This window comes from Bombina bombina, chromosome 6 (assembly GCF_027579735.1).
Source record: "Bombina bombina isolate aBomBom1 chromosome 6, aBomBom1.pri, whole genome shotgun sequence".
Taxonomy (NCBI): domain Eukaryota; kingdom Metazoa; phylum Chordata; class Amphibia; order Anura; family Bombinatoridae; genus Bombina; species Bombina bombina.
Window position 1 is genome coordinate 786537343 of NC_069504.1, and position 144179 is coordinate 786681521.

General features: G+C 38.6%; 1 long non-coding RNA gene across 1 annotated transcript; it reads left to right on the forward strand.

The window, feature by feature from the left end:
• The first annotated feature begins 30174 nt into the window (after nt 1-30174).
• Nucleotides 30175-94183, forward strand: LOC128663664 (uncharacterized). Its single transcript, XR_008402892.1, has 2 exons — nt 30175-30240; nt 93242-94183. It is a non-coding gene; the product is annotated as an uncharacterized LOC128663664 (long non-coding RNA).
• The last annotated feature ends 49996 nt before the right edge of the window (nt 94184-144179 follow it).

Genomic DNA, 144179 nt, shown 5'->3' on the forward strand with positions numbered 1-144179 from the left:
GGTGAAGACGTTTCAGCATTTCTAATCCTTCCTCCATGTTAGTACATGAATATGTAGTGTTGTTGTAGATACAGATGAGTCAGAACGGAATTGCCCACCTGTATTTCATCTTTGCTTTCAGGAGGGTAGTGATAATTGGTTTCAATTCTCTGCATTTTTTTAGAGTAATGGGTGAGAGATCTGCAAAAAACTGGAGTCTATGACCCTCAAATTCAAATTGCGGCACTTTTCTTGAAGCTTGTAATATTTGGTCCTTATTGGTATAATAATGGGATTTAACTATGATGTCTCTAGGGGTATTAGGATTCTGAGGCCTGTTCAAAGCTCTATGAGCTTTATCTATTAGTAAAAACATCTCTTCTGTTTCTGGTAAGAGGCTATGGAAAATTGTGAGTAAAACATTTAATTTGTCGTAGGATTCTGGTAAATTTATTATCCGAATATTAGATCTCTGAGACCTATTTTCGAGATTCTGAGGCAGTTCCTCCTTGCAGCAAAATAGAGTAAAGTCTATACTTGTGGTTGTACTGGGGTTTCTCCACTTAGAATAGGGTTTTAACGCGGTCCTTCTGTTTCCACTTGCGGTCATTTTCCTGACGCTGCAATATTTGCAATGCATAGCACTTTTCCCCCCATCTTCTCTTATTGTTGTCTGCTATTTGCACTTTGTGCACGAAGGATAGGCTGTGTGATGGCACCGGAGCGGAGCCCCGACCCTCCGGTGAACAACTTTCCCTCAACAACTATGTCTGGATACTATATTCACTGAGACATCCAAGGCCAAAAAAGGACAAATCCGGTTCTCACCAGCAATGTTCAAAAGGTGTCTGATGTATTATAATCGCCTTTGGTGTAGCTTAACTGCCCAATATTGGCTTTTTCACAGAGCTCGTGAAGAGCATGTCTGCTCTCTTCAGCTACTAGCTTCGCCTCATTCCTAAGTAAATTAAATCATCACTGCTCTGAGCCATTTTAGCTCAAATGCTGAGTAGAGTTTCTTTCATTACAACCGCTACTTAAAATCATACCTGCTGTTTGCATAAAGAGCAACTATGGAAGCCTAGAAGGAACACAAGACTGAGCAACACTTTTTGGCTTGCCCTTCTCAAGCTCTAATCTGTAAAGATTTCTTATATTCCTTTAATTAGTCTATCCATTTTAAACTATTATTAGAATTCAATTAACCATTTATTATTATTTTTGTTATATTAGCCTATATAAAACTCTTATCACTGTGCTCATCCATTAAGCTATAGAATAGTATAAGGGACTGTGACAGACCCTTCTGTCAGGACTGAATTGCTGATTCCCTATGCAGGACATTGTTCCCTGGTACTAACCCTTGGTACACTGTTGGTACCGTAACAGGGACTTTTAAAGGTATATAGGAAAACATTTTACAAAACAAAATACTGATGGTTAATCTTAACATCATTCATTAAAAGTTAATCTCATTATCTATAATTTCATAAAGAGCAAGCTTAGATAACATACTCAATATTTCAGTAGAATATAAATAATATAGATATTTTATAAAACAAGGTAAAACAATACAAAACCTTAGACACATAATCTATCCCTTAATAGGTGTGCCACAAGTTATAGCCTTTCTGGGAAGCAGTCTTAGTATATTCTATTTGAGTGTAACCTGCAAATGGCCCCAATACCATTGTTATTTAAATCTTTCCTAAAGTCATGACCCTATACTAAAATTCTGTAATTGGTCATCAAATGTGCTAAACCACTAATAACCAGGTTATAGAAACAAAGATGAAATTCCAACACTACAAACTTGGCTATCCCAAATACTACCACCACTACTACCACTACTTGTTTAAAATGTTAAAGTCTTAACTGATGTACACTTTGAAATAAGCACACCAAATTACAAGTGGCATACTATTTAGTACTTTTGCTCGAGTGTAAACTTTGCTAGAAGTAATATTTTTGCACTCGTTGTGTAGCGTGCATATTACAAGTTGCTTGCTAGCAAAACTCGAAGCACGCTTACCAAAGGACTTTGCAATATCATGACTGCGTTAACGTATTCCTCCCATAGAAGTCAATGGAGAGCGCAGAAGTAAAAACCTAACACCTATCGCTTGTGCACTAACCTGACAGGTGTTATGAATTTTTCACATTCCAATGTTCTTTACATTCAGAACAATGCTATTTTTTTTTATATGCCTATTCCTGTAGATATATAACTATAGATATCTATTTTACATGAAGATTATCAGATATATATAGAGATATATGTCTAATAATAAAAATGACATTTTTGTCAATGTGAACAACATAGGAATGTAAATTATGCGTAGCGTGCTTCGCGTTTTGAGATTTATGTCTAACGCAGTGTCGGGTTAGTGCACATGAAAAATTGCTAACCTCAACGCCCATTATCGAATTATTAAATTTAAAATATTAATAATTATTAAAAATTATTATAGACACTGAGAAGTGATATTTAAAAAACAAATGAAAATAACAGCCAAACAAAAAACATTTAGGGATCAAATTCATGCACATCTGCAAATATACACCTAGATTACAAGTTTTGCATTTGTGATTTAACTTAGAAAAAATGTCAGCGTTAAAACAGCAACGCAGCCATTACAAGTCTTGTCAGTATAGCTTTACCGCAAGGCTTTTAGCCTGTAACGCAACGTCAGTCCCGCACTCGTAAAAACACAAAGTTTTTTTCATGGGACTTCCATAGCGCAGCCATTACGAGTTTTGAGGTGAGGCTAAAAAGCTTGCGTTACAGCCTATACCGACACGATCCATTCCGCAATCTGAGAGCAGTAGTTATGAGTTTTACGCAACAAAACTGTTACATAAAACTCATAACTAAACTGTTACAAACACCCATAAACTACCTATTAACCCCTAAACCGAGGCCCTCCCGCATCGCAAACACTATATTAAAGTTATTAACCCCTAATCTCCCAACCTCCCGCTTTGCAAACACTATTTAAATATTATTAACCCCTAATCTGCCGTCCGTCCACATCGCCCTCACTATACTAAAGTTATTAACACCTATTCCGCCGCTCCCCGACACCACTGCCACTATAATAAATCTATTAACCCCTAAACCACAAGCCCCCCACAACAAAATATACTAAATTAAACTATTAACCCCTAAACCGAAAGCCCCCCAGATCGCAATAAACTAATCTAAACAAGTAACCCCTAAACCTAACGCCCCCCCTAACTTTATATTAAAATTACAATTTCCCTATCTTAAATTAAATTAAAACTTACCTGTCAAATTAAAAAAAACTAAGTTTAAACTAACAATTAAACTAACTACCAATTAAAGAAAACTAAAATACACATTAAAAAAATCCTAACACTACTATAAAAATTACAAACTATCTAATTACACAAAATACTAAATTACAATAAAAAACAAACACAAAATTACGAAAAATAACAAACGAAATTATCAAAAATAAAAAAATACACCTAACCTAAAAGCCCTAGAAAAATAAAAACCCCACCCAAAATAAAAAAACCCTAGCCTACAATAAACTACCAATAGCCCTTAAAATGGCCTTTTGTAGGACATTGCCCTAAGTTAAACAGCTCTTTTACCTGTAAAAAAAAAATACAGACTCCCCAACAGTTAAACCCACCACCCAACCAACCCCCCAAAATAAAAAAAACTAACTCTAACAAAAACCTAAGCTACCCATTGACCTGGAAAGGGCAATTGTATGGGCATTGCCCTTAAAAGGGCATTTAGCTATTTTGCATTGCTCTTTTAAGAAAAGCCCAAACCTTAAACTAAAAAAAATCCCACCCAAAAAAGTTTTAAAAATCCTAACACTAACCCCTAATAATCCACTTACAGTTTCTGAAGTCCAGACGGCTCCATCTTCATCCATCGCAGAACTGGCATCTTCTTCATCCCTGCAGAGGCGGAGCGGTCGATGTGTGGAGGCGGAGGTCCAAGGCAGAGGTCCATCAATCCAATGTGGAGGTCCTCTTTATGTGATCAACCGCCGCATACTAAGGATTGAAATGCAAGGTACCCCTTTTATACTGAGGGTACCATTGCATTCCTATTGGCTGAAAAATTTGAATCAGCCAATAGGAATTAGGGCTGCTAAAATCCTGAACAGCCAATAGGATTTTAGCAGCCCTAATTCCTATTGGCTGATTCAAATTTTTCAGCCAATAGGAATGCAATGCTACCCCCAGTATAAAAGGGATACTTTGCATTTCAATCCTCAGTGTGCGGCAGACGATCGCATGAAGAGGACCTCCACGTCAGATCAATGGACCTCCGCCTTGGACCTTCATCTGGACCTCCACCTTGGACCTTCGCCTGGACCTCCGCCTCCGCGTATCGACCGCTCCGCCTCCGCAGGGATAAAGAAGATGCTCGTCCCGCGATGGATGAAGATGGAGCCACCTGGATGAAGATGCCACCTGGATGAAGATGGAGCAGCCGGGATGAAGATCGTTCAAGCAGGACTTCAACAACTGTGAGTTCCTAAAGAGGGGATAGTGTTAGGATTTTTTAAGGTTTTTGGGAGTGGTTTTTTTTTTAGATTAGGATAGGCACACTTAAAAGAGCTGAATGCCCTTTTAAGGGCAGAAAAAGAGCTGAATGCCCTTTTCAGGGCAATGCCCATACAAATGCCCTTTTCAGGGCAATGGGTAGATTAGGTTTTTTAGATAGTTTTTTTTATTTTGTGAATTTAGGGGGGGGGTGGGGGTTTGTAATGTTAGTGGGTGTTTTTTTTTTATAGGTAAAAGAGCTGTTTAACTTAGGGCAATGCCCTACAAAAGGCCCTTTTAAGGGCCATTGGTAGTTTATTCTAGATTAGGTTTTTTTATTTTTGGGTGTTTTTTTTTTTATATGGGTATAAGAATAGGAATAATTTTTATTATTTTTGATAATTTATTTGTTATTTTGTGTAATGTATTTTTTTCATTTTGGGGTGGGTTTTTATTTCTGGATTAGTGGTTGGGCATTTCATAAAAGAGCTGAATGCCCTTTAAAGGGCAGGAAAAAGAGCTGAATGCCCTCTTAAGGGCAATGCCCATACAAATGCCCTTTTCAGGACAATGGGTAGATTAGGTTTTACATTATTTTTATTTTGTAGGTTTGGGGGGTGGGGGTTTGTATACTGTTAGGGGGTGTTTGTTTTTCTTTTGTAGGAAAAGAGCTGTTGTCTTTAGGGCAATGCCCCACAAAAGGCCCTTTTAAGGGCCCTTGGTAGTTCACTATAGATTAGGCTTTTATATTTTGGGGTGTTTTTTTTTTAAAACAGAGTATTAGAATAGGAATACTTTTTATTGTTTTGGATAATTTCGTTTGTTATTTTTTTGTAATGGTAGGTTTTTTTAATTTTTTTGTAATTTTAGTGTTTTTTTATTTTTTGTAATTTTTGTGTTTTTTATTTTTTGTAATGTTAGGTTTTAGTGTAAGGCAGCTTAGGTTTTATTTTTATTTCACTGGTAAGTTTGTATTTATTTTAACTAGTTAGTTAGTAAATAGTTAATAACTATTTACTAACTAGTCTACCTAGTTAAAATAAATACAATCTTACCTGGGAAATAAAAATAAAACCTAAGTTAGCTACAATATAACTATAATTTATATTGTAGCTATCTTAGGTTTTATTTCACAGGTAAGTACAGTATGTATTTAGTTTTAAAAAGTTATTATTTAGTTAATAATTGTAACTTTAATTTAGCTCTATTTTAATTATGTTAAAGCTAGGGGGTGATAGGATTAGGTTTATGGTTAGGTTTCGGGGTTAATAGTTTAATTTAGGTTGTTGCAATGTGGGGGGCTGGTGGTTTAGGGGTTAATAGGTTTATTTAGTGGTAGTGATGTGGGAGGCCAGAGGTTTAGGGGTTAATAGCTTTATTTAGTGGCGGAGATGTCGGGGAGTGGCGAAATAGGGGTTAATACATTTATTATAGTGTGGGCGATTTTGGGGTGCAAGGGAATAGGGGTTAATAACTTTAGTATAGTGGTGGCGATATCGGGAGCGGCATATTAGGGGTTAATAGATTTATTTAGGTGGCGGCAATATCGGTAGAGGCAGATTAGGGGTTAATAACTTTATGTAGGTGTCCGAGATGTCGGGGCGGCAGATTAGGAGTGCTTAAACGTGGGGTTTATGTTAGGGTGTTAGGTTTAAACGTAACTTTTTTTCCCATAGACATTAATGGGGCTGCGTTACGGAGCTTTTCATTCCTCTTCTCCAACAACATCTTGTTTTTAGTGTTCAATTTTGTCTTATTGGTTAGTATTGCTTCAGACTTGAGAAAGGGAGTACATCTCTTGAAAGCTTTTCTCTCAAATATTATGTTAATCCAATAAAAAGGTATCATTGCATACTGCAATCACCGGCCCCTTTATTAGGTACACCTTGCTAGTATTAGGTTGGACCCCCTTTTGCCTTCAGAACTGCCTTAATTCTTCATGGCATAGATTCAACAAGGTGTTGGAAACATTCCTCAGAGATTTTGGTCCATATTGACATGATAGCATCACGCAGTTGCTGCAGATTTGTCACCACATCCCAAAGCTGCTCTACTAAATTAAGATCTGGTGACTATGGAGTACTGTGAACTCATTGTCATGTTCAAGAAAACAGTTCAAGATGATTTGAGCTTTGTGACATTGGGGCCGATTAAAATGCTCTGTATCGGCCCCAATGTAGTTGTTTCCGCTCAAGCCTTCAGGCTCGCCGGGAACAGCAGTTAAGAAGCAGCGGTCTTAAGATCGCTGCTCCTTAACTGGTCCGCTGCCTCCAGGCTGCGGACATCAATCCACCCAATCCTATACGATCGGGCTGATTGACAGCCCCTGCTAGCGGCCGATTGGCCGCGAATCTGCAGGGGGCGGCATTGCACAAGCAGTTCACAAGAACTGCTTGTGCAATGTAAAATGCCGACAGCGTATGCTGTCGGCATTAAGCGATGTCTATCAGACATTATCCTCTGAGTGTTAATAAATCGGCCCCATTGTGTGCATTATCCTGCTGGAAGTAGCCATCAGAAGATGGGTACACTGTAGTCATAAAGGGATGGACATGGTCAGCAACAATACTCAGGTGGACCGTGGCGTTTAAACAATGCTCAGTTGGTACTAAGGGGCCCAAAGTGTGCCAAGAAAATATCCCCCACACCATTACACCACCACCACCAGCCTAAAACGTTGATACAAGGCAGGATGGATCCATGCTTTCATGTTGTTTACGCCAAATTCTGACCCTACCATCTGAATGTCGCACCTGAAATCAAGACTCATCAGACCAAGCAACATTTTCCCAATCTTCTATTATCCAATTTGGTGAGCCTGTGCGAATTGCAGCCTCAGTTTCCTGTTCTTAGCTGACAGGAATGGCACCCGGTGTGGTCTTCTTCTGCTGTAGCCCATCTACTTCAAGGTTTGACATGTTGCACATTCAGAGATGGTATTCTGCATACCTTGGTGGTAAAGAGTGGTTATTTGAGTTACTATTGCATTTCTATCATCATGAACCAGTCTGCCCATTCTCCTCTGACCTCTGACATCAGCAAGGCATTGTCGTCCACACAACTGCCGCTCACTGGATATTTTCTCTTTTTCAGACCATTCTCTGTAAACCCTAGAGATAGTTGTACATGAAAATCCCAGAAGATCAGCAGTTTTTTAAATATTCAGACCAGCCTTTCTGGCACCAACAACCATGCCACGTTCAAAGTTACTTAAATCCCCTTTCTTCCCAATTCTGATGCTTGATTTGAACCAAGATGTCATCTTCACCACGTGAAGATGCCTAAATGCATTGAGTTGCTGCCATGTGATTGGCTGATTAGCAATTTGTGTTACCAAGCATTTGAACAGGTGTACTAATAAAGTGGCCGATGAGTGTGTGTATATATATATATATATATATATATATATATATATATATATATATATATATATATATATGTAAATCCAAAAGAAGATGCACTCTTACCAAATTAACCCATCTGCCACGGTGCTGTAACCATCGTACAGCCAATCAAAGAATCAGATAACCCATAGTAATCCCCACAATGCCTGTGTATAAATAAAACAATAAAAAAGTGAATAGCACCCATTTTCTTAAACAAATCACTCCAAAAGCATTCAGTTTATATATTGATATACTGTATATAGCAGCTCATTATGTTGCGTATTGTGCATATAAACCTACTCGATCTTTGTCAAGCACAGATATCGTCTATCAATATAGGTGTAGCTTGACGTGATATGCGTCATCTCTAAGACCGCCACATCAGCTATTCTATATATGAACAACTTTACTATGGGCAGATATAATTATTGATAATCTGAACCAATGAGTGGAACAGTTTAAACATACTTATTGCAATGAGTCTATCGATTTCTTGGATGTCAGGGTATTTAGAGACTCGGGGGCTATAGGAACCACCCTGTTTTGTAAGAAGACTTACTGCAATACAATTCTACATGCTACTAGGTACCATCCTCCCTTTTTAATGTTAAATATCCTTAAGGCCCAGTTCCAGCAGGTCATTTGAAACAATATAGATGAACACAAATGTGAACAGCAATTAAGAGATATGAAAGGTTTTTGGGGAGGAACTACAAGATAAAACAACTAGAAGGAGCATGTAATTAGGCACGGTTGAGCCTTCAAACCCCAAGAGGTGACACAGAATCTACAAATTCAAGACTTACATTTATTACTGGGAATGCTCCTGACAAATTTGAAGTTATACAGAAATTCAAACAAGAAGAGTGGATTGCTTACAAACGAGGCAGAAACCTGAGGTACTTGTTGGTGGACACAGACCTGGTGGAAGGTATGATGAAAGAATTAAATGGCAGAAGAAAATTTGTGGCTTTAGTTGCTTAAGTTGCACTACCTGCATCAGCATGCTACCAGCGACTTTTTTTCAAAATCCAATAAAAAACAAGAAATACAAGATAAGATATTTTGTGACATGCACAACTAAATTCATAGTCTATATGCTTAGGTGCTTGGGTGGATTCTTTTACAGGGGTAAAAATAGTAAATGATGCAACCATTGCTCTGATATTTGTGCAGCTATACATACTGGTAAATTAGATCAACCAATATCAGGTCACTTCACCACAGCTGGCCTTTCAGTTAAAGACCTCAGATTCATCATAATTAATCTTTTCCTTTTACTGACCGAGCTATGCTTCTTCTCCAAAAAGAATCCAGATGGATATGTGAACTGGATACAGTCACTCGGAAAGGCATGACTGTTCACACTGGTTGGCAGTTTTTTTCCTTTAAGAACTTAACAATGAAACATCTGGATTCAAAAAGATGCACTTGATGTTAATAGTATAGGGCCTTTTAACCCCCTTACATACGAGAGTAATTTTTACTCTATGCAGGGGTCTTCTGTCCTATGACCTCCCTCTCCCTCGATAACGTGACTATTCCATGGAGTAATAATTACTTGCTTTGACTTCTCCCCACTACTGTAGCTGAAGTTTACCTCCTTGTGTACATTATGGCTTATTGATTTTAATCTTTTTGTTTTTAACCATTTGTCTCTCTCCCATAGGTGTTCAGTCAGCATTATGGAATTTAATAGTTTATCTTAAGCAATTTAATAAGTGTTTGAAATTTTGTAGCAGACTTTCCCAGGTTTATGTTGACAACTACTATATATGTCTCCTTTGTGAGATGCCTATCTCCTTAGTAAAGTCATTCTAGAGTATTGCTATAAATGAAGGATGTGCCCTTTAATATTTTATAATTTATTAATTTTGATGGCTAGCCGACTATTGATACACTTTGCCACCTTTGCAATAGCCATGTGCATTTGTTTACATTTAGATATTTTCCCTGATGATCAATAAGGTAGCGGATAGTGGGCTGGGAGCCACATGATGTGTTACATATGCGGCTACACATACTGGAGCCGGGGTGGCTTGTTAAATATATACGCGCATAGTCAAGTGGTTTACATATTGAATAGCTGATGTGGCGGTCTTAGTGATGATGCATATCTTGTCAAGCTACACCTATATTGTTATACGATATTCTCACTTGACAAAAATAAAGTAAGTTTATATGCACAATAGGTAACATAATGAGCTGCTATATCTGTAAATACAGAAATTGAATGCTTAGGGAGTGAGTTTTTTAAGAAAAGGGGTGCGATTAATTTAATTCTTGTTTTCTTTATACACAGGCGTTGTGGGGATTGCTATGGATTCTCTGACTATTTGAATGTTTGTGGGGTGGGTGCGGCTTGTGTGGATTGCTATATATGTTTGGCCTGTCCGTTGGGTCAGTTTTGTCTGAGTAAAGAACATTGCGTTGTCCTGAAATGTTACATAGTTATTAAAGTGCTTTAAGATGTCAAGATGTCTCAGGGAATGCTTATTTTGTTTGGCTATACAGTATCTTACAAAAGTGTAATCACCCCTCATATTTTTGTAAATATTTTATTATATCTTTTCATGTGACAACACTGAAGAAATGATACTTTGCTACAATATAAAGTAGTGAGTGTACAGCCTGTATAACAGTGTAAATTTGCTGACCCCTCAAAATAACTCAGCACACAGCTATTAATGACTAAACCGTTTGCAACAAAAGTGAGTACACCCCTAAGTGGAAATGCCTAAATTGGGCCCACTTAGCCATTTTCCCTCCCCGGTTTTTATGTGACTCGTTAGTGTTACAAGGTTTCAGGTGTGAATGGGGAACAGGTGTGTTAAATTTGGTGCTATTGCTCTCACACTCTCTCATACTGGTCACTGGAAGTTCAACATGGCACCTCATGGCAAAGAACTCTCTGAGGATCTGAAGTAAAGAATGGTTGCTCTACATAAAGATGGCCTAGGCTATAAGAAGATTGCCAGTACCCTGAAACTGAGCGGCAGCACGGTGGGCAAGACCATACAGCGGTTTCACAGGACAGGTTCCACTCAGAACAGGCCTCACCATGGTCAACCAAAGAAGTTGAGTGCACGTGCTCAGCGTCATATCCAGAGGTTGTCTTTGGGAAATAGACGTATGAGTGCTGCCAGCATTGCTGCAGAGGTTGAAGGAGTGGGGGTTCAGCCTGTCAGTGCTCAAAACATACGCTGCACACTGCATCAAATTGGTCTGCATGGCTGTCGTCCCAGAAGGAAGCCTCTTCTAAAGATGATGCACAAGAAAGCCCTCAAACAGTTTGCTGAAGACAAGCAGACTAAGGACATGGATTACTAGAACCATGCCATGTGGTCGATAAGACCAAGATAAACTTATTTGGTTCAGAGGGTTTCAAGCGTGTGTGGCGGCAACCAGATGAGGAGTACAAAGACAAGTGTGTCTTGCCTACAGTCAAGCATGGTGGTGGGGGTGTCATGGTCTGGGCCTGCATAAGTGCTGCTGGCACTGAGGAGCTACAGTTCATTGAGAGAACCATGAATGCCAATATGTACTGTGACATACTGAAGCAGAGCATGATCCCCTCCCTTTGGAGACTGGGCCACAGGGCAGTATTCCAACATGATAACGACCCCAAACACACCTCCAAGATGACCACTGCCTTGCTAAGGAAGCTGAGGGTAAAGGTGATGGACTGGCCAAGCATGTCTCAAGACTTAAACCCTATTGAGCATCTATGGGGCATCCTCAAATGGAAGGTGGGGAAGCGCAAGGTCTCTAACATCCGCCAGCTCTGTGATGTTGTCATAAAGGAGTGGAAGAGGACTACAGTGGCAACCTGTGAATCTCTGGTGAACTCCATGCCCAGGAGGGTTAAGGCAGTGCTGGAAATAATGGTGGCCACACAAAATATTGACACTTTGGGCCCAATTTGGACATTTCCACTTAGGGGTGTACTCACTTTTGTTGGCAACGGTTTAAACATTAATGGCTGTGTTGAGTTATTTTGAAGGGAAAGCAAATTTACACTGTTATACAGGCTGTACACTCACTACTTTACATTGTAGCAAAGTGTCATTTCTTTAGTGTTGTCACATAAAAAGATATAATAAAATATTTACAAACATGTGAGGGGTGTACTAACTTTTGTGAGATACTGTATACACAGTATATATATATACACAGTATAAATAAATATATATATATATATATATATATATATATATATATATACAGTATATATACAGTATATATACTGTATATACATAAAGCATTTTATCAGATGCTGTAACTAACTCTTCATTTTTTAGTTTTAATCTTGCTGTGTGTCAGACTTTCTGTGTGTTGTAGTTATCATTTTGGTTTTGTAATTTTCCCTGTGTGCTTTGCGTCCAGGTTTGTCTGGGGTTAACTGTTACTGTAAGCTGTACTGCTAGCTGTGAGTGCTGGTGAGCACCAAGGGCTGAGAGTTTTGCAGGGTCATAGGATGTGTACCCAGTCCAGTGCAGTCAATTTCTGTGTTATCTACACATTAATGAATAATAATAATAATATTGTTAACTTTGTCATGATTTTGTATTATAATATTGTTTTATTTTATAATTTGCAATTATTATTATTATTATTAATAATAATAATAATAATAATAAATATGCACATGCTTTATTTACTCTATCTCTATTTACTACTATCTAAATCTTAATAGTCAGTGTCCCTTTAATCATAGATAAGATCCATACGGCTAGATTACGAGTTTTGCGTTATGAGGGGTGCGGTGCTAACTTGCAAGTTATTTGCACCGCTCACTTCCCTACAGCGCTGGTATATATTATTTTTTTTTATTTTTTTTTCCAATCATTATTATTTGTTTACATATAGATAGTATGTAGGTAACACACCAGGCTATATCGTAGTGTATTGATCAGATAAATTATATTTAAAAATGGGCTAGAATAATGCCTATGCAGTCGATTCTGTTGCAGCAAATAAGCATTCTGCAGAGATATGTAGAAAACCATATGGTAAAACCTCTAATCCATAAAATTCTTAAAGAGATATTAAATACTATGATATTGTAATATAAAATATTTAATTATCTGTAATTAAAAAAACTTTGCAATATAATTTCATTTTTATCTTGACCCCTTTAAATGTTTTCTAAATTCCACCGCGTTTCTATAAAGCAAAGGGGGTTGCATAGTAACATAGAATGCTGTCCAGAGTCTGAACCAAAAAAAGTCTAGATGCCTTCATTTTCAAATAAAGATAGCAAGAGAACGAAGAAAAATTGATAATATGAGTAAATTAGAAAGTTGATTAAAATTGCATGCTCTTTCTGAATCACGAAAGAAAAAATTTGGGTTCAGTGTCCCTTTAATCATAGATAAGATCCATACGGCTAGATTACGAGTTTTGCGTTATGAGGGGTGCGGTGCTAACTTGCAAGTTATTTGCACCGCTCACTTCCCTACAGCGCTGGTATTACAGGTTTATAAATACCCGGCGTTATCATGCAAAAAAGGAGCATATAGCTAAATTGAGCTCCATACCGCACTCCAATACCAGCGCTGCGTTAAGCTGGTTTTACGTGCTCGTGCACGATTTCCCCATAGACATCAATGGGGAGAGCCGGCTGAAATATGGGGAAACTAAATTTATGTTTACACCTAACACCCTAACATGTACCCCGAGTCTAAACACCCCTAATCTTACACTTATTAACCCCTAATCTGCCGCCCCCAACATCGCCGACACCTACATTATATTTATTAACCTATAATCTCCCGCCCCCAATGTCACCGCAACCTACCTACACTTATTAACTCCTAATCTGCCGCCCCCAACGTTGCCGTCACTATACTAAATTTATTAACCCCTAAACCTAACCCTAAATCTAACCCTAACACCCACTAGCTTTAATGTAATTAAAATAAATCTAAATAAAACCTACTATTATTAACTAAATAATTCCTATTTAAAACTAAATACTTACCTGTAAAATAAACCCTAAGCTTGCTACAACATAACTAATAGTTACATTGTAGCTATCTTAGGTTTTATTTTTATTTCACAGGTAAGTTTGTATTTATTTTAATTAGGTAGAATAATTAGTAAATAGTTATTAACTATTTGCTAACTACCTAGTTGAAATAAATACAAATTTACCTGTGAAATAAAACCTTACCTGAGTTAAACTAACACCTAACCTTACACTACAATTAAATAAATTACATAAATTAAATACAATTACCTAAATTACAAAAAAACAAACACTAAATTACACAAAATAAAAAAAGAAATTATCAGATATTTAAACTAATCTAATAGCCCTATCAAAATAAAAAAGCCCCCCCAAAATAAAAAAACCCTAGCCTAAACTAAACTACCAATAGCCCTTAAAAGGGCCTTTTGCGGGGCAATGCCCCAAAGTAATCAACTCTTTTACCTGTAAAAAAAAAATACAAATCCCCCCCAACAGTAAAACCCACCACCCACACAACCAAACCCCCCAAATAAAATCCTAACTAAAAAAAAAACCTAAGCTCCCCATTGCCCTGAAATAGTAAATAACTATTTAATAGCTATTGTACCTAGTTAAAATAAATACAAAGTTGCATGTAAAATAAATATAAATCCTAAAATAGCTACAATATTATATTGTAGCTATATTAGGGTTTATTTTACAGGTAAGTATTTAGATTTAAATAGGAATACTTTAGTTAATAATATTTAATTTATTTCGTTAGATTAAAATTATATTTAATTTAGGGGGGTGTTAGGGTTAGGGTTAGACTTAGCTTTAGGGTTTAATACATTTATTATAGTAGCAGCGAGGTCCGGTCGGCAGATTAGGGGTTAATACTTGAAGTTAGGTGGCGGCGATGTTAGGGAGGGCAGATTAGGGGTTAATACTATTTATTATAGGGTTTGCGAGGTGGGAGTGTGGAGGTTTAGGGGTTAATAACTTTATTAGAGTAGCGGCGAGGTCCGGTCGGCAGATTAGCGGTTATTAAGTGTAGTTAGGTAGCGGCGACGTTGGGGGGGGCAGATTAGGGGTTAAAAAATATAATATAGGGGTCGGCGATGTTAGGGGCAGCAGATTAGGGGTTCATAGGGATAATGTAGGTGGTGGCGGTGTGCGGTCGGCAGATTAGGGGTTAAAAATATTTACTATAGTGGCGGCGATGTGGGGGGGCCTCGGTTTAGGGGTACATAGGTAGTTTATGGGTGTTAGTGTACTTTAGAGCACAGTAGTTAAGAGCTTTATAAACCGGCGTTAGCCCATAAAGCTCTTAACTACTGACTTTTTTCTGCGGCTGGAGTCTTGTCGGTAGAGGGTCTACCGCTCACTTCAGCCAAGACTCTAAATACCAGCGTTAGGAAGATCCCATTGAAAAGATAGGATACGCAATTGACGTAAGGGGATCTGCGGTATGGAAAAGTCACGGCTTGAAAGTGAGCGTTAGACCCTTTCCTGCCTGACTCTAAATACCAGCGGCCGGCCAAAACCAGCGTTAGGACCCCTTAACGCTGCTTTTGACGGCTAACGCAGAACTCTAAATCTAGCTGTTAGTTTTAAATAGGAATTATTTAGGTAATGATAGTAAGTTCTATTTAGATTTATTTTAATTATATTTAAGTTAGTGGGTGTTAGGGTTAGACTTAGGTTTAGGGGTTAATAACTTTAGTATAGTGGCGGCGACGTTGGGGGCGGCAGATTAGGCATTAATAACTGTAATGTAGGTTGCGGTGATGTTAGGGACAGCAGATTAGGGGTTAATAATATTTAACTAGTGTTTACGATGCGGGAGTGCTTCGGTTTAGGGGCTAATATGTTTATTATAGTGGCAGCGATGTCCGGAGCGGCAGATTAGGGGTTAATAAATTTATTTTAGTGTTTGTGATGCGGGAGGGCCTCGGTTTAGGGGTTAATATGTAGTTTATGGGTGTTAGTGTACTTTTTAGCACTTTAGTTATGAGTTTTATGTTACGGCGTTGTAACATAAAACCCATAACTACTGACTTTCAGTTTACTGTATTGATCTTGAAGTTTTAGGCTGTACCGCTCACTTTTTGGCCTCCCAGGCAGATTCGTAATACCGGCGCAAAGGAAGCCCCAATGAAAAAGGACTTTTTGAAAGCTACAGTAGTTACGTGCGTGACGGCCACAAAAGTGTGTGGTGCCCCTAAACCTGCTAGAATCGTAATACCAGCGGTAGTGAAAAAGAGCCTTAACGCTGCTTTTTCACTCATACCGCAAAACTCGTAATCTAGCCAAATGTTTTTTGTTTTTTTTAAATGCTTTAGCAGCTTCCACTTTATTAAGTCCATTCAAACAACTTAAAATGCTGTGACTTAAGTTTCCCCTTATTTATCTTTCCTGCCGAGGACAATTAGGTAAAGATAGGAAACAGGCAATAAAATATTGTCCAAACATAGGATTATTCAAAAAAAGGTTTTCACACAGCTTTGTTTGAATAGAAAACTAGTTCAAGCATAGTGGTGCCCATAACTTAAAAGAAACTAAACTAAAAATAAAGGGACAGAAAACCCCAACATTTTCTTTCATGATTGGGATAGAACATACAATTTTAAACAACTTTCCAACTTACTTCTTTTATCAAATTTGCTTTATTATATTGTTATCCTTTGCTGAAGGAACAGCATTGCACTACTGACAGCTACCGGAAAACATCTAGTTAGCCAATCACAAGAGACAAATGTGTGCAGGCACCAATCAGCAGCTAGCTCCCACTAGTGTAGGATATGTGCGTATTCATTTTCAACAAGGGACTCTAAGAGAACAAAGTACATTTAAAAATAAAAGTGAATTTAAAAGTGTCTTAAAAGGACATGCTCTATCTGAATCATGCAAGTTTAATTTTAACTTTCATAACCCTTTAGCCCCTTAATGACAACTGACGTACCAGGTACGTCATGCATTAACAATCAGTTAATGACAATGGACGTACCTGGTACGTCAGTTGTCTAACAGAGTGCTGGAAGTGATCACAATCACTTCCAGCAGCTCTGAGGATATTGCAGTGATGCCTCGATATGGAGGCATCCTGCAATACCCCTTTACAAGACTCCGATGCAGAGAGAGCCACTCTGTGGCCCTCTCTGCACCGGTAGTGATGGTGCCGATGGTGCCTCTGACCGGTGGGAGGAGGGAGCGTGTGCGCGCGTGCACGATGCGCGCGCGCGTGCACGATGCGCGTGCGCACTTGCACAGGTGTGCGTGTGCGTGTGGGCGCGCGTGCACGTGCGCACATTAGCCACACTGACACCAATGAAAAAATAAGGGGAAAAAAAGTTATTTTATTTTTTTTATATTTAAAAGGATCTGTGAGGGGGAGGGGGTGGGGGTATTGTGGGGGGGCTGCTACACTACAGAAATAAATAAACACAAATAACAGTTATAAATACAATTAAAATAAGTTTGGTTTGTGGGGCCAAACTGGGTACTGGCAGACAGCTGCCAGTACCCAAGATGGCAATAATTAGGTAGGGGAGAGGGTTAGAGAGCTGGAGGGGGGGATCAGGGAGGTTGGTGCTAAGGCAGGGGTCCATCACAACTAAAATATTTTATAATTTTTATTTAAAAAAAAAAAAAACTCTTTTATTTAGTACTGGCAGACTTTCTGCCAGTACTTAAGATGGCGGTAACAATTGTGGGGTGGGGGAGGGAAGAGAGCTGTTTGGGAGGGATCAGGGGGTGGGATGTGTCAGGTGGGAGGCTGATCTCTAAAATTAACCCTGCAAGCTCCCTACAAGCTACCTAATTTAACCCCTTCACTGCTGGGCATAATTCACGTGTTGTGCGCAGCAGCATTGAGCGGCCTTCTAATTACCAAAAAGCAACGCCAAAGCCATATAAATCTGCTATTTCTGAACAAAGGGGATCCCAGAGAAGCTTTTACAACAATTTCTGCCATAATTGCACAAGCTGTTTGTAAATAATTTCAGTGAGAAACCTAAAATTGTGAAAAATGTAAAGTTTTGTTTTTTTATTTGCTCGCATTTGGCGGTGAAATGGTGGCATAAAATATACCAAAATGGGCCTAGATCAATACTTGGGGTTGTCTACTACACTACACTAAAGCTAAAATTAACCCTACAAGCTCCCTACAAGCTCCCTAATTAACCCCTTCACTCCTGGGCATAAAACATGTGTGGTGCGCAGCGGCATTTAGCGGCCTTCTAATTACCAAAAAGCAACCACAAAGCCATATAAGTCTGTTATTTCTGAAAAAGGGGATCCCAGAGAAGCATTTACAACCATTTGTGCCATAATTGCAGAAGCTGTTTGTAAATAATTTCAGTGGGAAACCTAAAGTTTGTGACAAAATTTGTGAAAAAGTGAACTTTTTTTTTTTTTTTATCGCATTTGGCGGTGAAATGGTGGCATGAAATATACCAAAATGGGCCTAGATCAATACTTTGGGATGTCTTCTAAAACAAAATATATACATGTCAAGGGATATTCAGATATTCCTGACAGATATCAGGGTTCCAAAGTAACTAGCGCTAATTTTGAAAAAAAGTGGTTTGGAAATAGCAAAGTGCTACTTGTATTTATTGCCCCATAAATTGCAAAAAAAGCAAAGAACATGTAAACATTGGGTATTTCTAAACTCAGGACAAAATTTATAAACTATTTAGCATGGGTGTTTTTTGGTGATTGTAGATGTGTAACAGATTTTGGGGGTCAAAGTTAGAAAAAGTGTGTTTTTTTCCATTTTTTCCTCATATTTTATCATTTTTTTTTTAGTAAATTATAAGATATGATGAAAATAATGGTATCTTTAGAAAGTCCATTTAATGACGAGAAAAACGGTATATAATATGTGTGGGTACAGTAAACGAGTAAGAGGAAAATTACAGCTAAACGCAAACACTGCAGAAATGTAAAAATAGCCATTGTCATTAAGGGTAAGAAAATTGAAAAATGGTCCGGTCATTAAGGGGTTAAACAGCTAATATTATTGTAAAAAATACATGTACATAGTATTCTAAGGCTAATCTTTGCTCTGAATACATCACTTTCTCCAGAATTTATTTACTGTATAACATCCCTTTAAATAGATTATTTTATAACTATTACAATTTTAGGAAAGACAGAAATACATTCCTCTATTTTCCAATAGTCTTACTAACAGAGATAGAATAAATAATACATTAATAATAATAATCCTTAATACATGAGAAGCTATTGTCAGTTAATTAAAACATTTAGACAACTGGCTATCACATTTAAACAAATATGTAAAATTGCACAAACAAATTCACTGCTCTGCACAAAAACATTAGTTGCAGTTCCTCATACAAATATGCTTTACCTTGTTATTCTTTAGAAAATGTTTAGAAAATGTTGATTCACTCTGGGAGCTGCAGGTTTACAGTTCTTTTTTTATAGCTTTATGAAACATTTGGGAAATAATCCCAGTAGGAAAATGATCTCCTAATAATATTTGTGAAAGTATCTGCTAATTACTATATGGTCACATAGGGACCTTGTAATATTAGCTTCTCAAAAAACAAAACTAGAACTTTTATATTGTAATATAGTATTAGTGTATTAATATTGTGTGTATTTTATTGGCAGGGTCATTATTGTTTAAAGGGACAGTCAAGTCCAAAACAACTATCATGATTCAGATAGGGCATGCAATTTTAAACAACTTTCCAATTTACTTTTATCACCAATTTTGCTTTGTTCTCTTGGTATTCTTAGTTGAAAGCTAAACCTAGGAGGTTCATATGCTAATTTCTTAGAACTTGAAGGTCACCTCTAATCTGAAAGCATTTTGCTAGTTGTTCACCACTAGAGGGAATTAGTTCATGTGTTTCACATAGATAACATTGAGCTCATGCACGTGAATTTACCGAGGAGTGAGCACTGATTAGCTAAAATGCCAGTCTGTCAAAAGAACTGAAATAAGGGGGCAGTTTGCAGAGGCGTAGATACAAGGTAATCACAGAGGTAGAAAGTGTATTACTATAACTGTGTTGGTTATGCAAAACTGGGGAATGGGTAATAAAGGGATTATCTATCTTTTTAAACAACAACAATTCTGGTGTTGACTGTCCCTTTAAGTTCAGGTGAAGTGGGTTATAACAAGGGTATTGAGTTACTACTGACGTGGCCATATTTAGGTTTACATCAGTGCCATGTAAAGAATAAATATAGACAAAAAAAAAGGATCTGATACAGGGAAAAAGCTTCTGTGTGAATTTCATTTGAAAGAAATGGTTATTTGAAACCAGTCCAGTCCCCCAGCTTTGGTTTCTGAGTTATGCTGCATATTATTAATCAGCATGGCCAATAGTTTTTTGTTTTACAAGTAAGATGATTAGCTATTATACACATGTATAGTATGTAGATTTACCTGCTTATTTATTTTTGTATATTTATATGCAGCAATTAGCATTTTTCATCTAAACCAGCATCACCACATTTTGTTAATGGTAAAGTCGGCTTTTTAGATATCAACCTGAACAAAGGAACTTTTCTTTCTTAGTAAAGAGTTGAGTTTAGTATTTCTGTTAGCCATTCTCCCTTTATGCAGTGTTGAAAAGCATTCTGGTGGTGTAAGTGGTGCACTTATTACATTGTAGTGAGGCTAACATGACCTTACTACTGATATTATACTCCTCCTCTTGCTCACAGAACTATACAAATGCTAGTTCATGTGGGCCATATAGATAACATTGTGTTCACGCCCGTGGAGTTATTTGAGAGTCAGCACAAAACAGCGCTAAATGCAAGTCAATAGATAATAAATAAAAATAAATGTGCTCAGGGGGCTGTTAGGTAATCACAGAGGTAAAAAGTTTATTAATATAAATGTGTTGGTTATGCAAAACTGTGGATTGAGTAAAAAAGGGATTATCTATCTTTTAAAACAATAAAAATTCTAGTGTTGACTGTTTCTCATAACTCATATTGCTCAACAGTTCCACAAAAGGCTGAATAATACAGATTCCAATCCTTCAGAAATTCTCGTTTGATATCAAAAGTGGGATCAGCCTATTTTCATCAAAACAATCAAAATCTTACCAAGACAAACACAGCCAAGCTTCAAAACTCCCATGATACTCAATTTCTCCACAATAGCGCCTGTTGGCCACCGTACACCGAATTGACACACAACAAATACAATTGTTCTCCAGGCTGATTAGCTGCTCTCACCAACTTACCAGGCTTCTTATTCTTATTTAAAGCACCAAAAACTGCAGCACTATCCAGAGTGTGGAATAAATAAAAACAGGTCTTAATGAAAAATCATTAAAAAATACAAACATGGAAAGGCATAATGTTGGTAAAGGACTGAAACTATTTTTATTTATTGCACACTCTGGAGATGGCTACAATTTCGGGGCCTTAAACTTAGCAAGTAGTTTGATTCACCACTGTGTATGGCACATCAAGCTCTTTTGGTATTGTAGTTCTCGGTGTACTGTCCCGCACTTCTGGTCTAGGACTTCGCTTGCAGTCTCTCTCCTCTTCTGATGGTCTCCTCTCTCTTTGCATGTCTCAACTGTCAATATCTTGCATATTTGTTTACTTTGTGTTTTTTACATTTAAATGATCGTGATGACATGTTCAAAATAGGTTTTTATTTGGTATGAATAAATCATCATCAAAAAAGCCATCACCATTGTTGGCATGGGCAACATCATCTTGTTTATTATGTCTGAACATGTTCAAACCAGTGGCCATTATTGTTATTGTTTATTCAATATGTGTTATCGGCCAATAAATGTAGAACATTTATCAATTGTCTTTGACTGTGAAATTTGATGTGTCCATCTTGTTGTCGATATTTAACTGACAACTTGGGGTCATGTGGATTGTTATCACCAAAGTCGATGATGTCCATGCATCATTTGGGGAAATTTTCTGATACCTGACCCAATATTTTCTAGTGTTATAGTTTTTATTGTGATTGTTTTGATGTAAAAAAACACAGTCGGCAAGATTATAATCTACCCCATGTACTAAAGGTTGGGTGGACAAGGTTCTCAGTAAGGACTTAAAAACAGTACCTGCTTCTTAGTACATTGAGCCCATAGCAGTTTGCCCTGTGTTCCCATAGCTGACTCTATTGATATATATCCAACAAAACTTTTCTTTGGGCCATAACCCATAATTAAAAGTTAGGACAAAAAGATGAAATATCCCACAGTATACACAACGGAGATTGTCAAAACAAAGTGAGTACTTTTTCAAACCTGCACATACACTTATTTAGTATCCGGGTCTTATCAGAGCCTACTCACTCCTAGGAAATCCAAAGAATTTGCGTTACCAAAGTCAGGAACAACTTTTCACTCCTCCTATCATGCAGCTCTTGTTAGCCGTCAGAGGAAGCAGAGTATCCAGGTATTCGTATGCCTTACGGGGCTGAGAAATTGCTCAGCACAAACTGCCCGTCTGTGTTAGCTTCTGTCTTGAAATCAGTGTGCGGCAATGAGCTGTAAGGAGGTGTAGGTGTGTCAACATGTCAGCATGGGAGGAGGGGTGGAGGCTTTCTTCGCCCAGTGCAGGTGTAGATACTCACAACAAGAGAGATACAGTAGGTACCAAATGGCTGGTAATAGTCACAGGAAAAGAGAGAGAGAAGGCGGTCTTGCTGATAAAAAGCTCCTTTATTGCAACATCAAAGTTAAAAAATCCATGCAGATTCAAAGTGCAAAGAGAGGGTGAAAGCACTAGACGGTTGACATGTTTCAGCCGTGGGCCGTAATCATAGCCTAAAGTGCTCCACCTTACAGGTGAATATAAGGAGTAAGACTTCTTTTAATTGGTTAAAAATTAATTGATAGAAACACCCTCAAACACAATGCAGTTAAAGTGAATGACCCAGCAAGCTGCAGCAGCAAAATGAGCACAGGTAAATACATAGATAAAACATGAGCAGGAGCAAAAGTATCATTGTAAAACGTTACAAGAAAAAATATGTAATATAGAAAGGTATATGCAAATATCAGGTTAAACACTCTGAAATTAGTCAAAAAGACAAATAACTATATGCATATTCTAAATATTCTAAATAGTAAAATACATATTGCATAATGGAAAAATAGTAATACTATACTATCCTGCATAAGGATATCATGTAATAATAACCGTAAAGCACTCGAGAAATAAGTAAAGAGAGTATAAGACAGAAAATAAGACAAATAAAAAAACAAAAACAAAAAAACCATAAACTATTACTCCCAAAAATTTATGAGGTCATATTTGGAATTTAGGCCATGGGGTGTTCTGGTTCTCAGAGTGAAGATCCAGAACACTTTTTTTTAAAATCAGGTTTTTCCCATGGGCATAGATCCACAGGGAGTGGAAGGGACCATACCAAGTACACAAGGAACCCAAGAGAGGTGCCAATTGAGAGCCAACAAAACCCAGAGCAAAGTGAGTAGTGTTATAAATGTATCTTCAGAAACTCTAACTCATGATCAAATTAAATTGTTGGAACTGGGTCTTGGTTTTGCCCCCACCTCTCACTTTAACCTTTTCCAGACTATGTTGGACATTAATCGGTTTATTAGAAATGTGACATTAAAGAAATACGTTTCTTCTAGTAATGAGCAAACCATGATTACCCAGACACGTTCCACTACGCGCTTGCCTGAGTTCCAGACTTTTCATGAGGTCTGTAATGTTGTAGTACTACAAGACTTAGCACAAGAGACAAATAACTGTCAAAGACAGATAAATAGTGGAATGTCTCTAAAAGAAAAATCTAAATTTTATCCCATAAACACTAGGGGGGCCATTATAGAAACTTTCTATAACAGAGTTGAGGCTGATCTACAAAACCTTAAGGATACTCTAGATCCCATCACATACAATCTCTCTCTCTCAAATAGAAAGAGGCTTTAAGACTGTTAAAACAAAATGACAAAATAGTCATACGCCCTGCCGATAAGGGAGGTATTACTGTGGTATTAGACAGGGCGGATTACATCTCTGAGGCTTTACGTCAGTTAAACAACATACATGACTACAAGGTTTTGGATAGAAATCCCACCTCTGACTTTGGTATGCTCTTACCCAAATCTTTGATGACGGGTTGGAACATGGGCATATTGATGCACAGATGGCTGCTTACCTGAATGTTAAATTTCCTAAGATACCCATGTTCCACCTGTTTCCCAAGGTTCATAAATCCTTGATAGATGTAAGGGGATGGCCCATAGTCAGCAGAATAGACTCCCTCCTTGAAAGGCTCTCTGAGTGGCTTGACTCTATCCTCCAACCCATAGTCATTTCTCTCCATCTTATACAAGAGATTCTAAACATTTCTTAAATCTTGTTATTATTCGTATACTAACCTTCCTCCTGACTCACAATTTTTTCCAATTTGAAGGTAAATATTACCTCCAAAGATGTGGCACCGCCATGGGGGCAAAATTTGCACCCTCTTATGCAAACCTTTATCTTAGCAAATCAGAACTGTGCCACATCTTTGGAGCTAAAAATCCTTTTAGGTCCTATGTGCACTTTTACAAGCGCTACATAGATGACCTGCTTTTTATATGGTGAGGCCCTTCTGAGATGATACCTTCTTTTTTGGAATGGGTAAATGACAATGGCATTGAACTTAAGTTCACTTTCACATTTGACTCTGAAAAAATAAATTACCTGGACATTTGCTTGTCGGGTAATCAGGAGGATAAAATAAATACCAAAGTATACCGCAAACCTATCTCTGGAAATACTTTGCTGCACGCTTTCAGCTGTCATCCTAAAAATGTGTCATATGCAGTAGCCAAAGGCCAATTTTCTAGGCTTAAAATAAACTACAGTAGACAGCAGGACAACGTGCAGGAAGCTAGGCTGCTAGAGAAGAGACTTTTCCAAAGAAAATATGCACCTAGTCATATTCAAGAGGCCAAAAAACAAGTTGATCTAATATCCAGGGATACTCTCCTCCTTGATAAACCAAAAAATTGTGACAATACCTTTAATGGGGTCTATTTTGTCACTACCTACAGTGCCCAATACTCTAAAATTCCGATTATCCTAGCTTAGTGAAGGTATAATCTAGATTTTATTAAGGACACAGAGATGAATATTTGCATTATCTTTCTTTACTACTCAAGTGCAGCTTTTTAAAGTACATAAAAACACATAAACATTTAAAATAAAACAGAAAAAATAGAGTCTATATAACTAGCCAATGAGAATGCTAGGTTAGAGACAAAAGAGAAAATGGACCAATCAGATGACCCATATTGGCCATAAACAGACCAGTGAGCACCCCATCTTCCTCTTTCTTTTGCTGCTCATGCAACAGATAAGTGTGGCTAATTATTCTCTCATATTTGTTCAACTTGTTATTAACTTAACATTAACAAATTAGTAAACAAAACCACAGGAATTGAAGAGTCTTCATAGAGGTTTGACTCGATGGTTGATGAGATAAATGAGAGGATTTGCAGATCCATTTGTTCTTCCATGAAGAGACAGGAGTCTTGATTGTAGGAGCAAATCCTGATTTAACTAGGGACATTTGGGAAGTTGGTAACTAAAATAAAATATATAGAAACGTTAGTATAATTATAAATAGATAACTGTATGGGTGGGATAAGATAGTAGAGAGGTGGGAAATATTCGTCTCTGTGTCCTTAATAAAATCTAGATTATACCTTCACTAAGCTAGGATAATCGGAATTTTATTACAGGACCAGAGACTTCATATTTGCATGTTTAAAGCAATTATTGAAAAAGATTAAGTGAAGCATGTTGGATAGGCTTAAAGTAAAAATGTTTGAAAGTGGAGTCGGAGGACCAGTCCGCAGCCTTCAAAATGTCTTGCAATGGGGCAGACTTCAGAAGAGCTTTAGAAGCGGCCGATCCTCTAACTGAATGAGCGGAAAAAGAAAGGTCAACTCCAGCCTCGGACATGACCCACTTTATCCATCTAGCAATAGAGGTAGTAGTGACAGGAGCATGAGGAGGAACAAAAGATAACAAGAGTTGGTTGTTAGAAGAATCTCTGAAAGATGCAGTTTTAGATTCATAAGATTTGAGACAAGAAACAACACAGAGGGAAGGTTCGGAGGGAAAATAGGGGTAGAAAATAGAAGAGGATAAGGTCTTTGTTCTACGAGAAATGAGGAAAGTGACACCTTCAGGAGAAAAGGATTTAGAATTGAAATCTAGAGCCCAGACATCAGAAACCCTGTGAAAAGAGATCAGGCAAAGAAGGGTAGCAAGTTTAGCAGAAATTTGTTTTAAAGAGAGAAGGTCATTGGAAGGCCAAGATTTAAAGAGAGAGAAAATTAAATCTACATCCCAAAAGAAATTATGTTTTGGAGTAGGAGGTCTTTTTAGTCTAATAGCTTTGAGAAGACGACATACTAAAGGATGTTTACCGATAGGGAGATTGTTAATGAAATCATGTCTAGCCGAAATAGCAGATCTGGAAAGATTGATGGTCCTGTATGCAAGGCCTAGATCAAAGAGGTGAGAGAGGAAATTTAGGATTTGAGTTAAAGGTGATGAAAAGGGATCCAGACTAGACCATCTGGACCATGCGGAAAAATAAGATTTGTGGGTTCCTGGGGCCCATGAATCTCGCATGAGAGATTTAGTTGAGTCCGAAAGGTCGAGGAGATTTCTGAGTTCCCTGTAATCGACCATGCTATTAGTCTGAGAGAGTGACTGAGAATGAGAAAATGAGGGTTGTCCTCTGGATCTAAGAGGAGATCCGGAAACACAGGGAGGAGAATTGGGGGTTTGAAAGACATCTCCAGAAGAGAGGGATACCAAGCTTGAGTTGGCCACAGGGGAGTTATGAGGGTAAGAGATAAAAGATTCCTGCGAACTACAGAAATCGTCCGGGCAATCAGGGAAAAGGGGGGAAAAGCATAAGCTCCTTGATTCGGCCAGGTTTGAAGAAAAGCGTCTATTGCCAATGCTTCTGGATCTGGACGCCAGCTGAAATAGAGAGGAAGTTGACGGTTGAGACGAGAAGCGAAGATGTCCAAAGAGAAAGGACCCAGAAGGGTTTGGATGGATAGGAAAATGTTTCTGTGAATTTTCCAATCGCTGGAGTCCCTGAGGAAACGAGAACCCCAATCTGCAGCTGAATTCGAAAGACCTGGAATATATTCTGCCTTGATAGAGATATTCTTGTCTAAACAGAGATGAATAAAATCCTTGGTAATATTTGACAGATTTCTGGACTTTGTGCCACCTAATCGATTCAGATATCTCACAGCTGAGATGTTGTCCATCCGAAGAAGGATAGAGGCAGGGGCTAGAGATTTTACAAAACTTTTGACAGCAAAGGACCCGGCTAAAACTTCCAGACAATTTATATTAAGGCCTTTTTCTTCTGCGGACCATTTCCCTCCGGTAATAGATGGACCGCAGCGGGCACCCCAACCCGACAGGCTGGCATCGGATTCTATGATTAAATCTGGGGATTTTCCAAAAATAGCTCTCCCATTCCAAGCTTCCATTTGGGAAAGCCACCATGAAAGCTCCTCTTTGGCTTCCAAGGATAATGGAATGAGGTGAGAATAAGAGAAACCTTTCTGAAGATAAGAAATCTTTAATCTTTGGAGCTCTCGATAATGAAGAGGAGCCGGAAAGATAGCCTGAATAGAGGATGAAAGTAACCCAACTATCCTGGCTATCTGTCTGACCGAGACAAATTGTTTGTTGAGAGTCTTTGAAATTTCCTTCTTGATGTTCTTTATCTTTGATAGGGGTAAGCTTAAAGTGGCTTTCGCCGTATCTATAAGAAAACCAAGAAAAATTTGAGATTTGGAAGGAAGAAGGATTGATTTTTCTTTGTTTACTAGGAAACCTAAATTCTCTAAGAGATTTATTGTCATGGATAACTGAGATTGAAGAGAAGTAAAATCTTGATTCATCAGCAGGATATCGTCCAGATAAATGATCAAACGAATTCCTCTGAGTCTCAGAAAAGATACTACAGGTTTGAGGAGTTTTGTAAATATCCATGGAGCGGATGAAAGTCCGAAAGGGAGACAAGTGAAACTCCAAACTTTTTCCTCCCAAGTGAAAGTCAGGTATTTCCAGTATTCTGGATCTATGGGAACTGTGAGATATGCATCCGAGAGGTCTAGTCTGACCAGCCAATCTTTGTCCAAAAGACAGTCTCTTAGAAGATGAATCCCTTCTAGTTTGAAGTGATTGTAGACAACGTAAGCGTTGAGAGTTCTTAGGTTTATAACAGGTCTGAACTGACCGTTTTTCTTTTTTACTAGAAAAAGGTTGCTGAAGAAGGCTAGATGAGGAACTGGATTTGGGGAGATAGCTTCTTTTTGTAGAAGATTTTCTATCTCTTTTTGAACTAGAAGTCTGTCTTTTTGAGAAAAGTGGATAGGTTTTGGAAAAGAAGTTTGGATAGGGGGAGATAAGAAGTCTATCTGAACTCCTTGAACTGTGTTTAAGATCCAAGGATCTGAAGATATGAGACTCCAATTGTGAGCAAAGAAGGCTATTCTTCCCCCAACTTTTAGTGGGGAAGAAGGAGGAGTATTGAAAATAGGAAATTTTACCTGGAGAAGGGCGAGATCGGGTTCTGAAACGTTGACCTCTTTGTTGCCAGGGTCTGGACCGCTGTGGAAAAAAGTTGAAAGCTGGAGAGGCTTCATTGTTGTATCTGTAGTGTTGATACTGAGAGGAGTAGTTTTGTTGGAATTGAGGTCTTGAAATTTGAGAGGAACGGCCGGGAAAGCGACCTCTACCTTTCCCGGCCCTGTCAGAGAAATTCTGAGAGTACATCATTTTTCTCATAGAGGTCTTTACTTTATTAAGGGTGGAGAAGGTGTTAGCATAAAGGTTCAAATCTTTTAGAAAAGCGTCTCCAAAAAGAAGACCATCTTTGTCAGATTGTAATTCATTAACTGCGAAATCACAGATCTTAGGGTCAATTTTTCTTAAAATATTCTTTCTGCGTTCAATTATAATGGCGGTGTTAGTGTTACCCACAAAGGAGAGAATGCACTGAACCCACTCTCTAACGAGGGAAGGGTCCATAGGGGATTCTTGGATTACAGCCTCTTCTGATAACTCAAAGAGCTTAGTAATAGGGCCAATGGTGTCAAGGAGTTTATCCTGGCAATTTTTCCAGGCTTTATCTAATCCTTTTTTAATTTTGTACCCTGGAGAGCCAATAAATTTGAGAACTTTGGGGTCAATTTCAGGGGTAATATTACAATTTTTGGGAAGAAGGGGTCTGGGGCATTCAGCCCTCATGTTATTTCTAGCCCTTTTCTTCAGGGTCTTTTTGAGTTGAAAATCTATAAAGGATGCGATTTCCATAGGAGGAAACCATTCGGAGGATCTAGGATGGTGTAAGGTGTCCGCATTAAAACGGGGGTTACCAAGGGCGTCCGTAAAAACGAAATTATCATCATCAAGATGTTTGGATTTTTTAGAGCATTTTTTAGCTTTTTTGCGTTTAGGCTCAGATTCAGAGGAGGAGTCTGAATCACAATTATTGGATGAGGAATTATTAGAGTCCTCCGACATATTATCTGAATTATATGATGTAGAGGAATCAGAACCTTTTTCTTTGGAAAATATCTCAGATTTTTTAATTTGAACTCCCTTTTTATTCCCCTTGGGAGTAAGGGGTCTTTTAGCGGATGTTTTACTTCCTTTGCCGCAAGGAAGATTAGGCTCAGTCAGAGTGTGCTTGGATTTACTGACAAGCTTTTTGCTTAATTTAAAAGCACTAGAAGGAGCCTTTCTTTTAATTGTTTTCTTTGGAGGAGATTTTTGCATAAGGGAAGTCATGTGAGACATTAATTTATTTATTGAGTTATCAATCATAATTTGAACAGATTGTTCAGATAAGGGATTGGGAGAAATGTCAAGAGACATAATGAATATTAATGTAAATATATAGTGAAAACAATTTAAAGTAAAACTTTAATAAAAGATATTTGAACCTTTAGCCAACAAAACACCTATATTTTAATATGCAAATAATTTGAGAATTTTTATTGAAAAAGTCTTTAACACAAAAACGTTTAACAAGAAAATATCTGACAGGAAAAAAATATTTTCTGACAGGAAAAAACTTCAGTGAAAAATAGAAAGCACCACCGGAGGGCAGCAAATACCTAAAAATGAGGAAAAAAAAGAAAATTAGCAGCTGACACAGTCATAGAAAGAAGGAGCCAGAAAGAAACAAAATTACTTTTCACTGAGATGAAGCAGGAGGCGTCCACAGCACTACTGAGGTAAACAGAAGGCGGGCTGTGACGTCACTAAGAACGCCCACAAGATGGCCCCTGAAACTTGAGATAGAAGGGAGAGGAGACCATACATGCAGGGAAAAAACGGAAGGTAAATTTTAAACCAAAGCTCTTAAACAGAGAACCGGATAAAGAGGGGAATAGCTAGAACTAGGCACAGGGCAAAAACTAGCATTGCACAGAAACGAGTGCAGGAAAAAATAATGTGAGTAAAAACGGAAGCATAAGAATAAAGGGAGATATATGAAAGTGTAGGGGAGACACTATATATGGAAATAAATATGGAAAAAATATATTATAACAATGTTAAGTTAATAACAAGTTGAACAAATATGAGAGAATAATTAGCCACACTTATCTGTTGCATGAGCAGCAAAAGAAAGAGGAAGATGGGGTGCTCACTGGTCTGTTTATGGCCAATATGGGTCATCTGATTGGTCCATTTTCTCTTTTGTCTCTAACCTAGCATTCTCATTGGCTAGTTATATAGACTCTATTTTTTCTGTTTTATTTTAAATGTTTATGTGTTTTTATGTACTTTAAAAAGCTGCACTTGAGTAGTAAAGAAAGATAATGCAAATATGAAGTCTCTGGTCCTGTAATAAAATTTGTGGAATAATCAAACAACATTTTCCCCTCTTGCCAGCTGACGATAAATTGACTAATCTAGTACACCAGGGTGTAAGGTGTTCTTATAAGAAATGTCCTACTTTGGCATCTCTTCTTTCTCACACACAACTCAAACAGCAAATCAGATCACAAAGCTCTTGGCTTAGACACTTAGGTATGTTTCTCTGTGGTCACAGAAAGTGTAAACCCTGTGACTATGTACTAATCAGCGACACCTTTATGTCTACCGCCAATGGTCTTACGTATCCAATAAAGTCCTGCCTAAATTGCACTTGTACCAATGTTATCTACCTCATTACCTGTACCTTATGGAAAATTCAATATGTTGGTCTCACTTCTAGAGACATCAACTCACGCATACGAGAACATATTTCTACCTTGTCTAGGGGGACTTCCACCACCCCCCTAGTACAACATTTTGCTACTATGAACAATTGTGAACTAAATACATTTCGATGGACAGCTATTGAAAAGGTTACGGTACTGAAGAGAGGTGGTGACATTGACACTCTTCTAGCCAACTGTGAGGTGTTCTGGATCTTCACTCTGAGAACCAGAACACCCCATGGCCTATATTCCAAATATGACCTCATAAATTTTTGGGAGTAATAGCTTATGTTTTTTTTTTTTTTTTTTTTTAATTTGTCTTATTTTCTGTATTATACTCGTCTGGGGTTGTTGCTTCCCTTGTTCAGAGAAGAATTGCCTGGTATTTCGGCGCTGGACTGTTATTGGGCAGGGTCAGAACTGATATGCTTCAGGATATTTTTTCTCTGTGAAGGGGCAGAGTGTGCAAAAAGAACGTGCACCCTGAGGAGTTACAATAAAAATGAACATGCATGGAAGTTATTCCAGCTTCTGTTCTATCTTATGGAGTGCTGTTCTCTCTCTTTCGATTTTTATGCTTTACGGTTATTATTACATGATATCCTTATGCAGGATAGTATAGTATTACTATTTTTCCATTATGCAATATGTATTTTACTATTTATAATATTTAGAATATTCATACAGTTATTTGTCTTTTTGACTAATTTCAGAGTGTTTAACCTGATATTTGCATATACTTTTCTATATTACATATTTTTTCTTGTAACATTTTACAATGATACTTTTGCTCCTGCTCATGTTTTATCTATGTATTTACCTGTGCACAATTTTTTTTTTTTGTCTTATTTTCTGTATTATACTCTACTTATTTCTCGAGTGCTTTACGGTTATTATTACATGATATCCGTATGCAGGATAGTATAGTATCACTATTTTTCCATTATGCAATATGTATTTTACTATTTAGAATATTTAGAATATTCATACAGTTATTTGTCTTTTTAACTAATTTCAGAGTGTTTAACCTGATATTTGCATATACCTTTCTATATTACATATTTTTTCTTGTAACGTTTTACAATGATACTTTTGCTCCTGCTCATGTTTTATCTATGTATTTACCTGTGCTCATTTCGCTGCTGCAGCTTGCTGGGTCATTCACTTTAACTGAATTGTGTTTGAGGGTGTTTCTATCAATTAATTTTTAACCAATTAAAATAAGTCTTACCCCTTATATTCACCTGTAAGGTGGAGCACTTTAGGTTATGATTATGGCCCACAGCTGAAACATGTCAACCGTCTAGTGCTTTCACCCTCTTGCACTTTGAATCTGCATGGATTGTTTAACTTTGATGTTGCAGTAAAGGAACTTTTAATCAGCAAGGCTGTCTTCTCTCTCTTTTCCCATAATTAAAAGTTAGCTTTTATTTACATCACTTAAATCCTACTTGTTTGTGCATATATGGCTTTAGGAATCAGCAATGCTTGGAGCCCTTTGCCTCATTGCATCAATGGTCACAAAGGTGTTTTGGCTTTTACAAACGGTACAGCCTACTTTCTGTCTCTCTATCTTCAATAGATTTCTGGTTCTTAAGAAATTAATATAGTTGGGGGTTTATTTAGAACTTCAATATCTATGAATTGTTGGTTTAGAACAGATAGAAGGGTCCTCTTTTATCATATAGTCTGAGCATCCCACGTGGTAAATGTGTTACTTAGAAATACTGTTTAAACACCATGATATGAAATCATTAAAATTCTCGAGCACCATTTTAAGAAACAAAATTGTATTATCAAAATTTTGTAATACCTTTTATTTTTCTCTGGCAAGTATGCTAATGTTTATGTTTTAACTATAATGTATGTACATTTTTATGCACTTTAATTATTTAATTTAGGCATCTTATTAGTCAAAATAAAACTGCAAAATAAGTTATACATTAATTTATTTAAGAAAAGCAGGTAAAATAAATAATAAAACATTATTTAGCTCTACCAGACACCAGCTGCAAAAGAATAATGCTAATGAAGAAAATCTGAATCTGGCCGCATTGCATATAATTTGCTTCCCTGCTACTACTTTAAAAGGACATGGAACCCCACATTTTTTTTTCATTATTCATTATTAATTTGTAAACAGCTTTTCAATTTACTTCTTTTATCACTTTTTACTTCATTCTCTTGGCATCCTTTCCAGAAGAAGCAGAAATGCACTACTGGGAGCTGGCTGAACACATTGGTAAGCCAATCACAAGAGGCATGTATGTGCAGCCACCAATCAGCACTTTGCTCCAAGCTCCTGAGCCTACTTAGGTATGCTTTCCAACAAAGGATACCAAGAGAACAAAGCAAATTAGATCAAATAACTAAATTGGAAAGCTTTTTAAATTTGTATGCTCTATCTAAATCATGAATGAAAAAAAAATGGGTTTGATGCCCCTTTAAGCACACACACTTCTAACTAAGGCTGAGTTTACATAGTTGACAATAATCAGCAGGTGTGAAATTCTAAAAATATTGCTGTAAATCCTTCAATTTATTTGTTTTTTTCTTTTTAATTTTTTTATTGAGGTTAAAAATGCAGTACATCTGATAACTATTTGGTAGCAGGCATTACACACAGAAAATATCAGTAGTTGCATTAACATTACAACTCTTAAATAGCCAATAAAAAAGGATCACATAGATACCTGCAAAATCCTGTGCATATTTATGAATTTGTCTAATGATCTTATCACATCTATATCCAGCCTCCTAGAGAAAATGGGAAACCTCTCATTTTTATTATTTTTCTGTTTCTTCTCCAACACTGGGGGGCAAAGAAGAGAAATTGTAATGAAACCATCAATTGAATGTTCTAACATATTAGGAAGGTCTTCTGACCCTCTGACCTTTATCAGAATGTGTAATTTGTCGGGAGGGAGGGAAGGGGAGGGTGTGGGGGAGGGAGACAGATTTTGGGAGGGGGCAGGGGAGGGGGGAAGAAGAAGAGGACAAAAAAAAAAGGAAGGGTTACAGAAGGAAGACAACTGTCTTCTCTTAGGATATAAGTATTTCTAGTGTTCAGACTATCATATTATCAAAAGTCAAGGATGACCCTCACATTCTTAAACTCCGAGTAATATTATTGGTTATGAAACCAGTCTGTCCAGATCACCCAATAATCATCCATGCACTCTAGTGAGCTGTATATGAACTTTTCAATTTTGGCCAAGAAATGTACCACCTCACATACTTCTGTTAGTGTGGGTGGTTCTATCTGCTTCCCAGCCATATGTTGGAATCAGAGCCCTCTTCACCGTACTGAGCGTACTAAAATAGTCCAGCAATTGATACTAAGGAAATAGGATTTGTAAGAAGGAGGGTAACATCAGAACCCTCTTCACCGCACTGTGTCAAGCACCGTGGGGAAGATCCCTCAAACATTTTAGATAATATGGTAGGTACCCTGTACCATCTTAGCAGTAGTTTAGTGTATCCCTCAAATATAGTCACACAATGTATCGTTTTTTTGTAACAGTCACCTCCTTATTTATTTCCAACTCTGTTGTTCTCAGGTGTAATTCTCTACACCATGATTTAATCTGTTTAGGGAGATCCAGAGAATGATCAATTAGTAAGGCACTATAGTGGAATGTGAGGGGTTTATAGGTCCCTAAGCCTCCTTGCCATCTTTCCTCCCATTTAGAGTGTTGTCTAATATTTTGTCCGGAAAATTTCCAGGAATTCATCAAGCTAAATAATCTATAACATTCAAATTGGAACCAGAGCGGAGGATCGGCGAGTGAGTTTACAATTTGCGCGACCGTCATTTATTTTTTATTAACATATAGGTGTTCGACCTGTGTAAATTGTTTTTCCACCCAAAATTCTGTGTGGATATTGGGTAGGTCCCACATCAGTCCTCTCATCTGATGGATAGGAGACGGATGTGAAGAAACCTCTGAATGATGCCTGAGACCATGCCACATACGAATATTTTGTTGGACTATAGGGTTCTCTATAGCTTTGGTCAGGGGTCTATAGCTTTGGACCCATAGGGTATTTGGTAGGTCCAACCCTGTTGGCAGGGAAAATTCCTCTAAGCCATATCAGCCCGGCTGCTCTGCGCGTGGACCCCATGCTGTTATCTGGGATAATCTTGTAGCCTCATAGTATAAGAAAATATTGGGAAAGGAGACCCCACCTCATGTATATTCTCTTTGGATGATCTTATGACTAATTCTATGGGTTTTATTCATCCAGACGTAGCTGGAAAAGATCTGATGGATTTCTGTAATATGATGTGAGGAATGTTCAGAGGAATGCATCCAAACAGGGCTTTTGGGGAGTAGACATTTTTACAGTGGCCACTCGACCTAGCCAATAGATCTCCTTGTAGTCCCACCTTTTAGTCAAAGTTCTAAGTTCCTCAGTCAGGGCATCAAAATTTAGTTTTATTACCTTATCTATGTCTGCATTCAATTTTATGCCCAGGTGTATTATACAGTCCTTGGACCACTGAAAGTCATATCTATGCTGTAGAATAGTCATCTGTTCTTGAGGGACAATAACACAATATGCTTCTGTTTTGGTCAAATTTACTTTATAGTAACTGAGCATACTAAAATAGTCTAGCAATTGAAAAACCGAAGGTACTGAGGAAATAGAATTTGTAAGAAGAAGGGTAACATCGTTCGCATATAAGACAATTTTCAAACGGCTCCATGGCAAGGGCAAAGATCAAAGGGGACAGGGGGCAACCCTGCCTAGTACCATTAGAGATAGAGATTTCTGTAGAACAGAAACCCATAGCTATCACTTACATATACATATTTATTGCCTGGATCGGGAATTTGAAAGCCTTCAAGACCTCCCATAGGTACTCCCATCTGACCCTGTCAAATGCTTTATTTGCATCAAGCTACAGGGCCATCAGGGTCACCTTAGTTCTCTTTGCTTCAGTAAAGACTGTGAGCAGTCTTAGAGTTGTTGTTGGCCATGCACGAAGCCCACTTGGTCTACTTGGATCAATGACGGCAACATTTGCGCCAATCTATCTGCTATTAATTTAGAGTACAACTTCGTATCAACATTTTTTAAGGAAATAGGCCTATAATTACAGCAGTAAGAGGGGTCCTTTACAGGCTTTGGGATAGCCACAATAGTAGCCTCTAAATTTTCTTTTAAGATCTGTCCTTCTGACTTCACTTCATTAAACACTTGGCATAATATATTCCCTAGCTGTGGGTTTAATTTTTTGTATAATTGGCCAGGGAAGCCATCTGGGCCCGGGGGTTTATTATTTTTCGGTTGTTTAATTGCCTGTCTAATCTCTGTAATAGAAACAGGTTCCACTAACCTGTTGCCATCATCCTCAGACAGCGAGGGCAACTTCAACTTATATAAATAAGAGGATATATCTGTGATCTTTGCTATCATTGGTTTCTCAAAGGTACCAATATTATACAAGTTCCTATAGAAGTCCACAAAGGACTTCCCTATAGCATCTGGTGCATAGGCCTTATGTCCATCTTGGTTAATATAAGATATCCTAGAAGCTGCTGCATGGCTTTTAAGTTTTTTTGCCATCATCGAATCTGCTTTATTACTTTTGTAATACATAATGTGTTTACATTTTGAGAATGCCTGCCTTATCCTTTCCAGCTCTAGCAACTTGATTTTTCAGGATTAAGATGTCATTCAACAAAGTTGGGTAGGGGCTATTTTATTCTGCTTCTCCTTTGCTCCTAGGTCACACATCAATTTACCCAGTGGGGCTCCTCGCTTTTTTCGGAAGGCCGTCACCCTAGCTATACAAAAACCTCTCAAATAAGCTTTTAAAGCAGCCCATCTAATCTGATGTGGTCTGATTTACAGGGTTAGTTGACAGGAATTGGTCAATTTTCTCATTCAAGTCCGGTAAGAAAGACTCGTCCTCCCACAGAAAGTTGGAGAGTCTCCAGGTTGGTCTAACCAACCTCGACCCATCCTCTCTTAATGAGAATGTCACTGCATCATGATCGGACGAAGGGCAACTTTGTATTCTTGACTCTGAAATCATATTCATGGTCAAAGAATCTACAAAATAATAATCCAGGCGCGAATATGTGTGATGAGGGGGCGAAAAGTAAGAATAGTCCTTAGAATCCGGGTGGCATGATCTCCACACATCGTAAAATGAGGACTGATGTATGAGTGGTCGGAATTTGGGGGCTGTAGACGTGGAGTAAGTGTCAAGTGTTCTACCACTCTGAATTTTTTTGTCAATTAGCGGATCCCATACTAGATTAAAATCGCCTCCAAGTATTAGAGTGCCCTGATGTAACTTTTCAGTGAGGTGCAGAACCCTACTTGCCAATGGTTCGGGGCATAGATATTTGCTAGTGTATAAATTTGATTGTTAATTTTGCAAACTAATATTAAGAATCTGCCCTCCGGGTCATGCTCTATATGAATTTGGTGAAAGGCTACATTTTTACTTATCAAAATAGAGACTCCTCTGCTTTTCACATGATGAACACTCTTGGATACTGTTTGAACTTTACATTTGGGGTCTTATTAGCAGCCCAATGTGTTTCTTATAAAAAAGATATGTCGCTATGGAGTTTTCTCAAAATTTTTTGCAGTAAACTCCTCTTAGTAGGGGCATTTAAGCCCTTTGTATTTAAGGAAACTAAACGGAGACTAGGCTCCATCTCAAATAGCAGAAAAAAAAGGGAAAGAGGGGAATTTAGGAACAAAGGTAGGGAGAGAGTAGAAGGGGAAAAGGCCTCTTAGAGTCGGTCAGAGGGGCACAATGTACTATATGTCAGCTGAGTCTGCCACATCCATAGCCCAACCAAATATAAGCACAATATCATATATAGATAATATTGGGATTTGTCGAATGAATCTGTGTTCTCTTGCTTAAGTTTAGTAAACTGTGATATATCTGGGGGGGGATTGGACTTAGGATCTACAAAATAGTATATTAAATTAGGGTACAGGCCATGGCCAGGGGGTGACCAGTAGTCTATTGCGGTGGAATAAGAGCATTCCCACCCTTCTGTTCAAATGTTCTCATTCGCTGTGTCAGATCTTAATGTCTTCAACAGCTATCTAGGGATAGGGGTCAAGGGACAGTTGCATTATGAGCCTCATAGAAATAGATATGGTGATATACACTATACATGTTGGCTAAATCAGTATAGTATCTAGTCAGTGCCTTGTGTGAATCTCTATCAGGCTGAGACGGTAATAAAGGGTAGCAAAGTAATATATACGTGTTGTAAGCATCAGTCTTAATCACAATGTTTCCTGTTTTCTTACAAACATCATATTAAGGTAACAACAGTGACAATCAAGTACCAATAAAGAAAAAAATGATGCACAGGTGAAATAGCATGGAAAGAAAGTAACAATCATGTTTTAGAGTTCCCACCTTCACCACCCATACTCATTGGAGAAGGAAAGTCACTGGAGGTAGATTGCTAGGGGCCCACATAACTAGTACCTCAGCGATAAATGAGTCAAAGATAACAGATGGGCAGCCTCAGGCATTATTTTAGGGATTTCAGCTAACTTGCTGCGGTCATTAGGGCCAGTCAAAACATGGGAAAGGAACTCCTAGGAGATAATCCGATCATATAGTATGGAAGCCTAAGTTCAACGCATTGTTATCCCTTTATGTGTATTGTACATGTACCATGACTGAGTCCTAGGTTCTGGGTCTTTCTGGTGGTGGTAGGGTGGTTGTACCTGTTATGATTGACTAAGTCAGTATAGTGGATAGTCAGTTCGTCATGGAAATCTTAAAAAAACAAACAACTAAAAATTGACATGGAAAGAGAGGGTAATGGGAAGGTATAAACATGCTATAAACCAAAGACGTGATCCTAATATACTTTGGTCTCTAATAAACATCATTATAAAATGACAGCAATAACAACCCGGCAGGAACACAAAACACCAAAGTGCAAATATAATAATATATAACAGCAGCTACGTTTCAAGGTTCTCAGCCCCCAACCTCTATCTAAAACCTAGGGGGAGCATTCTAGTATCCCTGCCTATCAACCTAAACAGGGTAGGGTCATTAGGATCAAATTCCCTGGGGACTCACATACTCAATCTCATAACCATTAATACATTAAAATTGCAGGAACATTATAACAGCAATAGGAACCACATGGTCAGAGGTATGAGAGAAGGCATTGAGAAGGTATTAGCATGCTATAAACCACAGGCATGATTATAATACATTTTAGACTCTAGTGGACATCATTATAGGATATCAGCAATTTTTAACCTGGCAAGAATATAGAACAGTAGATGTAAATGTAATAATACATAACAAGGATAGCAGCCACGTTTCATGGTTCCTAGCCTCCTCACCTCCATCTAAAACCCAGGGGAAGTGTTCTGGTGTCCTCGCTTATTGATAGAAAGACCCTATTGGGGGTAAGAACCTTACATAGATATCTCATCTCTAAAGATGTCAACATTCACATCTCTTGAGTAGGGTTTTAGGTATAGATATTGCTATAAACATGTAAAAACTAGAACAAGTGCAACAAGGATAACATATTATTGAGATCAAGAGATGTCTCCCAGAATGATAGAAAATTTGGCACGTTATTGCAGCCAATTCATGGAGCAGTTCCTTATATGTGAAGAAATGGAATCTGGCTATTACAATCCCTTGGTTTTTCTGCAGAGACATTTTTCCCTCTAGGGAGCCTATGCACTCTGTCAACCATAGTCTCATTAGGAAAGCCTGGGGGTCGAAGGAGTTCACAGAACTCAGTAAGGAATTTACTTAGGTCTGGCGGGGGGATATCATATCAGCCATCTTGGTCTCTAGAGAATCCATCATGTCCACCAGAATCTGTGAATGATTGGTTAAGTTTCCCTGCTTCACAGCCTATTCATCTTGGTTTCTCTCTAGAAAATCAATGCATTCACTAATGGCCCCTATGTCTTTGCAGAGATCCGCAGCAGAACCCTTAATAGCTTTAGTGAGAGAGTCCTGTAGGGAGTTTAACTTTTGAGTAAGGGTAGCCACGATATCTGATGCCATGGATCTGTCATATTATCTCCTACTTTGAGACAATCCTCTGTGCAGGTGCCTTTGTCTATGTGTGATAGGGAGCATATTTTGTCGTCTGTGCTCTGTTCAGTAGCAATTTTTGGTTTGAAATGGTCCGCCATGGATTCCTTATATTCTAAAGGATTAGTATTTTTCCTCCTAGACCCCTGTGGCATGTTAAAGGAGGCTTATGTCCTTTCTGGGCCAGGTTACAGAATTTATCCCAAAACCGAATCTTGCTTTTAAAGATGGAGTATATGCAGTCCTTTTTCTCTTAAGATGCGTTTGTCCCCTTTATGACTGAGCTTTATTATTAGCTGTTCTCATGTCTCTTCTATTGCTAGCAAATGAGAATTCAATTATGTGCCCCGGCCATGTCGGCCTTTTAGTCGGTTACATATTCACATTTTGTAGATCATATTTGTAAGTCCAAATCTCTCTCAATGAGGCCAAAACTTATAATGAGATTGTGCCAACTATCGTTTTTCTGTGTGAGAGTTACCTAGCAGTGATGTGCCTGACTTTTCACCCACCTTTTTCAGAGGTGTTTCAATCTGCTTAAGAAATGACTCACTATTGCAGGTCTTATGGTGTATAATGTGCACCCTTCAGTGCACCGGTAATCTGACAGTGTCCATGGTGTCTTAGATTTGGTTGATCAATAGGAAAAGGCCCTCTGGTGTCTGGATTTACAGGCAACGTGTGCTAAGGCCTAACTCGGCTGTCGTCAGGGAAATAGGAAATGGTGACTCGCGCCACTAGGATTTCGTGTTCTATGAAGGTGCCGTTATATTAGGTGAGTGGCAGCAGTATAATGTAGCAGTGAAGTAGTGGTGGAGCAGTTATGTAGCTCAGAAGGTAAGTACGCTATATGTCAGACTTATTGTACTTACGGATCCAGGACTGGAGCCTACCAGCAGGTCTACTAGCCTCTTGTATGCCAAACCGCTTCTTCTTCTTGTTGCAGCTTCTATAACAACTGTGGCTGATCCCAACCACCTCTGGAGCGGGTCAATTCGGCTCAGATGTTCTTTTGCTGGGGCTAATGGGCCTACGTCAGATTATTCACTGCTATCCGGAAAAAAGTGCAAACGATCCGTTCCAAAACTTTCCAATATCTTGTCTGCCTGTCAGGCAGTCACCGCAGTCCCTCACTTAATTAGAGTTAATTACAGTAAAATAAGAAATTGGCCAGGAGCTCTAAAGATGTACAATCTGCTCAGACCGGCTGCTGGCTCTGACCCCCCCCCCCACAATTTATTTGTTTTAACTCACAGTTTACATACTCGCAAAAATCTCTGCTCTTGTAAAATGTAAAACAGGCCTTTTTTTTTAAATAATTTTTACAAGAATACATCGCTTTTGTATAGTGCATTAGTATTAGTTGGGGCATAAATTTACTTAACAATGTAGGAGACACTTTTCCGTATATATATATATATATATATATATATATATATAGTTCAAAAGAGCACTATCACCTTAGTAACAACTGTGAGGGTGCCAACAGTTAAATATAACAAGTGGAAGAAGGCACTCTCTGGTCTTTTTAAGTGTACTTTATTTGAAAAAGTGGGACGTTTCGGGGACACACTCCCCTTCCTCAGACTGTCTGAGGAATGGGAGTTTGTCCCCAAAACGTCATGCTTTTTAAAATAAAGTACACTTGAAAAGACCAGAGGGTGCTTCTTCCACTTGTTTTATATATATATATATATATATATATATATATATATATCAGTGACGTGCAGTAATAGGAGGCAGGGGAGGCAGCGCCTCCCCTGTCCAATCAGGGAAAAAAAAGATTTCCAATAATATTTATTTAAAAAAAAAAAAGTTTTTTATTGTATTTATTTTTTGGGCACCCCCCAAGTGTACCCCCCAACCCCCCATGGCGATTGCTCATTACCCACATCATTTATTTGTGTATTTATTTCTTATTTGTGTACTACAGTACTGCGCTTGCGCTGCCAATTCATTATCCAATTGTTGCGCAATTAGGAGGCAGTGAGCCGGTCCGCTGCCCTCCATTAATTGCGCAACATGGATCTACATAACAATAGACTGCTCACTTAGAGCTGCGCCACCTACTGGTGACTCTCTGGGGCCTCATACAAGCTCCAATGGAGGCGGTTCTCAAAACCGCCTCCATGATGAGCTAGATCATCACTCAGCCAATCTGCCCAATCAGCATTCAGCACTGCAGGGAGGCGTGCCTGCTGGGCTGCTGAGTGACAGTCTCGACTCTGGAGTGTGACGTTGCGCCGCCGACACAGTGAGTCAGACTGCCCTGGCGGGAAGACTCAGTAGCTCAGTAGTTGGAGGGAGCTGCTGCTGCAGATAGTGTGACTGCGTGTCCGTGCTGCCCTGCCCTCAGTGCCCGCCTGGGCTGAAACTACTGCTCACAGTCTCACACTACTGCTGCTCAGTCAGTCAATTAGCTGCGGACCGCGGTTGTGGAGGGGAGAGAGCCGGGAAGAGAGCAGAGAGAGTGAGACTCAGCCGGTGGTGGACTCGGGTGGAGGAGCGGAGGCTAGCCAGTGCCACTTGGGTGGACCCGGACACCCGGTGGAGTGAGTCAGGTCAGGAGTGACAGAGGCTCTCAGTCTTCTGTCTGACGCGACCGACCGGACGGACCTCATCAGCTCAGGACAGGTAAGGTTCCTTTCACTAAACCTTCTCACCTCTGTGCTGGCTGATATAAGGGTAGCAACTCTTACCCTGACATAAATGGAGCAGGTTACCAGCATAAATAAATGCAACAATGAGAGCAGTCAGTTTGATAGTTTGGTGTTATGCAGATATACTAGAATATTTATAGGACAGTTCAAAGCCCATATCAAATTAAAAAAAAGAAAGTGAAAGTATTTAATTATAAGGATTAAGGACTGTATAAAGTACTGTAAATGTGATCAGAATTTCTGGGAAAGTTATTTAAAAATTTCTGGGAAAGTTATTTAAAAAAAAAAAATAAGTGCACTGTAGTGACCTGCCTGTGTCTCTCCCCTCCCTCCATTGTGTCTCTCTCCCCCTCCCTCCATTGTGTCTCTCTCCCCCTCCCTCCATTGTGTCTCTCTCCCCCTCCCTCCATTGTGTCTCTCTCCCCCCTTCCTCCCCTGTGTCTCTCTCCCCCTCCCTCCCCTGTGTCTCTCTCCCCCCTCCCTCCCCTGTGTCTCTCCCCCCCTCCCTCCCCTGTGTCTCTCCCCCCTCCCTCCCCTGTGTCTCTCCCCCTCCCTCCCCTGTGTCTCTCCCTCCCCTGTGTCTCTCCCTCCCCTGTGTCTCTCTCTCCCTTGTGTCTCTCCCTCCCTGTGTCTCTCCCTCCCCTGTGTCTCTCCCTCCCCTGTGTCTCTCCCTCCCCTGTGTCTCTCCCTCCCCTGTGTCTCTCCCTCCCCTGTGTCTCTCCCTCCCCTGTGTCTCCCCCCTCCCTCCCCTGTGTCTCCCCCCTCCCTCCCCTGTGCCTCTCCCCCCTCCCTCCCCTGTGCCTCTCCCCCCTCCCTTCCCTGTGCCTCTCCCCCCTCCCTTCCCTGTGCCTCTCCCCCCTCCCTCCCCTGTGTCTCTCCCTCCCCTGTGTCTCTCCCTCCCCTGTGTCTCTCCCTCCCTTGTGTCTCTCCCTGCCCTGTGTCTCTCCCTCCCCTGTGTCTCTCCCTCCCCTGTGTCTCGCCCCCTGTGTCTCTCCCCCTCCCTCCCCTGTTTATCTCCCCCTCCCTCCCCTGTTTCTCTCCCCCTCCCTCCCCTGTTTATCTCCCCCTCCCCTGTCTCTCTCTCTCTCCCACTCCCCTGTCTCTCTCTCTCTCTCCCACTCCCCTGTCCCTCTCTCTCTCCCACTCCCCTGTCCCTCTCTCTCCCCCTCCCCTGTCCCTCTCTCCCCCCCTTCCCTTTCTGTCTCTCTCTCTCCCCTCTCTCTCTCTCTCTCTCTCTCTCTCTCTCCTCTCTCTCTCTCTCTCTCTTCCCTCTGTCTCTCTCTCTCTTCCCTCTGTCTCTCTCTCTCTCTCTCTCTCCCCTATGTCTCTCTCTCTCTCTCCCCTCTGTCTCTCTCTCTCTCTCCCCTCTGTCTCTCTCTCTCCCCTCTGTCTCTCTCTCTCTCCCCTCTGTCTCTCTCCTTCCCTTCTGTCTCTCTCTCTCTCTCCCCCCCCTGTCTCTCTCTCTCCCCTCTGTCTCTCTCTCTCTCCCCTCTGTCTATCTCTCTCTCTCCCCTCTGTCTCTCTCCCCTCTGTCTCTCTCTCTCTCTCTCTCTCCCCTCGGTCTCTCTCTCTCCCTCTGTCTCTCTCTGTCCCCTCTGTCTCTCTCTGTCCCCTCTGTCTCTCTCTGTCCCCTCTGTCTCTCTCTGTCCCCTCTGTCTCTCTCTCTCTCCCCTCTGTCTCTCTCTCTCCCCTCTGTCTCTCTCTCTCCCCTCTGTCTCTCTCTGTCCCCTCTGTCTCTCTCTCTCCCCTCTGTCTCTCTCTCTCTCTCTCTCCCCTCTGTCTCTCTCTCTCTCTCTCCCCTCTGTCTCTCTCTCTCTCTCTCCCCTCTGTCTCTCTCTCCCCTCTGTCTCTCTCTCTCTCTCCCCTCTGTCTCTCTCTCTCTCTCTCTCTCTCTCTCTCCCCTCTGTCTCTCAGTCTCTCTCCCCTCTGTTACTCTCTCTCCCCTCTTTCACTCTCTCTCCCCTCTTTCTATCTCTCTCCCCATCTGTCTCTCTCTCTCTCCCACTCTGTCTCTCTCTCTCTCCCCCCTCTGTCTCTCTCTCTCTCTCTCTCCCCTCTGTCTCTCTCTCTCCCCTCTGTCTCTCTCTGTCCCCTCTGTCTCTCATTCTCTCCCCCCTCTGTCTCTCTCTCTCCCCTCTGTCTCTCTCTCTCTCCCTCTCTCCCTCTATCTCCCCTCTGTCTCTCTCTCTCCCCTCTGTCTCTCTCTCTCTCCCCTCTGTCTCTCAGTCTCTCTCCCCTCTGTCACTCTCTCTCCCCTCTTTCACTCTCTCTCCCCTCTTTCTATCTCTCTCCCCCTCTGTCTCTCTCTCTCTCCCCCTCTGTCTCTCTCTCTCTCTCTCCCCTCTGTCTCTCTCTCTCCCCCCTCTGTTTCTCTCTCTATTCATCTCTCTCTCTCCCTGTCTCTCCCACCCCCTCTGTCTCTCTCCTTAAGTGTCTCCTTGTCCCCCATGGTCTCTCTTCCTCCCCCTCTGACTCTCTCATCCCTTATGTGCCTCTCTAACCCTTTGTCTGTATGTCTCTCTCTCTAACTCTGTCTCTGTCTCTCTCTCTCTCTCTCTCCTGTCTCTACCTCTCCCCCCCAAGTGCTTTTCTGTGTTTCTGTCTACCTTTTATCTATTTAATTAATGAATTGGTGGTGCCATCTGAAGGCGTGTCTTTATTTAAAGGGATGGGGTCAAGCGCCCCACCATCATTAAATTTCACCAAGACATTTTTATATTTACTGGATAATGAAGGAACCTATAAGCATAATTTGTAGCATTAAAGTATAAAGTATGTTTTGAACCTATTTTACTTGGTCTGGATTTCTAGATATCATAATCAGAGCAAGCATTTTGTTATCTGGCAAGACGTTCTGTTTACAATCCTTTAGACTAAAATCAGATGTTTACTAAGGTGACCAGTTTCCAAAATGCCATTTAAAGGGACATGAAACCCATATGTTTTCTTTCATGATTTAGAAAGAGCATACAATTTTAAATAACTTTCCAATGTTCATCTATCTAATTTTCTTCATTCTCTTGATATCCTTTGTTGAAAATCATATCTAAATATGCTCAGTAGCTGCTGATTGGTGGCTGCACATAAATACCTGATGTGATTGGCTCAACCATGTACATTGCTATTTCTTCAACAAAGGATATCTAAAGAATGAAGGCATATCGTAGCCAGTGCCTCACCTTCCTCTGACCTCACCGCACGTCACTGATATATATATATATATATACACAGTGGGGCAAAAAAGTATTTAGTCAGCCACCAATTGTGCAAGTTCTCCCACTTAGAAGATGAGAGAGGCCTGTAATTTTCATCATAGGTATACCTCAACCATGAGAGACAAAATGTGGAAACAAATACAGACAATCACATTGTCTGATATGGAAATAATTTATTTGCATATTATGGTGGAAAATAAGTATTTGGTCACCTACAAACAAGCAAGATTTCTGTCTCTCACAGACCTGTATCTTCTTCTTTAAGAGGCTCCTCTGTCCTCCACTCATTACCTGTATTAATGGCACCTGTTTGAACTTGTTATCAGTATAAAAGACACCTGTCCACAACCTCAAACAGTCACACTCTAAACTCCACTATGGTGAAGACCAAAGAGCTGTCGAAGGACACCAGAAACAAAATTGTAGACCTGCACCAGGCTGGGAAGACTGAATCTGCAATAGGCAAGCAGCTTGGTGTGAAGAAATCAACTGTGGGAGCAATAATTAGAAAATGGAAGGCATACAAGACCACTGATAATCTCCCTCGATCTGGGGCTCCACGCAAGATCTCACCCCGTGGGGTCAAAATGATCACAAAAACGGTGAGCAAACATCCCAGAACCACACAGGGGGACCTAGTGAATGACCTGCAGAGAGCTGGGACCAACGTAACAAAGGCTACCATCAGTAACACACTACGCCGCCAGGGACTCAGATCCTGCAGTGCAAGACGTGTCCCCCTGCTTAAGCCAGTACATGTCCGTGCCCGTCTGAAGTATGCTAGAGAGAATTTGGATGATCCAGAAGCGGATTGGGAGAATGTCATATGGTCAGATGAAACCAAAGTAGAACTGTTTGGTAGAAACACAACTCGTCGTGTTTGGAGGAGAGAGAATGCTGAGTTGCAACCAAAAGAACACCATACCTACTGTGAAGCATGGGGGTGGCAACATCATGCTTTGTGGCTGTTTCTCTGCAAAGGGAACAGGACGACTGATCCGTGTACATGAAAGAATGAATGGGGCCATGGATCGTGAGATTTTGAGTGCACACCTCCTTCCATCAGCAAGGGCATTGAAGATGAAACTTGGCTGGGTCTTTCAGCATGACAATGATCCCAAACACACCGCCCGGGCAATGAAGGAGTGGCTTCGTAAGAAGCATTTCAAGGTCCTGGAGTGGCCTAGCCAGTCTCCAGATCTCAACCCCATAGAAAACCTTTTGTCACGTGTCAGTCAAGGTCCTATAAATCCCTGTAAAGAGAAGTATAGTTATAATTTATGAATCCAACTGTAGATAAGGTAAAGTTAGTTTAAATAAAGTTCCACATTAAAGTATGTAGTTGTGTGGAAGAATTGTTTAATTAGGAGGCAACAGTTTATAAATGATTCTGGGAATCAATTATTAATTTAACAATTCTACACTTGATATAAGGTAAAAATAGTATTAATATAACCTATAGCCAAAAGGTGGCAACATGGTTGGCAGGTTATATTATACTAAAACACCTGGTGGATTATAGAATATAATATAACAGAGAGTGGAACTCTGGAAAGCTTACAGTCAAACAATATAGGAAAATATGAGGCATACAAGATAAGGTTTTTTAGGCTATGTTGATTACAGCTTAATCTCTGGTTATGCAGTGGCTGATAGCGGTGACTGGAGTCTTGGAATATTAGCAAATGAGAGAGTCTTACCGCTAGGACCGGAGCCTGTGTTTGTGAGCAGCCGTGAGTCCCTGTGGCGTGGATGAGACGCTGAAGTGGTCAGGGTGTGAATCCGTTGCACGCTAAGGAAGCGTGTGGAGTAGGCGTAGGCAGAGGCGCCCGGACGGCAACCAGGAAGGTAGCAGTGATGCAGGTGACGTCACTGCTGTATGCGGAGCACACAGGAGACACTAACAGACAGCGTGAGAAATTGAGATCAGGCTTCAATGAAACGACCAACGTAACTAAGCTGGTAAAACTTAGTAACATAGATTCCAAAATAAGAACTTGGAGGCTTGTAATCAAAATCCAGGATAGCTGCGAGAATCTGACTGAGAAAGTCAAAAATTACTAAGCATCTAATGATCTGTGGGAGGGGTTTATATACAGGTTAGTCAATGGTATCAGGTAACCTTAAAGGTACAGGTACAGATCATGACAGTACTCCCCCCTCAAAGATCCACTCAGGGGATCAAGGTTTGGGTCTGTCAGGATGTCGCCTGTGAAATAGAGAAACCAGACGGGGAGCAGAGAGGTTTGCAGCAGGCTCCCAAGAGTCATCCTCGACCGCATAACCCTTCCAATGCACTAAATACTGAAGTCTGCCCCCACTACGGCGAGAATCTTTTATAGAAGCTACTTCATACTCAGGGTCCCCCTCTTGGAGCACTTCAGAAACTTGAGGGGTATGTTCCATCTCCCACGTCTGTTTGTAAGGCTTCAATAAAGACACATGGAACGTGGGATGGATCCGCAAATTGTCTGGTAGTGACAGGGTAACAGCATTCTGATTCACAATTTCTCTAATAGAATAAGGACCTATGTATAGGGAGGATAATTTGCGTGAAGGATAGGGTAACCGCAAGTTACGCGTGGACAGCCAGACCTTGTCTCCAACTTTATAATTAGGCGATATCAGATGTTTCTTGTCATAATAAAATTTATGCATAATCTTGGAGTGAGCGATATTGTCCTGAACAGTAGTGAAAGTTTCAGATATCGTGTTAACCAAGTCATTGACTAAGGGGCAAGCACTATCTTGTAAGTCTTCTTGATGGAAAACTGGATGAAATTCGTAGTTAATGTATAAGGGTGAAAACTTGGTGGTACTATTTACAGAGTTGTTGTAAGCAAATTCTGCATACATTAATAAAGATGACCAGTTGTTTTGTTGGTTGTTAATGAAACAGCGTAGAAATTGCTCCAACCACTGATTAATCCTCTCTGTCTGACCATTGGTTTGTGGGTGGTAAGAGGTACTTAACCGGCGGCGTATTTTCAGGGTTTTACATAATACAGACCAAAATTTACTCGTGAACTGGGATCCACGGTCTGATGTTATACTGAGAGGTAATCCATGATGTTTTATGACGTGTTGCATAAGTAGTTGGGCTGTTTCTGCAGCAGTTGGCAACTTAGTGGTAGGAATAAAATGTGCCATTTTACTAAAAATGTCCACAACAACAAGTATAGTGGTAAAGTTAGAAGATTTAGGTAATTCGACTATATAATCTAGTGCTATATCAGTCCAAGGTCGAGAAGGTATAGGAAGGGGTAGTAATTGGCCATATGGCTGTCTTTGTTGCGTCTTAGAGACTGTACATGTTTTACAAGAATTGATGTAGTTGGTAACATCTGCTTTTAAGGTTGGCCACCAAAAATGTCTGGTAATGAGGTCTATGGACTTCGAGATTCCAGGATGACCAGCCAGAGCAGTGTCATGATAACTATATAAGATTTTCTCTCTTAAGGACTTCGGTACATACACAAGTTTGTCATGATAATACAGTCCATTAGTATGTAAAGTTACTAGTGTCTTGGGCAAATCTGAATCTGATGTCAGATGTGTTTTTAACAAACTAGTTATATCTTCTGTGAGTCCTATAATGTGATCAGGGGGAATTATTGAGACTTGAGGTTGCTGAGTTATAGGTTTATCTGGTATTCTAGAAAGAGCATCAGCTTTCAAATTCTTATTAGAAGGTCTATAAGTTATTAGGTAGTTAAATCTATTGAAGAATAGATTCCAGCTGACCTGGCGTGATGTAAGGGTTCTATTTGTTTTAAAAAACTGTAAGTTTCTATGGTCAGTGTATATCAGAATGGGAATGGAGGTTCCCTCTAACAAGTGTCTCCAATGTTCGAACTAGGCTTTAACAGCTAGAAGCTCCTTCTCCCCTATTGCGTAATTTATTTCTGATTCAGACATAACACGTGAAAAGAAGGCAACAGGATGTAAAGGATGTTTAAGACTTTGTCTCTGTGACAAAACTGCACCAATGGCATAATCTGAAGCGTCTACTTCTATAACATATTGCAATCATGGGTTAGGATAGGATAGAATAGGAGCTGTAGTGAATCTGTTTTTTAATGTATTGAATGTTTTTTGAGCTTCTTCATTCCAATGGAATTTGACATTATTCTTTGTGAGATTTGTAAGGGGTTTGGATAAGTGGGCAAAATTCTTGATACACTTTCTATAGAAGTTCGCAAACCCCATAAACCTCTGAATCTGTTTTTTGGATGTGGGGGTAGGCCAATCTAGAATAGCTTTTATTTTATTCTTTTCCATGTCAATTCCTTCAGGAGTTATGACATAACCCAGAAATGTGATGTTATTGGTGTTAAAAATACATTTTTCTGGTTTAGCGTATAAGTGGTGTTGACGTAGCCTGGACAGTACAGTGCGAACATGTTTTATGTGGTCTGATTTGTTTTGTGAGTGTATGAGTATGTCGTCTAAATAGATTACAACATAGATGTCGAGAAGATCTTTAAATACATCATTTATTAGATACTGAAAGGTGGCAGGCGCATTACAGAGCCCGAATGGCATCACTGTATATTCATAAAGTCCGTAGCGTGTACGGAACGCAGTGAGCCACTCGTTTCCTTGTCTTACTCGGATAAGGTTATATGCACCTCTTAGATCTAGTTTTGTGAAGTATGAAGCCCCCCAAGTCTTTCTATTAATTCTGGAATCAGAGGTAGTGGGTATCTGTTTTTTATGGTTCTACGATTGAGTTCCCTGTAATCAACTATGGGTCTAATAGTACCATCTTTATTCTTGACAAAGAATATTCCTGCTCCAGCTGGAGAGGTGGATGGTCTTATGAACCCCTTACGAAGGTTCTCTTCGAGATAATCTTTTAGATAGTCCAATTCGATTTTTGAGAGTGGGAAAATATGCCCACATGGTATATCTGCCCCGGGGATTAAGTCTATGGGGCAGTCATACTTCCGATGGGGAGGAAGATTTTCTGACTCTTTTTTTACAAAAAACATCACAGAAATCGGAGTATTCGGAAGGTATGTTGTTAGACTCAGTTTGTAAAATGTGATGGCTAGAAATACAAGTGTTTTTACAATAATCAGAAGCGAATATTACATCAGAAGTTTTCCATGATATAGTGGGATCATGTAAAGTTAGCCAAGAATAACCTAAAACCAGAGGGTATATGGGAGATGAGATAACGTCAAAAGATACATATTCAACATGAGCACCCCCTATGGATACTTTTATGGGAATTGTGTGATGTGATATTGGACCAGATGATATTTGACTACCGTCAATAACTCTAAGCAACACTGGATTTGTCTTTTTTATAAGTGGTATTTTATTTAAGGTTGTGAAATTCAAATCCATATAATTAGTGCTGGCTCCTGAATCCATAATCGCCCTGGAGGTTACTCGTTGGTTCTCCCACTGCAAAATAAGAGTGAGTGAGCAATTGGTAGGATTAGGGGTATGAACATTATAACAGGTATTTACAAATGTTTTCTTACCCCTTTTCTGACGTCCCAGTATTGCACAATCTTTTACTGTGTGTTGTGCAGATCCGCAGTACATACACAGATTGTTTTGTCTTCTTCTGAGCTTTTCTTGTGGATTGAGTGGACCTTTGATAAATCCAATATCCATGGATTCAGGAGCATTTTGTGGTTGGCTACGTGTGCTTTGTGGAGGGGGTGTAGGAAAAAGTGAACATCTGAATGTGTTATCACTAGGACTGCGTTCAGACCTACGTTCTCTCAGACATCTGTCTAAACTAATAGAGAGGTTAATTAACCCTTCCAAGGTCTGAGGCATTTCTACTCTTGCCAATTCGTCTTTGAGTGCATCACATAACCCTAACCTGAACTGGTTTTTCAGAGACAACTCGTTTCAACCCTTTCCTTTGAGAATCTTTTAAACTCAGTAATATAATCCTCTACAGGCTTTTTTAGTTGTTTTAATGCTTTCATACCGTTTTCAGCTGTGAGCTGCTTGTAGGGATCGTCATACAATTGTGACATTGCAGAAAAAAAAGATTCTAAGGATAGTAATATGGGATCATTTGTTTCAAAAAAATGAGTTAGCCCATATGCGAGGTTCCCCCCCTGAGATAAGAGATAGTGGTAAGAAACTTAATTTGATCTGTGGGATAAGTGAGAGGTTTAAGTGAGAATAATAGATAACAAGCATTCTTGAACTCTCTGAAGTGTTTCCTATCTCCATGAAAGTGTTCTGGGGGGCTGACATTAGGTTCTAAAATGGTTGTAGTTTTTTGTTTGTCTGAAATTTCCTTTATGTAAGTTTTAAGTGCAGTATTCTCATGTTGCAAGGTGTTTAATGCCTGTGTTATTGACTCAACCTTGTCAGTTAATGTCTGCACATGTGTTACTATATCTACTGGATTCATGATGGGCTTAGTAATTTATGTCACGTGTCAGTCAAGGTCCTATAAATCCCTGTAAAGAGAAGTATAGTTATAATTTATGAATCCAACTGTAGATAAGGTAAAGTTAGTTTAAATAAAGTTCCACATTAAAGTATGTAGTTGTGTGGAAGAATTGTTTAATTAGGAGGCAACAGTTTATAAATGATTCTGGGAATCATTTATTAATTTAACAATTCTACACTTGATATAAGGTAAAAATAGTATTAATATAATCTATAGCCAAAAGGTGGCAACATAGTTGGCAGGTTATATTATACTAAAACACCTGGTGGATTATAGAATATAATATAACATAGAGTGGAACTCTGGAAAGCTTACAGTCAAACAATATAGGAAAATATGAGGCATACAAGATAAGGTTTTTTAGGCTATGTTGATTACAGCTTAATCTCTGGTTATGCAGTGGCTGATAGCGGTGACTGGAGTCTTGGAATATTAGCAAATGAGAGAGTCTTACCGCTAGGACCGGAGCCTGTGTTTGTGAGCAGCCGTGAGTCCCTGTGGCGTGGATAAGACGCTGAAGGGGTCAGGGTGTGAATCCGTTGCATGCTAAGGAAGCGTGTGGAGTAGGCGTAGGCAGAGGTGCCCGGATGGCAACCAGGAAGGTAGCAGTGATGCGGGTGACGTCACCGCTGTATGCGGAGCACACAGGAGACGCTAACAGACAGCGTGAGAAATTGAGATCAGGCTTCAATGAAACGACCAACGTAACTAAGCTGGTAAAACTTAGTAACATAGATTCCAAAATAAGAACTTGGAGGCTTGTAATCAAAATCCAGGATAGCTGCGAGAATCTGACTGAGAAAGTCAAAAATTACTAAGCATCTAATGATCTGTGGGAGGGGTTTATATACAGGTTAGTCAATGGTATCAGGTAACCTTAAAAGGTACAGGTACAGATCATGACACCTTTGGAGGGAGTTGAAAGTCTGTGTTGCCCAGCGACAGCCCCAAAACATCACTGCTCTAGAGGAGATCTGCATGCAGGAATGGGCCAACATACCAGCAACAGTGTGTGACAACCTTGTGAAGACTTACAGAAAACGTTTGACTTCTGTCATTGCCAACAAAGGATATATAACAAAGTATTGAGATGAACTTTTGATATTGACCAAAATACTAATTTTCCACCATAATATGCAAATAAATTCTTTCCAAATCAGACAATGTGATTGTCTGGATTTGTTTCCACATTTTTGTCTCTCATAGTTGAGGTATACCTATGATGAAAATTACAGGCCTCTCTCATCTTCTTAAGTGGGAGAACTTGCACAATTGGTGGCTGACTAAATACTTTTTTGCCCCACTGTATAAACAACTCTGATGAGCCCAGCACTCTAATACATCTCCAACCACCGGGGTGCGATTTCAAGCAATAATACACAATCCCAATATGGAAAGCAAAGAATAAGTATAGGGGTTAGAAGAGGGCGCTATACAGCTAACACATAAATACACTATATAAATCTATAAATGGCTCAAAAATAAATTCCACAAACGAAAGATCCACAAATATTCTTATTTTAATGTCTAAAAATCTAAAACAATATCACATCAAATTATAAGCAGGGACGTCTCCCCATAAATCAGCATATCAAATATGTGACAAAACAGAGCATGATAAAAACACAGCGTAATAAAAAATATAGCATAATAAATATATATGTGGAAAATAATCTATACTGTGTATTGGAGGTTGTGCAAGAATTTTTTTTTTTTTTAGTTTAGTTCAAAAATCGAGTTCCTGGTTCCACAGAATTACCACTATATCCTCAAGTATAACAAATGTAGTAGGGAAGAATGTCACTGTTATTTATCCCTGTTTTGCTGCAGCATATAGTTTAACTTTGTTCCAAATGGGGTATAGTGTGGCCCAAAGCCACTTCTATTACCTGATCTTGGTATCCGCCGTTTGCCTTCCGCTTACACAGCAGCGAGTTCCACATCTCCCAAGCTGTTGCACACCTCGTGTGAACCTTGTGAGACTCTCTGCTTACCTGCATAGTGCTTCAATTAGCGTAACGGTTGCATCCAATACCGGTCACCTGACATGCGGTCATTTGCCCATAGGCTGAATGGCAGACTTTAGAATTTTTTAATCCTTTGGGTGGAAACAGTTGCAAAATCTCTTTCTGCAGTCAAATTTTTACAGCAATCACAACAGCTCTCCACAGTTATCAGTCAACGTGTTTCGCCCACAATCTGGGGCTTTATCAAGATGCATAACTGTGTTTGGAGCCTTTACTTTATACCTGTGGGTGCTTTGTGATTGGTTGTGGAGAAAAATCCCATTTTAACGTGGTATTGTCCCAAAAAGGTACAATTTTAAGGTGGTATTTTGTGAAACAGTTTTTGTCTTTTTGCTTCTTATCGTAGTCATATCTGAATGGAAGCAATTTCAATCTTAAGAATGATATTATGCACAAATGTTAAAATAATGTATAAAAATAGGGTAAAAAAATACCAGAACACCATATATAGTTGGGTTTTATATTGGACAAATTGGATTAATTATTCTTCTCTTATCTACCTATAGAATAAATATTGCACTTATATGGATCTATGACAGGGAAAATTGTTTGATGCATTGTTTAAAACATGAACGTTTTCAGGTTCTCCCCCATCCTCAGATACAAAACCGTTTTTGTATCTGAGGATGGGGGAGACCCCGAAAACGTTCATGCATTAAACAATGTAATTGGTTGAATAATCTGGCTGAGTGCTTTCCATATTGGGACTGTATATATATATATATATATATATATATATATATATATATATATATATATATATATACCTAATTTACAGTCTACTGGAGGACAACAATGTAATTTTTTTTAATTATGCGGAGAAGGTCTTCTTCCAGGCAGGTCAATCATCTTATATCTTCATCCACAGCGAAGGCAGCGCGGAGCGGTGTTCCCAGATGTGGTGATCCTCGGTGGCAGTCCTCGACGGTATGGAGGCTCCTCTTCATGCGATTGTTCGCTGCACACTGAAGATTGAATGCAAGGTACTCCATATTTATTGGAGTAACTTGCATTCCTATTGACTGAAATTTTTGAAATCAGCCAATAGGACAATTTGAACAGCCAATAGAATTTCAGTATCTCTTATCCTATTGGCTGATTTAAAAATGTCAGCCAATAGAAATGCAAGGTACCCCAAATTGATTGCGGTACCTTGCATTCAATCTTCAGTCTAGGGCGGACATCGGATGAAGAGGAGCCTCCATGCCGCAGAGCAGTGCCGCCGCCGCCGCAGAGGACTGCCGCCAAGGACCCCTGCCGCCATTGAGGACCGCCGTAGAGGATCCAGGCATCTGGAACACAGCTCCGCACCTCTGCTCCGCGCCTCCTTTACTCCGGATGAAGATAAAATATGATGGATCTGTCTGGAAAAAGACCTTCTCCGTCGGACTTCAGGAACAGTGAGTACCTATTTGAGGCTTAGGTTTAAGCTTTTTTATTTTAATTTTTGGGGTGTTTTTTTTAGATTAGAGGTTTTTTTGGCTAGAAAAAGAGATGATTGCACTTTTAAGTGCAGTAAAAGAGCTGAAAACCCTTTTAAGGGAAATGCCCATACAAATGCCCCTTTAGGGGCAATGGGTAGTTTAGTTTTTTTTTGTGTTAGGTTTTTTTTATTTTGGGGGTTTGGTGGGTTGGGGGTGTTTTACTGTTAGGGGGGACTTAATATTTTTTGGATGTAAAAGAGCTGTTTAACTTAGGGCAATGCACTACAAAAGGCCATTTTAAGGGCTATTGTTAGTTTAGTATTAGATTAGGGGGTGTTTTTATTTTGGGGGGATTTTTTTATTTTTATAGGGGTATTAGTTTAGGTTTAAATTATTTATTTTGGAAAGATTTTTTATTTTTTTCTATCATTTTACTTTTTTTATTTTTTGTAAATTTAGCTTGGGGCTTTGTATTTTGTCAACATAGACTGCCCTCTGGGCAGGCTTATCGCTTAGTAGTCTTATAAAGTAAAGACGGAATACACTAAACAGCCATATAATTTTGGAACTCATTACCTAAGGAATTAGTAAATTCCAATACCCTAGATACTTTTTAACCCCTTAAGGACCAGCAACGTACCCTGTATGTCGCTGGCCTTTTTTTGGGACTTGATTGTTTTATAGCGCGGTCTTACCACCAGCGTTGAGACTGCTCTATTCCACAAAGCCTGCTGGAGGGAGGGCATTAATAGCGTGTTCTTGCTAGACTTGTGCTATTATGTCCTGAAAAAACCCTTAACGACGTAGTGACATACAGGGTACATTGTGGTCATTAAGGGGTTAAAATGGTTCGGATACATTTCTGGCTAGTAACAGAATTCAGGGATATGATTGCTTGTGTTAAATAGGTCACCATTTTAATGGTAAATTTATTAGCTTTGTATAGGTTGAATTTGATGGACTTTTTCAACTTCATCTACTATGTAACTATGTCACTATGGTTTCATTTCTCAAAATTGTATGTCAGTTATATCAGCCAATATCAGTAGTTCTAGTGTCCCTGATACCACCATATGATGTGGTTGCCTTGAATCAGCATTAGTCCCTTTTTAAGGTCTTTCCCATATATACAGAGAGAACGAGTGGCTCTTTTTTAAAAAATAAATAAATACAACCTTTATTCACAGTTTTTTTAATTTTAAACAAAAAGTATAGACACAAGCTACTTTATAAAATAAAGGCAAACATCAGTTTACCTATCCCCCTTTACAAGGGAATCAAATGAGAAAATACATTTCTTGATAATCCAGCTAAAACCAACTCTCAGAAACACAAGCTTTATGTTGTACTACACATTTCCAGGAATTTTCTTAGCTCCTTTACTTTTGTATTAACTATTAATGACCAAGTAACAGTTCTTTCTTAGCTAGCAGATTACATATGACCCCCAGAGATAAAGGTAAAATCGAGGATGGAAGTAACCCTGGCATATCTGTAAATAGTACAGTTATAAATTGAATGACTGTAGGTTAGTGATGTCGCGAATAGTTCGCTGGCGAATAGTTCCCGGCGAACATAGCATGTTCGCGTTCGCCCCCTATTCGTCATCATTGAGTACACTTTGACCCTGTATCTTACAGTCAGAATACACATTACAGCCAATCAGCAGCAGACCCTCCCTCCCAGACCCTCCCACCTCCTGGACAGCATCCATTTTAGATTCATTTGGAAGCTGCATTCTTAGTGAGAGGAGGGACAGTGTAGCTGCTGCAGATTTAATAGGGAAATCGATAGCTAGGCTAGTGTATTCAGTGTCCACTACAGTCCTGAAGGACTCACCTGATCTTTTTAGGGCTAGAACATCAGTCTGCTTTTTTTTTCTCCCCTGTGTAATCTAATTGCAGTTGGCTGCCTGCCAGCGTGTGTCAGGCTCGCAGCGTATACTGTGCCCACTTGCCCAGTGCCACCACTCATATCTGGTGTAACAGTAGTGTACATTTAAAAAACAACAACACTTTTTTGACTGTGAAATAATAGCAGACAGCTGCCAGTACCCAAGATGGCCGCCAATAAGGCAGATGGGGAGGGTTAGAGAGCTGTTTTGGGGGGGATAAGGGAGGTTGGGGGCTAAGGGTGGATGCTACACCACAGCATATGTAAATATGCTATAAAAATAAAATTAAAAAAAATTTAGAAACTTTCTGCCAGTACTTAAGATGGCGGTGACAAATGTGGGGTGGGGGAGGGAAGGGAGCTGTTTGGGAGGGATCAGGGGGTCTGATGTGTCAGGTGGGAGGCCGATCTCTACACTAAAGCTAAAATTAACCCTGCAAGCTCCCTACAAACTACCTAATTAACCCCTTCACTGCTAGCCATAATACACGTGTGATACGCAGCAGCATTTAGCGGCCTTCTAATTACCAGAAAGCAACGCCAAAGTCATATATGTCTGCTATTTCTGAACAAAGGGGATCCCAGAGAGGCATTTACAACCATTTATGCCATAATTGCATAAGTTGTTTGTAAATAATTTCTGTGAGAAACCTAAAGTTTGTGAAAAAGTGAACAATTTTTTTTTTATTTGATCGCATTTGGCGGTGAAATGGTGGCATGAAATATACCAAAATGGGCATAGATCAATACTTTGGGTTGTCTACTACACTACACTTAAGCTAAAATTAACTCTACAAGCTGCCTACATGCTCCCTAATTAATCCCTTCACTGCTGGGCATAAAACACGTGTCGTGCGCAGTGGCATTTAGCAGCCTTCTAATTACCAAAAAGCAACGCCAAAGCCATATAAGTCTGCTATTTCTGAACAAAGGGGATCCCGGAGAAGCATTTACAACCATTTATGCCATAATTGCATAAGTTGTTTGTAAATAATTTCTGTGAGAAACCTAAAGTTTGTGAAAAAGTGAACAATTTTTTTTTATTTGATAGCATTTGGCGGTGAAATGGTGGCATGAAATATACCAAAATGGGCATAGATCAATACTTTGGGTTGTCTACTACACTACACTTAAGCTAAAATTAACTCTACAAGCTGCCTACATGCTCCCTAATTAACCCCTTCACTGCTGGGCATAAAACACGTGTGGTGCGCAGTGGCATTTAGCAGCCTTCTAATTGCCAAAAAGCAACGCCAAAGCCATATAAGTCTGCTATAATGGCATGTCTGGCACACAGTGTTGGGGCAAGGGTCAATCTGACCACTGATACCTGGTCTGCAAAGCATGGTCAGGGCAGGTATATCACCTACACTGCGCACTGTGAAGCGGGCGTAACCCTTACACTACCTGATCGATACAACATCATACCTGATGTTTTAAAGCACGTTATTCCAAACAATTTAGGAATGTTAGGTGATTTATGCCCTTTATGGATTAAAACCAGACTCTGCATCAATTATGTAATTTTCCATGGGAGTTTTGCCATGGATCCCCCTCCGGCATGCCACAGTCCAGGTGTTAGTGCCCTTGAAACAACTTTTCCATCAAAAATGTTAACTTAGAACAGTTCAGTATTGTTTAGCAACAGCAATACCACAAAACAACAAGATAACTGAAACCTCAACATTTGTGGTATTATGGAATTATTTAAAATTTAAAGTAAATTTTAATTTTAATTTTGATTGAACAATATTTTTAATCTGGTCTCGCATACATTACTTTACACATTGTAGTTTCACTAAACTGGTACAATCAACTCTTCGTAATTGTTTCTTCTTCTATATACATTGGTGGCCATTTTGTGCATGTAGACATCATATTTTATCATTTGATAGTGGTCAAGTAGAAGGTCAACTGTTTACCAAGTTATAGACACGCCATATCCCTGAAAAGTCTTCTCAGTGCCAATTTCACATCTTTATTTCTGAAGCTATAAATCAAAGGATTTAACATTGGAATAAAGTAAACATAAAGTACAGTAACAACTTTTCCTTCATTCAAAGAAATGGTTGATGTTGGTCTCATGTACAAACCAAACACCAGAAAATAGAATATGCTCACAACAGTCAGATGAGAGACACATGTAGAGAAGGTCTTGTATTTCCCAGTTGATGATTGAATTTTTATAACAGTAAATATAATATGCACATAAGAGATCAAAGTGAGCATAAAGGAAGTCATTACAAGTAGAACACCTTGAGTGAGTATCACAGACCGTAAAATGATGGTATCACTGCAAGCAAGTTGTATTAATGCAGTGATATCACAAAAGAAATGATTAATTTTATTGGATGAACAATAAATGAGCTGTGAGGTTACTGTTGCTATAGGAACTGAAGCTAATATTCCTGCCACCCATGTACATATGGCCGCAATTCTACAAATTCTTCTGCTCATCAACAGAGTATAATGCAAAGGCTTACAAACTGCAACATAACGGTCATAAGACATCAAAGTAAGAAGAAAATATTCTGTACTCCCAAAAGCAATAAAGAAGTATAACTGCATGATACATTCCCAAAACGAAATGTGAACATTATTTGTGGTGAATATATGAATAAGCTTTGGGCAAGTGACGGAAGTGTAAATCATGTCAAGTGATGAGAGATTAAACAAGAAGAAGTACATAGGTGTGTAAAGTGTGGGGCTCAAACATATAACCAGAATAAGGACCAGGTTTCCCATTAGTGTTAAACTATAAATAAAAAGAAACATCAAGAAGAGGGGAATATGAAGTCTTGGGAAATCGGTGAAGCCAATAATGATAAATCCAAACGCTCTAGTATTGTTTTTATTTTCCATCATTTTAAAAAACCTACAAAAATAGAATACATATATTAAATTAAACCAGGAAGATTCGTTTCCTGTAATTAATTAGAAAATAGTGACATTTATAGAATAATTGCAACTCTTCAACAACAGAAGACACTGGCAAATGACTTTAGCGCAGTGAACCAGTATCTGAGTCAAATATATTAACAAAAACTAATAAATTAAATTTATTAAGGACCAATATCCCATTCTGTCAAAAGTTATAAGCCTAAAGTGGCACTTTAACACTGTTTTGTATAGTTTTAAGAGAGATATATATGATTGGTTTTACTCTTTTTCAAGTTTCAACGTAATATGTTCCTACAAAACATCCTTTGTATTAAAGATTACTTTGTTATTAATATGCCACATGTAAAGGGTAAAAGAAAACACAGATCGGCACTGTTATTTTCTATGACTCTGCCCTCAAAGATGGAGTTACAATCATATTATTGATTCTACTAAGGAAGTCAGATTTGCTGCTAAAATCCATAGCACTATTTAAGGTATTAAATCAGTTCTGTGTTAATATTGATTTCTGAAAGGTATAGAAAATTATTTTGGCTTTCACTGCAAGATAGTGTTGCCAACCCTTTTTGGAGAAAATACAAGCGTCTAAGGAATTGACAAATTTCATATAGGAAATCAACAAATTATACAGTAATTACTAACAAAGCACTGTATTTTATAATCTGAAAGAGTTTGGTACAACTGCATTCTTTATACAAAACAGCTTCATTCACACAGTCTAGCACAAGAGAGTACAGGAGAACAATATTACATGTTTTAAACAAAGATGTTATATGTTTTTAAAAAAGGGAGACAAATGTTCTAATAGCAGATAAATAAGGGAGCCAGGAAGACTACAAAAAAGCTTAGACAAATAAGGGAGATCCCTGGAAATAAGGGAGGGTTGGCAACCCTATTGCAAGATATATTTTTGGTGTAACTCCATCATTAAGCAGTTGTGGTCAGTAAGTGTAGTAGTGCTACTCTGTATTTTAACTTTCAGTCTTACAAGATGTCCTTATTAGACAGGGAACCATCTATTCCATGGAGGCATTGCATGCAAATATGTACTTCCTGTTAGTTTCAAACCTGAGCATATCTTTAAAGGTTTAAGGCAAGTAAGTAATTTTTCAAGTGCTGATACTTGACTATTAAAGAAAAAGTACAATCTTCAAAATTATTTGGATCCAAGACATTAGCACTGCATTATTTACTCTGCCCTTAAACTGTTCTGGCTCTTGATAAACTCTGTAGCAATGTTTCTGTTCATTAGAGTAGCATACTGACAATTTTGTGTTTGGTCCATATTAGACACATGTGAAATGTGTTCAGAATTGAGATCTCTATGCACATGGTTTTTGTTTATACCTAAAGTTTGTATATAGCTTCACTTTACCCTAACCCTGAGAGATAGTTTTAAAATGGTGGCACCCATAATTAGAAGGTAGTGCATGACATGTATTTTATGTTCCTTTAATCTAACTTAAATCCAGTTCAGGCCTAGTTTCTATTGCTGCTGTGAACTGTGTAAACTGGTGGTAACATAAAACATAATGGGCTAGATTACAAGTGATGTGCAAACGGTTTTGCACTAGCGATATCGTGTTTCCGCAAGCATATTTCATTTTGCTGATATTACAATCTTTTCCGTGATCTCAGAGCTGTGGTTTACTGGGTTATGAAACAAAAAAGTATCACAAAACACTTCAAAAATACATTACAAAGTACAGTTGCATTCATATTAATACACCGGAACAACAATACACAAGAGCACATCCACGACTCCAGGTAAATCTAAAACACATTTATTCTGAGCATATACTCTATTGCACTTACAAGAGGGTTAAAATAAATGAGCCTTGGTTACAACAAGCCCATGATGCAGATCCGGGTAACAGTTCCGTACAGCTTCTACTTTCAAACTGCTTAGAGTGAGGTGTCCTGTATATCCTCCGCTCTGGTTTTCCAGTTGGAGCTTTTCGGTCTCTTATGTGTCTCTTGCTGGGTACTGACAACTGTTCAAATAGACCGTCCTGTCGTCTACGTGTTTCATGCGGCTTATGCAGACTTTCTCAAGACACTGAGGACGGCTGATGTTTTCCGGTGTGATCCCCTCCTTCTTATACACGCTCACCCCGCCTCCTCTATGACGAGTGATGATGCGGTCTTTGTTTACATACACGCCTATTTGTCCATGTGTGACTGGCGTTACAGGGGAGCAGCTTTCACTTTGTTAGCTCTATCTGTCAAGCGTCCATTAATGCATCACTGCAAACCTGAAAAACTTGTATATTCTTCTATAAATCTATATCTTAATGTTAATATGTACATATTAATACCACATTATTCTATGCAATAGGAAACTATTACATTTTAAAAACATATAAGCTACACAAAGTATGAAAATATTAATACATGATACCAAAAAATCATGATACAGAAAAAATCATTGTATATACTCTTTTATAAAACATAATCATAACTTAAATTAACACATAATTTAAAACTTAAATTAGGCACATAATTAAAAACAGCATCTGCCAATTAATTTTCTCTAGTACCTATATCTTATCAAAAACCTCATTGAACATAATTTAACCCTATCCTTCTAACCTCAACCAAACAAATATCTTTAACCAGGGGGAAGTGAAATGGATATAACCCTACCTAAATCATAAATACCTGTAGATCCAAATTGATATTAAGACCCCTAGGTTTCAAACTCTCTAGTTCTTGGATGCACCTTGTTTCTTTTTGTCTCAGAATGGTAAGCCTTTGGTGTGGGTTAATACCTAATAAAACGATCTCCAAAATACTAATACGGAGGCTACTAGGATCCTGTCTATGAGATAACCTAAAGTGTTCAGACACACTGTGTGTCTTTAATCCTATTTCTATGTTGTTAATGTGCTCATAGCATCTCCTTTTTATCTTCCTCTTCGTTCTACTGATATAAATTTTCCCACAGCCACAGGTTAAACCATAGACAACAAATGTGGAATGGCAATTGACTCTCGCTTTAATGGGCACACTCTTGGTGTTATTCCAATTCATAATACAGTCACGATTCCAAATATGGACACATATGCAGCAAATGCCACGTCCACATCTAAAGGTCTCCGGTTTCCCTATGACCTATTGATCCAACGTACCTAGTTTATTTATATTGGTCTGGGATAATCCCTTTAGTTTGGATGGAGCCAATATGTTTTTAAGGTTTCGATTTCTTTTAAACACAACATTAGGCTTCTCTTCAATAATGTCTCTCAGTAGGGGGTCTGCTTTTAGGATCCCCCAATGTTTATGGAGGGTCCTTTTAATAAAACCAGCTCCTTCGCTATATGTAGTGATAAACCTGATGCTATTGTTGTAATCCCCTTTTTGTATTGTTTCCTTCTCTTTAGGGGGGTGGAGTAGTTCTCTACGTTCACAGTTAGCATTAACCTCTCTTGCCTGATTAACTAATTCTCTATCATATTCTTTTTCTATAAATTTATTTTGAAGCACATCTGCTTCCTTATGGTAATCTTCTAATCTAGAACAATTCCGCTGAATTCTGCGGAATTGTCCATATGGAATGTTCTGCTTCCAATTTTTTAAATGCCTACTTTTAGCATTAAGAAAGCTATTACTATCAGTTGGTTTTCTGTAATGTTTCACCATATGTGAAAAAAAGAGAATGATATGGAGTCTAAAAAGAGACCATAAAATTCAGACAACACAGGCGCTATACAGCTTAAAATAGAAAAATAAAAAATGTGTATGCATATAACGCCAAATATATGTGCGAGTGATACTATTAAGTGCAAACTATATAACCCAAGAAGTGCTAACAACAACAATATTGTAAAGAATTATTTCTTATATTTAATAATAGAAAGTTAAAACATGTGTGTAATGAAATTCAAGGTCACAATTGCGCTGATCAGATGCAGGGATAGAGTGTAGTATACAAACAGCAACAATGTCTCAAAGAATACAATACAAATGAAACAATACAGAGAGCAAAGATGGAATGTGAACGATCTCCTGATATATCAAGTCATTCGATGTGGCAGTCTTTACTTGAGCCCAGATTGAAGGGGAATTTCGATCTTCAATTGAAGCTGGAACGAGACGAGAGACCGATAAAACGGCAAAAAAGGCAACAGCATAAGGTTATCACTTATACTTACACCGAGAGTCGGTGATTCGATCCTATGCGTTCCTCTCAATGGCGTAAATCTCCAAACAGCGGGAAGCAGTAAATTCAGCTCAGCAAGGATATTTGCAAACACCTTTCCACACAGGTGACTGGGAAACTGCACCTACGGAGGCCGAAGAGAGACAAGAGACAAACAAAGCAGAGCAACGTGTTTCAACCCGTAAGCAGGGTCTTTTTCAAGCTCCCAACACTGATTTAGAGTGTACTTTATATAGCCGTTACAATCAGGCTATTGGTTAAAGTTTACTAGTGGGCGTATATGGTCAAAGGCGAGAAAAGCCATTACCGGACACTGTTATTCATAGATATTATTTAGCTAGATAGTTTAACATATCATTTTTGTATACCATACTATATTTTTAATTAAAAGATTTGTTTATGCCAATACATGCATATCTGTTGAAGCACACAACTTTGGTCATATTCAACTTACACCGAAAGTTCATCGGACGTACGAAAAGGCGTTATATACTATACAAACTGTGTGTCAAAACATATTAAAAATATGAAAAATATATATAAAAATATATATAAAATTATACACATAAAAAAAGTTATTGTAAAAATATATGTAAAAAATTTTTATATATAAAAAATATAATCTACACAATTAAAATTAAAATACATATGATATAATTCAAAAGGAACAGCAAATGACCACCGCAAAATTCATATAGATGTGAATGTTAAAATAAATAAAATTGGACTTGGAAATCAGTCATTTAGAAAGCATCCAATGTCGAAGTCGACATTAAGACCTTGAGGTTGTAAAGTCTTTAGATCAAAGATCCACTTACTTTCTCTTTTTAGAAGATCATTATGTATATTACCTCCTCTCCATTTCTTTTTTACCTTTTCTATTCCTAAAAAGAAAAAATGGTCTAGATTGCCATTATTACAAATGCCAAAATATTTGGCAATGGGGAGATCTTTATTTCTTTTATGTGTAAAGTTTTCAATAGACCACATATGTTTCCTGATACGGGTACGCAGTGGTCTAGAGGTCTCACCTGGGTACTGCAAACCACATTTGCATTGGATAATGTAAATAATATTGCTATCTGAACATCTAATAAGGTCTTTTATCTTATATATTTTTCCTGTTATATTTGATTTAAATTCTTTACACTTACTTGAATGCTCACAAGACTTGCAGGTTAAACAAGGGTAAAAACCCACTATACTATTACCTTTTATATCTGGTTGGTTAAGGCTATTCATAGATTTCTTTTCTCTATGTGTAGGGGCCAAAATGGTCTTTAAGTTTTTAGTTTTTTTATATACCACTTGTGGTCTGGATGGGATAACAGGACCTAATATTTCATCATTTTTTAGTAATCTCCAGTGTTTATTTAAAATTCTCTCTAGCAGGTTTTTATTTTGACTGTAATTTGTAATGAATGGAATAAAAGTCCGCTCCCTCTCATCCCTACCCTTATGGGGAATGTTTGTGATCTGCTTACACTTGGGGATTAGCAAAGAATTTCTATATACTGATCTAACTTCATTAAGAGTTTTATTAATCTCACTTTCCCCATAACCTCTCTCTATGAATTTTTGTTTGACCAAATTTGACTGATTTTCAAAATCTGTCATATTTGTGCAGTTCTTGCGGATTCGTAAAAATTGGCCTTTAGGGATATTGTCCAACCATTTTTTGTGGTGGCAACTTGTGTAGTGTATATAGCTATTGGCATCGACTTTTTAAAAAAACGTCCGAGCATTTAGTTTATTATCTATTGCAAAAATTTCCAAATCTAAAAAATTAATGGTGGTTTTATCACAAGTATGGGTAAATTTAAGATTAATATCATTGGAATTCATATCTTCAACAAATTTATCTAGAGATAAACAACTTCCTCGCCAAATGATTAAGATATCGTCAAGATATTTTTTAAAGGACACCAGGCTTGCCCCAAGTGGGTATTTTTGTAAGAAGAAACAAAAAAATCAAGGGTATAACAAACAAAGAGACTCCAAATATGGGTATTTTTAATCTCAGTAAGGAATCTCTAAGTAAAAAACATCAGGAAATTTTGAGTAAAGGATTGTCCTTTGCCCCGACAAGTAGATTGAATAGATTTGATACATTTGTGGATGCGCACAAATTTGTGAGAAAACTAACAGTAAAAAAATGGTTCTTAAAAACAGGTGCAGAAAAGGCAGCTTCTAATATTTTGATATCTGATAATAATTTTATTCACACAGATTTAAAAGAAAAATCCAAATTTTATCCAAAAAATTAAAAGGGACTCATTATTGAATCCTTTGAGAAATTAATACTTAGGGATATTGAAAATCTATCTGATGAATCACTTAAGCATTTTCATAATAACACAACCAAAAACCAATTGAAAATCATTAAAGAATTGGAGGACAATAAAAACATCACAATCAAGCCCGCCGACAAGGGCGGCGGGATTGTAATCATGGATAGCCATAATTATCAAAAAATATCTAATGATATAGTTACAGACGAACTAACCTATAAAAAACTACAGTCAGATCCAACAGATAAATATAAACTAAGTTTAACATCCATTCTCAATAAGGCTAAAGAGGAAGGAATTCTAAATGTAAAAGAATGTGAATATCTTCTCCCTAAATACCCAAGAATATCTTTACTTTATTGTCTGCCAAAAATACATAAAAGTATGATAGACATTCCAGATAGGCCTATCATTTCAGGTCTAGGTTCTTTAACAGCTAATTTATCTGAGTATTTGGATATTTTTCTACAAAAATTTGTAAAACTGCTTCCATCCTTTTTAAAGGATTCTACGGATGTGTTAAATCTTATTAGGGATGTAGCATGGCAGGATGATTATCTATTTGCGTCCTGCGATGTTGCATCTCTTTATACATGCATTGATCATAAAGATGGACTAAAAGCTATCAATTTTTACTTAGAACAAGACATCTAAGTAGAAGCTATTAAATTTATTTTAACCCATAATTTCTTTTTTTATGAAGGACAGTTCTATAATCAAGAGAAGTGAACAGCGATGGGCAACAGGTTTGCCCCAAGTTATGCCAATTTATTTATGGGGTATTGGGAACATCAATTCTTACAAAAATACCCACTTGGGGCAAGCCTGGTGTCCTTTAAAAGATATATCGACGATATCTTAATCATTTGGCGAGGAAGTTGTTTATCTCTAGATAAATTTGTTGAAGATATGAATTCCAATGATATTAATCTTAAATTTACCCATACTCGTGATAAAACCACCATTAATTTTTTTAGATTTGGAAATTTTTGCAATAGATAATAAACTAAATGCTAGGACTTTTTTTTTAAAAAGTCGATGCCAATAGCTATATACACTACACAAGTTGCCACCACAAAAAATAGTTGGACAATATCCCTAAAGGCCAATTTTTACGAATCCGCAAGAACTGCACAAATTTGACAGATTTTGAAAATCAGTCAAATTTGGTCAAACAAAAATTCATAGAGAGAGGGTATGGGGAAAGTGAGATTAATAAAACTCTTAATGAAGTTAGATCAGTAGATAGAAATTCTTTGCTAATCCCCAAGTGTAAGCAGATCACAAACATTCCCCATAAGGGTAGGGATGAGAGGGAGCGGACTTTTATTCCATTCATTACAAATTACAGTCAAAATAAAAACCTGCTAGAGAGAATTTTAAATAAACACTGGAGATTACTAAAAAATGATGAAATATTAGGTCCTGTCCTCCCATCCAGACCACAAGTGGTATATAAAAAAACTAAAAACTTAAAGACCATTTTGGCCCCTACACATAGAGAAAAGAAATCTATGAATAGCCTTAACCAACCAGATATAAAAGGTAATAGCATAGTGGGTTTTTACCCTTGTTTAACCTGCAAGTCTTGTGAGCATTCAAGTAAGTGTAAAGAATTTAAATCAAATATAACAGGAAAAATATATAAGATAAAAGACCTTATTAGATGTTCAGATAGCAATATTATTTACATTATCCAATGCAAATGTGGTTTGCAGTACACAGGTGAGACCTCTAGACCACTGCGTACCCGTATCAGGGAACATATGTGGTCTATTGAAAACTTTACACATAAAAGAAATAAAGATCTCCCCATTGCCAAACATTTTGGCATTTGTAATAATGGCAATCTAGACCATTTTTTCTTTTTAGGAATAGAAAAGGTAAAAAAGAAATGGAGAGGAGGCAATATACATAATGATCTTCTAAAAAGAGAAAGTAAGTGGATCTTTGATCTAAAGACTTTACAACCTCAAGGTCTTAATGTGGACTTCGACATTGGATGCTTTCTAAATGACTGATTTCCAAGTCCAATTTTATTTATTTTAACATTCACATCTATATGAATTTTGCGGTGGTCATTTGCTGTTCCTTTTGTATTATATCATATGTATTTTAATTTTAATTGTGTAGATTATATTTTTTATATATAAAAAATTTTTACATATATTTTTACAATAACTTTTTTTTATGTGTATAATTTTATATATATTTTTATATATATTTTTTATATATTTTTCATATTTTTAATATGTTTTGACACACAGTTTGTATAGTATGTAACGCCTTTTCGTATGTCCGATGAACTTTCGGTGTGAGTTGAATATGACCGAAGTTGTGTGCTTCAACAGATATGCATGTATTGGCATAAACAAATCTTTTAATTAAAAATATAGTATGGTATACAAAAATGATATGTTGAACTATCTAGCTAAATAATATCTATGAATAACAGTGTCCGGTAATGGCTTTTCTCGCCTTTGACCATATACGCCCACTAGTAAACTTTAACCAATAGCCTGATTGTAACGGCTATATAAAGTACACTCTAAATCAGTGTTGGGAGCTTGAAAAAGACCCTGCTTACGGGTTGACACGCGTTGCTCTGCTTTGTTTGTCTCTTGTCTCTCTTCGGCCTCCGTAGGTGCAGTTTCCCAGTCACCTGTGTGCAAAGGTGTTTGCAAATATCCTTGCTGGGCTGAATTTACTGCTTCCCGCTGTTTGGAGATTTACGCCATTGAGAAGAACTCATAGGATCGAATTTCAGACTCTCGGTGTAAGTATAAGTGATAACCTTATGCTGTTCCCTTTTTTGCCATTTTATCGGTCTCTCGTCTAGTTCCAGCTTCAATTGAAGATCGAAATTCCCCTTCAATCTGGGCTCAAGTAAAGACCGCCACATCGAATGACTTGATATATCAGGAGATCGTTCACATTCCATCTTTGCTCTCTGTATTGTTTCATTTGTATTGTATTCTTTGAGACATATATTTGGCGTTATATGCATACACATTTTTTATTTTTCTATTTTATGGTGAAAATATTTTATTCATAAGTTTTTACAAATACAGTAAACAATGGTCATAAGTTCCAACATTCGCAGGTCACTCGGTACAAATCACATTCACTACAAAGAAATACATTTTGACATACGGATTCATATGTGTCTCCACTCTCCTAAGATGTTTCATGGTGCTTTTCTATATAAGTTTTGCTTGGCCTAGTCCATTCCTGCCCCCCCACTCCTCCTCGAGGCTTCATAGTAATGTATGAAGGGTTCCCACTGCTGAAGAAATGTTTTTTTATCATCTAGATATTCTGCTGTGGCGCTTGCCATATCAAAGTGATATATCATCTTTTGTTTTATCATATCAAAACTAGGGGGGGTTCCCTTCCAAAATTGGGCTATGCACAGTCTGACAATAGTGCAAATCCATCTTGCTAACTTATTATTATGTTTAGAGATTCCTGGGATCGGGAAGTGTAGGAGAGCCTGCTCCATTGTAAACGTTATTGTTTTTTGGAAAATCTCACTCACAAGGGAGGAGGCATGATTCCAAATTTCCTTAACGAATCTACAGTCCCACCACATGTGTGAGTATGTCCCAGGTTTGCCACACCCTCTATAGCAAAGTTTGGTAAGTGGGTCTCCCCCTCCTCCCGACCTAGTTGTGAATAAATACCATCTGAAGGCTACCTTAACGAAATTTTCCTTAAGAGCCGCATTTTGTGAGAAAGATAACCCTCTGGCTAAAGTCTCCTTCCACGTCTCTATAGACCAGGTTTTCCCTGTGTCATTTTCCCATTTTAGCATTATGGGTGGTTTGCTATCTTGAGGAGTACTGTTGATTAATGCATATAAGGTAGAGATCCCACCTCTAGTGTGTTGATCAGAAAGGCAAAGCCTTTCTAATGTGGTACTTATAGGAACCCTCTCCCCCCCATAATTTGTTGTGCTCTTGATTTTAATTGAAGGTAATGATACCAAATATTTCTGTCTTCGCTATCTAAGGCTTGATACTGTTCGTATATGTCTGCTATTCTATAAAGCCCTTTATTGTGCCATTTCTGTTGTGTGATTTTATCAAGTGGGGTGTTATTGGGTGTCAAGGGAGTGATCATCGACCTCCTATTGAGGAGGGGGAATTTGGAGTTCACAGTTTTCCAAATGTGTAGGGTGTGCTGAATTGCAATAAATTCACATTTTTTATGAGTGATACCAGTGTTAGGGATCCATAAGAGATTAGATAATGGTGAGGTGTTCATGATGTTAGATTCAATTTTTACCCATTGCGAGTTATCATGAGGTTTGAACCAATGTAAGGTCTGGGCCATACGGGCTGAGTAATAATATGGGATAAGGTTTGGAAGACCCACCCCCCCTCTCTTTTTAAAGTACACATGAGATTTTTATTGATTCTTGCTCTTTTTCCCTGCCATACAAACTTTAAGATATCCTTTTGGAGTTTATGCAGGTCTGATAGGGGAAGAGATATAGGCAGGGAGCGGAATAAATATAGCAACTTGGGTAACAGGGACATCTTGGTAGAGATAATTCGTCCATATAGAGAGATTTTGAGTTTCGTCCATTTTGTTATTAAGGCTCTAATATTTTTAAACATGGGAAGGTAGTTTAATTGATATAGGGAGTGTATATTATTAGATAGATTAATTCCTAGATATTTAAAGGACTTCTTTGGCCATTTAAAAGCAAAATTAAGTTCCATAAGTTTTTTAGTATTATTTGGCAACCCGATTCCTAGGGCTTCACATTTCTCCTCATTTATTTTATAACCCGATAGGAACCCAAAGTGTTGTATTAGCTTGTATACCGGGGTATTTTTCTATTTTAAGCTGTATAGCACCTGTGTTGTTTGAATTTTATGGTCTCTTTTTAGACTCCATATCATTCTCTTTTTTTTACATAATCAATTAGAGCTTGAGAGTTTCCTCTTGCTTATCACAGGTTTAATAGGGTTTCATTGCGCAGTTAACCCTTTCTTTTTTTCCCTTCACAATGTTTCACCATAACAGAATTAGAAGTGTGATCTATAAATAGTTCAATATCTAGGAACTCAATACTATTTTTTGATTTTTTTTCCATAAATGTGAAATTGAACCGGTTATTACTTATGTACCTGACAAAATCCTGGCCCTTGATGGAATCACCTTGCCATGTAATTATAATATTGTCAATATATCTAAAATACTTGACAATATTTTTGGCATACGGGTTGTTCTGCCATACCATTTCATTTTCAAAAATTGCCATATATATGTTGGCGTATGAGGGTGCCATGTAGGTACCCATGGCTGTCCCCTGATAATTATTATTATTTAGAATTAACTAGATACCTTCTTCTAAAAATCCCAAATGTTTCTCGGACATGCCACTCTCATTCCCCATAAATTTAAATGCCTCTATGCCTTTACCATGAGGGGTATTGGTATACAACGCCACCACGTCGCCAGTCATCCACATATATCCCTCATTCCATTGCATTCCTTCCAATTTGTTAATAATGTCTAAAGTGTCTTTTTTTTTTTTTTTTTTTAATTTTTTATTGAGGTGAAATATATTACATGACAATTAAGCAATAATTTGCATGGCATGAAAATACAAGGTGGATTACAACAACATTGGAAAAAGAGTGGAAATATAGTAGCATTGATCTGACGGATCTCCAGATTAAGTCACGCCAGAGATGGAAAACAAATAATATCAAAACATGCAAAGAGAGAGAAAAATTTTCAACCTCCAATTTTCTAATATAATACATCCCCATTAGAATATGGTAAAATAATGACACAGTGTTTACCCCTTGTGAGATATGGAGGCCACTCTTGGACCCCCTGAACTATTAGTGCAGAGCAGGGGTATTTGGGGAGAGGGAAAACAATACATTGGGCCACTCTTGGACCCGGGAAGTGATTTGAGAAAATGTATATAACCAACACTTAGGTACATTGGGGTATTATATCATGTATCATTAACTCTTGAGACGCTTGCAGGGATAGCGCACAGAGAAAATGTTCTCCTTAATTAAGACAGGTTTACAGGGAAGGCTAGGTAAGGGGAAAGATGTGTGTCTAATGAACATCTACACCTCTAATATCTCAAAGGGCTAGTTAGATATAGTTATATTGACAAATTTTCAAGTTCCATCGCCATCTGGTGGAAAGGTCTGGTATCTACATATAGCAGTATGGTTATACCTTTATCTACTCAAATATCCTACAAGGCTTATTAATGCAGGGGAGAATGTACAAGTTAAACTAACAATATATATATATATACATGTGGGGGGGATTAAAACTTTATGCTTTGTCTAAGGAATATTAGAACAAGATAGTCTCCCTTTCAGTAACATCCATAGGTAAGAAACTATAAAAGCAGAAGATAGACATATTCTTATCAGGGACTTTAAATACATGTAAAGCATTGGTTCGGTTGAAATTGGTTGCTGCATAGTGCATTATAGAGGGACCAATACTGGACACATTATGTATGACAAAATATTAACAAATAGGTGCGTGTTGCCTCACAAACATATAAACCAACCGGAAGCAGAAAAAGTATTTGGAGAGACAGACTAAATCCCCCATACTGGAACAATACAGAAATTCTAAAAAATGTTCATAAGCTACTCTCCCCTTTAACGCCTTAACATTCTACCCATCAAGTGAGCTTGAAATCAGGACACACCAGATCATACCGAGCAGTACACAGGCGGCCCATAGGTCCATGAGGCACAGTTCTCTTTCTGTTTCCCAAAGTGCGCCCAGTCAGATAGCAGGCTCGCTGCGTTATGGGAACAAGTCCGGTAGCCCCCTGGGTCAAAAGGCCGGCTATAATACAGTGTGTCCGTAGAAGCCATGGGCCGATAGCTAGTTCCCTGAGAAATGTCCCACACTGACAGTCTGTCTCTCAATCCCACACTTACCAGAGGAGGGCAATAATGTGCGGCAAAGAGTCCCGCCGCTATGACCCCTTCATCCACACTAGGGCTCTTCTCACCATTAACGGGTGTCATCCCGGTTTGTTTCTGTAGCTTGTCCACTTTCGCCGTACTCATACGTTGCTCCATAGACAGCTTACTGGCATCAGTAGGTGTATGTGCGAGGTGGAGTGTTTCTAGGCACAGGGATTCAGCAATCCCTTCAGTAGCGATTGGTTGTTGCTTGGGGGCTCGGAGTTGCAAACCACTCATACCCGGTGCATCCTCCGGGTAATCATATTCAGCTGGGGGATTTCTTTCAGGTACACTCCAGCGCGGTGCTGTCATAGTCGGGGCTGGAGAAGCTAGGCTCGACAGACTTGGAGTAGGCTCTTGCAGACTTGGTTTTGCATTAGTTTCCTCAACACATTCTCCTGTCTTTATGTAGCGGCGTCCGGCTTGTCTCGCTAGTTCATGGAGGCCACCCCACTCAGCATCCCAAGCTTGTTGTATCCGCACATGGTGGTCATGCAGCAGCCTTGTCACGGCTGCAAGAATCATCTCGGCGCCTGACGCCATCTTTAGTAGATATGTGCTGGTGGGGGTGATACTGAAATCACCTGCTATCTATCTTGTATAGCAAGGATGGTAATGAATACACGTAGGTAGTGTTGGTATGAAATGGAATATAACGATCAGTGTCTGTGCACTGCTTACCCGGCCTATATTTTTACCGGGGGGGGGGGGTGTTGAGAGCCTCTCTGTGAAGAGTCTGCCTTAGGCCTCAACGCTCCGGATTGGTGTGCCTCGGTGGAATTCTCAGGGAAAATACTTCTTTCTCTTTATCCTGCTCTGCAGTATCTGTATATGTTAGTAGTATACTTGGATGGTCATTTAATACACTGATAATAGGCAATTTAACAGTGATCCACACGGAGCTCCCAATATTGCTGCCATTCAAGGTGCTGCCCAGAGACACGCCCCCTCTAAAGTGTCTTTTACATAAGATCTGATATTTTTGATCATCGGTTGCATGTATGAGTCTACATACGTGGATAGATTGCTCGTGATGGAGTCGATACCAGGGGGGTTAGAGGGATCCTTGTGGATTTTCGGAATATGGTAAAAAATAGGTATTTTTGGATATGGATTATAGATGAATGCAAATTCATCATTATTTAATATTCCATCATTCTTTGCATCCGTAAGTATTTTTAACAGGTTTTTATTGTATTCTATGGTTGGATTCCCTCAGAGTTTGGCATAAGTAATCGGATCATTTAATAGTCGATTGGCCTCACCCAAATACTTCTCTCTATCTTGGAAAATTATACCTCCTCCTTTATCTGCTTGTCTAATGACCAATTGTTGGTCATTTTTCAATTTATTGGGGGATTGTCTTTCACTCCTATTTAGATTGTCCCTAAATTTAAATTTCTTGTTATTGGAACCTGATTCAAAATACTTATTGAACTCCTCAGTTAAGATACGATTAAAAACTGGAATATATACCCCTTGTGTATGAATGGGGTTAAAGGAAGAGGGACTTTTAAAATTGCTATGTTGGATCTCATTTTCTGTATCATGTGTACTCAATTCTAATAATTCATTGATATCTACTACTGTATTTTGAGAGCAACTATTCTACAGAGGGATCCAATTGATTTAGTATTTTTAGGCACTTGCAGTGAGAAGATATTAATATCTATGGGGTTTATGTACTTTAACTTTGAAGCATCTTTATAGGAATGTTGTGATCAATAAATATTCCCAAAAATATTTTTCCATATTCCCAAAAATATATATTTTTCTATATATAACGGTACTCACAGCTAGCGCAGTATTTTGTTTGGTAAATTATATTATTGTATAAGGTATATTACAGCAGCATGGCTGAAAGTACCACTGAGTGTTCTGTAGATACCAATGAAGAAGTGGCTTATTTTCAATGTCGCAATAGAGCTATAAATCTGTTAGAGGCAGCAAATACTAATGGAGATGGCGAGGAGCCTCACCATTTATTTAAATCATTAGAAAAATTATTAACATCTGATGCCAAGGAATGGCATGACCTAATCTTATTGGATAACTATGTAATGCATAATGTGATCACCAGAGGGTTGAGGATCAAAAAGGTTCCAGCATTTCAACTGGATGAAGTGGAATTTTCCACAGAGTGGGATAAAGCATTGCATGACTGTTCAATAACTCTTATCAAAATCCTCATCAAGTATAGAGAATTTAAATTACAAACATTAAAGTTGGAAATTCAGGAAGCTTCCAAAACGGTAATACCTTATAAAACAATTGAGAAGTGGATAAAGATCAATGATGATATTAAATTGAGAGTTTAAAAAATAGAACAAGAACTTGTTACACTTAAAACAGACAAATTAAAACGAGATCTAGAGGACTACAAAAATGACCAAGTATATAATTATAAGAAAACCAGGATTAATTATAACCATCAAAAATCTACAGGGGGACAATACCATCAGAGATTTACACACACAATGGGAAAAATAATCAGTCCAAAATACTGACAATAGCAGTGTCGGTCAGTCAGAACATACTGTATCATCTAACTCACATCAGGGAGCCAATAGTAGACCAGAAGTAAGCACTCCCAATAGTTTTAAAGTAAAATCCATTGATCCAGAAGATTTAAATAATAGGGGGCCGCTAATGATAGGGGACAGGGAAAACAGAAAAAGACCAAGAGAAACAAAAGAATGGGAATTAAACGAGGAAAGAGAGGTGGCCAATGATCCAAAAAAACTGAGGGAAAGGAGCAATTATTAAAAAAGGCAAAAAACAATATTTTTAATTTATCAAATGTCAAATCGACAGATAAAGATTTACTTTTACTCCATAAAGGATTTAAGTTTGCACCTAAGAAACTCCCTAACAAGTTCAAAACATATATCGATTTACAGAAATTTGTTAGGAAATAGACATGTGCGATTCGGTTCGATTCGGAAATTCGGAAAATTCGGCAAATTCGGAGATTCAGATCGAACCGAATCTCTGAAGTAAAATAGTGCAGAATCTACCGAATAAATCCGAATAACTTCGGATTTATTCGGATTTATTCGGTAGATTCAGATGGCCATGGATTACACTAGTATTGTACAGTATATTAGGTTATATCACTCTGCTATGGGTTACACCTAATGTACAGTACATAATACTAGTCTAATCCCACCTAACACTTACCTAAATTCCAAATTTCCAAACCGAACCGAATCTAGCCGAATTTATTCGAATCCGAATGAATCCGAAACAAATCCGAACCGAATTGATTCAAATTTTTCCGAATTTGAATTGCTCCGAACCGAACCCAAACAATCCGAATTGATCCGAACCGAACTGAAACAAATTTTTTCGCCATGCACATGTTTATTAGGAAACTCAATCTAAAACGGTACTTTGCCAAAAATCCTAATATATACAAAAAGCCAAATAGGGAAAATGAAAGCGATAATCATAATGGATGGTATAAAGGGGATATAGAAACCCTAAAAATACTAAATCAATTGGATCCCTCTGTAGAAAATAGTTGCTCTCAAAATACAGTAGTAGATATCAATGAATTATTAGAATTGAGTACACATGATACAAAAAATGAGATCCAACATAGCAATTTTAAAAGTCCCTCTTCCTTTAACCCCATTCATACACAAGGGGAATATATACCAGTTTTTAAACGTATCTTAACTGAGGAGTTCAATAAGTATTTTGAATCAGGTTCCAATAACAAGAAATTTACATTTAGGGACAATCTAAATAGGAATGAAAGACAATCCCTCAATAAAACAAAGAAAGGAATGAGCAACAAACTGTGCTCACAAAAGCTGAGTTCAGGTGTGTATAGTGTGCTAAAGGAGGCTGCCACATTTGCGGCGTGCAGTGTTATAGGATCCTCAATGTATAGACACATCCAAAACAGTCCCCTGATAGACCAAGGCAAGGGATACTTTCTGTAAATTTTGCACAGACTTAGAGCTTATAGGCAAAGAAACATTGTCTGGTAGCTGTTAGAGCAGTGGTAATTGTGTAAATTAGGTAATAACTGCAAGTTCCAAGACAGAGATCACTGTGCCAGTTACTTTTTCACACACTGCCTGCTTCCCACTTCTGCAATCGGCAGCAAAGAGGTCAGTGAATTATGGGCTCGAATGCAGTTAAATCCCCAAGTAGACCGCTACCGCAGATCACTAACAGGTAGATAGGTATATCAGAACAACCTGGCAGCTGCTGTGCATGCTGTGATGCTATTAGTGGTAAACGGATAGGAGACTGCACGATTCCAAACACCAATAAGCCTTATAAATCAGACAGTCATAGGGCAAAAAACAACAATGCCAATGGTGCAAATGTGTACTCACGATACCGGGGATCTGTGGCAAGGTAGTTTCGAGTTGTAATCCACAACGCCGGGTACATCACATACAGCTTGATGCCGGAAGAACACTGCTCAGCCACTCACATTAGCACACTCCTCCTCCAGTCAGTCAGAGTCAGCAGGGTCAGCTGGAGCCCAAATCGGCCCGGAAAAGCCAAACGGAAGTGGAGTCCCAGTACTCCACAGAGACAAATGAAAAAAAAGGTAATCCAGAGCTAGTCCAGGAGAAGGGAAAAAGATACACGGCAGTTCCAAATGTGAAATGTAGAAAAAAAACTTAATTTCGTAGACATAAGTTAAAACAGGTCACAAAATTATCTCAGCATAGAGAACTAGTACAAAAGGTCTGACCGGTTTCGGTACAGTGTGGCCGTAGTCATAGACTGATAACAGGTGTTCAACAAAGAGCACCTGATATACCTGTTAGCCACTCCCCTAATGGGAGTGGTAAGAGATAAAACCAAGTTAAAAACATACTAGTATCACTAAGCAATACAGAAATGGGATTTAACATATATATATATAATACATGTATATGGGGATAGATAGAACAAATATATAAGAAATTGACTTAAACAAATAAGTAACAACAGCAGTGTGCTAAAATGTTACTAAAGATATCAACAGTGTTATGGAAAACAGCTAATTATATGCAAATGTGAATGCACATACATGAAAATTCCATAAGTATAAAGTGCAAAAGTAGTAAAAATACATAACTATATGGAGTTATTGTATATTCATTGGTCAGGTAGATAATAAAACCTGAAAGAATGTTTCCACATAATATAATGCTGTCCATAGCATCCAAATTAACCAGATGTGCGCAACTCTATGCTAGTTGGATATTTACATAAGATAGCCTGCCACCTGAGGGTTGCAACATCTCCCGAATGGACTTCCAAAAAATGCTTAGATAAAGCAGAGACAGCCCTATCCTGTGAGACATAAGAAAGATGCTCCCTAATTCGCTTGCCCACAGGTCTAGTGGTTCTGCCCACGTATTGTTTGTTACACTGAGTGCACTCAATAAGATATATGACATATTTGCTGCCACACTTAATGCAACCTCTAGTGTCAAATACTTCTGACGTACGGGCTGAGGTAAATGTTTTGGAAACATACATGTGGTAACATGACTTACATGTTCTTTTACCACACTTGTAAGTTCCCTTTACCTTCAGCCAGGAGCTACCACTATCCTTTTGTGGCAGCATACTAGGGGACAAGATGTTACCCAGGGTTAAATTCCGTTTGTAAATAAAATTACAGCCATCATCCATAATTTTCCTTAGAACCGTGTCACCACGGAGAATAGGCAAATTCTTCTCAATTACCTTGCAAACTTTATTGAACTGATTAGAAAAGGCCATAACCAGGGTAGGTTTAAACCTAGAAGAAGGATAATGCATCAATTTGTTTTCTTTTTGCCATCCATGGACACTTTTTCTGTCCATAGCCGATACCTCAGAGAAGGCCCTGTTTATCAAATTCTTGGGATACCCCCTGTCCTTCAATCTAGATTTTAGTTCCTCACTCTCTTCAAGGAAATCCTCTTCCCATGAACAATTTCTTTTAATCCGCATGAATTGGCCCTTAGCAATGCCTTTAAAGACATGCCGGGGGTGACTACTTCTGGCGTGCAACAGCGTGTTCCCAGAAATAGGTTTCCTATAAAGAGATGAGGACACCCCCCTAGTTAAAGCATCAAAGCTAAGGGTCACCTCCAAGTAGTTGACACTAGTCTGATTCCACTCAAAGGTGAAACTCAGACCCACACTGTTAGTGTTGAACATGTCAACCAGTGATTTTGCTTGATCTTGATTGCCTGAACAAATGACCAACATGTCATCTATATAGCGTAGATATTTAACAATATGCCTGGTATTATCTCTATTACCTCCAAAGACATGGAACCGCTCCCACCAACCCAAAAATAGGTTGGCATAGGAGGGGGCAAATTTGGCCCCCATAGCGGTTCCACGCCTCTGGAGGTAAAACTTTCCCTCGAACATAAAAAAATTATGCTGGAGAAGAAAATGAACCACTCTCAGCACAACCTCCCTATGCTCAAGGAAGAGGTCAGTCTCCATTCTCAAAAAGTATGATACTGCTTTTAGGCCACACTCGTGAGGTATAGAGGAGTACAGGGACACAGCGTCGATGGTAATCCAGCTGTATCCTGACTCCCAGGTCACGTCTTGAAGTCTAGAGAGCACATGAGTCGTGTCTTTAACAAAACTTGGCAACTTTTGAACCAGGGGTTGAAGGAATTGGTCCACCCATTTGGACAAAGGTTCCAGTAAGGAGCCAATCCCTGCCACTATCGGCCTACCTTGTACATCTTCAAGGCTCTTATGGACCTTTGGAAGGTGGTGGAAGATGGGCACCACAGGACTATCAACCATTAGACAATCATATGTCTGTTCATCAAAGATGCCCATCTCCACCCCATCATCCAAAAGGTCCCTAAGAGTAGCCCTGTACTGCATTGTGGGATCCCTTGCTAGTTCCATATAGGCCTCAGGATCTTCAAGTTGTCTTAAGGCCTCCTTGATGTACATGTCTTTATCCAGCAGAACCACACTGCCACCTTTGTCTGACTGACGTATAACCACCTCCTTATTGTTCTGAAGGGTCGCTAATGCTTCTCTTTCTATTCTTGACAAATTAGAGTGACGGTCCAATTTACTGGATTTATGCAGTGCGGTGAGATCTTCAATTACTCTTTTATGAAAAACTTCCAGGCCTTTGCCCCTAGTTTGCAACGGATAAAAGTTTGACCTAGATTTCAAATTGTATTGATGGTAATTGATGGCATTTTTTTGAAGTCCATTCGGGAGATGTTGCAACCCTCAGGTGGCAGGCTATAGAACAAGTGTCCAGACCACCAAGAGGGGGCAATGTATTCCATATTCTCTCCAGACAGGAGATCTATTGGATACATAGACTTGGTAGCCTGCTGCCTGGAGGTTTCAAATCCGAATTTGACATCATCAATTTTTGGCATAGATAGTGGTTTTGTATTTTTAGCATGACTATCTTATGTAAATATCCAACTAGCATAGAGTTGCGCATATCTGGTTAATTTGGATGCTATGGACAGCATTATATTATGTGGAAACATTCTTTCAGGTTTTATTATCTACCTGACCAATGAATATACAATAACTCCATATAGTACTTATGTGATTTAGAAAAAAATGTATTTTTACTACTTTTGCACTTTATACTTATGGAATTTTCATGTATGTGCATTCACATTTGCATATAATTAGCTGTTTTCCATAACACTGTTGATATCTTTAGTAACATTTTAGCACACTGCTGTTGTTACTTATTTGTTTAAATCATTTAAGTCATATCTTGTTAATGTGGATGCTATGGACAGCTTTATATTATGTGGAAATATTTTTTCAGGTTATATTTTTTCAGGTTTTGTTTTCTACCTGACTAATGAATATACAATAACTCCATATAGTACTTATGTGATTCAAAATACTTAAAATATGTATTTTTATATTTATTTTTATTTTTACTTCTTTTGTACTTTATACTATTGGAATTTTCATTATCTAATTATGTATGTGCATTCACATTTGTATATAATTAACTATTTTTCATAATTCTGCTGATATCTTTAGTAACATTTTAGCACACTGCTGTTGTTACTTATTTGTTTAAGTCAATTTCTTATATATTTGTTCTATCTATCCCCATATACATGTATTATATATATATGTTAAATACCATTTCTGTATTGCTTAGTGATACTAGTATGTTTTTAACTTGGTTTTATCTCTTACCACTCCCATTAGGGGAGTGGCTAACAGGTATATCAGGTGCTCTTTGTTGAACACCTGTTATCAGTCTATGACTACGGCCACACTGTGCCGAAACCGGTCAGACCTTTTGTACTAGTTCTCTATGCTGAGATAATTTTGTGACCTGTTTTAACTTATGTCTACGAAATAAAGGCTTTTTTCTACATTTTACATTTGGAACTGCCGTGTATCTGTTTCCCTTCTCCTGGACTAGCTCTAGATTACCTTTTTTTTTCATTAATCCCTCAATAAATTGAAAAATGACCAACAATTGGTCATTAGACAAGCAGATAAAGGAGGAGGTATAATTGTCCAAGATAGAGAGAAGTATTTGGGTGAGGCCAATCGGCTATTAAATGATCCAATTACTTATGCCAAACTCTAAGGGGATCCAACCATAGAATACAATAAAAACCTGTTAATACTTATGGATGCAAAGAATGATGGAATATTAAATAATGATGAATTTGCATTCATCTATAATCCATATCCAAAAATACCTATTTTTTACCATATTCCGAAAATCCACAAGGATCCATCTAACCCCCTTGGTCGACCGATTATTTTGGGTATCGACTCCATCACGAGCAATCTATCCACATATGTAGACTCATACATGCAACCGATGGTCAAAAATATCAGATCTTATGTAAAAGACACTTTAGACATTATTAACAAATTGGAAGAAATGCAATGGAATGAGGGATATATGTGGATAACTTGCGACGTGGTGGCGTTGTATAACAATATCCCTTATGGTAAAGGCATAGAGACAATTACATTTATGGGGAATGAGAGTGGCATGTCTGAGAAACATTTGGGATTTTTAGAAGAAGGTATCAAGTTCATTCTAAATAATAATTATTTCTGTTTCATTATAAGCAAATTCAGGGGACAACATATATATGGCAATTTTTGAAAATGAAATTGTATGGCAGAACAATCCGTATGCCAATAATATCGTCAAGTATTTTAGATATATTGACAATATTATAATTATATGGCAAGGTGATTCCATTAAGGCCCAGGATTTTGTCAGGTACATAAGTAATAATCGGTTCAATCTCACATTTACGGAAAAAAACTCAAAAGATAGTATTGAGTTCCTAGATATTGAACTATTTATAGATCACACTTCTAATTCTGTTATGGTGTAAAAATACAGAAAACCAACTAATAGTAATGGCTTTCTTAATGCCAAAAGTAGGCATTTAAAAAATTGGAAGCAGAACATTCCATATGGACAATTCCGCAGAATTCAGCAGAATTGTTCTAGGTTAGAAGATTACCATAAGGAAGCAGATGTGCTTCAAAATAAATTTATAGAAAAAGAATATGATAGAGAATTAGTTAATCAGGCAAGAGAGGTTAATGCTAACTGTGAACGTAGAGAACTGCTCCATCCCCCTAAAGAGAAGGAAACAATACAAAAAGGGGATTACAACAGGTTTATCACTACATATAGTGAAGGAGCTGGTTTTATTAAAAGGACCCTCCATAAACATTGGGGGATCCTGAAAGCAGACCCTCTACTGAGAGACGTTATTGAAGAGAAGCCTAATGTGGTGTTTAAAAGAAATCAAAACCTTAAAAACATATTGGCTCCGTCCAAACTAAAGGGATTATCCCAGACCAATATAAATAAACTAGGTACGTTGAATCAATGGGTCATAGGGAAACCGGGGACCTTCAGATGTGGACGTGGCAATTGCTGCATGTGTTTCCATATTTGGAATCGTGACTGTATTATGAATTGGAATAACACCAAGAGTGTGTCCATTAAAGCGAGAGGCAATTGCCATTCCACATTTGTTGTCTATGGTTTAACTTGTGGCTGTGGGAAAATTTATATCGGTAGAACGAAGAGGAAGATAAAAAGGAGATGCTATGAGCACATTAACAACATAGAAATAGGATTATATAGGTTATATCATAGACAGGATCCTAGTAGCCTCCATATTAGTATTTTGGAGATCGTTCCATTAAAGGGACAGTTAACACCAGAATTTTTGTTGTTTAAAAATATAGATAATCCCTTTATTACCCATTCCCCAGTTTTTTTGCAAAACCAACACTGTTATATTAATACACTTTTTACTTCTGTGACTAACTTGTATCTATGCATCTTCTGACCGCCCCTAATCACATGACTTTTAGTTATTTTGCATATAGTTGCATTTTAGCCAATTAGTGCAGTGTCTGCCACTAGCCACGGGCGTGATCACAATGCTATCTATATGGCCTACGTGAGCTTGCTCTCCCCTGCTGTGAAAAGTAAATAAAATAGAGGCGGCCTTCAAGGGCTTAGAAATTATCATATGTGCCTCCCTAGGTTTGCTTTCAACTAGAATACCAAGAGAACAAAGCAAAATTGTTGATAAAAGTAAATTGGAAAGTTGTTTAAAATTACATGCCCTATTTGAAAAATGAAAGTTTTTTTTGGACTTGACTGTCCCTTTAAGTATTAACCCACACCAAAGGCTTACCATTCTGAGACAAAAAGAAACAAGGTGCATCCAAGAACAAGAGAGTTTGAAATCTAGGGGTCTTAATATCGATTTGGATCTACAGGCATTTATGATTTAGGTAGGGTATATCCATTTCACTTCCCCCTGGTTAAAGATATCTGTTTGGTTGAGGTTAGAAGGATAGGGTTAAATTATGTTCGATGAGGCTTTTGATAAGATATAGGCACTAGAGAAAATTCATTGGCAGGTGCCGTTTTTAAATATGTGCCTAATTTAAGTTTTAAATTATTTTAATTTAAGTTATGATTATGTTTTATAAAAGAGTATATACAATGATTTTTTTCTTTATCATGAATTTTTTGGTATCATGTATCAATATTTTCATACTTTGTGTAGCTTATATGTTTTTAAAATGTAATAGTTTCCTATTGCACAGAATAATGGGGTATTAATATGTACATATTAACATTAAGATATAGATTTATAGAATAATATTAAAGTCTTTCAGGTTTGCAGTGATGCATTAATGGACGCTTGACAGATAGAGCTAACAAAGTGAAAGCCGCTCCCCTGCAATGCCAGTCAACCATGGACAAAGAGGCGTGTATGTAAACAAAGACCGCATCATCACTCGTCATAGAGGAGGCGGGGTGAGCGTGTATAAGAAGGAGGGGATCAGCCGGATGAAATGCGTAGATGACAGGACGGTCTATTTGAACAGTTGTCAGTACCCAGCAAGAGACACATAAGAGACCGAAAAGCTCCAATTGGAAAACCAGAGCAGAGGATATACAGGACAGATCACTCTAAGCAGTGTGAAAGCAGAAGCTGTATGGAACTGTTACCCAGATCTGTATCACGGGCTTGTTGTAACCAAGGCTCATTTATTTTAACCCTCTTGTAAGTTCAATAGATTATATGCTCGGAATAAATGTGTTTTAGATTTACCTTGAGTTGTGGATGCGCTCTTGTGCTTTGTTGTTCCAGTGTATTCGTTGTCAGTGCACCCCTTAGTGCCCTGTGAAAGAAGAAGCAGCATCACCAGCTCAACATTACAGGAGAACTATCCAGAGAAAGTGAAAATAACAGATATTAGTTTTCTACCATACTCCCGGTGCCACGAAGTAAGTATCTATCATACTTTACCATAGTTTACTGATATTTATTACAATATATGGTAATTATAATAAATGTTTTATATTTTTATTGTATTATTTATTTTGTATTAAACACAGTGAGAAGATATTAATATCTATGGTGTTTAGATAGATGGGGGTCGGATTCATTCGGATTCGAAAAAATTTGGCTGGGTTCGATTCGGTTCGGTTCGATTCGGAAATTCGGAATTTCGGTAAGTGTTAGGTGGGATGTGCTATGTATTACACTAGTATTATGTACTGTATATTAGGTTTAACCCATAGCAGAGTGATAAAACCTAATATACTGTACAATACTAGTGAAATACACGGCCATCCAAATCTACCGAATAAATCCGAACTAATTAGGATTTATTCGGTAGATTCGGCACTACCGCAATTTGGAAATTCGAATCGATCCGAATCTCCGAATTTGACAAATTTGTCCGAATTTCGATTCGGACCGAATCGAATCGCACATGTCTAAATATAATCAATTCAGCATTTGACTAATCAAAACATATTAAAGACATAATTTAAAACTGCAGAATGTGCATCTTTATACACACTAATGCTTCCACACATAATATAAAAATTATATTTGCCTGTTAATAAGGTTAACGTTGCATTTATCTTCAGTAAAATATTTACTATGTAGATTTTTCCAAAACACAATATCTGAAAATTCATTCTTTAAGTAGGAGCAATATGTCATTCACCTGGTTTATATGGAAAAATGTAGTGTTAGGCTATGAATTTGTTTCTTATTATGTGTTTATCCTAATGGTGTAAGAGAATAATTCATATTGTTAGTAAGTAGTAGAAAGTTTGATGTTTTCTAATAAACATTTAGTTGTAATTGTACAAATTAGTGTTGCGAAGCAGACAGTATATTCTCACATTCTAAGATTCATGTCATTGTTAATATAGATACATAGAAAAGGATTTGTACTTGTTAGGTGATCTGGAACCAAAGTTACATGAAAAATGCTACCATTGCTTAAACTTGTCAAAAATTATGCAGGAGAGTCTATTTACTTAAATTAGTTCCCAAGACAAGGTACATTACCAGGTAAAATATAACATCTAAATGATGAAAAAAGTGAGGAGCAGTCAGACCAGGTGTAGAGTCAATGGATAAAAAAAAGGCAGAAGTCAGGAACCAAGCCAGGGTCAAGAACCAAACTGTGTATAAAACAAGGGATAGGACACACATATAAGTCAAGAGCCAACCTAGTTCACATAGCAGTCAGGGGATGTGAAAATAGCAGAAAACAGGAGCAAAGGCAGGATCAGGAGCTAAAACAGATACCTTATAGCAGTGAAACATAAGACACAAATCAAATTCTAGGAATCAGGCTTGGGGTTAATGTACCAGAAATCAAATACAAAAGGAAAGAAAACAGTTATAGGGTACAGTAATTTGAGGATAAGAAATGGTAAAAGGTCTTAAGAAACTACACTTTCAAAATATGCAAATACTTTAAATATTGCCTTTGGAATTTATAGCATACGCCTTTGCATGTGCCTTGTTGATGTATATACATCAATTTTTGCTGAAGCAGAAAAAAACAACATTTATGATGGTTCTTTAATGATTGTACATCTTATCGCACACACGCAGGACTGAGGCAAGTATTGAAAAACATGACTACTCATGAACATACCAACTGCACACACTCTCCGTTACAGATTCAGGGTGGATGATTCCCTGTACCTTATGTTGCTGACATGCAGCTTCTTTCATTAGACAAGTACAACTAAAATCCACAAGTTTTTTGCAGTTTGTCAAATTTCAGAGCTTGTCATTATTTATGAGGTCCTACCTGCTGTGCCTCTAGGAAAGTTTCTGAGACTGCTAATATTCTGGTTCACAAAGTGAAACTGGGAACACTGACACACTGCTCAGAAACACCAAATATGCCCTGAACCAAATAGATACACTAAAGGATTGCTCCCAACCATAATCACCACACAACCATACCCTTAGGTTGTCCTGCTCCTTTTTTTTGCCGCCAAACCACATTTTTTACCCATCTTTATTCAACCCTGGGACGTACCTGACTGTCACTTTCATGCCTGGTATTGATACTGGGACCTCAAGTCTCCTCCTTCCCTCCTGAGCCAACAGGGAGATACTGACTGTAAAGATGACCTTAACTGAGTGGACACAACTTCTTGAAGGTACCCAAAAACAAATTGTAATTCTAACTGATCATAAAAATCTTTTATATCTACAGTACAGTAGCTAAACACTTGGCTTTATACTTCTTCCAAATTCAACTTTATTCTGTCTCAACTACCTGGTTCTAAAAACAAGAAAGCAGATGCCCTGTCTCGACAGTTTACAGATAAGGATATTAAGGATCAACCTGTCGACTTTATAATTCCTCTATAAGGAATAATAGGCAGTCAATTCCACTTCTCTTCTTCACTGTTTACAGTTCTCCCAGAGCCTAGTGCCCTGAGAACTACAGGTCCCTCTAAATAAACTATTCATCCCACCCTGTCTCAGAAACCAGATTCTCCAGTGTGCCCATGATAGTAAATTATCTGGACACCCTGGTATAGAAAGAACTAATTAAAGTCTTACATATGGTGGCTTGATATGACCCGAGATGCTAAAGACTATGTAGCAGCCTGTCATTTATGCACAGCCAAATCCATGTGGGTTGCTAACACTTCTAAAAATACTTTATAACCGATCTTCCCTCCTCCAAAGGTTATACTATTGTATGGCTGATAGTGAACCGCTTCTTAACGATAGAATACTTTATACCACTAAAGTCCCTAATATCCTCTAAAAAACTAACTAGTCTATTCATCTCTAAATTGGTACACCTACATGTTTTGCCCAGTAATCTTGTGTCTGACAGAGGAACACAGTTTATATCCAAATTCTGGAGAGCTGATTGCCGAACCCTAGGATTATCTATTTCCCTTTCTTCAACCCACCACTCGCAAACTAATGGTCAAACTGGAAGAGTTAACCAGGACCTGGAAGCGTATCTACAAAATTATGTTACACCATCTCAAGATGACTGGGTACAAGTACTAGCCCTGGTCGAATAGGCACATAACTACCTATATTACTAAGCTCACCATACTTCTTCTTTCCATGCAGCCCTTGGATACCAACCTCAAAACTTTCACATGGATACCCAGGTCTCTGGGGTCCCAGCAGCTGACCAAAGAACCTACCACCTGCAATGTCACTGAAACAAATACGCCAGTTGCTACAGTTCTCTACTAATCATTACTAAATTTTCACTAATCTCAAGCTGTGGATGGCCTCAACATTTCATCCTGGTGATTGTGTGGCTTTGAACTAAACATCTAAAGCTAAAACAGCCTTCCTCCAAACTAGGACCTAAGTACATAGGCCCCTTTTTTGTTATTCGTTGGATTAACTCAGTGGCATATTTTCTCCAACTTCCAAAAACCCTCAGCATATAGCCCGTTTTTATGTCTCACTGCTTAAGCTAGCAATCCATAGCTATTTCTCCAAATTGGTAAGGTCACTTAAACCAGTCTTAGTCATATGAAATCACTCTAATCCTTGACTCTTGCAGGCGGGGTCGACAGTTGTATTACTTGGTGGACCAGAAGGGCTGCCCTGTTACAGAGAGGTCTTGGGTGGCTGCTTGTTATATACTTGCCCCACAACTTGTCTGTGCTTTCCATAAAAAATACCCGACTCGACCCAAATAGCCTGGAGGACGTCTTTGTGTGGGGGCTTCTATCACGCCCATGCCTGAAGTTGATCCTAGGACCTCCAGTCTCTGGCTGGTTGCCTTCCCTCCTGGGCCACTGGAGGACTCAGGCTCTGTTTGAGAATTGCTTATTCTACTGTCTGCTCTGGCTGGCTCTCTGGCTCCAACTGCCTGCCATCCGCAGGCAGTTACTCAATCAACAGCCTATATAAGCTGCTTCCTGTGTTTTCCATGTATAAGACTGTATTCCTTGGTGTGCTATTTCCAATCCTGTATCTGCTGTTCTCTGTGTATGACCCCTGCCTGTTTCCAGGACTCTGGATTCTGATCTGGTTCTGTTGTCCACAAGATTCCAACCTTTGGCCTGGACATTTTTCACCCCCTTTGGATCCTCCTTTGTCACTGTATTTAGCTTGCATGGTTTTGACCTTTACCCAGTACTGGCCTTGATTTTGTCTTGTCCTCTGGATTTGTCACATCCTGGGTCTAACCCTTCATTGTCACCAACCTCAGGGTCTTTTTCTGGACTGACTTTACTATTCCCATTACTCAGTACTATTTTAAAATAAAATGTTGGGAGGTATAAAATTTCCATATCTGCTTCCAAATGTAGTTAATTATTAAAATTGACATGAAACCCAATTATATTTCTATTTACTTCTATTATCAAATTATACAATTTTCTTGATATTCTTTTTTTTAAAAAACAGATCGGAAGGCTTCTAAGCATGCATGTATCTGGATCACTATGGAAGCAGTTTTACAAGAATACTTTTAACATTAAATACTGTGCTGATATTGCTAGGCATCTAGTACTCAAAAGCATTCTTGCAAACTTGCAGCCATATAGTACTCTAGATACGTGCACATTACATAACTAGGTATTCTCTTAAAGAAATGTTCTCTTTTGTGATTCAGATAGAGCATGACATTTTAAGCAACTTTCTAATTTACTCCTATCATCAAATTTTCTTCATTCTCTTGGTATCTTTATTTGAAATGCAAAAATGTAAGTTTAGATGCCGGACCATTTTTGGTGAACAACCTGGGTTGTTCTTGCTGATTGGTGGATAAATGTATCCACCAATAAAAAAAAGTGCTGTCCAGAGTTATGAACCAAAAAACTTAGATGCCTTCTTTAAAAAAAAAAAGATAGCAAGAGAATGAAGAAAAAATGATAATAGGAGTAAATTACAAAGTTGCTTAAAATTGCATGCTCAAAAATTGCATGACAGGATCAATGCGTCCAAGTCGGAGTTACTCTGGATCAGAAAGACCTTGGGTTCCCTTTTAGATATACCCTTCAGAGTCTCTGAATCTTTCAGATACTTAGGGATAATAACATCACCTGATATAGATCAATGTTATGATCTTAATATAATACCAGTGATGAACGAGATCAGGGATAGTATGAAAGTATGGCAGAACCTTCCACTTTCAATCTCAGGGCGTATTGCTGCATTCAAAATGATACTTCTCCCGAAATTATTATATATTTTGCAGAATACCTCAGTAATGCTTAAACGGAAGGATGCTGGTAAAATTAACAGCATGATAAGAAACTTTATATGGCAGAACAAAAAGCCCAGAATATCGCTACTGAAACTATCGTTACCTAGAAAGTATGGGGGATTGGCACTGCCAGACATACAATTGTATAACCTGGCTTTTCTTGCTCGAATAGTGGTCGACTGGATTTTAAATAAAGATTATACAATAAACAATGAACTGGAAAAAAGTGTAAGCTCTCCCTTTCTTCCTTTAGCTTTAATACATTGTAATATCAAATTAATTCCCCAAGAAATCAAAAGACTCAAAACGATAATGTATCCTTTACAAGCATGGTGGAAGATCTGTAAGATATTATCCATCAAAAGCAGCATTTCTGACTATATGCCAATTAAAGGAAACCCTAAATTTCAAGCGGGACTACAATCGGTTTCTTTTCAGAACTGGCACACCTTAGGCTTGTATAATATTTCTCAGATGATAGATAAGAATAGACTTTGCATTAAAACGTTTGAGAACTTGAAACGAGAATTTAACCTTTGTAATAAAGAATTCTTTGCATATTTACAAATAAGGCATTTTATCTCCAAGATGGTAAATGAATCGGGCTGGAATTGGTCCCTGGGAAAGTTGGAGAACTGGCTTGTGTTAGCAAGGAACGGATTTATGTCAATTTCCCCATGTTATCAATTCTTAATTTCTAACAAAGGGGAAAAGAATTTAGGAAACTTATCAACCGCATGGAATTTAATAATACCTCAAGAGGATATAAATGTAAGTAAAATTCATGCTTCCATTTCAAAAGTCTTACAAATTACCTTATCAGCTACATGGAGAGAGACTCATATAAAGTTATTATATAGGACCTATTATACCCCGAAGAAGGGGTCTAGATATGGTAACATTAATTTCTGTAAATGTCCAAAATGTTCATTTTTATCAGCAGATCTCATTCATATGATCTGGGAATGTCCCAGAATCAAATGCTTTTGGCTTAAGATTGAATACTGGATCAATCAAATATTAAAAATTTCCCCTTTAAAATTAAAAGTGGCTGATGTAATTTTTCTATGGGACGCGACTGAAAATCTGCGGATGTATAATAAAATAGTGAATATGATTATCTTAGCGGCAAGGTGCTTGATTTTTAAGAAATGGAAAGGAAGTAGGAACCCTAGTATAAATGAGCTTAAAAACTGTCTAAAAAAAACAGTGTATACTAGAGCAAAAAGATACCAATATGGAAAAGGAAACGGATATCGAAGGTTTCTTTAAAAAATGGTCAGTACTTATTAAAACGCTGTCACCAAATGAGATAGAATATATGATTTACCCTTTCAGAAATTTAGAGCTAGTTTTGCTGGGGGTTTGGTAATCCGCTCTGCTCAAGCCTCAAACTGGTGGGTCAAGATTCCTTCCTTCTCCCCCCTTTTTTTTTTTTTTTCTCTTTTTTGTTGTTGTTTGTATGTGTTTTGTTTTTTAATTTTTTTTTTTTTTTTTTTGTTACTGTACGGTTATTTTTTCTTAAAATTTTTCAGATTACTGTATAGTAAAAGGTCTAATTTGTTGTAATGTTGAGAGAATGGAATAAAAAAGGAAAGAAAAGACTCCAGCAGAGAATATAATTTATTTTAGACTCTATGCTTTGGTATAATTCTGTGAAATACTGACAACTTTTTTATTTTTCTTGTATTGTCTACATTAATTGTAATATGTAACATCAGGCCCTGCGTGGCACAAAATTTGTAATTTGATTTCTTTTTTTCTCAATATAATGCTGGATTTAAATAAAAGTTTAAAAAAAAAAAAATAAAAAAAAAATTGCATGCTCTATCTGAATCACGAAAGAAAAAATGTGGGTTCAGTGTCCCTTTAAAGAATAAAGAATACCATGAGAACAAAGTAAATTTGATAAATGAAGTAAATTGGAAACTTTTTAACTTGTATGCTCTATCCGAATTATGACAGAAACATTTTTGGTTTTATATTCCTTTAAACTGATAAACCATTTACCTGACAATATTCTTAACAATGTATTTTTTTTTATACCTTTATTTCCTTAGATAAAATGACAAACAGTAGAAAACATCAATGCTTTCAAACATTTAAGTCTATTTGTAAAATAAAAAATCAAGTAACTGAAGCTGACTGCCTAGTCCCTTCTGAAACAACTATACCACCCACCCAGGATGATCCAGGATAAAAGCTGTGCCGTAAGAGGGGTGAAGTGTTCACAAAGTCCCTTCTGTAACACCTATATTGTCCCCAGCTGTAAGTCCAAAGAGGGATGAAGTTAGTCGCATAGTCCCTTCTGCAAAACCTATACCTTCCGGAGCAGCGGAACCAGCATCATGATTGTCCTCACTGACCCCAGTACCCCATGCCGGGTTTATGCCACCCTGTGTATCCTATGTGCCTTGTTTATTATACCAGCCTGGATTTTATCCCTGATAATATGGTCCCCAATGGTAAGGTCACCCTAGCTATAAAGAAATTGGAATATCTATCCATTGAGCTTAAAAAGAACTCTGGCATTGATAACCCATGGGACAAATTATTTACTGGTTCAGGTCTTCTAGTCCTAAGGTAGTCATGATTATGACTAAAGAGGGGAATTGTCAGGTAGTATTGCCTATTTGCACGCACTCTTTCATTCCACACCACTTGTAATATTATGTGCTTCCACACCACTTGTAATATTATGTGCTTTCATTCCACATTGCTAATATTATGTGCCTGTCTGTGCTTCACAGACAGTTCCTGTTTCTTCTGGCACAACGCCCAGAGCTAAGACACATGACCTATATGCTACATCTTTTTTCAGCTATCACAAATGTATAGTTTCATTTTAGTTTCATTTCTCACAAATAATGTTATATCAAAAAAGGCTATAAGGCTGTATGCTATACAAATAATATTTTGTTACGTATCGGATGCCTACATGCATCCCACATTATATAAGTTGCTACCAGCACCCACAATAAACGAGCACTTGCTAATGACAATCTGCCTGAGGTGTTGTTATTTTCAGTGTTCCCGGAATTCCGAAGATCCCTGCTTTTGCCAAGACTCAGCATCCAAAGAATTTCACTGGGAGAATCCCCTGTCCTAACAGTAAACACATGAGTCTTTTCACAGATATATCCAATGCACGTAGTGGAGATATCTCTACAGCTGTACTGCAAATCAAAAACTAGGTGCAATTTTGTACTGATACCAAAAGGGTCAAACATACTTCCTCCCAGGGTTATATACACATTACTGAGTTCTTCCTAAGTGAAATAAATGCTTTACCTCAAATGCTGAGTGGTTTGTTTCAATGCAACCACCACTTAGAAAAAGACTTGCTATTTTCTTAAAAAGCAACTATGAAAGCCTGAAAGGAACACAAGACTGAGCAACACTGAGACGTTTACACAGTCGCAGTATCCAAAGTCTTGAAGTTTGTGCGTGTTTCTGCTTGTGCACAATTTAATTTCCACTTGTGATACATGCACACGTAAAAACTTTGCTTCCAGCAGTGTTTATGCTTGAGCAGGAGCACTAAATATCACTCCACTTGTATTCTAGCCTTCAGTAGGTGTGCCGCAAATTACAGCCATTCTGGGAAGCAGTCTTAGTATATTCTATTTGAGTGTAACCTGCAAATGGTCTTGTTACCATTTTTTTTTTTTTTTTTTACTAAACTAAAGTCAAGACCTTATACTAAGCTTCTGTAATTGGTCTTTAAAAGTACTAAACCATTAATACCCAGATTATGGAAACAGAGATGAAATTCCAACACTACAAACTTGGCTATTCCAAGTGGAGCCATATTTAGCACTCCCTGTTGAGCATAAACTTTACTAGAATTAATCTTTTTGCGCATGTCAGGTTTTTAGAGTTTGAGTCATTAATTGAGTATAAATCCACAAATGACTCTTCTCTCTTTTAAGATGTTTCATATATTTATTAGTTTCAATGTTTCAACCCTTGCTTGGGCCTTTGTCAAGGTGACACACAACAATTTCTAACACAATACTTATACCCTGATAGACCACTCCCCCACTCACTCATGTGATGCTCCATAGCCCTCTAGTGGAAAGATTTGAATACTGCTGACTTAGCTGATTCTTGGATACTTCCATTTCAATATTTCTGACAAGAAGAAAACAATAAAAAATTAATATGGCATTAATGCATCACATGATTAATATATCTACTCATATAGGGTACAGTGTGATAGTGTACATTGAATTAAATATTTAACTGATATTTTGTAATATCCCATTCCTGGTATTGATAACCCTATTTCTCCTCCAAATATATTTTTTGTATTTTGATATTTTAGTCATATTATATTGGTCACTTATAGAACTTTTGATCTCTCATAATGATTTTCAGCATAGATTGTTTAATAGTGATTTTTATTCACTTATAGAAAGCAGGAAAGATAGCAGTGTCCAATCCTTTGGTTTACACTGTGTCAAGTTCAGATATCCATCTTGCTTCTCTCTGTAATATTAACTTTTTCCAATCCCCTCCTCTTTTTAGAGTTGATATTTGGTCTATTGGACAACATCTGAGACTTGACACTGGGTGACCCTTCTGTCAGGGTGCCAGGAATCAGACTGAGACGAGAAGTGCAAAAATAATCACACCTTTATTAATAGCAAAAAATAATAAAAAGTCCACAAGTCAAATAACAAGCCAGGAATCAAAACCAGAGCTGGTAGTCAGACGAGCCGAGTCAGGAGCCAAAGCGAATAGTCAGACGAACCGAGTCAGGAGCCAAAGCGAGTAGTCAGACGAGCCGGAATCAGGAACAAGGAAAACAGCAGAGTCAGGAATAAGCCAGGGATCAGGAACCAGGAGGGACGTCAGACAGCCAGGTAAAACACAAGAGCTCTCACAAACAGGTCTGAGACAACGCAAGGACAAAGCATAGTGAACAGAGGCCCTTTAAATAATAAGTGATGACATCCCAGTTCTGAGACTGCATCCTGTCTCACACAGATGATGTACACCAGTCTGGCCATAAAAGAAGTGCAGGAAATGAGCAGCATCACACAGTATGCACTAAAGTCAGCAAGAGAGGTGAATAAAATGGCTGCCAGCAGCACATGGCAAACAAAACAGGTAAAAACCCTGACACCTTCTCCAGGAAATGCTTAGCTACAGGCTGATCTGTTTCCCCTTTCCCTAGTGCTAGTCTAATGCTTGACCTGTGTACTGCCATTTTCTACTTTATCATACAATCTGTTTTACCTATGTACATGTTCCCACATTGGCATTTAATCAGGTCTACCACATACTTAGATTGGCAATAGAGTGATTATCTTATCTCATATTTCTTTCCAGTGTGGCTATGTGTGAATGTGTTGGCAAGGATTAAGCTATCACATGTCACACATCGATGGCATCTATACACCCCTGGTTTCCTCATCAGGAAGTGCTTTATAGGTTTTTCATATTTCTCAATATGATCTGCCTGTACTAGCATATCCTTTAGAGAGCGTCCCTTTCTGTAAGAAAATATTGGGAGCTCTCTGATAAAAGGTGTTAGCCATTCATCACCTTGGAGGATTTTCCAATTGTCATAAACTGCTTTGCTCAATTTCCAACTATGCACAGTGTAGTCAGTAACAAAAAACAACCTATCAACATTATTTTTGTCTATTTTATGTTCTCTTCCTGTCTTTGTCTGCAGTTTACTCTCTTCTAGAATTTCAATTGTGTATCCCTTTCTTAAGAATCGTTCACTCATATCACCGACTGCCCTCTCTATTTCCTCCGGTTTAGAGGTAAGCTTGATAGCTCTCAACATTTGGGCATTTGGCATAGATTTTAGCAGATGTCTTGGGTGAAAGCTCCCATATCTCACCTGGGTATTCTTGTCAGTGGGCTTTCTATATACCCTAGTCTCAATCCTGCCTAGTTCTATAGCCAAAAATTCTCTTCTTTTTTGTCCCATTTCTAAACAAATCTGATAGGACCCTGAACATTGTTCAGTCCCTCTACAAATTCAATTAGGGTGCTCTCACCACCATACCAGAGGAAAAATAAATTATCTATAAATCTCCTATATTTTCTACCATACTGTGTTAACATTTCATTATTCAAAATGTTTCTTTGTTCATATGAATGCATACAAATATTTGCATAGCTTGGTGCTACCCAAGAGTCCATGGCTGTGCCCATGCATTGCAAAAAGACATCTTTTTCAAATTTGAAATATTTTTTTATGCAATATGAAGTGTAATAGTAGGACTATATACTCTATAGGAGGGCCCACATATCTAGTATTTTCCTTTAGCTCATTTCTGACTGCCTCAATCCCCTCCTCATGAAGGATGCAGGTATATAAATTAGATACATCCATGGTTACAAATATTACTTCATCCCCACAAGGTCTTATTTTAATGTCTCCAGAAAATGGTTAGAGTCTTTTATATAAAAAGGTGTTTGTTTCACAAACTCCTGAAGAAGATCATCCAAATACTGGGCTAATGGCTGATTCAATGACTTCATATCCGAAATTATGGGCCTTCCTGGTGGATTAACTAAGGATTTATGAATTTTCGCGGAGTATATAAAATACTGGTGTCTTTGGAAATTCAGTACTCATGCAATTTCAATCTCCTTCAGAGATCCATCCATTTTTTTAGGCCCATTAATAGGATAAAAAATGTATTAATATAACCATGTTTTCTGTGCAAAACTGGGGAATGGGTAATAAAGGGATTATCTATCTTTTTAAACAATAAACATTTTTGCATTGACTGTCCCTTTAAGGTAAAAAAAAGAATCAAATTAAGAAACTGTACTTTTTTTTTAATTCTTGGTCCTTTCCTTGTGTTTACAACTTTTAGAAGATTGCTGGGGAATTACATATGAGTGTGTATAAATTGCAATTAAAGAGACATACTTTGATTTTAGACTTTTTAGACTTTACAGTTTAAAATATTTTTACTCAAGATATAGTAAACCAACAACTTTTTATGTAGTAATACCCTTTGTTTTGTTGTGGATTTCTATTAAAAAGAACAGCTGATGTTTCAGAAGAGAGACGGTCAAACATGGTATAGAGAACCACCTCATCTACCTAAAAAAGGTTCATATTATGGGCCTTATTTGTCATTAGGTGGGTGAACAATGTTTGCATGTATTCGTGTTGAGCACTACAGTTGAGTCAGACAAGGCACGGGCCTAGGGTGGCAGCTTGGGAGGGGAGGCACTTTTTGGAGCCTCAGTAGGAGCAGTGTTCCTAATTCAAACTGAGTAGTGTCTCAAACTTCCATGTTACAGCGTGTCCAACAGATTTTACCGGGATGCCCTTTCAAAAGGGCAGTGCTAACATGTAGAGTACACACCCCTGCCAGACAAAACATGAAAATGAAATGAGCTGTCCGTAATGAGCTCCTCCTCGATAACAGCGCTATAAGGTGAAAACACTGTGAGATGCTGACGGAGATACAGCTTCTGTTGTGCTGCTGTACTTTGTTCCTCAATCTAAGAAAAGTGCTGTTACAGATTAATAGCTCATCACAGATAGCCCATCTGAACATTCAATCTGGTGGGGGTCGGGGTGTGTGTGCACTCTGTATGTTCGCACTGCCCCTTTTGATTGAGAACCAGTGACCTATCCCCATGGCAACCAGGAAGCTTGTGCATTCTGAAAGGCTCAGAAGTGAGCTGATCATGAGTGTACCTGGGGCAGTGACCTTATTGGCCCGCATTGTTCGCAGCTTCTATCGGTCAGGTCTTCAGGGCAGTACCATCTCACCATGCTGCATGCATAATCACATTAAGGTATATACATCCACCAAATAAGCAACGTTATAAATAGTTTGCAGTTTTGGCTGTCCTTTATGATATTTCAACCTATCTTTGTACATCTGTATTTAAAACATATGCAATAAAGATTATATAAACAGACAAAAATAAAGAAAAACTACTCAGTATTTAAAATGGCACCCACACTACGAGTTTTGCGGTAACAGGGGTGAGGTGTTAGCGAGCAGTTTTCCCTCACCGCTCACCTACAGACAACGCTGGTATTACGGGTTTTTAGAAACCCGGCGTTAGCTGCAGAAAAGTGAGCGGAGAGCAAAATTTAGCTCCACATCTCACCTCAATACAAGCGCTGCTTACGGTAGCGGTGAGCTGGCAAAACATGCTTGTGCACGATTTCCCCATAGGAATCAATGGGGGAGAACCGGCTGATAAAAAACACCTGCAAAACAGCAGCATAAAGCTCCTAACGCAGCCCCATTGATTCCTATGGGAAAACACTTTTTATGTCTACACCTAACACCCTAACATGAACCCAGAGTCTAAACACCCCTAATCTTACACTTATGAACCCCTAATCTGCCACCCCCGACATCGCCGACACCTGCATAATATTATTAACCCCTAATCTGCTGCTCCGGACACCGCCGCCACCTACATTATACTTATTAACCCCTAATCTGCTGCTCCAACATCGCCACCACTATATTAAATGTATTAACCCCTAAACCTAGGTCTAACCCTAAACCTAACCCCAAACCTAACCCCCCCTAACTTAAATATAATTTAAATATATCTAAATAAATATTACTATCATTAACTAAATAATTCTTATTTAAAACTAAATACTTACCTGTAAAATAAACCATAAGATAGCTACAATATATCTAATAGTTACATTGTATCTATCTTAGGATTTATTTTTATTTTACAGGCAACTTTGTATTTATTTTAACTAGGTAGAATAGTTATTAAATAGTTATTAACTATTTTATAGCTACCTAGTTAAAATAAATTCAAATTTACCTGTAAAATAAATCCTAACCTAAGTTACAATTACACCTAACACTACACTATAATTAAATTAATTACCTAAACTGAATACAATTAAATACAATTTTAAAAAATTATCTAAAGTAAGATAAAAAACAAACACTAAATTACAGAAAATAATAAAACATTTACAAATTTTTTAAACTAATTACACCTAATCTAATCCCCCTAATAAAATAAAAAAGCCACCCAAAATAATAAAAAGCCCTACCCTATACTAAATTACAAATAGCCCTTAAAAGGGCCTTTTGTGGGGTATTGCCCCAAAGTAATCAGCTCTTTTACCTGTAAAAAAAAGTACAATACCCACCAACATTAAAACCCACCACCCACACACCCAACCCTATTCTAAAACCCACCCAATACCCCCTTAATAAAACCTAACACTAACTCCTTGAAGATCACCCTACCTTGAGAAGTCTTCACCCAATCGGGCTGAAGTCCTCAACGAAGCCGGAGCGATGTGGTCCTCCAGATGGGCAGAAGTCTTCAACCAAGCCGGGAAGAAGAGGTCCTCCAGACGGGCAGAAGTCTTCCTCCAGGCGGCATCTTCTATCTTCATTCATCTGGCACGGAGCGACTCCATCTTCAAGACATCCGACGCGGAGCATCCTCTTCAAACAAAGTCCAACTGAAGAATGAAGGTTCCTTTAAATGACGTCATCAAAGATGGCGTCCCTTGAATTCCGATTGGCTGATAGAATTCTATAAGCCAATTGGAATTAAAGATGAAAAAATCCTATTGGCTGATGCAATTAGCCAATAGGATTGAGAAACAAACACTCACAGCTACGGAAGCGCTCAGACACAAACAGCGTGTCAAGTCCGATCACGTGACGCTCTTCACGTAGTATACACACCCTCTTGCTTGACGTCCGTGATGACGTATCAATTTCACTCATCTGCTCCGGTGCAAAGGAAAGGAGCGCTCCATCCACGCCCACCAGACAAACACAAGAACAGCAAAGTCCAGCGCACCCGGCAGCAATGAGACTCAACAAGTAAATAAAGCCAAATAGTTACCTGTTTATTTAGAACATGTGGAAAAAAGGGCTAAACAAGCCAAATATGCCTTTTAGCAAAGTACTCCAACACGTAAGGAAATGACAGCAAAAGACAGGCAGCAGTATAGGGAAAAAAATAGGTCAGACGCGTTTCCTTATGTTGCTACATAGTAATCCTCAGTGACCATGTCTGTTCCCACAATTCAGTGCCTTAAATACAGAGCTGTTGTTCAATCACAGCAATTAAAGGGCTAATTAATGTATAGCCAATCATTAAAGACAAGTGAATGTGTGCAGAACATGTCACTGGAGTTACAATGTCTTAACAAAAAAAAAAAAATATATATATATGTATATGTGCTTATAAAATATTTGACTGATGTATACATATGATCAATTAGGCACTAAAAGAATACACAAAAAATGTGAATGCAAAAATATACAAATATTATTTACCTGTAAAAAATAATAAATGTAAATAAATAATTGCACAAAAAGTATAGACTTAAATATACTTCTAATTTCCCAAAAAAATAATAGTGCCACATTGAATTTGATATACAAATACTAGTGAATACTGAGTGCAAAAAGCAAAAAACTAAATAAAGTGAAAGAGATTACAATAAAGATAGAAAATAAGAACTCTATTGATCTACAAATAATCTTGCATCCCAATCAAAATTTAAACCTGCCGGCACTCTAGTGCCCAACTGAAAAATCCAATATATTTCTCTCTTACTGAGAGCAGTTCCTCTGTTACCACCTCTTGGGTGTCTAGAGATCAATTGGATTGCTTGAAATGTCAGCAATGAACTATCAGAATTGTGGTGTCTTTTGAAATGCAGGGAGATGGGGGTAGTGGACTCTGGGTCATCAATTGAGCGTAAATGCTCAAGAAAGCGATCCTTTAACGCACGTGTCGTTTGTCCCACGTACTGCCTGAAACACCCCCTGCAGGTCAAAAGATATATGACATAACAAGAATTGCATGTCATATGTTCACAAATTTCAAATGTCTTGTGGCTGTTGCTGGATGTAAAACTGGTGCCAAATGACGCATAGGCACAAGACTTACATCTCTTACTGCCACATTTGAAGAAACCAGGTTTTATAGAAAGCCAATTTCTTTGTGAGTGTTGCTGTGGCAACATAGAGGGAGACAGTATGCTCCCTAGGGTCTGGGCCCTGCGAGACACAAAACAGACACCCACTTTAACTATATCAACCAGGCTTTCATCAGTAGTTAAAATAGGGAGTGCCTTCCTGATTATGTCACAGATTTTGCCATATTCCATGCTATAAGAAGTGATAAATTTCAATTGTTTGAACCTATCCATATCCTTTGATCTACCTGACACAAAAAGATCTTTTCTGTCAAGAAGATCAATATCTCACTTAGTTTGTTGTAAACAAGTTAGTGAATACCCTCTCTGGGCTAACCTTTCAGTTAATTCACTAGGATTGAGCTTGCATTATTTTATAGGTAAGTATTTAGTTTTAAATAGGAATAATTTAGTGAAATGTAGTAATTTTATTTAGATATATTTAAATTATATATAAGTTAGGGGGGTTAGGGTTAAACTTAGGGGTTAGGGTTAAATTTAGGGGTTAATTCATTTAATATAGTTGCAGCGACATTGGGGGCGGCAGATTAGGGGTTAATAAATGTAGGTAGGTGTCGGCGATGTTAGGGAGATTAGGGGTTAATAAAATTGAACTAGTATTTGCTATGCGGGAGTGCGGCGGTTTAGGGGTTAATATATTTTTTATAGTGGCGGCGATGTCCGGTTCGGCAGATTAGGGGTTAAAAATTTTATTTTAGTGTTTGCGATGTGGGGGGGCCTTGGTTTAGGGGTTAATGGGTAGTTTATGGGTGTTAGTGTACTTTTTAGCACTTTATTTAAGAGTTTTATGCTACGGCGTTAGCCCATAAAACTCTTAACTATTGACTTTTAAATGCGGTATTAGTCTTGGCAGGAGAGGCTGTACCGCTCACTTTGAGGAAGACTCATAATACTGGCGTTAGGCAAATCCCATTGAAAAAATAGGATACGCAATTGACGTAAGTGGATTTGCGGTATTTTCGAGTCTGGCCAAAAAAGTGAGCGGTGAGCCTGTTATTTCAAGACTCATAATACCAGCGGGCGTTAAAAGCAGCGTTGGGACCTCGTAATCTAGCCGAATGTTTGTGAACAATGTCACTCACTATTTAATTCCCTGTGTATTTGGAGTTCCTTATAGAAATAATACAAATTAAACCAATCAAGGATTTTTTTTCAATTGTGTATATATATATATATATATATATATATATATACACACACACATACACACACTCATTAATGGTACATATATATATATATATATGTGTGTGTGTGTGTCTATATATATATATATATATATATATATATATACAGTGTCTATATATATATATATATATATATGTATATATATATATATATATATATATATATATATATATATATATATATTTATATATTTATATATAACCTAAGTACATGCAAGTGTTTTGCAATGCCATAAAAAAAAGAAGTTGTCCCATTACACCCAGACTAAAAAATATTGACACCAAAAAAGGTCTACAACCTAGGGGGGAGGGGGATGTTGCGGGGCAGCAGAATTTTGAGTGCCTAGGACAGCACAATACCTAAATATGCTACTGGCTCCCGCTAGTGTTCTGTTCTATTATTGTGTGTACATTTTATGTTTATTCTCTGTTCCACATCTTTTGAGGTCACATCCTGCCACCATTTTAGTTTTATTCTGTGTGTAAAGTTAGCTAGAACCTTCTGTTAATAGCTTTGTAGATGCAAATTCTTTTTACCTGGCATTACCACTTCTAGAACCTCAGAATTCTGTCATCTGCAACAATAAAGCATGAAGGATTCACAAATCTCTGCTGTGGTACTTGTCTGAGTTAAAGGGACAGTCTACACAAAAATTGTTATTGTTTAAAAAAATAGATAATGCCTTTACTACCCATTCCCTAGTTTTGCACAACCAACATTGTTAGATTAATATACTTTATAACATTTAAACCTCTAAATTTCTGCCTGTTTCAAAGACTTTAATGACAGCCTCTTAATCACATTATTTTTTATTTGCTCCATATAGATAACAAAGTGTTCACGCCGGGGAGTTATTTAAGAGTGAGCACAACACAGTACTAAATGCAACTCAACAGATTTTAAATAGTCACAGTCAGAAGAGGCTTAGAGGCCTATCTATAAAGCTTCGAATGGAGCTTGAAGGGCCTTGTTTCTGGCGAGTCTTCAGACTCGCCAGAAACAGCAGTTATGAAGCAGCGGTCTAAAGACCGCTGCTCCATAACCCTGTCCTCCTGCTCTGAGCAGGTGGAAAGACATTGCCGCAATTCAACCCGATCGAGTACAATCGGGTTGATTGACACACCCCTGCTGGCCCATTGGCCGCGAGAGTCTGCAGGGGGCGGCGTTGAACCAGCAGTTCTTGTGAGCTGCTGGTGCAATGCTGAATACGGAGAGCGTATTGCTCTCCGCATTCAGCGAGGTCTTGTGGACCTGATCCGCACGGATCAGGTCCGCAAGACCTTTGTTAAATTGGCCTCTTAGATACAAGATAAACACAGAGGTAAAAAGTATATTAATATTACTATGTTGGTTGTGCAAAAAGGGAGAATGGGTAATAAAGGGATTATCTATCTTTTAAAATAATAAAAATTCTATTGTAGACTGTCCTGTGGCTTGGGCGTGGTTTGGGGCATGGCTTGGGGCGTGGCTTCTTGAGGCCTCAAATTCAATATGAAATCAAATTTATATATATATATATATATATATATATATATATGTTATATAATATATATATATATAATATGTATATTATATATATATATATATATATATATATATTATGTATATATATATTATATATATTTATATATTATGTATATATATATTATATTATATATATGTATATAATATATATATATATATATATTATGTATCTATAGTATATATATATATATAAATATATATAATATATATATATATATATATAATATATATGTATATATATATATATATATATATATATATATATATATAATATATCACAAATCCAGTGAGTGCATGGCTTCTTCTAAATATATATATATATATATATATATATATATATATATATATATAAAATATGTATATATTATATAATATATATATATATATATATATATATATATATATATATATATATACTGTATATATATAAGCCACAGCCAGTACATTACCTGAGAACACCCTGACTTAGAGCACAATGTGACCCTGTGGTTTAGGAAGCTAGTCTCCAGGGAACGTGTTTGTATTTGTACCTCTGTGCTGATAGTTACGGGACCGGTCACCGGCTGCATGCACCTCTGCTGTTTGACTGTCTCATCTCCTCAGCAGTTGCTCACGGTTCTGAGCACTTCACAGTGCTAATGGTGCTAATAAATCTGCGCATCACAGCTGTGCAGCGCAGCAATGAATGAACATGACCCTCCTCTTCCCCCCCTCCCACCCCTCCCTCTCTCCCATATACTGTATATACTCCAGGCAGCAAGCAAGCTTCGTCTCTCCTCCCGCCGGGCTAAGATCTTCCCTGGCCTGCTAATTTTTTTTTTTTTTTAAACAATTTTTTATTGAAGTCATAAACAAATGTAACAATAGTGACACATCCAACAACAGTGACAGATAAGAAGAATACAGTGCTAATACCATGATATTGCCAAGTCAACAATACAAATTATGCCAACCTAATATGCATTTATGAGTTTAAAGAGTGATACTCGATGAGGATTATTAATAGGGAGAAGAAGCTATAATTGGCTAGTGATATAAAGAAGCAAGGAGGTTGACTAGGCAGTAGAACTAAATAGAAGGGACATATAACTCCCGTTTGTTAAAGGCAGCAGCAGAAAGTTTGGACTATCAGAATTAAAGGGACATGAAACCCAATTTTTTTCTTTCGTGATTTAGAAAGAGCATGTCATTTTAAACAACTTTCTAATTTACTTCTATTATCTAATTTGCTTCATTCTCTTGATATCACTTGCTGAAAAGCATATCTAGATATGCTCAGTAGCTGCTGATTGGTTGCTGCACATAAAGGCCTTGTGTGATTGGCTCACACATGTGCATTGCTATTTCTTCAACAAAGGATATCTAAAGAATTGAGCAAATTAGATAATAGAAGTATATTGGAAAGTTGTTTAAAATTGCATGCGCTACCTGAATCATGAAAGTTTAATTTTGACTAGACTGTCCCTTTAACCCCTTAATGACAACTGACGTACCAGGTACGTCCTGCAAAAACTTGCAGTTAGTGACAATGGACGTACCTGGTACGTCAGTTGTCTAAGAGAGTGCTGGAAGCGATCGCAATCGCTTCCAGCAGCTCTCAGGGTATTGCAGTGATGCCTCGATATTGAGGCATCCTGCAATACCCTTTAAAAAGCATTCCGATGCAGAGAGAGCCACTCTGTGGCCCTCTCTGCACCGGTAGCGATGGGGCCGTTCGTTGGTGGGTGGGAGCTTACAGGGAGGAGGGTGGGCGGCCCATCGCTACCCGGCATCCGGTTCCTTCAAGTGCATTGTGCACGCCGGATGCCGGGAGCGTGCGGGGGGGGCTGCGTGCACGCGCGCGCGTGCGTGCGTGTGTGTGTGCGCGCGCGCGCGCAGCAATCACTGGCACTGCCACCAATGAATTTTGGTAAGAGGGAGGGGGGCAGAAAACAGTAAATTTTTTTTAATAATAATAGGATCTGGTAGGGTTAGGGGGGTGGGGGTACTGGGGGGGCAGCTACACTACAGAAAAAATGAAAAAAAAACATTTAAAAATAAAAAAAAAAACACTTTATTTTTTGGGGAAAACTGGGTACTGGCAGACAGCTGCCAGTACCCAAGATGGTGGCAATTAGGTAGGTGGGGAGGGTTAGAGAGGTGTTTGGGGGGGATCAGGGAGGTTGGGGGTTAAGGCAGGGGTCCATCACAGCTGAATAATTAAAAAAAACAAAAAAAAAACAAAAACACCTTTTATTTTAGTACTGGCAGACTTTCTGCCAGTACTTAAGATGGCGGGGACAATTGTGGGGTGGGGGAGGAAAGAGAGCTGTCTGGGAGGGATCAGGGGGTGGGATGTGTCAGGTGGGAGGCTAATCTCTACACTAAAGCTAAAATTAACCCTGCAAGCTCTCTACAAGCTACCTAATTAACCCCTTCACTGCTGGGCTTAATACAAGTGTGGTGCGCAGCAGCATTTAGCGGCCTCCTAATTGCCAAAAAGCAACGCCAAAGCCATATATGTCTGCTATTTCTGAACAAAGGAGATCCCAAAGAAGCATTTACAACCATTTGTGCCATAATTGCACAAGCTGTTTGTAAATAATTTAAGTGAGAAACCTAAAATTGTGAAAAATGTCACTTTTTTTTTTATTTGCTCGCATTTGGCGGTGAAATGGTGGCATGAAATATACCAAAATGGGCCTAGATCAATACTTTGGGTTGTCTACTACACTACACTAAAGCTAAAATTAACCCTTCAAGGTCCCTACAAGATCCCTAATTAACCCCTTCACTGCTGGGCATAATACACGTGTGGTGCGCAGCTGCATTTAGCGGCCTTCTAATTACCAAAAAGCAACGCCAAAGCCATATATGTCTGCTATTTCTGAACAAAGGGGATCCCAGAGAAGCATTTACAACCATTTGTGCCATAATTGCACAAACTGTTTGTAAATAATTTCAGTGAGAAACCTAAAGTTTGTGACAAAATTTGTGAAAAAGTGAACAATTTTTTTTATTTGCTCGCATTTGGCAGTGAAATGGTGGCATGAAATATACCAAAATGGGCATAAATCAATACTTTGGGTTGTCTTCTAAAAAAAAATATATACATGTCAAGGGATATTCAGGGATTCCGGACAGATATCAGTGTTCCAATTTAACTAGCGCTAATTTTGAAAAAAAGTGGTTTGGAAATAGCAAAGTTCTACTTGTACTTATTGCCCTATAACTTGCAAAAAAAGCAAACAACATGTAACCATTGGGTATTTCTAAACTCAGGACAAAATTTAGAAACTATTTAGCATGGGTGTTTTTTGGTGGTTGTAGATGTGTAACAGATTTTGGAGGTCAAAGTTAGAAAAAGTGTGTTTTTTTCCATTTTTTCCTCATATTTTATATATTTTTTATATTAAATTATAAGATGTGATGAAAAAAATGGTATCTTTAGAAAGTCCATTTAATGGCGAGAAAAACGGTATATAATATGTTTGGGTACAGTAAATGAGTAAGAGGAAAATTACAGCTAAACACAAACACTGCAGAAATTTAAAAATAGCCATTGTCATTAAGGGTAAGAAAACTGAAAAATGGTCCGGTCATTAAGGGGTTAAGACTTCAATTTTATATTTTGTATAATATGTAGATTAGAAGTGAACCCGTCTTGTGATAGATAAACATACCATAAAATATTTATCTAAGAAATATAGAAGCAAGGGGGGGGTGGTTTCATGGGAGTAGGGAAAGGGGAGATATAGAATTTATTCTCCACATTGCCATAAAGAGTATTTATAACGTTATATAACCTAGTAAAAGTGGGACAGATGTGGATTAGCTTATGTTTGGCTGCTTATGGAGGAAATTAGCGGGGAGAGGAGTAAGGGAATGCAGCGGGCAAGAGCCGCTCAAAGTGGAGTGGGGAAGGGAATGGGGGGGGGAGCCATACAGGACAGGAGAATAGGTAGTGAAGGACTTATTGTATAGTTACAAGGGTGGGCTTCATAGGAAGGACCTGTTGTTTATATGACTAATAGGGAGGGGCATAGCTTTATCAGAGTAATTAACTAGATAAGGTGTTAAGCTCATATAAAGAGAAAGTATTAACACTATAGGGGGCTCTCATGGGAGTAGCAGGAAGAAAAAGCCAGTGATATGATATTATAGATATACCTAATAAGAAAAATCTTGAGGGGCAACTACTTGTAGAGGCAAATGAATAAACATTAAGGTAATACATATACACAACAAGCTATAGGTATTACAAACACAGGCATTTATGGGCATTAGTAAACATGGAATATAGGGGACTTCTGGATGAGCCCCTCTCCTAGGGAAATGCCAGCTATAGGCGATGTGGGAAAAAGGAATATGGGTATGACCCGCAGGCAACCAGTACCGGCGGGAAAGGGAGGAGAGGGGCCCAACAGAAACAGATGATTTGTACTAGGTGGGGGGAGGTGAGAAATATTATTAGAGACGATATAAGAATAACCACAGTGCCCACTTTAATTATGACTAACATATGTAAATAGCACTGAGTAGTAAGCGCTGCTTCAGAATGACGTAATTATATAGATGCAGAAGCAAGGGTTCTTTACTACTATATATAAATGTATAAGCAATGATCTTTACTGTCACTTAGTGCATATGAGCGAAATACACAACTTAGAATTAAAAACTTTAACTAAACTCAGCATTCACCAAGTAATGTGAATCAGATCTAGCCACTGGGATTTATGCTGCTGGACATCCTATTAGGTGTTATAGAATGGGATTAGGTAGAGGGTATTTCCCCTTTAACTAGAATACACGTGCATGTTAAATATTAAGATAAGGGACAAGAGAAATAAGTAGAAGTTCAACACATAATCAGATACCCAAAAGTGATGATACAGAGAACAATAACTTATATCAAATATAAACTGGTATATCACAAGAGCGTAATATTAATAACACTGCATACACTTCCAAACTATATTTAATCTATTATGTGGAGAACTGTCTCTATGGTTCTGCATCATCATGCCGAGAGACTCCTAAAACAGATAAGTGTGAGGCTGGAGAGACTCAACATTATGAATTAGTAAGGGAGTGCCCAACTGGTGTAATAATGCTTTTGGTGTGCATGAAATCTTATAAATACTGTGCTTCATGTCAGTTCTCCAATACAAATATGCAAATACAAATTTACAATCCAATAGGGCTATGTATAAACCAGGGTAATAGTTAGCTGCATACAACCATTAAGCATGTTAAACAGTGACATATACTTAAGCCAACTTGTATAAAATCTGTCCAGATCAACCGTATAAGCAAATGTAAATAAAACATGAGAACCCTGAAAATGTGGACTATGTAACATAATACAGAAAAACGATTGGGTGACACGTGGTACAAAATGGTTCTTAGGATATCCCAGGAACATACCCTCCTTATGTAGGACCAATGTGTGAAGCTACACTAGTAGTAGCAGGTATATATAGAGCCCCCAAGTGAGTAACAAACTAGGCATATTGTAAGAACCAGCAAAAGAAAAGAAAGCACTTGAACAGCGTACTAACAGTCCACCAATCTAAACTTGTACGTGGATTTATTATAGCAGTTGTCCATAGTAAGGAGTGATAGCCAAGATGCAGAAAGTCTTAGTGACAATCCTCCGCTGGTTGTGTATTTGGGTACAAGATACCGCAGGGATGTTACTCTCTATACACTAACCAAAAAAAAGAAATTAACTAAGAGCCACACTAGACATGTAGAAAACATGTTCTGTAAAACCCTACATTCACTGTGTATATAGGCAGATTGTATAAAATAACCTGAAACATAACATGTCTCGTAGAACAATATAAAGCAGAGTCAGCACGTAATTATAAAAATCCATTCTAGTTGCCATCTAAGTCCAGGATCTCACAGCAGCCTCTGCAACTTGCTCGATATACTTGAGAAGCATTCCATAGCATGGGAAGTGTTTTTTTATCAATAGGACAACATCAACCGATAAACTCTTATGCACAAAGAGCTCCGATCTTCCTACAAAACGTATTCGCGTCAGCCACCCGGATCAAAAGGATCCAGAAGTACTGCGGTATGAAATATAATGTCTCTCCTGCATGGCTCAGATAGTATCCCACTCTGTGCGTCTGTCTCTGGTGCAGTATGAAAGGCAATCCGGTCATAGGTACCGGAAAAAGGTAATCAGACAGATCATAATTATCAATTATATGGCCGCGTCTCCATAAAGTCTCCATTGTACTAAATGGTTCCGTGAAGCCTCTTCTCTCATGTTCCTTTGCAAAGTCGCGGCTTGGATGGCTGTAGTCTGACGGCAGTAACAATTTTCGGCTCCGAGCTTCAAAAGACATGTTTACCTGTCTGGTATTTACAAGGAGCTCCCTCTTTACCAACGAGTGGATGGAGTTCTGTTCTGAGGCACCCGCCGCATCTCTCTGAGCCGGGTTATTGCTGGGTAGGGGGTGATCAGTAAAGATACCAGGTGCCTCAGTAACGTCTAGTGTAGAGCCCGGTAGCCAATCTCTTTGCCTACTGGAACGATCTTTGTAAGTCAATGTAGTGACACTTTCCACCTTGTCCTGCTCTAAAAGTTCACACTGTGTTACGGTAGATCTTAGGTGGGTTAATATGTCAGAAAACCCAATCGACATCTGTAGACTCAGGTCCTGCAGAGCTGCGTATATGTCTGACAAGGTTTCCTTATCTTTTGGCGCCATGACTGTTGTAGGCCGCAAGAGCCTAGACGTTTCCCAGCTGGTGCGGGTAATCAAGTAAGGTGGCAATCGCAGTGGCAATTCGCTGAGGTCCTCTAATGGAATAGAAAGTATCCTGCTAGAGCTAGATTAGTTTTTTGGGGTAAATCGCAGAGGGTTAACCCCAATTTACCAGATTATTAGATAAATTACAGCAGGAGCTCTCCTAGACACGTCTCTCTTGTTCGGTTGCTGGCTCCGCCCCCTTTTTTAAAAAAAAATCTGTGCTCACTGCTGTGCCAGCCCCAGGGGAGCTCATTTGATGGTGGCTCCGGGACACGTGACATACATAATAATCATTGTATATTCTCTAGTATAAAGCTGACAGCCTTCTATTTTCCATCAAACAGTATATAAAAAAATATAAATTAATACCCACGTTCTATAGCAACTGCAAGTCACTGTTTTTCATCCCAGTGTTCTGTACACTTGATCACTCTATATAACAAATCCAAAGCCATAAAGGGGATGCATGGTGTATTTTTTATTTAAAAAAATGATGTTCAGTTAAAATGGTTACTCTTCTTGAAAAGTGTAAACGTTTGGAATGTTCTTTTTATTATTTAATTTGACAGCTTTTTCATGTAAATGAACTATTTGCTTTCCCAATGACCCTGAGAGGCTGAAGGGTATCGTTCAGAATCTAGAACTCTCACCACACAATATTCTACACAGTGATTTCTTGATCACTGAAGAAGCTCACTTATATCTGTCAATAATTGGCCACTGGGGCATTCAAGGGGGTCAAATCCCTTCTGTTTTCATGTGTTCATGTCAGTCACATGTAAAATTATTTGTTTGTTACTGGTAGCCAAGGGGCAGAATGACTACTCACTTTTTTAGGGGGATTGGCAGAGTGGCCGGTATTTTTGTGGAAGACAGCAGGCAACCCTAATTAGACCACAGCATACAATAAAACCCACTGAGAAAGTCATACAAAAGTTATCAAAGTAATAAAGATGAATAAGTAGAAGCATTGGATGAAGTGTGGGAAAAGGTTAGAAAATGTTTGTCTTTAGCTAATGAAACTCCTGATGACAGAGAAGAGTTAAATAAGATTGCTGACAGACTTGTTATGAAAATTATGAAAGGTTGTCACGCAAATATTTTACTCTGCTATCAAAAACTAATGTTGAGGAAACTCAAATCCAGTTTAATGAAACAAATTTACAGTGCAAGTTTGTGCAAAGCACATTAGCAACAGTTGAAAGCAGGATAGCAGACTTGCTTAAATTCAGATCACTCCCTGCTGCTTCAACAATTCGCTCTGCTATATCTAGAAGTACTACCTCTTCCTCTATAAGCTCAGCTATTATAAAAGCACGTGCAGAGGCCGAAGCTGCAACGGTGCTTGCCTCTTTTAGCAAAAAGGAAGCAACACGGAAAATAGAGGCAGCTAAACAAAAGAAGGAAAAAGAATTAGTAGCAACACAATGGGAAAATAAAAAAGAATTAAAAGCAGCAAAAAAAGAGATTTAAAAATGAAAAAGAATTAGCTGTCGCCATGGCAAAACTAAAGGTACTTGAGACAGTCAATACTGAAGAACCCCAGTCCCCAAGAATATCCTATCAGTTAGGTGGCATCAGAGGACCCAGAAAAGCGAACATGTAATTATGTTCTTAAACAGAGATGGTCTTTGTACATTGAGGGGTGTTTTAACTGTGGATCAATAAAAGATTTTAACGATAAAGCCTAGCCTGTGCCTTTTTTGGATGCCGACCAACAGCAGCTGCTCACCCCAAGCTTAAAGCTTGTAGGTATTACGGGTTGGGCTTTTTACGACTTGGCTTCCTGCTGCCTGGATCAGAAAGTTAGTGATGCCGGCAAGGCACCGACATCATGGGAGACTCCACTGGTGAGCTTGCAAATTATTCTTTTTTGTTCATCTGTTATCTTAACCAGAGTGGCAAACACTACGGGGGGTAGTTATCAAGCCGTCAACCTCAAATACGCTGCGTATTCCGCAGCGTATTTGTGGCGAGGCTGATACGCCTTAGTTATCAAAGGCTCGAGACCGGCAAAAGTAGAATTTTGTGACGTCAGCTTCGATCCGCCGGACTCAGTCCGACACAGATCGATTCTTACGTTAATCCAGATGTTCCGCACACAAGTGCGGCACATTCTCACTACTTTTGCTAGCTATCAAAAAACTAGCAGGTACGCTCGGCACTTTTACGGCCCAGCGTACCTGGTTTTCAAAGCGCCAGCCTGGAGGCGGCGGATCCCATAGGAATCAATGGGAGTCTGACCATAGCGAAAGTACAAGTTCGCTGCTGACAGACATCCCATTGATTTCTATGGGAGCTGTCTACACCTAACACCCTAACATGTACCCCGAGTCTAAACACCACTAATCTGACCCCCCCTACACCGCCGCAACTAAATAAAGTTATTACCCCCTAAACCGCCGCTCCCGGAGCCCACCGCAAGCTACTCTATACATATTAACCCCTAAACCGCCGCTCCCGGAGCCCACCGCAACTATAATAAATGTATTAACCCCTAACCCGCCGCTCCCTGAACCCGCCGCAACCTATATTAAATGTATTAACCCCTATCCTGCCCCCCCTACACCGTCGCCACCTATAATACATTTATTAACCCCTAATCTGCCCCCCCTACACCGTCGCCACCTATAATAAATTTATTAACCCCTATCCTGCCCCCCACTACGCCGCCGCCACTGTAATAAAATGATTAACCCCTAAACCTAACCCTAACCCTAACGCCCCCTAACTTAAATATTAATTAAATAAATCTAAATAAATTAACTCTTATTAACTAAATGAATCCTATTTAAAACTAAATACTTACCTTTAAAATAAACCCTAATATAGCTACAATATAAATAATAATTATATTCTAGCTATCTTAGGATTTATATTTATTTTACAGGTAACTTTCAATTTATTTTAACCATGTACAATAGCTATTAAATAGTTATTAACTATTTAATAGCTTACCTAGCTAAAATAAAGAGAAATGTACCTGTGAAATAAATCCTAACCTAAGTTACAATTACACCTAACACTACACTATACTTTAATAAATTATTCCTATTTAAAAATAAATACTTACCTGTAAAATAAACCCTAAGATAGCTACAATGTAATTAATAATTATACTATAGCTATCTTAGGATTTATATTTATTTTACAGGTAACTTTGTATTTATTTTAGCTAGTTAGAATAGTTATTAAATAGTTATTAACTATTTAATAACTACCTAGCTAAAAGAAATACAAAATTACCTGTAAAATAAATCCTAACTTAAGTTACAATTAAACCTAATACTACACTATCATTAAATTAACTAAATAAACTACCTACAAAGAACTACAATGAAATACAATTACATAAACTAACTAAAGTACAAAAAATAAAAAAAGCTATGTTACAAAAAATAAAAAATTAAGTTACAAACATGTTAAAAATATTACAACAATTTTAAGCTACTTACACCTAATCTAAGCCCCCTAATAAAATAACAAACCCCCCCAAAATAAAAAAAATCCCTACCCTATTCTAAATTACATAAATTTCAAAGCTCTTTTACCTTACCAGCCCTTAAAAGGGCCATTTGTGGGGGCATGCCCCAAAAAGTTCAGCTCTTTTGCCTGTAAAATAAAAATACAACCCCCCCCCCAACATTAAAACCCACCACCCACATACCCCTAATCTAACCCAAACCCCCCTTACAAAAACCTAACACTAATCCCCTGAAGATCATCCTACCTTGAGTCGTCTTCACTCAGCCGAGCCACCGATGGAACTGAAGAGGACATCCGGAGCGGAAGAAGTTAATCCTCCAAGCGGCGCTGAAGAAGTCTTCGATCCGGCCGATGTCATCTTCAAAGAGGCGCTGAAGAGGTCTTCTATCCGGGCGAAGTCATCTTCCAAGCCGGGTCTTCAATCTTCCTTCCGCCGACGCGGAACCACCTTCTTCACCGACGGACTACGACGAATGACGGCTCCTTTAAGGGACGTCATCCAAGATGGCGTCCCCTCAATTCCGATTGGCTGATAGGATTCTATCAGCCAATCGGAATTAAGGTAGGAAAATCTGATTGGCTGATGGAATCAGCCAATCAGATTGAGCTCGCATTCTATTGGCTGTTCCGATCAGCCAATAGAATGCGAGCTCAATCTGATTGGCTGATTGGATCAGCCAATCGGATTGAACTTGAATCTGATTGGCTGATTCCATCAGCCAATCAGATTTTCCTACCTTAATTCCGATTGGCTGATAGAATCCTATCAGCCAATCGGAATTGAGGGGACGCCATCTTGGATGACGTCCCTTAAAGGAGCCGTCATTCGTCGTAGTCCGTCGGTGAAGAAGGTGGTTCCGCGTCGGCGGAAGGAAGATTCAAGACCCGGCTTGGAAGATGACTTCGCCCGGATAGAAGACCTCTTCAGCGCCTCTTTGAAGATGACATCGGCCGGATCGAAGACTTCTTCAGCGCCGCCTGGATGATGACTTCATCGGATGGAAGATTTCTTCAGCGCCGCTTGGAGGATTAACTTCTTCCGCTCCGGATGTCCTCTTCAGTTCCATCGGTGGCTCGGCTGAGTGAAGACGACTCAAGGTAGGATGATCTTCAGGGGATTAGTGTTAGGTTTTTGTAAGGGGGGTTTGGGTTAGATTAGGGGTATGTGGGTGGTGGGTTTTAATGTTGGGGGGGGGGGTTGTATTTTTATTTTACAGGCAAAAGAGCTGAACTTTTTGGGGCATGCCCCCACAAATGGCCCTTTTAAGGGCTGGTAAGGTAAAAGAGCTTTGAAATTTATGTAATTTAGAATAGGGTAGGGATTTTTTTTATTTTGGGGGGGTTTGTTATTTTATTAGGGGGCTTAGATTAGGTGTAAGTAGCTTAAAATTGTTGTAATATTTTTAACATGTTTGTAACTTAATTTTTTATTTTTTGTAACATAGCTTTTTTTATTTTTTGTACTTTAGTTAGTTTATGTAATTGTATTTCATTGTAGTTCTTTGTAGGTAGTTTATTTAGTTAATTTAATGATAGTGTAGTATTAGGTTTAATTGTAACTTAAGTTAGGATTTATTTTACAGGTAATTTTGTATTTCTTTTAGCTAGGTAGTTATTAAATAGTTAATAACTATTTAATAACTATTCTAACTAGCTAAAATAAATACAAAGTTACCTGTAAAATAAATATAAATCCTAAGATAGCTATAATATAATTATTAATTACATTGTAGCTATCTTAGGGTTTATTTTACAGGTAAGTATTTATTTTTAAATAGGAATAATTTATTAAAGTATAGTGTAGTGTTAGGTGTAATTGTAACTTAGGTTAGGATTTATTTCACAGGTACATTTCTCTTTATTTTAGCTAGGTAAGCTATTAAATAGTTAATAACTATTTAATAGCTATTGTACATGGTTAAAATAAATTGAAAGGTACCTGTAAAATAAAAATAAATCCTAAGATAGCTAGAATATAATTATTATTTATATTGTAGCTATATTAGGGTTTATTTTAAAGGTAAGTATTTAGTTTTAAATAGGATTCATTTAGTTAATAAGAGTTAATTTATTTAGATTTATTTAATTAATATTTAAGTTAGGGGGGCGTTATGGTTAGGGTTAGACTTAGGTTTAGGGGTTAATACATTTATAAGACTTGCGGCGGGGTCTAGGAGCGGCGGTTTAGGGGTTAATACATTTATAAGACTTGCGGCGGGGTCTAGGAGCGGCGGTTTAGGGGTTAGTAACTTTATTTAGTTGCGGGGGCCTCCGGGGGCGCCGGTATAGGGGGTAGAACAGTGTAGTTTAGTGTGAGTGCTTAGTGACAGGCTAGCAATAAAGCTGGGAAAAAGCCGAAGGGCAGCGAGATCGGATGAGTGATAACTGTCACAGTCCGCTGCTCATCGCCCCGCGGCTTTTTGACAGCTTTATTTGATAACTTAGGCGAACGTATTCAAGGTCCGCGGCGGCGAAGGTAGGCGAGCTTAGGCGGACGTATTGGGCCGGCGAAGCCAGAAAAGTAGACGGCTTGATAAGTAGCCCCCTACAACTCCTGTGAGGAGGAAGGAGACAATGCTCATAAAGACAGAGGTTGGCATGATGTGCACTCTATCACAAATCATATACGTCTCAAAAGTGATCCAATTGCTTCAGCCAGAATGGATGTACTTCAGCGGATAAGCAACGCAGATCTCAATGCACAAAACACACAACCTCTTGTAAACGAGCAAGTATGGGACCCATCACAGTCCCTTTCATTAAGACCAGGGGAAGAAAAGGCTTCAGCTGGATTAGATGTACCAGCAAATCCATACTATCCTTTAGCATTTAATTCCTATTACCCAAGTGATCTTCAGGCACCTCCAGTAACAAAGACTGAGAAGTTAGAGAGGTCTGTGTTTGCAAGGTATATGATTCGACATGAGCTTATCAATACAAGTCTTACAAAATGTAATGACCTGCCAGACGAACTACAGATCTTGGAAGTCTACTACTGTTGAAGATTTAGGTATATCTGCTAGAGAAGAGCTTGATCTACTGGTAAAGTGGTTAGGTGCTCAATCTGCAGAACATGTCAAAAAGGCTCAGAGCTCTCCATGTAGACAATCCAGTTGCAGGTTTAAAAATGGCTTGGGACCATTTGGATCGGACCTATGTTAGCCCAGAAGTGATTGAGAAGGCCCATTTTAAGAAAATAAGAAAATTACCAAAAGTCAAAGTTAGGGACAATCGCAAGCTGCAAGAGTTATGTGATTTTCTGCTGGATACTAGAAGCAGCTAAAGCAGATCTATGTCTATAAGAATTGAGTTATCTTGATACTGCACAAGGCATTAATCCAGTTGTGGCAAACTACCCCATGCTATTCAGGATAAATGTGCAACACAAAGATCAAGATACAAGCAATTGAATACAGTTTCATTCCCTCCCTTTTCCTTTTTCAGTAAGTTCATCCAAGACATAGCAGATACAAGAAATGATCCAAGCTTCTCTTTAACCAAATTAAATCAGTGGGTGGCAACTTTTCCAGAACATGACAAAGAAACTTCAAGGTTCAAGAATTCAAAGAAATCTGTGTTTGTCCAAAAAACAGATCTTGCACCTTCCAGTCAGGGAAGGCAATGAGAAGTTAAATAATTTATTTCAATGATGCCCATTGCCCATTGCACAAGAAGCCTCACCCTCTCAAGAAATGTTGTAGTTTTAGAGAAAAGCCTTTGCAATAAAGCATGGAGCTTCTTAAGACATAAGGATTAGCTCCAGGTGCTGTGCTTCAACAGATCATCTTTCTAGAAACTATAAAGCCAATAATTATCTTTCATAATGCAATAGTGCAGACATATGTTTGCTCTCTACCTAGAGTCTAAAAGTTCTCCTCCACTTGAAAGTATTGCCCCTGCTGAAAAGCATTCAGGGAGAAAGCAGAAGAGACAACAAGCAAAACGCCTGTTGCTTCTGAATGTACTGAAGTATGTGAAGAAGGCTGATCAAAGGTAAAAAATTTAATTTTGCGTGTTAACTAAATAATTTTATAATGTCAGTTATTGTCTATTGTATTATATGTGTTTCATACAATTGTTATCTTGGCAATAGTGGTAAGGGGTGTGGACTTTTTATCTATTCAGTTTTAAACCAATCAGGTTTCACTGTCAGGTATATCAGGCAGTTAGTAACCTGAGACTGCAGCTACGATTATGGCTCTCTGAGCCGAAACATGTCAGCAGTCAGTCATTAGAGTGGAGTCCATACCACTCACATTGCTATTGGTGATTCAAGCTGAATCCCTATTGGGAGGAAAACAGATTTTATCTTACCTTTGATCAGAATACTTGGAACGGAGGTTGCACAGTTTTTTACAGTGATTGTTCCTTGCAAGGCTATACCGGTCTCCCCCTCCTTCTGCCGAAGAGTCTACAGTCCTCGCCGGGAGGAAGATTCTGTGAACCGGATGTAGACAGAGTGACGTCACACGCCAACAGAGAGGAAAGTGTACAAGCGACTGGAGCGGTCGATAGCTGTGACAAGTGCTGGACAGGCTTCGTATGCATATGATATGCTTTAAGGTCGGTGTATTGTACTTATACCTCTGTGGGTTTGGCTTTGTGTGTTCCCTTTGAAGCATTTGGAGACAAGAGAGGTGAGCGGTATAGCGGTTTCGGCTACTGATCTATGCCCCAGTAGGACACTATCTAAATTGTGTTCAAACATTGACTGTGTTTCACAAGGAATTTATTACAGTGGATATAGGTGCCGACATACATTGACTATTATGTGAAGAAGGCCTTAGTGGAAGGTCCTGCTCTAAAATATGTCTTGCCAAAGTGTATCCTAAAGGAGAGCATTAAGAATGTATGCAAATCTGGATGATAAAAGCAATCGATCACTGGCTAGAACTGTATTCTTCAACATGTTCAACATAAATTGAATCATTCCCCTTATACCCTTGGTACATGTGCCGGTCAGTTTGAAACAAAGGGAAAATGAGCTAGTGATTTCATAATAGCTTCTATTACAGATGGTATACAGTTGCTTTTACTCATGCTTATTGAATGCAATGAAATACCAAATAACAGGGATGAGATTCCTATGCCAGAAATAGCACATTATCATCCTCATATGAAACACATAGCTAGTTGCATACCAGCTCTAGACAAGAATGCAAAGATATTGCTTGTACTTGGTAGAGACATTCTCAGAATACACAAGGTACGCCAGCAATGTAATGGACCTCATAATTCTTCATATGCTCAGAGACTTTACTTTGGCTGGGTAATAGTTGGAGATGTCTGTATAGGAAAGATCTACAGAACACACATTGCAAATTCCCTCAAAACTAATGTGTTTATTAATGGACGTCCAACTTACTTCAAATCATGTCCAAATCACTACCATGTAAAGGAGAGCACTGGAATCTATGAACATTCATACTATGCCAGTCAAGATGATATGGTTACTTCCTTCCCATATGATGACCATATTGGAAGTACAGTGTTCCATACAACACAGCATGACAATAAACTAGCTCCTATTGAAGATAAGGAATTTCTCAAGTTAATGGACAAGGAATTTTACAGGGATGCCTCAAACATTTGGGTAGCCCCTCTGCAATTTTGCAACCCAAGACAAAGGTTACCTAATAACAGAGTTCAAACACTCTCTAGACTTTCTTCCTTACAACATACTCTAGAGAAAAATCCAAAGATAAAGGAACACTTTCTAGCATTCATGCAGAAAATATTTTAAAATAAGCATACAGAGCCAGCTCCTCCACTAAAAGAAGTTGACAAATGTTGGTATCTTCCTTCATTTGGCATCTACCATCCACGCAAACCAGGTCAAATAAGGGTTGTGTTTGATTCAAGTGAACAGTATGAAGGCATGTCACTCAATAGTGTTCTTCCTACTGGACCTAAACTTACTAACAGTCTCTTAGGAGTATTGATCAGGTTCAGGAAAGAACCTGTTGTATTAATGGATTACTTACAACAGATGTTCTACTGTTTCATTGTTGAGAAGACAAAAGGAATCACCTCAGGTTTCTGTGGCATCACAACAATGATACTAGTGCTGACATAATAGATTACCGCATGAGAGTGCATGTCTCCGGTACAAGTCCATGACCTGCAGTGGCAATATAAGGACTGAGAAGGACAGCTTAAGAAGGTGAAAGGGAATATGGAACAGATGCCAGACAATATGTAGAAAGAGACTTCTATGTGGATGAGGGAATCAAGAAACTTTTTAATATGCCATTTCTGGACTAATATACTACGTTGGAAGTTTTTTCAGTACTTTTTACTTATAGGACTTATCACATCCTCTAACATCCCATGTAGGGATAGGTATTACTGTTTATAGAACCTGTTGCAACTGTTGCCAATATTTATATTGAGTTCTTTTTACCACTGTTTTTACTAATTATTTGTTATGTGTTACATGGATCCATGTTCTATTTATATGTAACTCTTTTAATTATAAAGTAATCATTAATAGTATTCTTGTTATGTTTTTTAAGATTATTTGTTTAAATACCACAGCCTATAGGCACTCTTAGTTTACTTTCTAAAATTTCCCAAACCCACATTTTTAGGTCAGCTAGGATACATATTTACTAGGAGCCAGTTGGTTTCTTTAGCGCTGAGTTTGACTGTTTTTTTTTTTAAAGGGACAGTCAACACCAGAATTTTTGTTGTTTTAAAAGATTGATAATCCCTTAATTACCAATTCCTCAGTTTTGCATAACCAACATAGTTATAATAATACACGTTTTACCTCTGTAATTACCTTGTATCTAAGCCTCAGCAGATTGCCCCCTTATTTCAGTTCTTTTGAGAGACTTGCATTTTAGCCAGTCATGGTAAATTCACATGCATGAGCTCAATGTTATCTATATGAAACACATGAACTAATGCCCTCTAGTGGTGAAAAATTATCAAAATGCATTTAGATTAGAGGCGGCCTTCAAGGTCTAAGAAATTAGCATATGAACCTACTAGGTTTAGCTTTCAACTAAGAATACCAAGAGAACAAAGCAAAATTGGTGATAAAAGTAAATGGGAAAGTTGTTTAAAATTGCATGCCCTATTTGAATCATGAACATTTTCTTTTTACTTGACTGTCCCTTTAATATTTTTTTTAACTTGCAGAAAACAGGAATGCATGAGTAAGGCTGTACTGCAAAGGCTCTAAAAAACCTCCACTGCTAAATAAATGGAGCCCTATGTGGGCTGGAAAATAAGATCAGTGCTTTTGTGCATTAACATTGGTCGAGCATAATCAATTGCGCTTTTTATTATTTTTATTATTATCAGGTATTTGTAGAGTGCAAACAGATTCTGTAGCTTCTATTTTTTCTCTCACAAGTACACTAAATTTTTTTATCGCTTTAGCGATCACCTAGGGAGCATTAACATCTGCACATTGAATAGCATTTTCATGTGTTTTGTTATGCAAACTAGCAAGCGGTAATGATTTATTTCAGGTTCCAAGAGCATTTAACTCACCAGTAGTGATTAAAGGAAAATGTGCATTTTAATAGCATTTGCTGCGTTATCTATTAAAAGTATAGTTTTGCTAAAACGTTTTGGCCATGTTAAAGGGACATGAAACCCAAATTAAAAATATTTTAAATACTTGTAATAATATATTTATTTATTTATTTCACATTTTTTATCAATTGTGCACCTCTTGTAATCTAGTCCTATGTGAGTGAAACACCTGCTCTTCAATTCTTAAATTACAGAGTATTTAATACAGAATTATGAAGAATTATTATTATTTTTATATATGATAAGATTTTGAAGTTTTGCATTGAAAAAGTTCTGCAAACAAAATAAATGTTTTTCATGCTAGACATAATGATGTATTCTAAGCAATTATCCTGAAAATAATATGTACAATAACGTATAATTTTTAACAATTGTATTATTTGTTTAAATATTGAAGATATACGTTTAAAGGTTTGATTTCTATAAACTGTGTTAGCTTCTAAAAGTAATAGGCACCTCTTTATTGGAACTTATTGGAACTTACATTTTCAATTCATTTTATTTATCTCTCCTGTTTAGGAAAATTAGTAACATATATAAAAGAGACGGTGCAAACAAGGCAGTGTGGAAACCCTGTTAGATAATTACTTTAAAAAAAAACCTATGTTCCACACAGCCTTGTTTGCACAGTGTCTTTCATTGCCTAATTTATATCTGTCCCTTACTGCCCTCAGCAGGAGAGACAGACAAGGGAAAAACTTAAGTTTAAACATGGTGATGCCTATTACTTTTTAGAAACTCAGTGGAATTTAGAAAGCCAACTATCTTCAGACTTAAATTACAGGATAAGGTGACAAAAACTAATAAAAGTATATTTTTATAAGTAAGTAAGTTTTTTTTTTACTACAGGTACTTAAAGGGCCAGTAAACCTACAAAATAATGTTATATAATAGTGCAGAATTATATAACATTAGCTTAGCGCCAACTTTATAACTGACATGATTTCAGAGATATTTTTTTCCAAACTTGCTTTTTCATGATCCCTGCTCCTCGCTCTACTGAGCGGTTCTTAATTAGCATAAGCGAATCGTGGGCATGCTGTCTAGTCACAGCCGGCCCGGTCGTGCCATTAAACTGAATGTAGCTCTATCCCGCTACCAGAGCGGGAGTGAGCTACACCCCCTGCTAGCGGCTGATTAGCCGCAAATTTGCAGGGGGCGGCAATGCACAAGCAGTTCACCAGAACTGCTTGTGCAATGATAAATGCAGACAGCGTAAGCTGTCTGCATTTATTGATGTCTGTCGAACATGATCGCTACAACGGATCATGTTCTCCAGACACTTGATAAATAGGCCCCATAATATCAATTAGAGAACTCTAGATATCCAAAAACTATTCTGTATCTAGAGGTGCAAGGGGTACTAAGAACATAAAATCTAAAAAGAAAAAGCACAAAGTACTCTAACCAGCATCATCTCATTAATTTTTTTAAAAAGAAAACAGAGGCAGAATTCAAAGCAAAGGACAACCAAGACCCCATACAAAATCAAATACACAGAAGTATAGCAAAATCACTTTGAATGATCTAATAACTTAATCTATATACCCCATAACAACTTACTGGTGGCCACTAGAAATAAACAAAAATCTAAGGAGATCTCCTAATGTCATTGGATACATAGAGGACTGTGAAAAAATACATGGAGATTAGAAAAACTCTCTGGACTTGTATATATATATACACACACACACACTATATATATTTATATACACACACACACTATATATATATATACACACACACACACTATATATATTTATATACACACACACACTATATATATATATATATATATATATATATATATATATATATATATATATATATATATATATATATGCTAAAACTTCTAATCCATAAAATCCTTAAAAGAATGTTAAACAGTATGAGATCATAATATACAATGTTTAATGTGTAGATAAAACACTTTATAATATACTTTCATCATTTATTTTGTCCCCTTTAAATGTTTTCTAAATTCCACTGAGTTTTAAAGCAAACCGTAGTGCATTTTTTTTTTTTTTTCTTAGGATAGCCTTAGGTGTGTGCCAGGAATTTTTAAATTCTTTTACAGTCCCTGTGTTTTTCACCTCTATTGGAAGTTTATTCCATGAATTCACCATCCTTTCTTTGAATAATCCTAGGTTAGAACATATGAAGTTGTGTAAAAGGACTTAAAGGGACACTGAACCCAATTTTTTTCTTTCGTGATTCAGATAGAGCATGCAATTTTAAGCAACTTTCAAATTTACTCCTATTATCAAATTATCTTCATTCTCTTGGTATCTTTATTTGAAATGCAAGAATGTAAGTTTAGATGCCGGCCCATCTTTGGTGAACAACCTGAGTTGTTCATGCTGATTGGTGGATAAATTCATCCACCAATGAACAAGTGCTTTCCAGGGTCTGAACCAAGCAATTAGCTTAGATGCCTTCTATTTCAAATAAAGATAGCAAGAGAACGAAGAAAAATTGATAATAGGATTAAATTAGAAAGTTGCTTAAAATTGCATGCTCTATCTGAATCACGAAAGAAAAAATTGGGTTCAGTGTCCCTTTAACAAAGTGGGAGCTGCTAAAGCGTTTTCCACAAAAAAAGAAATACCAAAACTAGGGATAACAATCTTAAGTTAGAGGGCAGCAAATTTAGGAGAAATGTGAGGAAGCTGTTTTTTTATGGCTGCGCCAATTACTTTAAAAGGTTAAAAACTAAAGTACTTTATAGAAACTAAACCTTTAAACTTATATTTTTAATATTTAAACAGCTGATATATTTTTTTTTAAAAATGCATCTACTTATTATTCTAAGGCTAATCTTTGCTTTGAATACATCACTATTTCCAGCATTTATTTACTGTATAACATCCCTTTAAATAAATTATTTTATAACTTTTACCATTTTAGGAAAGCTAATGAAATACATTCCTCTATTTTACCAATAGTCTTACTGAGATAGAATAAATAAATAATAAATTAATCATAATAATCCTTAATACATGAGAAGCTATTATCAATTAATTAATACATTTAGACAACTATCACATTTTAACAAATATTTAAAATTGTACAAAGAACAAATTCACTGCTCTGCACAAAAACATTAGTTGCATACAAATATGCATTACCTTGTTATTCTTTAGAAATGTTGATTTTACTCTGGGAGCTGCAGGTTTACAGTTATTTTTTATAGCTTTATGAAGCATTTGGGAAATAATCCCAGTAGGAAAATGACCCCTTTACTAATATCTGTGAAAGTATCTTCTAATTACTATATGGTCACATAGGGACCTTGTAATATTAGCTTCTCAAAAAAAAAAAGAATTGTAACATTGTAATGTAGTAATAGTGTATTAATAATGTAAAGTAATTATATTGTGTGTATGTAAATAAAGTGACTTGTAACAAGTATATTTGGCTCTACCTTAGACTGTATTTTATTGTCATGGTCATTATTTTTTAGGTTAAAAAGATAGTCTGGGGTTGCCATGCTACTTGGGTGCCAAAAAGCTGCATTTGGAGTAAGGAAGAAAATTAACAGGGAGTTGGTTAAAGCTATTAGGGAGCTTTGAGACGCTGTTATTTCTCATGGAAACATCACTGCTGTATCACCATAATGGGCTTCATTTGACCAATGAGGGTCTTGATCCATTCATTAGTAATTTAACACAGGCATTACTTTTAGTTATTTGAGGTTTCTAGTTGTTGGTGGTGGCAAGAGCCCATTTTAATATGTGGGTCTCTTGCGGCAGTTGTTCTGGGCCCTGGCTGCTACAGTATGTAGATAGAGTGACAGTCTTTGCGAAGAGAGCGGAGTCTCCAGTTGCATGCCTGGGGTTGCTCCTCTGGATTGTGGTGGGCCGAAGAGCTTTTGAAATGCCCCTGTCATTTGATTTACATTGTAGCTATGCTCCACCCCTTTTCGAGTCTGGGCCCCGACCAGCTTAGCAGAGATTTTAGTTTTAGGGCCCTATTGCTGGCAACTAAGTCATAAATTTGTTTATATTTTGATGATTTGAAGCTGTTAATAAAGTTGACTTATATGGTGTTTACCCAACTTCTTCGTTGTTTGTGTTTATTTATGTTTCGTTTTTTTGAAGTTTGTTATTTTTAAGTTAGCAACCAAACGAGATATAGGGCATTTAATCGCTTATGTTTTTCAGCACAGCATAAAGGGAGAATGGCTAGCAGAAATACTAAGGGCCCGATTTTTGTAGCTGCCGGAAACAGTTGCTCCTTAACTCGTCTGCCAGCTCTGAGGCGGCGGACAGCAATCATCCCGATTGGATACGATAGGGATGATTGGCACTCCCTGCTAGTGGCCGCAAATCTGCAGGGGGCAGCATTGCACAAGCATTTCACCCGAAATGTTGTGCAATGATAAATGTCGCCTGCCTGCATCTTCATAAATCGGCCCCTCAAACTCAACTTTTTACTAAGAAAAGAAAAGTTCATTTGTTCAGGTTGACATCTAAAAAGCAGTCTTGCATCAATTTACCATCAACAAAAAGTTGTGATGCTGGTTTAGATGAAAAATGCAAAATGCTTCACAAATAAAATGAAATTAGCAAGTAATGTACATACTATACTTCAAATGACTTTTTATTTCAAATGAGATTAACACTTAAAGGGACAGTCTAGTCAAAATTAAACTTTCATGATTCAGATAGGGCATGCAATTTGAAACAACTTTCCAATTTAATTTTATCAACAAATTTGCTTTGTTCCCTTGGTAGTATTTTGGAAAAGCTAAACCTAGGAAGGCACAAACTGATTTCTAAACAGTTGAAAACCGCCTCTTACCTCAGAGCATTTTGAAAGTTTTTCACAGTTAGACAGTACTAGTTCATGTGTGTCATATAGATAACACTGTGCTCACTCCCGTGGAGTTATTTAGGAGTCTGCACTGATTTGCTAAACTGCATGACTGTCAAAAGCACTGAGATAAGAGGGCAATCTGCAGAGGCTTAGATACAAGGTAATCACAGAGGTAAAACATATATTAATATAACTGTGTTGGTTATGCAAAACTGGGGAATGGGTAATAAAGGGGTTATCTATCTTTTTAAACAATACATTTTTTGGAGTAGAATGTCCCTTTAAAAGCGTTTTCACTGTTCCAGATCCTTTAATGCTTGGACATATTAGCACATGTATTACAAGTTGATACCACTTGTGAGGAGGGAGAAAGCAGAGGAAAGGCACTACTACTATGGTATAATGCTGCTGGAATAAGCATCCATAGAGAAGAAAAGGTTGCTGTCTTGCTATGGACTGTGAGCTCATATGCTATATTCTGGCATGGAACAATGTTGCTGTGAGAGAGACAAGTGGTAAAGGGAGCACATTATTTATAACCGTTTTATATAAGGAAAAGAGGAAATTGCTTTGAAGATGTGCGAAATTGCATGCTTATATTATTGTTCAAGCTGATGCTAAAAAGGAACCGTTTATCATCATTCACATCAAACTAACGTTGCAGCTTTCCAATAAGCTAATTTTCGCTGACGTAGCAGAGTGGACCAGTGGCGTCACTAGGGTTGGTGTCACCCGGTGCGGTAAGTTATGGTGTCACCCCCCCCCAGAAAGCAGACACACACAAAAACACAGGCAAACACACATACAAACACTCAGACACACTTAAAACATACTCAGATGCACACACAAACACTCGGAAACACACTCAGACACACATACAAAAACACACACACAAAAACACTGAGACACACACACACACACAAAAACTCAGACACACACATACAAAATATGTAAACTGCACTGCATTAATTATAAAGCGCATGCCTAGAGCTGCTCCCTGGCTCAGCAGAGCATCAAATGAAAGATAAACAGAACTATGAAAATTCTGCTCTCTGACTCTGTTCCAAGTCTGTCAGTGCACAGCCCCGGGCCGCGTGCCTACCGCTTCTTATGGCCAATCACCTCTGCACTCTGCCCACCCCCAGACCCCCGCCCGCCCTCCTACCTGTTCAGTGTGCACTTAGTGTACCGTAACCGTAATGGTCTGGTGGGCATCATACGTGGCTTCTTCACTTTAAAGACAGTGTCAAACAGTCATGCGGTCAGGTGCCAGGCATCCCCTCATGATTTGCCAGTTCCCGTTTAGAGAGACAGCACAGCAGTGAGTGACTCCACTGCTCCACATGTCACTGAGCAGTGAGCACAGATAGGCAGGCAGGTTTAGGCTAGCAGCGCAACTTTGCAAGCCCCACGGCATGCCCACAACATTCATAGCGAAATTGGGCAGGGGAGAAGCAAAGTACAAACAAGCAAAAGCAGCCGGGAAAACTATTTGTTGAAATTGCAGCACTGGCTCAAGGGGCAAAAAATTTGTGTGTCTACATCTTCCCCAGTCCCACCAATGTTCACAAATGCCAGCCCCTCTAATAAAAAAAAATCTATGCATCTCAACATTATATTTCTTTGAATTTCAATAAAATTTTAAAAAAAATAAAAAAAAAAATTTTTTTTTGGTGTCACCCCCTGGTGGGTGTCACCCGGGTGCGGCCCGCCCCCCCCCCCCCCTAGTGACGCCACTGGAGTGGACAAATTGTAGAACAGTTGAATAAGGTTTTTGCCCTCTGCCCACTACGTAATCGGACAACGTCAGCCTGAATGTGTAAAGGAGGTAGTATCCGTTTGGAAGGTCTGGGCGGTTTGAACATAAAAGGTGGCTTATAAGTGCGACAAATAATATTGCCTTTGGACGATATTAAAATGTTGGATGTAAGTTCATTTACCTTATCCAGTATGAGATCCTTTGCACTACTTAAGTTAAGACCTTGAGTGCAGTGTGTGCTGTGGTCATATGAAGTGTCCTGGAAAGATCCTTGATAAGGGAATGTCTGTATACACTTGATTTTTGTTGTTGCTATTCCTCTGTTTAAATGCTAATCTGATATACTAGTTTTAATGTGTTTTTTTATTTTTGTTTTGCTAGTGTACATTCCTAGTGTGGTATCACACTTTTAGTTTAGTGTTTGTATATATGCTTGACTATTCTGGAAGACAATATCAATTTGGAATATAATTTTGGCTCTTGCTCAAGCAAAGCTCAAGGCTAAGCTTAAGCAAGTTAAAAAGGAGAAATAAGTACTCAGGGATGCAACACTGGGAGTATTTATCTCTCCTTTTTAACTTGCTTGAGCTGAGCCTGATTATTATAATCATAACCAGCCTGTTCGCTATGGTCTCTTTGCAATATTAGACAGTGGTAAATATTATTGAGCTCCCAGATTTTATGGAGCTTAGTCTAAGATCAGGGTTGTTTCTATGCTTGATACCTCCAGATAGGAGTATATATAGAACCTTGCTAACAACCTTTGAAGATATATTCATAATGATTTATTGCTTGTAACATATAGATATGTGAATATTGAACAGAGAAGCTATTACTACTTTAATTTTACAGGCTATCTCAATGTGTTTTTTACTTGCCTTTGAATGTTAATGCAAATGTGAAAGGATTGCATTTTATTATTTTAATCGATAATAACCTATTAAAAGTTATTTTAAATGATTCTGTTAATATTACCTGCATAACAATGCTAGTTTGTGTGTAAACTTACTTTCAGTTGTATCAGTTGTATCTTTCACGTGTATCTTACATACATAGACATGTATACATACACAAATTTAGACATAAATAGATGGAGAGATAGGAGCCCTTCCCAGTAAAACACTTTTCCTAATCATACAGTGTCACCGTCTGTAACGATCAGGCATCTTCCCTCATATGGAGCCGGAGCACCGATTGTGCTTCCGTTCCATTAGTGGAAGATGACTGAAGCTTCAGGAACTCCAGATCTCATCTGTAACTTAACAGCCGAGAGTGCTAGAGTTTCCTGAAGCGAAGATGTATATCTACATCCTAAAGTACGATAGGCAAATGTCAGGGTTTTTCCCCTGCTTTGTTTGCCATGTGCTGCTGGCAGCCATTTTGCTTACCTTTTCTTGCTAAATGTGGTGTAGAGTTTGTGATGCTGCTCATTTCCTGCACGCGCTCTTATGGCCAGACTGTTGTACATCATCCGTGTGAGACAGGTTGCAGTCTCAGAATTGTGATGTCATCACTTATTATATAAAGGGCCTCTGTTCAGTATGCTTTGCCCTTGCTTTGTCTCAGAACTGTTTGTGAGTTCCTGTTCCTGTGTATTACCTGGCTGTCTGACATCCCTCCTGGTTCCTGACTTGGCTCGTCTTACTACTCGCTTTGGCTCTTGACTCAGCTAGTCTGACTTCCAGCTCTGGCTTTGACTCATGGCTTGTTATTTGACTTGTGGACTTTTTATTATTTCTTTGTTATTAATAAAGGTGTGATTATTTTTGCACTTCTTGTCTCCACCCTGACATTACACAAGGGCCATGAATTCTGATGGTGCTAATAATCCACCTTTACCTACCATAATTTCCATGATGGATGAACAGGATCACCGCTTGGATCAATTTGCACTAGCCCTGCAAACCCTGCTGACTCGCACTGCACATTTGGACCAAAGTGTCCCAAAAGGTTTTGGCTGCTCCTGTTTCCGCTGCTGCACCTAGTCTTACCAGGAGCATGTCCAGTTCTGCACCTCTACCTCAGCGATATGGAGGCGATCCTATTCAGTGCAGAGGGTTTAGAACCAGGTTGGCATTTACTTTGAGATGTTACCTCAGGCGTTTCCCTCTGACAGAGCAAAGGTGGGATTTCTCATCTCGTTACTCTCTGACACAGCTCTTTCCTGGGCTAATCCCTTGTGGGAGACTAATAAACCTGTGATTTCAAATTACCCTGAATTTGTGGCCTCCTTTTGAAGGGTATTTGATGTTCTGGCTCCTCCTCCTCTGCTGCTAAACGACTCATGTCCATTCAGCAAGGTACGAGATCTGTTGCTCAGTATGTCATTGAGCTCCGTATGCTTGCCACAGAGGTAGGTTGGAACAATGAAGCCCTTGTTGCCCTCTTTCAAGGAGCGTTTGTGGAAGCCTCCTGTTCCGTTGTCTCCTACATGTTCGTTCCCACCCATGCCTCCCTCTCCTCCCATGCCTCCTGGTCCTGAGTCACCAGGTACTGCTGAGCCAATGCAGTTGGTATTCACGTGTCTCTCCACGGTGGAGAGGTCTTTAGGAGGAGGGAGGGACTCTGCCTCTATTGTGGGTTATCAAAGCACTCCATTCCTGTATTACCTTGGTCCGTTCCGCTTGCTATTGAGGCCATTGATGGAAGGACCCTTCAGCCCGCATTCGTTACTCATGAAACCGCTCTGTTATCCATGGCTGTTGGGGCTCTCCATTTTGAAACCCTCCAGTACCAGGTGTTTAACTCTCCACATTTTCCGGTTGTTTTGGGTTATCCCTGGCTCCAAAAGCACAATGCCAGTCTCGACTGGCGCAGGTTTAAAATTTTGTCATGTTCTCCGCAATGTATTTCCACTTGTCTTCGGAAACCAGTTAAAGTCTTGTGCATTTCTTCGGTATCTCAATTGCCAGTAGTACCGAGAGTTCCTAGATGTTTTTGACAAGGTTCGTGCGGGTACGTTGCCTCCTCACCGGTCTTACGATTGTGCCATAGACCTGCAACTCCTCGAGGACGGGTTTACCCTCTGTCTGTTGCGGAGAATTGTGCTATGAAGGAGTATGTTGCAGATGCTCTGTCGAGGGGGATCATCCGCAAATCCTGCTCTCCTGCAGGGGCTTGCTTCTTCTTTATGAAGAAAAAGGGTGGCAAGTTAAGACCATGCATTGATTATAGGGGTCTTAATTGTCTTACCATTAAGAATGCTTACCCTATTCCGCTCATTACGAAACTCTTTGACCGCCTCAAGGGAGCTGTGGTATTTTCTATACTTGATTTGAGAGGAGCGTACAATCTCGTTAGGATTAAGGAGGGCCACAAATGGAAAACAGCATTTAACACCAGACAGGTCGGACAGATAGCTTAGCATGCTAAGGAACTGTGGCTGAGCTCTGTAGCAACCCAAGGGTTGCATGTTCGATCCCCGGTGAGGTCCACACAGCCTTTCATCCTTTCGAGGTAGATAAAATGAGCAGCACCTTGAGACCCTTACGGGTGATTAGCCGTGCTTTACAAGTACCCAATACATACATACATACAACACCAGGAGCGGCATTATGAATATCTTGTAATGCCCTTTGGCCTATGTAATGCTCTTGCTGTTTTTCAGGAATTTATTAATGATGTCCTACGAGATATGTTGCAACAGTGTGTTGTGGTGTACTTAGACGACATCCTCATACACTCACCCACACTTGAGGCTGATCGTTCTGATATCACATGGGTACTTCAGAGACTACATGAGAATGGACTATTTTGTAAATTTGAGAAATGTTAATTCCATCAGACTCAAGTAACCTTTCTAGGTTATGTGATCTCTGTTGCAGGGTTCTCCATGGATCCTGGCAAGTTGTCTGCAGTTCTGCAGTGGCCTTGCCCAGTTGGTCTTCACTCTATTCAATGTTTTTTGGGCTTCGCCAATTACTATAGAAAGTTTATTAAAAACTTTTCTTCATTGGTCAAAGCTATCACAGACATGACCCGTAAAGAAAATGATCCACTCCATTGGTCCCCTACTGCCATTAAGGCCTTTGATAGTCTTAAGACTGCCTTTGCTGCTGTTCCAGTACTGGCTCATCCTAACCCTGTCCTGCCTTTCGTTCTTGAGGTTGATGCATCTGAGACTGGAGTAGGTGCCCTCTTGTCTCAACGTCCTACGCCTGATGGTTCATTGCATCCGTGCGGTTTCTTCTCTAAGAAATTATCTCCAGCAGAGTGCGATTATGAAATTCGTGACAGGGAATTATTGGCCATAATTTTGGCTCTCAAGGAATGGAGGCATCTTCTCGAGGGTACTAGCGTACCAGTGCTCATTCTTACTGACCACAAGAATTTAACTTATCCATCCGAAGCAAAACGTTTGTCACCCCGACAGGCCAAATGGGCATTATGTTTGTCTCGGTTTAATTATGTAGTCTCCTACCTGCCTGGTAGTTAGAATGTTAGGGCTGATGCCCTCTCTCAACAATTTTCGCCTCTGTCCAAGGAGGAGTCTGTACCTACTCCAGTTATACCTCCTGATCATATTTTGGCTACCATACATACTAATTTGACTTCTCCCTTGGGGGAGGAGATCCTGGCTGCACAAACCAATGCACCTCCAGAGAAACCTAGTGGTAAGTGCTTTGTTCCTGAGAATCTTTCGAACTAAACTTTTGCACACTTACCACTATTCTAAAGCCGCAGGTCACCTGGACAAGAACCAAATTATTTGGTCTGTCACTCGACTATTCTGGTGTCCAGGTCTTCGTTCTGATGTTGTTGTGTATATTGCCTCCTGCTCAGTTTGTGCACAGAATAAGACTCCTCAACGTCTTCCTGTGGGTCTTCTTCAACCTATTGCTAATGGTGAGCGTCCTTGGACACACCTTTCCATGGACTTCATTGTCGAGCTCCCTGTTTCCAATGGCAATACTGTTATCCTAATGGTGGTTGACAGTTTTTCTAAAATGTCACATTGCATTCCCTTGAAGAAACTGCCTATCACTCAGGAGCTTGCTTCAATTTTTGCCTGGGAGGTCTTCTGTTTACATGGGTTATCGAAGGAGATAGTGTCGAACCGGGGTAGCCAGTTTGTCTCCAGATTTAGGCGTTCCTTTTGTGCTCAAATGGAAATCCAGCTTTCCTTCCCCTCGGCATATCACCCTCAATCCAATGGGGCTGCGTAATGGTCTAATCAAGCTCTGGAACAGTTCCTCTGTTGCTTTGTCTCAGATCACCACAATAATTGGTCTGAACTGTTACCTTGGGCAGAGTTCGCTCGTTTTAGTGCTATTAATGCTTCCTCCCAGTTATCCCCGTTCATGGCGGATTATGGGTTTCAACCATCCTTGTTGCCTGATTCATTCATGTCTCAGGGTATTCCGGCTTTGGAGGAGCATCTCCGGGAACTCCGTTCCACGTGGGTGCAGATTCAGGATTGCCTTCATCGTTCTATGCAGCGCCAAAAGTTCCAGGCTGATCATAGGCGTCTGCCTGCACCTTCCTACCAGGTTGGTGAGAGGGTTTGGCTGTCCTCTCGAAACTTGAACCTTTGTGTGCCTTCCAATAAACTGGCTCCTTGTTATGTTGGTTATTTTCAAATACTCAGACGGGTCCATCTGCAATGCACATCTCCAATGTTTTTCATGTTTGTAACCAGTTTACCACTGTGCTGCCTCGTCCCCGTCCTATCTCTGTTGACAACCATGAATAATATGAGGTCAGCAGCATTATTGACTCTCATATGTCCAGGGGCCGCGTACAGTATTTGGTTCACTGGAAGGGCTACGGTCCTGAGGAGCGTTCATAGGTTACCGTCTCTGATGTTCATGCTCCCGCCCTCCTCCGTACCTTCCATGCCCGTTTCCCCAATAAGCCTTTTGTCCTCCCACGGGGGAGGGGTCGTTGAGGGGAGGGTACTATCAGGGTTTTTTCCTTGCTTTGTTTCCCATCTGCTGCTGGCAGCCATTTTGCTTACCTTTTCTTGCTGAATCTGGTGCAGAGTGTGTGATGCTACTCATTTCCTGCACGCCTTCTTATGGCCAGACTGTTGTACATCATCCGTGTGAGACAGGTTGCAGTCTCAAAATTGTGATGTCATCACTTATTATTTAAAGGGCCTCTGTTTAGTATGCTTTACCCTTGTGTTGTCTCAGACCTGTTTGTGAGTTCCTGTTCCTGTGTATTATCTGGCTGTCTGACATCCCTCCTGGTTCCTGACTCGGCTTGTCTGACTTCCAGCTCTGGCTTTGACTCCTGGCTTGTTGTTTGACTTGTGGACTTTTTATTATTTATTTGTTATTAATAAAGGTGTGATTATTTTTGCACTTCTTGCCCCAGTCTTCCTGGCACCCTGGCACTTTTTGGGCTTCCAAAACAAACTAGGTTTGTTTATAAGATCAATTACTATATTTTCCACTAGGTGGCACTCTCAAAGTATTTTTTTCTTACCTACTTCCACATTCAAATCCTTGTGAAGAATCTGAATGCACATATCTAGTATATACATATATAAATATATATATATATATATATATATATATATATATATATATAGATATATATAGATATATATATACGCTTATACAAATACTTAGACATATCTATCTATCTATCTATCTATCTATCTATCTATCTATACAATATAGCCATTTCCATTCAAATACTTTGTCATGTACCATATACCTTTTAATCCTTATACAAAAAATTTAGGAATAATTCTGTGATGAGAGTAGGAAGTGACGTCACCAGATTGGGGGCAGGGCTTAGGGCCGTTTGTCTGTGTCGCAGTTAGTTAGTGAGATCAATGCTACCAGATGTATGTTTCCATGCTCTACAATAAAATAGAGTTGTACCATCTTTGCTGTGTCCTGTATGTGTCCTGCATCTCATGACATGGTGTCAGAAGTTCTTGCCTGCGCTTCTGTTTCCTGATCGATGATGATGTCAAAGTTTACCCCACCTGAGCCTTTTGACTTCTCTCAGCCTGTAGCTTGGCCCACATGGCGTCAGCGGTTTCAGCGCTTCAGGATTGCTTCCAAGCTAGACAAAGAGAGTGGTGAAGTTAATTCTCTTTTATACTGTATGGGGAAAGATGTGGAGCCTGTGTTCAATGCTTTTACTTTCCAAGAAGGGTAAGAATTTGACTTTGAAATAGTTATGAATAAACTCAGTGCCCAGTTTGTGCCCAAAAGAAATGTGATTCATGAGAGGGCTTGTTTTCACAAATGTGCTCAGCGTGTGGGAGAATCTGTGGAGTCATTTGTGCACAGCCTGTATGAACTAGCTGAATTCTGTGAGTTTGGTGTTGCTAAAGAAGAGCAAATCAGAGACAGAATAGTTATTGGAATTGCAGATGCTGAAGTCTCACTGAAGCTACAGTTAGAGTCTGATTTAACATTAGATGGGGCTATTAGGATGGCCCACCAGAGTGAACTGGTGAAAAAGCAAAGTGCTGATCTGAGGTCTGAGAGTATTGTGGATGAAGTGCAACAGTTCAGGAGGGCTGCTAGTGAAAGGCACAGTGTGAGCGGTAGACCTAGGGCAACAGATAGGCCCAGAAGTGGATGGGCGCAGTATACCCGATGCACATGGTGCAACCGTGCCCATGATCAGAGTGTTATATGCCCTGCTAAAGACAAAAGATGTAGAAAATGTAACAGGATGGGCCATTTTGAAGTGGTGTGTAAGACTGAATGTATTAAGGAGATGCAGGTGGATAGCGACCAGGAGGGTCAAGAAGTGTCCTTTGTGGGGTCTGTTGTTGAACGGCCGGGTTCAGAAGATGATTGGAGGGTTACCCATACTGTAATGGGAGCCAAAGTTGCCTTTAAGATTGACACAGGAGCAGACATCACTGTAATGTCTCTTGCAGCATTTATAAAACTGCCTCGACAGCCCCAGCTGGCGAAAGTTACAACAAAAGTCCATAGTCCTGGTGGCCGCATTGATTGTGCGGGGAAATTTCTTGCCAGCTGCGAGTACAAGCAAAGGAAATTCACCATGTGAGTGCATGTGATTAGAGTTCAGTGTGTTAACAACTTATTGAGCAGAAAAGCAGCCTGTGGTTTGGGCCTAGTGGCCAGAGTGAATGAGATCTCAGAAGATATGTTTGGTGAATTGGGCCTACTGAATTGCAACCCAGTCCGTATATCACTTAAAGGTGACGCAGTCCCATACAATATTACCACTCCCTGCAGAATTCCGTTCCCGCTCATGCCTCAAGTGGAGGAGCTTCTGCATGAAGAATATGGGGGTCATTGAAGAGGTTGTTGAAGCAACTGACTGGTGTGCCCCCATTGTGCCCGTTGCAAAGAAAAACGGGAAGGTACGCATCTGCGTAGACTTGAAAAGGCTGAATGAGGCGGTGAAGAGAGAGAGATATGTGCTGCCGACACTTGAAGACATAGCTCCGAAATTGGCAGTTGCGAAGTTCTTCTCTGCATTAGATGCTTCTAGTGGCTTCTGGCAGATACCTCTAGATCCAAAATGCCGCAAACTGACTACCTTCATTACACCAGTAGGTAGGTTTTGTTTTTGCAGACCCCCCTTTGGGATATCCTCTGCTCCTGAAATCTTCCAAAGAGAAATTAGTTCTCTCCTAAGAGACCACGTGGGCACGGCAGTCGTTATGGATGACATCTTAGTGTATGGGTCTACATTGGAGGAACATGATCAGCGATTGAGCTGTGTGCTGCAGACTATCAGAGAGTCTGGGCTGAAGCTAAACAAAGAGAAATGCCATTTTGGGAAAGCTGAGTTATGTTACTTTGGGCATATCATCAATGGGGATGGCATCAAGCCAGACACCAAGAAAATTCGTGCTATTCAACAGATGAAAAATCCTTCTGATTTACATGAGCTGAGACAAATATTGGGCCTTGTAAATTATGTTGGCAGGTTCCTTTCAAATTTATCCACAATACTACACCCTATCACAGAGTTGCTAAAGAAAGATGTTGCCTGGGTCTGGGGACCTTCACAGGAGGAATCTTTTATGCAGGTCAAGTCCCTGCTGGGGTCTGCCCCAGTGTTGGGGTTCTACGACCCTTCCAAAAAGACTGTGGTTAGTGCTGATGCGAGCAGTTAGGGGTTAGGGGCCACCCTCCTGCAGCTGAATGAAAACAAACTACAGCCCATCGCCTACTGTTCCCGTACACTAACGCTAGTTCAGTTCTTTCAGCAGGGAATATGATTTTATACATTCCACGTCAAGTCCACATTTCCCGTAGGCTAACGGAATGGCTGAAAGGGCAGTTCAAACAATAAAATTAATTTTAAAGCAATCTGAGCCATACCTGGCCCTCTTTTCCTATAGGGTGACGCCCATTCAAGCCACGGGGTTTAGTCTGGCACAGCTGATGCTAGGACGCCAGATTCGCACCACCTTACCCTCTGTGGGTGTCTTCCAGCCAACAAGCTCTATTCCTCAGGACGAAGTCCTTAGGAGGGATGAAGAAGCAAAAAAGGGGCTATCGATTCTTCTACGACAGGAGACATTCTGTGAGGTCCTTGCAGGAGCTGAATGTGGGGCTAAGTGTCAGAATTAAACTGGATGATGAGAAGAAATGGAAGGCACCTGCTACGGTAATTGGACGCTCTCCAGAACCAGGTCTTATGTAGTCCTTACTAATGGAGGGAACGTTACACGCCGTAACCAAAAACATCTTCAGCCTGTACCTGAGAGTTTGGAACTGGATGCCTCAGCTGGTGGGATCCCCTGTTTTAAAAGGGGTGCCTTCCCCAAAGCAAGATCACAGTGGGGATATGTCTTTGCCTCCAACGGACTCTCAATCACCTTCTTCTGTATCAGAGGACAGTTCATGTAGAGTTACATCAAGCGGAAGAGTGGTGAAACTTCCGGCCCGATATCGGGATTAACTTTAGTTAAAACAGTGACCGGAAGTATGGGCAGAATAATCCCATGGTCACTGTGGACTAGGGTAGTCTACCCCGATGTTCAAGTCAGGATGTAATTCATGTTGTTTATATTTTCTGTGACTTGTTATTTGTTATATACTACACAAAATTGCTGTTGTATACTTTGTTTGTATACCTTGTTATTTGTTATATTCAAATGGAAAAAAAATGTATGCTTTGTCCTTTGAAAAGGGGGAAGATCTGATGAGAGTAGGAAGTGACATCACCAGATTGGGGGCAGGGCGTAGGGCCATTTGTCTGTGTCGCAGTTAGTTAGTGAGATCAATGCTACCAGATGTATGTTTCCATGCTCTACAATAAAATAGAGTTGTACCATCTTTGCTGTGTCCTACATGTGTCCTGCATCTCATGACAATTTCTATTAATCATTTTTATCAGATAGTGTATATATGAGTGTAACACTTTATTTGAATGTATTTATGTTGTGTTTGGTGCACTTTTTTTTTAACCCTTAGCCTTCATGGGAGGTCTTTAGTTGCGCTAACCCGACAAAGGCAAATTTAGTTTGCATTCAAGCGAACATGTTTATTTATGTTGTTTATATTTTAAGAGAAAGTCTGATGTTTATTGCAAACAGGGGACATTTTTATAAAGAAAACTCCAATTTAAACACATTTCCTTATAGAGCAGGTGCATGATGTAGCGCTCCTATATCTAGAATGGATAATCATATATCTGGGTTTAATAAAATTTCTACAAACTAAGAGCCAGATTTCAAGTGGTGTGCAATATTGCTGGACCCTACTAATATTAGTGTACAACTTGATATTACAAGTCCATGGTAAATCCCATTTACCAGAGAAAGGTTAACATGACCAACATCACTCTAGCGCACCGCCGGTTTTCAAACCTGTCCTCAGGCCTCCCTAACAGGCAAGATTTTAAGGATTGCATTGGGTGAAAGCATATAAATAACCATGGTTACTGATCAGCTGATTATTTCACCTGTGCTCTAGTTCAAATATCCTCAAATAACACCAGTGCTCTAGCGCAACCTATACTTTCATTGGTTATAGCAAATAACACTCATTTTACAAGTTGAAAGGTATACATTGTGTGTGGGTGCAAGCCTTAAGTGTGCTACAATATTTAGCGTGACTTGTGGTCTGAAGTGTAAGGGTTAAAAAATAAATTTACAAAACGCTACATACACAAATTTAGACATAAATAGATGGAGAGATAGGAGCCTTTCCTCAAACACTTTGCCTGATCGTTACAGTGTCACGGTCTGTAACGTTCAGGCATCTTCCCTCATATGGAGCCGGAGCACCGATTGCGCTGCCGTTCCATTTGTGGAAGATTCCTAAAGCTTCAGGAACTCTAGAATGCTGGGGAATTACATATAAGTGTGTATAAAGTGCATTTAAAGAGACATACTACAGAAATAACAAAATAAATAAATAAAAAAAAGCAGTTTATAGGTACTGGCAGACAGCTGCCAGTACCTAAGATGGCGGTTAATAGGTAGAGGGGGGAGGTTTAGAGAGCTGTTTGGGGGTGATCAGGGTGTTTGGGGAGTAAGGGGGGATCCTACACTGCAGAAAATATAAAATATATATATATATATTTTTTTTTAAAAGCCTCATATTTTCATACTGGCAGACTGTCTGCCAGTACTTAAGATGGGGGTATCAGTGGGGGAGGGAAGATTTCTGTTTGGGAGGGATCAGGGGGTGGAAAGTGTCAGGTGGGAGGCTAATCCCTACACTAAAGATAAAATTAACCATTTAAACTACCTAATTAACCCCTTCAATGCTGGGAATAATAGAAGTGTGGTGCGCAGCTGCAATTAGCGGCCTTCTAATTACCAAAAAGCAATGGCAAAGCCATATATGTCTGTAAAAGTATCTCTGGGACCCCCTTTTTCAGATATAGCAAAAATTTGTGCCATGATTGCACAAGCAGTATGTAAACAATTTCTGTGAGAAACCTAAAGTTTGTGAAAAAAGTAAAACATTTTTTTATTTGATTGCATTTGGCGGTGAAATGTTGGCATCAAATATACCAAAATGGGTCTAGATCAATACCTTGGGTTGTCTATTTAAAAAATATATATAGTTTTGACAGGTAAATAAAAAGAATCAAGGCTCTATTTCTGTTTAAATGGAGTGATAGCAAATATGCTAAAAATTCTCTGGTATTTTGGGCAAATTTTTGTCTGAAAGTCTTGGTAGAGAAGGGGTTAAATAAGAAAATTCAGTTAAAAGGGACAGTCAACACTAACATTGTTATTGTTTAAAAAGTTATATAACACCATTACTACCCATTGCCCAGCTTTGCACAGCGAAGGCTATTGTACCTTGCCTGTATTATTAACAGACTGATTACCTACCTGTTGCTGATTTTGCCTTGTTCCTGGACATTTTACAAAATACCTCACCAACAGTGCCCGCTATGTTCTGTTTCCTCCTGAGAGACTTGTACTTAAAGTTTTCATTGTAAAGACTTTCGGCTAGATCACGAGTTTTGCGTTATGAGCGGCTCGGAAATAACTTGCAAGTTATTTCCACCGCTCACCTCCCTATAGCGCTGCTATTACAGGTTTACAAAAACCCGGCGTTAGCAGGCAATATGGCAGCATTGAGCTCCATACCGCACTCAAATACCAGCGCTGCTTTGAGCTGGTTTTACGTGCTCGTGCACGATTTCCCCATAGACATCAATGGGGAGAGCCGGCTAAAAAAAAGCCTAACACCTGCAATAAAGGAGCGTAAAGCTCCGTAACGCAACCCCATTAATTCCTATGGGGAAAAAAAAGTTATGTTTACACCTAACACCCTAACATAAACCCTGAGTCTAAACACCCCTAATCTGCTGCCCCCAACATCGCCGCCACCTACATTACACTTATTAACCCCTAATCTGACACCCCCGACATCGTCGCCACCTACCTACACTTATTAACCCCTAATCTGCCGCCCCCAATGTCGCCGCCACCTACCTACACTTATTAACCCCTAATCTGCCGCCCCCAACATCGCCGCCACCTACATTACACTTATTAACCCCTAATCTGCCACCCCAACATCACGCCACCTACCTACACTTATTAACCCCTAATCTGCCGCCCCCAACGTCGCCGCCACTATACTAAAGTTATTAACTCCTAAACCTAACCCTAAGTCTAACCCTAACACCCCTAACTTTAATATAATTAAAATACATCTAAATAAAAATTACTATTATTACCTAAATAATACCTATTTACATTGTAGCTAGCTTAGGTTTTATTTATTTTTTACAGGCAAGTTTGTATTTATTTTAACTAGGTAGACTAGTTAGTAAATAGTTATTAACTATTTACTAGCTACCTAGTTAAAATAAATACAAATTTACCTGTAAAATAAAACCTAACCTGTCTTAAACTAACACCTAATATTACAATAAAATTAAATACATTACATTAATTAAATACAATTAACTAAATTACACAAAATAAAATAGAAATTATCAAATATTTAAACTAATTACACCTAATCTAATAGCCCTCTTAAAATAAAAAAGCCCCCCAAAATAAAAAAAAAACCCTAGCCTAAACTAAACTGCCAATAGCCCTTAAAAGGGTCTTTTGTGGAGCATTGCCCCAAAGAAATCAGCTCTTTTACCTGTTAAAAAAATACAAATAACCCCCAACTGTAAAACCAATCCCCCCAAAATAAAATCCTATCTAAAAAAAAACTAAGCTCCCCATTGCCCTGAAAATAGCATTTGGATGGGCATTGCCCTTAAAAGGGCATTTAGCTCTTTTCCATTGCCCAAACCCTAAGCTAAAAATAAAACCCACCCAATAAACCATTAAAAAAACCTAACACTAACCCCCGAAGATCTACTTACAGTTTTTGAAGACCGGACATCCATTCTCATTAAGCCGGGAGAAGTCTTCATCCAATCGGGCAGAAGTCCTCAACGAAGCCGGGAGAAGTCTTCATCCAAGCCGCAAGAAGTGGTCCTCAAGGCGGGCATAAGTCTTCATCCAGATGGCATCTTCTATCTTCATCCTTCCAACGTGGAGTGGCTCCATCTTTAAGACATCTGGCGTGGAGCATACTCTTCTGTCGACGACTACTGAAGAATGAAGGTTCCTTTAAGGGACATCATCCAAGATGGCGTTGCTTGAATTCCGATTGGAGATAGAATTCTATCAGCTAATCGGAATTAAAGTTGAAAAAATCCTATTGGCTGATGCAATCAGCCAATAGGATTGAGCTTCAATCCTATTGGCTGATCCAATCAGCCAATAGAATGCGAGCTCAATCTTATTGGCTGATTGCATCAGCCAATAGGATTTTTTCAAATTTAATTCCGATTGGATGATTCTATCAGCCAATCGGAATTCAAGGGACGCCATCTTGGATGATGTCCCTTAAAGGAACCTTCATTCTTCAGTAGCCATCGACAGAAGAGGATGCTCCGCGCTGGATGTCTTGAAGATGGAGCCGCTCCGCGTCGGAAGAATGAAGATAGAAGATGCCGTCTGGATGAAGACTTCTGCCCGCATGGAGGACCACTTCTTGCCGCTTGGATAAAGACTTCTCCCGGCTTCGTTGAGGACTTCTGCCCGCTTGGATGAAGACTTCTCCCGGCTTGATGAGGATGGATGTCCGGTCTTCAAAAACTGTAAGTGGATATTCGGGGGTTAGTGTATTTTTTTTTTTAAGGGTTTATTGGCTGGGTTTTATTTTTAGATTAGGGGTTTGGGCACTGAAAACGAGCTAAATGCCCTTTTAAGGGCAATGCCAATCCAAATGCCCTTCAAAATGCCCCTTCAGGGCAATGGGGAGCTTAGTTTTTAGATAGGATTTTATTTGGGGGGTTTGGTTGTGTGGGTGGTGGGTTTTACTGTTGGGGCTTGTTTGTATTTTTTTTACAGGTAAAAGAGCTGATTTATTTGGGGTAATGCCCCACAAAAGGCCCTTTAAGGGCCATTGGCAGTTTAGATTAGTCTAGGTTTTTTTATTTGTTTTTTTTTTATTTTGATAGGGCTATTAGATTAGGTGTAATTAGTTTAAATATTTGATAATTTCTTTTTTATTTTGTGTAATTTAGTGTTTTTTATGTTA